Source organism: Epinephelus lanceolatus, chromosome 24 (assembly GCF_041903045.1).
Source record: "Epinephelus lanceolatus isolate andai-2023 chromosome 24, ASM4190304v1, whole genome shotgun sequence".
Taxonomy (NCBI): Eukaryota; Metazoa; Chordata; class Actinopteri; order Perciformes; family Serranidae; genus Epinephelus; species Epinephelus lanceolatus.
Window position 1 is genome coordinate 18599520 of NC_135757.1, and position 144179 is coordinate 18743698.

The 144179-nt window shown below is 40.7% G+C and overlaps 2 protein-coding genes and 1 long non-coding RNA gene across 3 annotated transcripts; all 3 read left to right on the plus strand.

The window, feature by feature from the left end:
• The first annotated feature begins 47854 nt into the window (after positions 1-47854).
• Positions 47855-70323, plus strand: LOC117250223 (sodium/potassium-transporting ATPase subunit alpha-1). The gene is made up of 23 exons (XM_033616326.2): positions 47855-48003; positions 48437-48547; positions 52312-52371; positions 56322-56423; positions 56594-56695; positions 56786-56899; positions 57199-57333; positions 58170-58287; positions 59791-60059; positions 60157-60465; positions 61144-61278; positions 61709-61901; positions 61991-62166; positions 62252-62388; positions 63617-63767; positions 63917-64085; positions 64186-64340; positions 64478-64601; positions 64693-64838; positions 64930-65060; positions 66644-66745; positions 68282-68373; positions 70125-70323. The coding sequence occupies exons 1-23, from the start codon at positions 47992-47994 to the stop codon at positions 70151-70153; spliced, it is 3072 nt and encodes a 1023-aa protein (XP_033472217.1). The 5' UTR covers positions 47855-47991; the 3' UTR covers positions 70154-70323.
• A 4388-nt stretch (positions 70324-74711) lies between these two features.
• Positions 74712-111022, plus strand: LOC117250162 (sodium/potassium-transporting ATPase subunit alpha-1). The gene is made up of 23 exons (XM_033616195.2): positions 74712-74968; positions 93167-93280; positions 93959-94018; positions 96652-96753; positions 96966-97067; positions 97402-97515; positions 97953-98087; positions 98772-98889; positions 99064-99332; positions 99414-99722; positions 102159-102293; positions 102648-102843; positions 102947-103122; positions 103353-103489; positions 103654-103804; positions 106253-106421; positions 106551-106705; positions 106829-106952; positions 108866-109011; positions 109107-109237; positions 110036-110137; positions 110284-110375; positions 110638-111022. Exons 1-23 carry the CDS (start codon positions 74957-74959, stop codon positions 110664-110666), a joined length of 3078 nt encoding a protein of 1025 aa, XP_033472086.1. The 5' UTR covers positions 74712-74956; the 3' UTR covers positions 110667-111022.
• A 4312-nt stretch (positions 111023-115334) lies between these two features.
• On the plus strand, positions 115335-135785 carry LOC117249870 (uncharacterized). Its single transcript, XR_004501012.2, has 3 exons — positions 115335-115431; positions 115530-115581; positions 135687-135785. It is a non-coding gene; the product is annotated as an uncharacterized LOC117249870 (long non-coding RNA).
• Positions 135786-144179: the final 8394 nt, after the last annotated feature.

Sequence of the window (144179 nt, forward strand, 5' to 3'; positions counted from 1 at the left end):
ACAGGACACCCCTGACGGGTACCCTGAGCAATGGCGAACTGTGGGGAACATTGATTGCCCGTTAAGACCATGGCCGTTGGATTAGCATATAAAATTTTAAGCATATTTATGAACATTTTCCCAAATCCCATATGCTGCAGTGTTTACCACAAATATGACCACTGAAGCCGGTCAAAGGCTTTTTCTGCGTCGACGGATAAAACTGCACATGGTGATGATATCGTCTGACTAAAATGTATAATGTGGAGGAGACGCCTTATGTTGTCCGCAGATAATCTGCGCTTAACAAAACCCGTTTGGTCCGGGTGAACCAGCATCGGCAATACTCTCTCAAGACGACGTGCTAGAATTTTTGCATACAATTTGATATCACAATTAAAGAGGGATAAGGGACGCCAATTTGAGCACAATTTAAGATCTTTACCTTTCTTATGCAAGACAGAGATAATTGCGGTATTCACATTTCTATTGAATTCACCTTTATGTATAGATGTTTGTATCATATGTAATAATAGAGGACCCAATTCATGCCAAAAATTTAGATACACCTCAGGGGGGATACCATCCAACCCCGGTGATTTTCCTCAGTTCATCTCTTTCAATGCAGCATGTAATTCATCTAACGTTATAGGAGAATCTAATAATCTTGCGTCCTCACTAGAAAGAGTGGGTATATTAATCCCTTCAACAAAAAGGTCAAAATTATATTTTGTACACTGTTCTTTTGAAGAATATAGTTTCATATAAAAATGTTGAAATTCACGATTAATTAGTAATGGGTCATACAGTAGAACACTGTCATCGGACATAATTGGAGAAATATCAGCCATTCGATCATTTTCATGTATTTTGCTAGCTAACAGAAAACTATGGCGACTTCCATCCAAATATTCTTTTGCCTCGCTCTATGAACGAGAAACTCAGCTCTTCGTGTAAGTAGTGCATTTAATTCTGCTTTTACTTTGGATAATTCAATTTCATTTTCAGGATCAAAATTACTCTGCTGCTCTGCAATCAGTCTAGCTTGAATATGCTCTAGATCTGTGATTTTTTTAAGATTTGTCTTATTGAGACCAGAGGCAAATGCTATAGTATTATTTCGAATGAAACTTTTGGTAGCATCCCATAAGAACCTTACATCGTTCACAGAATTCTCATTGAGATCCAAGAATTCACGTAAAGCTAATCAAAACTGTTCACAGTACTTTTCATTCTGTAATAATGTTAAATTAAATCTCCATCTAGGGGCCCGAGTTGGAGTATTAAAAAATTCTAATGTGCATAAATTAGCATGATGGTCAGAAATGGACATGTATAAAATTTCTGTCTTCTGCACCAAATAAGTAATCTTAGCTGATATCAAAATATAATCCATTCTGGAGTATGTTCGATGTCTAGCTGAAAAAAAAGTAAATTGTTTCCTATCTGGATGATACACTCTCCAAATATCTACCATGGCATAATTTTTCACCATATTAGATCATGCTAAAGTTGAGAGAGAGCCAGTACTAGTTATTTTAGAGCGATCCATCAAAGGATCAAACACAGAATTCATATCTCCTCCAAAAATTAATTGAAAATCAGTCATATCATCCAAGATACTAGATAATTTAGCAAAAAAAGCAGGTTCATACATATTTGGTGCATATACTGACAGAAAAGCTATTCTTTTCTCACAAAAAATTGTTTTTATAAAAGCTATTCTACCTTCTTCATCTTGCCCTTTAGCAATTACATGTAATTTGAAATTATTGCGAAGCAATATTATAACTCCCTTGGTTTTGTTATTGGCAGAAGATGAAGCAACTACTTTATACGCATTATTTCCTATTTTGGGAATATCTTGTTGGATTATTCGGGTTTCTTGAAGTAATGCAATGTGGACATCTTGTCTGCCAATAACATCAAGACACCCTATTCTCTTAGTCTGGTTATTAATCCCCTGGACATTCCACGATAATACTTTTAAATTAATCTTTAACTGTGTATAAAAATTGTTTGGTGAACCCGTTTCCATTTTAACTTTAGCTGCACAACTTATATGACATTACTTGTATGTGAAATGAGGGAGACTGTAACATCCCAAAAACTGTACACATATAAAATAAAAATAAAATAAAGTAAATTCTACCTTCAGGCCACTTCCTCATGTGATTCCCCAGCTTTTTTTCCCAAAACCCACCAAGGGGAGTCATCGATTCATAATTATACACATCATTTCTCCCTATTTCTGTGACTCCTTCTGTCTGCCTCCCCATACCTTGCTTCTGTTTGCAAAGCAGTGACACAACCATGGATTCATCAGCGTTCCCCTTTATATTCCCATTTTGCCCCTAAATATAAACAGGTATTTAGACAGTATTAAACTAATTCAATAACTTTACTCTGTCTCCTCTATTTCTAAGTAAATTAAATGAAAGGGGAACATAGAATCACAAACAGATCACAAATGTTGCCTTATTCTCTTTTTGTTTTTTTTTTTTGTCTGCTACTATCTTCCCCACCTCTCTATCAATTCATCCTTTCTAAACCATGATGGCGGTTAAGTGATAGGAGAAGGAAAGGAAGTGAAATACAAATAAAAAGCTCTAATAAAATATACCAATTCAGACAGTTTCTTTTAAATATTAAAAGTTGCTCTTGATGATTAAGCTCATAGCACAGTGGGTTAAGATCTCAGAGCTCCACCAGCGTTTCCTCTGAGTCTCTTGACACTTTGTATTGTGTGTAAACTTAGACCTGTATTTTGTGTTCGGCTGTGTACAGCTGATACACTCCAATCTGGGGATTTGGCCTTTAAGACAGCTCCATATTGTATTTGGTTTAAAAATGAGAGTCAGATGTTGTATTGGATAATTATTGCGTTACTTTTCATGATCATAAGCAGATGTGGAACGACGTGGGAAAAAAAGGGTTCCCTAGTGAGAAAACAGACACTGCTGATAGAGGGCAGAGGAGTACTGCACTTTATCTTAACACTTCCAGGAAGAGTGTCAATCTATTAGTTTTCAAGTCTGCAATATATCTTCCTCTAGCTGGAGTTTTATGTTTTGTCTCATCTTGTGTGTTGTGGCCAGTCAAAGTTAATGACCAGAAGTTGCAAGAAATTGACACAAAACTGGCTGAATGTGTGTCAGCGACTGCTAAAATAAAATATATACACCTTAGAAGTCATAGACCACCACTTGTTTGTACGTTACATGTAGGTTTTTCAGTAGTTTTTCCATATTATTCAATATCACTATGTATCAGGATATGTAATTTGATAATGCTGCCAGTTTGATTAATATCCTGATAATGACTGAAGCCTGAAGAAACTACAGGGTTCTACCCATTTCTCCAACCTTGTAAGCCTATCACTACGGTCACTGACGGCTTACATCATCTCAGCAAAGTGAGGCTCATAGTCGTCAAGTTTTTTGCAAAGCGCATCTAGGTATTAGTTTATGGGTGCGAGGGAAGCTTTCATTTTGGAGTAGATGGCAACGTGGGTCTTCTCCAACTTGTTTGACCCCCTCTGTCTCGAGAGCTGGTGAATCCATGTTGTTAGCAATCCTGTTAGCTCTGGCTGTAGTTTTCCCTTTTTGAGTGTATGCTTTGTTTTTTTCCCGACATAGCTGGGACTACAGCTACTGCAGCTGTAAATTCTCCCAAATGGTGGTATATTATGGACATAAATTGATCTATATACTCAGAGCTACTCTTTGCATGTTCTCCCTAGTCGGTTGCCGTATCGGAAGTCCCGAAACCACAAGGTTCATTAGTTAAATTTTTATTATTAAGTTTATTAACACATAAAATAGAATAACATAAACATTTAACTCTACTAGAGTGGCTTGGTTTATAATATTTGTTTTGTGATAAAAGAATATATTGACAACAAAATGTGAACATTTAACTTTGCATGTTAAACATGCTTTATCTGTCTTTACAAAACAATGCAAGTTAGCTTGTAACTTATAAAAATAATGGTGTGATTGGTGGGATTGTACCTTTTCTTCCGTTACTAGCAGTTGGCAACCGTTGGCAACTAGTGTAGGTACAGCCACCTAGTGGGCTGGGATGGGAAATACGTGTCGACGGTGCCGCTGCGCACTGTTGCCAATGTGTGTTGGGGGGCGGAACAGCGCCGCGCAGGGCAGGCACAGGGTACTTGCTGTAGCACTGGGTGAGAGGCTGTCAGCAAATAGTTTGTTGGACACAGGGAAACGGAGATCTGTGTGGGTACATGAGACCCTAGAAAAGAGGATGGATCATGGGGAGTACCACCAGTTGGTCCAGGAGCTTTGTCTTAATGATGGCATTTTCCAGGCATATTTTAGGATGACTCAGGGGCAGTTTGACAACCTGCTGTCTATCGTCGGGCCATATAGCTCGGGGTATCCATTGACCACAACCACTGGTTTCTCTTTAATTGTTTACCAACTGTAAACTTGTCGTGCCCACCACAGAAGGCCCGCCTCTCAAATCATTCGACTGGACGATGGGGAAAAAAGATGACGAAAAAGAGAGTTCAGAGTGCCCTGGCAAAAATGCCAGGCACCTAGAGTGCAGAAACACAAGGCGCGTCACAACGTAAAGAGCTGCTAAAACACTGTGTGATCTGTGTGATCAGGGCCTTAGATGTAAAAATATGGTGTTTTTCCCCGCAGTCTCTCTTCGCTATTGCTAGCAGGCTGTTTACAGTCCTGTAACGTTATCCCCACCGCTTGCAGTCGCCATTATTGTCAACTCAGCTGCATGGTCCACCAGTAGAGACTGACCTCTGTTGGCATGTGATATGCACTACATACAGTGCATCCTCAGGACATCATCTTCATATGAGATTAATAGAAAGATGTTTGTGTTTTTGATGGTATCAAATCAAACTGTGGTTTGGTGTATTGATGGTTTCAAATACCCTGAAATACTGTAATACCGTGATACCATCCAAGCCTACCAGGTGTGGATTAGGAGGAAGCAAGTGACTGCAGGCAGAATGGCCAAAGATGTCACATCTCTGCAAGTTTGTGTTCTGCTTGTTCAACAGGTGTTTTATGAATTAATCATACTGTCTCCCTTTTGTTGCTTTTATGAGTAATAGGCATTGTCGTCGCTGACTTGTCTGCTGTGGGTTTTGCTCTGAAGTCACGCATATCTTTACCCTCCTGCAAAAAAGCAGCGAATCAGCAGAAGCAGAGAAAGGCAGCAGACTGACTGGCTGTTATCACATTTATTTTCGATGTGTGATAGGCTGTTAGATTTATCCATATCGAACATCATTATTCATGAATTTTATCACGATCCCTAATCAAGATGGTTTCCCAGCCTTCTTTACACATACCTACTAGTAAAAGTATTGATAACATAATGAAGTATATATTCCATATCTTGTGCTTTGTTTAGCCTTGTATGTACACTGATTACATCACTAATCCAAAATTGATTCATTTATTTGGATGTAAAATCACACTCTAATCTATACATCCTGCATCGAACAGCATTGAGTTACACAATGAATGACATTGAATTAATCTTACCATCTGCAAGTCGTTCTACATTTCATATAGCTGTAAATAGTTTCAGTTCACTGATGACAATGCTTATGTCAATTCTGTGAATAATGCAATGTGTTGTTACCAGAGGTCAGCTGCCCTGAGCGCAGCAGAGATGAGAGCAATTTACAGCACACTGACATTTGCTCTCAAGCAGAGTCACGTAATGTATAAAGGGCTTTAGCGGCAGATGTGGATGTAAATTACATACGATCACACACACACTCTCAGAGGGAAGCTATGACAGATGTGAGGAGAGCGGTAGATGCCGTCACATCACTGGGTCGCCGCTGGCAACCATCTGCTGTACACGTTGACCCTTCACTTCAGATGATCCGTCTCCTTTGACTCTTTCACACTCTCACTTCCTCTCCTGTGTTTTTGCTTTGCTTTGTCTCACATTGTCCTTTGAGAGGGTGGCGACACAAAGTTTTTCGTAGATTTCAAACATGTAGTTTAAAAATATTTATGTGTCTAAATATAGCAGTTTTGGAAAGGAGACTTGTGTGTCTATGTGCCACCGGGCAGCATGTGTTCAACTTCACCCCCACCACATGTCAATCATGTGCTCACAGACACACACACACTCTCACGCAGCTGCTCATTGTGAAGCCCATGTGGTTAGTTGGCCTTAATTAACCAATGTCTCTAATTAGTGACAGGTTATTTAACGTATGTGTGTGTGTGTGAGAGAGGGAATAGCTGAGGGGAAGGCAGGGAGGAGTGTGACTACTGCGATGTGTATGTGTTCAAACAGACATGCCTGTGGTACACAGAACATTTTTCTGTTTTCAAGTTTGGTATGTTTCAGAATACAAAAAGACCACTACTGTCGTACAACATAACTTTAATTTTTTTATGCATTAGTGAGGAAATAATCTCTGATTCCTACGAGGTGAATAACTTTAACTGCAGAGGCAAAACTTCTTAAAGTCTTATTTAGATGGATAAAGATGCTTGGCCCATAACTGATAGACAGGCAGACAGACAGATATAGATGAGGGTTATTTAAGGCGCACGTCCTGATGGCGAAGCTGCTGTTACCGTGGCAACCCATTTTTGTGTGTGTGCACGCATGCACAAGCAAAAGTGTCCTCCACATGAACCCCTCACAGTTACTTTGCTTTCTGATCAGATAGAAAACTGCTTCACGCTCACACCTCGCAGATTCACTTGTTGCTATTTCCTGAGTAAAAAATAGTCACGTCACCATGCTGTCTTGTTTTTGCCTATTTTTTCCAACCAAGTTGCCAGCTTGTGTTACCGCCCACGCTGACAAAACGTTTGGTGATGAAGTTAACAGAGCAAGTCATTCATTTGTAACTGTTACAACTAAACAGTTAGCAAAAAGAAAAATATCACCTTTCTACTCTCAGCCAATTCATAAGTTTTAATGCGGAGCCCTGAGACAATCCAGAGTGGGTAAATAAAAAATACACACTTTTCTAACACAATTTTTAAAACCTAAACCTAAAGTGCTGTTTAGCTACATATGCCCATAAAAATTTGTTAACATAAAGATTGCTGCATTATTTATTGAATATTCTTGCTGACAGTCAGGCACTTAGATACAGCTGTCACTCCCATTCTGTAGGGCTGTGCAGAGACCTTAAAGGGTATCTACGGTATTTTTCAACCTGGACCCCATTTTCCCATGTTTTTGTGTCCGACTGAGTAATGGCAAACACTGTTTTTGAAATTGGTGCAGTTTTGAGTGAGACTGCTGCAGCAATGTAACCACTTGGGGAAACTGTGCATCGTCAATTTATGTCCACTAAAAGTGTTTTTGCCACTGACAAGCTCAGATTGTTTTTATAAGTAAGATAGACCTTTTGGTTAAAGAGAAAGATCCCTTTTGTTTAATCAGAAACAGCCTTGAAATCACCATCGACAAACCCTCCAGACTCCATTTAAATAAACAGCAATTTTATCATTGTTAAACACACTTCACTGGAAGTCCACAAAAACAAAATAAAACTCAAAAAAGCCGTCTTGGGTTGTCTTTCCACTGTTCCAACAATCTGTCTTGGTTGAAATAAATATATATAATACAGTATAATATAATATAATATAATCACCCAGTTAGAAGTGAAAATATGATGGCTCTGTACACGCTAAAATGGAGTCTGGTGAGTTTGGTGATGGTGATTTCAGGGCTATTTCTGGTTAAAAAAAAACGATCTTACCCTTTAACAAAACGAAATATCTCTGTAGGCAACATTTCCATAATATTGTCAGACTCTTATAATAAAAATATGATCCTGTCAGTGACAAAAACAAACACTTTTAGTGGACACACATTAGGGGGCACAGTTGCCCCAAGTGATTACATTGCAGCCTGTTTAGCTGCTGCCGACCAAGCTCTCTCGCTCAATACTGGACCAATTTCAAAAATTGTTGTTCCCATTAGTCACTCACAAACACAAACATGTGGGAAAACAGGGTTCAGGTTAAAAAAATACCACAGCTACCCTTTAAGAGGGGCAGGTGCATGAAGATAAAAACAGGGCACATGAAACAATATTTTAAAATACACCATAAACAGACATAATTTACAGCATAACCTGTTAAATTATGGCAACCTAAATCAAACAGAATTTAATCTTACAACAAACCGCATCATGCTATTGTCATGATCCCCCATCCCATAAAATCAAAACAGGATTATGATAATTAAATTAGGAAATTAGGAATGTTTCCCTTTAAGTTTCACAAAGTACTCAACAGTAAAATCACTTGAAACATGACATGGACATAGTCAGGGTCATCCTGAGCCGGAATCCTTTAAAATTCTATATAACCTATACCTGTTAATGAATGAGGAGTGGTGAGTGTCTGGTGAATGTTGTACTTGATAAGGGCCATGGGCAGGCCTTTACTAATACATAAATAACTACGTAAATAAACCTTGACAAAAAGGCACTTTGGACATCAGGGAGCAAAGGTGTACCCTCAGCCTCCCCCTCTGAACTTGCCTTGTCATGTGAAAAGTATCACAGATCCACTCAAAGATCCTGAAACAAACTGAGGTCAAACTGATTAGATGTGAATCTTTATTTCAACTGCAGAATCAGCTAAGAAAAAATAACTTTTGGGAATGTTGCATAGACAAAAAAAAGCAAAACACCACCAAATACATACACATAAAGCAAAAGAAAAATCACTACTGCTGAGCCAGCATCATTTCTCTTAAACTTCAAGTAGACGTATTGACATGCAGGACTGTATAAACTGCCCACTAGTGTGTCTATCGGCAGGATTTCTCAGAAATACACAAAGCAATTTTCTGTTATTATTTTGGGGGGGATGGATCAGTCTTGAGCCAAGGAACAATTGATTAGCTGCCGGTGGTGGTCCAGATCTGGGATATCTGCCATCGGATGAGAAACAGGTTTTAGCCGTAACTGTAAAACTAATAAAGGTCCTGCGGGTAAGCTTGCAGAGTCAGGAAGACAATCTCTCCAAAATTTACAGTAAGTAGGAGGTATTATGTCTGTGGATGTTACAGCAAAGTGGACACTTTGCCTTCTGGTTTAAGCCACAGGAAACAGATTTTAGTTTAGATTTGCAAACAGATGGCTGAGATATTTTTAGCTAAAACATGTATTTAGTGAGTTAAACAGAAATAGATTTATAGAGCACTAATGTGGATGATCGTGAAAATTTCAGATTTAGTCGTCATCATGTTTTCTGACTTTCTCTTCACCTTCTTTCCTCTGCTTCTTTCCTGGCTGTTTCATTAAAGAGGGAGTTGGCCCACTTCTCAGCAGCTTGCAGCTCCAATGAGGAGAGATAATGATAGCGTGAAACTCTGGCTTCTCCTTGGCGATGGTGCACACACAGACACACACACACAGCACACATGGTATTGTCATCATTTTTGCCCTTAGCAACACTCCAGGGAAAACACACAAATACACACACATGCAATCTACCCGTCAGTCGACCATTCAGAAAAAAAAAAAAAAAGCAAAGAGAGAAAGGAAGTGTAATTTGCCATGTCAGTGTTTCCAGTGAGTGTGTGTGTGTGAGAGAGAGAGGACAGATAGCAACTGATAATAATTTTCTTCCCTCATTAGACTGTTTCCCCACTCCCGCTGTCTGATCGCCATGGTTACCTTTACACCTGTCACGTGCAGACACACACTCAATCTCAAAATAGAATTTTTTGCAATGGCTGTCTGGTAGAAAAGCTAAAAACAAAATGTTTTTCTCCTGCAGCAGCTGCTTTTTCTCTGACGATCATCTTGATTGTGACAATTTGCATACATTATAAATGTTGTCATTATACATTATATAACAACGTGTGAGAACTTGATGTCCTTTGAACTTAATCCCACTGCAACACTAAAAAACACAGCTGCTGGCAATGTATGTTACATCTGCTATTCTCATAAGAAATAGACAATATGACTTCACATGTAAGTTGATATATTTCTATTGCAGCTGTAATTTAGAAAAGACCAGAATATAATGTAGTTAAATGGGGCCATGTGGAGTTATTATTCAATAAAAGTACAGCTTGTTTTTTGTGTGTGTTTTGGTGTGGCTTTATTTGATCAGATAAAATGAATCGGCAAGTAGTTTCTTCATAGACTCGAAATTCTGAATGGACGGCCGCAAACAGGTGCGGCTGTGAGGGAGTGATGAATGAAGGCATGAGGGGACTGAATGGAGTACTCTTCCTGATTGACCTTTCACTAAGCTCCATTAAGTATCTTAAAGCCACATTACCAGGAGCAGTAGATTAAATATTACCTGGTACAAAATCCATCTTTTAAGTTTTACAATAAAGGTAAAGTGTATGGGATTACATGTTGCGTTTTTTTTTATTCATTCATGTGCGCTCCCAATATTTCCCACAAGTGTTCTGTTTGAACAGTGATAGTGATGTGATCACTAGTCGGTTGGTCGGTCAGCAGGACTTATTTTAAAATGCTGGCTCTAGCTGTCAGAAAGACATAATTTTTATGATGTTTATGCATATACTTTTTTTTCATAATTATAGCTTCCAAAGTAGAATTTATCTCCATTGCACTCATACTACATTTGACTTACTGGATTTTATTCTAACATTAGTGTAATTTCCATTCATTTTCAAACTGTCACGAAAAAGTAATGTGAATTAAGTCCATTTCCATCAACTGGTTTGGTCTTGGGCGAATAGATTAGGCTATGCTACTCCATATTCAGCACTCATATGTGGGGCCCGTGTGGGTAGTAGTTGGGCTGGCAAATGGGCCCTATATGGGGTTGTCCATGTGTTCCATATTGGCCCCATGCCATTTGCCCGCACTTTGGCTTTACCATGTGGGCCCCACATGGTTATGCAAGGGCTACCAAGTGGGTATGAGCCCAAAATGGGCATCTTATCTGGGGCGAAGTTGGGTAAACCACCCATGTTTGGGCAATTGGCATGGGGCCAATATGTAACCCAAGAGCGACCCCATGTAGGGCCCATTTTTACTACCCACATGGGCCTCACATTTAAGTGTTGGCTGGCTGAATCTACTTGCACAATGTAGCAAGGAGCCAGTTAGTTAGCCTTAGCTGGCTACAAAAATAAAGAAAAACACTGTCAAGTTAATGAGGAGGGCGGTCAGCTCTACAGAGCATTAATGCTTGCTTTTGCAAATTGGTGTACGTAAGTTGCTTTCATTTTTACCACCTCTTCCCAGTAGCAAGTGTATAAAGGGTGCCATTAGCTAGGCTCCAAAAATCAGGCTAACATTGGTGCTACACTGAATGACTAGCTAACATTGCTAACAGTTATCTAGAATGATTATCAGATTTATTAAAAACACTTATTGCTATATAAAAAAAGAAAACAATACTAGTAACATACTTGTAACAATATGTTCAAATCTAACTGTGAAAAATAAAGTAGCGTTAACAGACTTAAAAACACTGTGATCCCAAAGGTCAGAGGTGAAGGTAACATTACTGTAGAGTTGACAGGAAGTAAACAGACAGAGTTTGTGACATGGATTTATGTCGGCATATGTTGTGCAAGTAGTTAATAGGCTACGCTTTAGGAGTAAAGGTTGCAAACTGGAAACAAAACTACCATAAAACTTCAATTAGTAGCCCGGGCTATTATTTGCTTAAATCATGGAACAAAACAGGCCTATATTTGGAACAGGCGTCTATATGGGACAGGCCTTTAATTCCTTTCACACAAAACTGTTGCTCAGCAAAGATGAGAAATATGATCAATTTGTTTTTTTGAACAAGTATGAATATTACTTGTATGAAAATCAGGCTTTGAATAACATATCAATTATGTGTTATGTTTCACTGCACCTGAGAACAAGGGCACCTGGCATACCGACACAACACAACTTTATCCTGTTGAAACAATAATTATCACTTAGATTAATTATTATGAAAACACTTTTGATTATTTTGATCAGTGGATCCTTATGGGCTAAAGGAATATGATTACCTTACAGGGTAATCGAGGAATGGACACATTCTGACTTTATGACAGCATCAGAGGTAGGGGGTCACCACTTGTTTTTATGTCATGAATTAAATAAATTACGGTCTTCTATGGTGCTCATAGTTTCAGTGAAACGAAATGAACCAAGCTTACGATGTGTAGCATCTCCTTATTGACAAAAGCTCAAATATTTGTATGTGCGATCTAAACAGCTAACTCATGTTAGCTTAAGTGGGTAGTCAATAATCCGAACTTGTATGAAAATAAACTGCTTGACAACCAGACCAGGCTTCTATTTGAGACAGGCCTTTACTTGTCTAAATGTGTGGCCACAAAGGGACTGGGCCTTTAATTGGGACTAGGCTTTTAATTGAAGTTTTACGGTAGTTGCCTTGAACATCTTTCCAATATATGAGAGAAAATTTAAGAGAGGTCTTCAGGAATTTGTTTCAGTTGGGTAACTTTTATTGTTCTTTCATGTCAGCTAACACTGACCATGTTTCATGCTGTTCAGAGACAGACAAATATGTCGTTAAGGAAATTCAGGAAGACGCTGACAGCGGAAACAGCTGATGAGTCATGTGAGCTAAATGTTTGCTACATCAGATCTTATAAGCAAAGGTGTTTCTATACCCCATTTAGTGCATCAGTTCTTTTTCTTTGCAAAGGCAAAAACCATCTTAAGTGAGCGTAAAAACGTTTTTGCAAAATTGAGAAAGTTCTTTGGATTTTGTCCTTTCCACACAGCTTTTCTAAAGCGATATTTCAAAATGTGCATCAAAATATGATTATAAAACTGCTGCTATTGTGTTTATTGTGTGTTTATGAACTAGAACGGTCTGCCAGTTAATGAGCTGGTATTCATCTCTTTGGCTCGCAGGTTCATGAACCATTTTGTGGACACAGGAGGCATCTATTAATTAATTAATGATGATTAGGTAGTTACATAACAGTTCACACGTGCATGCTATATTAAACTGTGGTAGCTTGGTGATTCATTGCACACATGGATAACTAAATGGCAGAAAGTCAGAGCAGGGAATGAAGTCTTATGTAATATGAATGCTGCGCACACGTGTGCTTGATCGAGTAAACCGGGCTAAAGAAAAAAATCCCTCATTCACTGACGAGATCTGCATGTATGAGTGTGTGTATCAGTGTGTGTTCGTGTGAGTGCATCCAACTCTGACTGGCAGATTGCTTGCAGTGAAATGTCAGCTGCCCACACCATACAACATGCTGTGCTGCTGCTATCTGTGTGTGTGTGTGTGTGTGTGTGTGTGTGTGTGTGTGTGTGATCCCTTCATTCACAAGAGTGTGTGAAAGATTGACAGGCAGACAAACAGATGGGAGGAGAGCTGGAGAGACAGCAGGGAGAGGGAAAATCAATACATAATGTCACAAGACGTTCATTTTTGATCATATTTCACTGATACTTTGACACAGTATAAATGGTGTTCACCACATATTTATTCATTATTAAACACTCCTTTAGGAGTCAGCTGTAGATATGTGTGTTTGCCTCAAGTAACCTCATCTAAAAATCCACCATCAAAATGGTGAAGCATCCTGCAAATCCTACCATGATCAGATTGAATGAGTTTTCCAAAAATGAGGCTTTTCTGACAGCTGACCTGCAACAGACTGTAATCCACAAATATATTCATGTTTTTTTTCCTGATAGTGAAGGCTGGTGAAAAGAGATTAAAAGGAATACATCAAAATAAAACAAATAGGGCCTACATATTGCATACAGTATACAGTAGGTGCAACTCAGGCTAGATAAAAGGATGTAGCCTCGCTAAAATAGTCCCTAATTTACATGCATTTGTTCTATTAAGTTATTTGATTTTACTGTATAATGTTATGACAGCTCTATTTTGTAGTCAGGGTTTCCGCGGGGTCTTAAAAAGTCTAAAAAAGTCTTAAATCCAATAATTTGAATTTAAGGCTAAAATTCTCATAAAATCTCATAAAAGGTCTTAAATACGATTTTGAAAGGTCTTAAAAATCTATTGACATTACTTTTATTTAAAACATGCATAAACTTCAGTCTCGCTTTTAAATGTTTCGATTTTTGAGGACGCTATAACGTAACTACAAAGCGGAACTGAAATAGGCTACCTGTGCTGCCCGGTCAGAATTTATCGAACACCACCAGCTAATGTGCTGTGCGCACGCAGCGGTGTGTTGTGACAGACAGCTTAGCATAGCAGTCGATTTGTGGCTTCAGAACGAACAATTTAATACATGGTTGAAGCTGGTGGATGGAAAAATATATGAAGCACACTGCACTTTCTGCAAGAAAACTTTAAAACTTGGAACATTGGGCATCAAGGCATTGGAATCCCATTGCAAATCAGAAAAACATAAAGCGGTCATAAAATGCCAGCAGCAAACGCTGTCAATCAGCCAGTATTGTTCCACATCAGGAGCTGGAGCATCGAGGTCCAGCGCGACCCAGTCTGCTGCAACTCCAGTCGACCTCCGGACAGCGTTTGGGTCTACACCCACACTAAAAGCGGAGGTGCTATGGACTTTTCATACGGTAACTAAGCACCAGTCATATACTGGTAATGAGAACATTGATGAGCTGTTCCAGACTATGTTCCCGGATTCCGAGATTGTGTGCATGCAAACACACACGCACACGCACACACACACACACACACACACACACACACATACACACAATGGCCGTTGGCTGTAGAGTTTACCAATATTTTTTTTATTCTGAATTCCAAAAAAAAATTTGTTCACAACAGAGAGGTTTCTGGTGTTTTTAGTTAGGTTAAGCATTTTGTATTCCAATGTGAAAGAGCTGTGAATAAATTCATATACTTTGCAAGTAATTCCGGGCCTCCAATTTTCCTTCAAGTCTTTTGTACTTTTTTGCCATTATCGATGTGAAATGGGTCTTAAATTGTATTCATTAAGGTCTTAAAAAGTCTTAAAAAGTCTTAAATTTGACTTGTTGAAACCTGCAGAGACCCTGGTAGTGTATGCAACATGATTAATTATTAAACATTTTCAAAGCGGGTTGATATTAAGCCAAACACCACGAAGTGTAGCACTTGGCTCAGCATGCTATTCCTCCCACATCACATTAAGTGATGTCATAGCTTTCGCTCTCATTGAAGCGATGATGCCTATGTGTCGTCTTGAGATCGAGTTACAGTTGTGCGTGGAACATAGCTAAGTTACCTGGCTAGCCAGCTAGGTGTTGGTGATGTCTTTCAAGCAGGATAAGGGTTCACTTAGCAGTTTCACTTAAAACTAAATACTACAACGACAAACTTCGACCTATTGGACTTGCAAAATTATATTTCAAATTGACAAACATCATATGTCTAATTCATGGCACAATTAAAAAGGCATCAAAAAACCATACATATTTTTTCCAAGGGTTCTTTGCCTCTCTATGAGACTCGACTCTGTTTCTACCTCTGCTGCCAGCTTAACGGTGGAACAACAATGCCCTCCATTTCCTTGTTTGTACATTTTAGCAAGAATAACAAGCCGCAACATTCCCGCCTTGAACAGGCTGTATTAAAGGGGCTTAAGAGAGCCCTCTTGTCTCATCACCTCAAAAAACACATGAATTTTCTTGTAAACAAACACAACGTGCAGGATGCGTATCTTCCCCCCTCTTACCTCGACTGAATTTTGATCTCTTTCCTGTTGTGCTTAGCTCAACATTAAATTGTGGCTCTGTTACTCCACACCCCTAATCAACAGTCCATAAGTGGGGCTTTAGGAAAAACGATAATAGGTATTGTAACATACATGCTTCTCCAATCCATAGATATTTCGATCAATTTGCGTCTCTCTCTTCAGCTTTTTTTCTGGACAATAATTTTGTATATTGTTTTTCATAAAGCAATATTGTCAGTAGGGGAATATCAATATCGCCCAACCCTACCATATATGCACATTTAACCATATTTCTCATCCCACTTTTCCTTCAGTCATGCTGTAATTGGGAATTTACCAATGTTTGTTCATAAGTATTTGTTCATTTTTTTCATAAGTAAACAAAAAAGATAAATGATAAATAATATATATGCGTGAATTCCACTCGACAGTGCCTCTGTATCTAAATGAAAACGTAACCACATTATTGGAACATAAAGAAAAATGAAGACGTTCAGGCTGTTTCAATAATATGAATGAATGACTGAATTAGCTGTAAATATCTTAATTTGAAAGTTAATGATGGATTACCACACACCAACTGACAGACTGCGCAGAAAAATGGTAAACAGAAAGTTAAATTGAGCGACGGCAGATGCTGATGACATCATCGCTGCTCAGCTTCACTAATCTCACCATCATATGGACTTCCTTAATCCTACACAAGTACACAGACACGCTCGATGAACTTGTTCACACTGACTGCCTTCTTCTTGGGCTGAAATGCTGCACACACACCATCACTTCTGCGTGCACGTGTAAATGTGTCACATGGTGTACTGCTTGAATGGTTATCTTGGTAGATGGGGTGTGGATTGTTGTCATGGCAACTAAGTAATGGGGTTAAGATGGCGAGTGGTGTATATGTGTGTCTGTTTTTTAACAGGAGTGTCTCTTTGGGAGTGTGTTACAGTATCATCAATGACTCGTCTTGGTCTTAACACACAAATTGTGTGTGTGTGTGTGTGTATTGATGAAAAGATTGTGGAATACTGGAGAAAGTGAGGGAAAAGAGAAAAGACCAGAAATTTCCATGCCTCTGTAAGGATGTTATTGATTTTTTTTGAACATCGAGTGCTTCTGTGTGTGTGTGTGTGTGTGTGTGTGTGTGTGTGTGTGTGTGTGTGTGTGCGTGTGTGTTTGCAGTGAAAACGTCCATCAGGGCTGCCCTCTGTCATCCCTCCCTTCCACGGTAAATCCATCTCTGTGGCTCTGTCATCATTAAGAGGCAGGGATCGGTCCCCTCGGGCCCTAGAGAGAAATCCATGCTCCTCTGTGTGTATCTGTGTGTCTGGGTGCTTGCATTTGTGTGTTTATGAAAAAAAAAATCTGTCCTGATTTAAATCCATGCTCATGTTGTTTCATGTGTGTGGCCAGTGAGATGATCCAGCAGGGCTATAAGTGCGGTCTAAATCTAAATTCAGTTTTTTAACCGAAGCAGAAGCTCAGAGGGGATCTGGAAATATTTTACTTTGCATCCAGCGTCATATTGGCCCCCAGAGGCTCCCAGTGCAAATCCATTTCCATTCCTCTTGAGTGTGTGTGTGTGTGTGTGTGTGTGTGTGTGTGTGTGAGTGTGTTGGAGAAATCCTTCTGCTCTTTCCTTGTTAAGACCAGCCCCTAAAAGCCCCTTCAGCTCAAATCCTCTCCTTCTTGCGCTCTTCAAACAGGGAAAGGAGAAACACCAGCCTCAGTATATGATTGTGCCCTATCTTTTACAACATTTATTTCTATCAATTACATTATTTTGTTTTAAATTACTTTATTCACATTCAAAAACAATCATCCTTGAGTTGCGTTGGTATTAAAAAGTGGCTTCATGATCATCAGCTGTTGGGAATGCTTATTTTTTGCCTGGACATACAGCTTTAGCCTCAGTCTTTTAGCAAAATATAATTTATGTAGCCAATAAAGCCTCGTTCCCACCAAGCACTCCAGTTCACTTGAGCTCAGTTTGTTACACATTAGAATGGTTATTTTTGTGTTTCCATTGTCAAAAGTTGTCGATGGTACCAACACAACCGCTCCGTTCAGTCCTGTTTTTTTGTTACATGGCTCTGTTGCAGACAGTGTGCCTTTCTGTTTGTGTTGTTGTTTTTTTGTTTTTTGGTGTGTCACATTCCATGTCATGGACGGGCTGGAAAACGGGTTAGTAAACAGTAGAAAGCACTATGGAGGTCAGTGAAAATGTTACATTGGTTATTTCTTTTTTTGTATCTCTTGCTGGTTTAGTCTCTTTTTTAAACTCAGTGAGGAGTTACTTGGAAAGATAAGCGCTGCTTGGATAGAGATGGACTGTATTTTCTGGCGGACTGTCATCGCATTGCACTTGCAAAGGGGTTAAAATTAGCGCATTGACATAGGTCTCGTATTTCCATCAATGCCAATGGAAGCTAATCAGAGCTCGAGCCAATTAACACCCGTGACCACTGCAGTCATTTTTACCCGGGAGTGAATGCCTTTCCCATTTAATAAAAAAGACAGATGTTAGCAGGTATTGGCGGATGTTTTGCGCAGTGGAAAACATACCTAGCACACTGATTCGATACTTAAAGGTGAAGCTAGAAACAATGCTGTCCGCTGATTGGTCAAAAGAGTTGTCACTCTTGCTCAACAAAGACTCATTGCGCAAACCTGCTATTTTTAAATATCCCATTGATAGCAACAGAGACTCTAAACACTCCAGCCTGTTCTTTTTGGGTTCTAAAAATGATGGCTGCAGCTCTTTTCTGTGGACAAGGTTCAGATGTTACATCGCCTATGAAGAGGAAATACAGCGAGAGCTAGATGCAGCAGTGAGTAGCAACAACCCTGCCTCGTTTACGAGTACCGTCTGTGGTGAGAACGCTAAACAGATTTAGGGTTCAGACACGTGTCCGTATGGGTTACGTATCGATTTTAAGGGTACTATACCGAAAGTGTTTGGTGGAAACACAGCTTATTTAAGTAAGTACCCATTTTGAATGGTATTAGGTTTTCACATTTATGCCAATACCGTTATGTTCAGAAAAAAAGATAACTGTTTGGTTTAAGATAAGTAAGTTTGTTACGTAACCTGACAAACTTACGTACACCAGTTAATACAAACCCCCGTCTCTATTCTAACATTATGCCGACTTTCTTCTTTGCTCCCGTCATAAATGCTATGGCCACTAGAGGTCACCACTGACTAATATGTGTAGCAGGCCCCTTCTAAAGCTGGATTTATACTTCTGCATGTAATCGACACCGTGCCTATGCCATAGCCTGATGTTCACCTCCCCAGAAATGTAACTACAAACACGGCAGACCTCCTGTCTATTTTTGTAAGCTGAAACCATTTCCCTCAGTGGTAACAAAGCTTTTATTTACTTTTATTTCACTGATAGGAAACAATAAATTGTGACAGTTGTGACAGTCTACAGTTGTAGACAGTAACGCCTCCACAGAAATAGCATTTAAAGTTTAATTTATACACTTTAAAATACCATAGGCTTGTGCTAATAACTTTAGCATGTTACATTTGTTTGGAAAACGTGTTTCGTACAAGACAGTTGTTTTGTCGGTGAACCCTGCGACCTTTAATGGAGCAGAATTTTGTAACGTTACCTTTATTAAATGTTGGTGTTGTCCCTGGCTTCATATGAGCAGAGGAAAAATCTGCTAACCGCTAGGCTAATTTACACAATGTAAAATGCCACAGGCTTGTGCTAAAAATATTAGCACCTTGTATTTGTGGAGAAAATGTGTCCAGATAAAGAGAAGTGTTTTGTCTGTGAATGCTGCGAGTTATAGTGAAGCCGATTTGTGTACTTGTGTTTGAAATGGGTCCTATTAAGTCATGTTTAATGTGTGTTTTGAATCAACTAAACTTTACAGTACTTCACAGAAACCCCACCACCAACTAGTGTTTTGGAGGTGTAAATGCAGAGTGACACAGATATATCCCCAAACAAGTGTAAATGCTCACAACAGCATAGGCTATGTGCATAGACTACATCTTAGGGTCTGCATAGAGCTGACGCACAAGTATAAATCCTCCTTAACACACATCTATGAGGCTGATAACTACTGATAACCACCATTCAATCAAGTGATAAAATTTGAAGCGGGTAAGCCAAAGGTCAGTTCCAACACTTTAAAAATTTTACCCTAAAGTTTAGATATACAGACATTTAGACACATTTTGATTTTGAAGTGTCCTGCAGAAACTGTGTGTCCTCCATGTTGCCTTTTACACTGCAAAGTTGAAAAAGTAGAAAATGTTCGCCAGCTCTGGGGACAGTCCGACCCAGAGATAATTGAAGTCTAACTCACTAAAATCACAGTGAGGTCAGTCAGGACATTCCACGGCTTTCATTTGACTGTCTTGCAAGTTGATTGTAAGAACAAGAAGAAGAACTTCAGATGTTCTTTCCTTTGAGAATGTAGCTGAAGGCAAAGGTCAGAGAAGGAGAGAATGACAGCTCCAACTTAGATAACGCCACGCTGTGTTCAGATTAGTTTCAGAGTTCACACACACACACACACACACACACACACACACACACACACACACACACACACACACACACACACACACACACACACACACACACACACACACACACACACACACAATTCAAATCTGTCTTTGGACTTGTGGGTTATTTATAGTTTGCACATGCAGATGTACATGTGATGGCAGTGAGGAATAGGACCCAAAATGCAGACACAGAGGGAAGAGGGTTAACAGGTTTATTGTGTCAGAATTGTGCAGAGAACTGAGGAGATCCGGAGTCGAGGTGCAGAGTGAGGAAACCAGGTGCGAGTGCTGGGCTGTGGGCTGCTGAGAGGCACGGAGGGAGACACTGGAACAAAAAAGGCAGGAGAACGAGGGTTAACACACGAGGAGCAAAAAACACCATCAAACTTGCAAGATACTTAATTCACTGGAGGATCAGAGGAGCCGAGATACCACTGCGTGCAGGAGCGAATACTCTGGCACTGAGGCTAGAGACGGTGGCAGTCTTAACAGCCCGTTGATTGCAGATGAGTCACAGGTGTGCGCACTCAGCCTCAGTGCAGGGCGGGGGAAGGGAGAAGCCTCTGGAGACAGGCAAACACAGCAGCAAACAACCCACACAGGAAGTAGACTCCGGAAATGTTCATAAAATAAAAGCCAAAAGTCCATGCTCACCACAGTACACACCAACACAAACTCCTCTGCAGACTTAATCAAGTCATCATTACTACTTTCCCTCCCTTCACACACACCGACCAACATGCCAGCAGTATGGACAGTACACATATACACTTGTTCATCGTGCGTGACACCTTGTTGCTTGGCAACACTGGCCTATGTCCAAATGTCCCTGTATAAGGGATCAGACTCACAGTATGTGTGTGTGTGTGTGTGTGTGTGTGTGTGAGTAGAGACTTTACACTGTATTGCGACATATATCCTCTGCTGTCAAATTTAAAACGCAACACCAAAAAAAAAACACTTATGAAAAAAATATGCTTTTTTTATTTTTTGTCATATATGTTTAGATATACATTTAAACTCAGAGATGCAGAAATGTGAGAGACTCAGAAACATTGACCAATCAGAGCAGACTGGGCTTTCTCTGGAACATTTCAGACAGAGACTTAATACAGATGTTCCAGCACAGACAGTATGAGGACAATAAAGTGTTTTTTGAAGATTAAATCATGTAAACATGTTCTAGTAAAAACCCTAAATCAGCATGTTAGGTTCCCTTTTAAAATGTCTCCACTGTATTGTGGTTAGTTTTAAAAATGTACTCCTCACTTTTTTCTTTAAACCAGTATCAGTACTGATGCACATTCTGTGCTTTTTGTTTACTGTGCGAACAGACACAGACTGTCAATCAGACAGTGTGTCCCAGTACTTTTATATCTTTTTTGAGCTGAGATTTGCAGTTCTTTGTTGAAAGAGGAAACTCTGGAGATTCTTATGAATGAAAGCGAACAGACTGGGTAGCAAAGCCATAACCCTGACCCCAGCCTCAACTAAGATATTTTACCCAAATAACTTTAACCTTTAGACCCCCTAAACCCAACAAAATAGCCCACCAGTAACAACAATTTCTTATTTATTTGAAGAATTACAAAGTCATAATACTCTTATCAAAGTTAGAACCATCGCTGTGTTTGATACTATTGTACAAGGGTTACAATCAGCATGATATCAGACATAAAGACAGCTCAGTGTCAACTACGGCATATTAGTATCACAGTTATCCCATTCCAATGCATAAAAAAACACAGAGAAGTGACAGTTGTTTTTGATTATCCCTTAATATGTGCCATGACAGTAACATAAGATGTGCTATATTATTCAGGTTCGTGCACTTTCTTTGTTCAACAGCAGTAGCAATGGCTGCTCATGCTAACTAAACAAAAAAAAAAAAAAAAAATCTAAATCAGATTTGGAAAACGGTACTCTGATGATTAAATAAATGAGCTAAAATAACAAAACATTATGTGCCCTGATTGTTCGTGATAACTACCCAGTTGTTCCTCTGTTATTTCCTCAAGCCATCCAACAACTGCTGCTGCTGCCGCCAGAAAAAAAAGCATAATTTCCTGTTACCCAGATGATTTTTCCCAGAATAGATGTACTGTACACCGGATGTTAAAGCTTCCATTAAGTGGATACTCTGTAGCTTGAGTCGCTTTTCTGTCATATTAAGTGTTTATTTAATCATCATAGTAATGTGAGCATGTTCTGGATTATACCTTTTATCATATGAATGGGGAGACAAATAATTTCAATATTGTGTGGGTGTTTATGCAGAGAGATGTATGATTTTCTGCAAAAGGAAATGGCAGGATTGGGCATTGTGATGTATGTATTTATTACAATAAAAACTATCATTCCGTCTAATCCTTTAAAGCAGAGCTCAAGCACCACCTGTCTGCACATCTGGATGTTATTCTATAGTATGAAACAGTATAGTCAGGCACCAACACACAAGGCCACATAACTGATCTTTGGGGCCTCTGTTCATATCTCTGCTAACCCTGTAAAGGGATATCTATGGTAATAAAACATATTCACACCTAGGATCAATTGTTTTAGCTATTCTAAAAGCAGTGTCACTAATATCTAAAAGTCAATAACAGTATTTAAATCAGCTGAGAATAAAGCAAACCATCTCCCAATCGAGCACACAATGACTTGTTAAACTGGATATTTCTGGCTCAGGCCTTGGATTCTGCTGAGCTCGTCAAGTTGCACAGTTGAATGCGTAGTCGCGACATTGTGGAAATACATGTTCGCCCACATACGAGAGCGGCTCAGTGTTTGTGACTAAACAGCTTTATTGTAAACAAACGTCAGCTCACCTGTCTGCCCTGCAAGTGTACTCGTGCCTCTCTTTTGTCTTCCTCTGCTTGCATCTGTGAGGGTAGAGATATATTTGCTGCTAATATTTAACCTGGTTTGACAAAGATATGACATTTTTTATCATAACAAGCTTAATATGATACACACTCACAGTTATCATTCAGTGTTTGCATTAGTTATTATTATTATTAGTTATTTAATCCTCTTGTGGCAAGCTGAGGCCTGACTTTTGGCTGTCCTTGTGCATTTTTTTGGCAAACTTATGTGGCCTGTCTGAGCCATATTGAAGCTCATCATAACTAATGGACAAAATAAGCAAATAAATTTCAGTAAAAGCAAAGTTTTTGTGGAATACTTAAATAGATAAATCTATAAAAAGTAAATGAATAAATCTTCTTTTATTAAGACCACAAATGAGACAAGAATTAGCCAGCTACAACACCACACAGTCCCTCTGCCTCACTTCCCGCCACTGTGGACAGCAGGGTGGGCAGCGACCTTGGGGATGGAACTTCTGTTGGCGGCTGTAGCAGCTCAAATTCAGCATTCAAAGTCGGCCATCAACAGAATTTGGAGTCAGGGCTTTCCGGTCTTCTTGTGCTGGCTGAGTTCCAGTTGCTTGCTGTAGTCTCCGGGTTTTTTTTTTTTTTTTCCTGTGTCGTCATGGATGTAGAATGGAGACCATGTATCTGGTCCATGTCTGTGTCCCCTCTCTAAATTCAGAGGTTTGTGCAAGCAAATAGAAAATCAAAACGTGACGGCAGATGTTTTAATCTTCATGAGCAAGGGCAGGATGGAGTGTGAGATGGATCGGTGGTTTGGTTTGGTCCATTGTGATGAAGAGGAAGCTGAGCCAGAAGGCGAAGCTTTGACTTACTGGTCCATCTACGTCCCAACCCTCATGAGATCGTGGATACAAGCGGCCAAAATGAGTTTCCTCCATGGGATGGCTGGGCTCAGCCTTAGAGATAGGGCAAGGAGCTTTAACAACTCGAGGGAGCTCGGAGAAGAGCCGCTGCTGCTTCTCGTTGAAAGTGGTCAGTTGAGGTGGTTCGGGCATCTGATTAGGATGCCTCCTGGGCGCCTCCCGTTAAAAGTGTTCCAGGCATGACCCACTGGTAGAAGAGCCCCGGGGCAGAACAGGGATTACATATCTCATCTAGCCGGGCAACACCTTGGGGTCCCCCAGGATGACCTTGAAAGCATTGTTGAGGAGAGGGATGTCTGGGGTGCTTTGCTTGGCCTGCTGCCCCCACGACCCAGCCCAAGATAAGCAGATGAAAATGGAAATGGAGGGGCCACCACAAATAACTCAATGTGGGGGAAACCTTGTATTTTTAAACTGTGGAGAACACTGGTATATGAATTGTACAATATTATAACATAATTTCTTCATAATAGATATCTTTTTTAATCATAAAAGATAAAAACTGAATTTAGACTTTGACCTCTAACAGCAGTTTATTACAGCAACTGTAAAAAGTATATACATGGAAAATGAAAATGGGCAATTTACATAGTAAAGCACTTTCCAGTCATAGTCAGGTCAATGGAAGATTAGTCCATTGGGAGGCGGTGTTGCTTTGGATGGGACAGGCTTCGTTCTGTCTCTATCTGCAGCATGAACATTGGAGGGAAAGTGTCTCTATTCAGCTGTCACTTTCAAGGCTGCAGGGAATGTAAATATTGGTGCTGTCACGTGTGCGTGTGGGTGGGTGGGAGAGTTTAAAAATTGATTTGTTAGTTTTCATCAGATTTTATTACCATCATCAAAGACCCTCTCCTTCCTGCTTTCATCATATATCGCTCTCCATCTCTCTCTGGGTCGTCCACTGTTAACACAGATCTGTGTGTCTTTGTGTGTGCGCTGGTAGTTTTCCATGAGAGAAGGTTGTGTGGGCCCCAGGGGAAAGTCTTCACTGAGGGGAGGAGTCAGCAAAGGAATTCTGTGTGTGTGTGTGTGTGTGTGTGTGTGTGTGTGTGTGTGTGTGTGAGAGACAGCATGGTTATGATAATGAAGAGGGAATGTGAGGGGAGGTACAGGTGTGTGTGTGTGTGTGTGTGTGTATATGTGTGTGAATGAACTCCTATTGGGCAATAACAGCAGCAGAGCAGAAAGCGGAAAACTCCAAAGTACAAATGGGTTACGAGTGTGTGTCATTTTTTGTATGTGAGCGTTGTCCGGAAATAAAGTGTTGTTGCACAAGAGCAAAGTCACTCATCTCTGTGCCGCACACGCTGACACGCAGAGAAGTGGAAAGATCCTTCTGTCGTGTCACTTCATAACTTTTCAGCAGTATAAACAGTCTGCTCAAGTGGAAAGACGAAAGACTAGAGAGACAGAAAAGAAAGGCTGAGAGATAAGGACATATGAAGGAGAAAGAGAGACCAAGACAAAGAAAGTGAGTGAGATGCAAACAGATAGAAAGACAATGGAATCGTTTGTTGTGAGATGCCGGTGTCCTTTCCAAGGACAAGCAGACATGCCACTACCGTCATGTGAGGAGACTCCTCCTCTTCCTTGTCTCCTCCTCTGTCTCTTCAACTCCTCCCTCTCCAATTTCTACTTGTCCCTCGTCTGACTTTTTCCTTTCTCTCAACTTGGTAACTCTCTTCAACCAGCTCAATGATATAGAGGTGAATGAAAAGGTGAGAAAGCTGCTGTTTACAGCGACATTATTTTGGAACAACGAGTCAAAAACAGCAGCAGGAAAGTTTTCAAAGAACTTGGAAAAGAACATGTCTTTGTAGAGATTTAACCCCCTTCCTCTCACTCCCATACATTCTCTCTCAAAGTATTTCTTGACTGTTTCTCTTTGTGTATACAACTCATTCAGTCTCTGCTACCTGAAACAACCCACAGTGTATTTAGTACCCCGTGAGTTTGGGGTTATCCTCCTATTAAAAAGCAGCTTACTGCTGTAGCCCTTTTCCAGACACGTGCTGGTTTGGCTTGGCTTGGTTTGACTCGGCACACCAGCTTAGCACGGCAAGGATTTGTACTCCATGCAGCAGGGCTACCTGCTTGAAGGTGTGTCTTTAGCTGATGATGCGCTTGTCTTGAGTTGATGACGTTAAGGAGCGGCGCCCACTTTGGTGCTGTTTACTATTGCATTATTGCTGCTGGTAGTCAGCTATACTGGACAGTGTTTCAAGTGACAACGTTTGCATGCACAAAATCTGTGCGTTCTAATACCCCTACTACCATGCTATATAGTATGCAGCTGTCTCTGTGACAGATATTGTACTATACTACTATACTATAATATATACTATACATTAGAGTTTGGATATTGTTGTATCGCAATGTGGCATAAATGGTGCTTTTCCCTCCTTTTAAATGCATTACAGCAAATTTATGCAAATGTGTCAACTTACTAGACTTTTCTATTTGTTTTAATGCTTCCCACTACCCCACTTAGTCGTTTTATCCACATTATTGATGATTATTGATCAAAAATCTGAATGTGTTCTCAATATTATCTGGAAAAAAACAACAATGGTCATCCCTACAACTTTTTCGCATCAGAGAGGGTATTGGGTCAGACATCTAAAAATATCGAGATATATATCGTGTATCGAGATATAGCCTTAAAATATAATTTTATAATTTTCAGGACATTGCCTAGCCATAGTAGGTCAGAATATGTCACACCAACTGTCAGAAGTTGCAATGATGGATGACAGCGCATTCAGGAGACTAATGACTTGTCAGTTAGTAATGATAGGAACATTAATTGTTTAATTTGATTAAATAATCATAAATGTAACCAACAAGATGTAAGCTTCAAGGCATAACCTCATGAGGAAGTAGTATGTCCCAATTCTGTACATACTGTATGCAACACTGTATGCTTTTTAAAGGCAGCTGCAGTACATACTAAAAATAAAAAGAGAAGTATGCGATTCGGAACACACACCCATTTTTGCCCGTATTCTGAAAAAAAACCCCAACATTCCTACTAAGCTGTTTACACGGCTAATGAAAGTGAGTATTCCACTAATATTCCCGTTTACATGCTGCCTTGCCCTGATAATGCACCCTAAAATGTTATGTAACACGTCAAAATATGGAAAGTGGAATGGTTGGAGCCGCTTGTGCCATTTTGCCACTTTGCATCATGATAGGATTTTTTTCTGTTTTCCGCTTTGGCAGACTTGTTCGACTATGCAACTATGTGATATCACAGTCTTTCATAATGTCTTTATGTAAGTTTGTTTCTCCTTCTGACCAGGAATGTGGGCTTTTTATTTGGGCATTCATCTCTACCACAGCCTTGCAGCTGTTGGCTAGTTGGCTTGTGTACAAAGCATCCATGAAAACGCAAAGAGCTGACCGTAAACAAGACAAGACAAGAGGTCATGTGCCACAAACTGCGGTTAAAACCCCCAGATGAGGCTCATATTCCAAATGCACTGTGTACACGTCCAAAAGATGCTCCTAAAACCCATGTCTTAATCAGAAAATGCTACGAGGAAGAAAGCCAAATTTGCGATATCCAAACAGAAAAGGAAACAAAAAAGACCTCAACCACCTTGGAGACAGTCGGGCACACTTTGCTCCTAGAGATGCTGTGAACTTGGTGTGTTCAACTTGTAATGGAAACACAAATCAACACCACATGAATTAACTCACTGTGGCCAAAAGTACTAATGGAAAGTCCAACTGGTGGTTTTGTCAGTAGAAACTTAAAGCCCACAAAATCTCATAATTTCCAAAGATACCAAAAATGTCAATGAATATTGGGAATTTATGTAAAGACATAGAAAATATAAGTAGAATATATATGGGATGCTGCCAGACAGTGTGGAAAAACTGATTGTGACCAACCTAAAAAAACTTAAGGGGAAATAAAAGAGGAACTTTATTTAACAGGGTTACAGGGAAAAAGAACTATCTCTCTCTCAATCTCTTTATCTCTACAGTCATGGATTTGTTTCTTCTTCTACTAGTCTAAAAACTCACCACTGAATCAATGACCTTTGACCCAGTTAGTGAGCAGAGTTCCTGTCACTGACTTCCTGAAACATGCAATTCCTATTATGTTAACTTCAGGTATTGTTTAGCTCTGTTTCATGTTGTAATTGATTGCTTGTACTGTAATATACAACAAATTTACTCAGCACTAAACGTTGGATGCACACATTTGCAGCCATTTTCAGCTTCAGGCTAAACCTTTTTCAACTAAACATAATCTTTGTTTTAAAACAACAATTATATGTCATTTTGTTGTGCTAGGTGCAACCAAAATGAGTAAGTAGCGGTGTGTTTACAATTATGGCTAGTCATAATGACAGCGTACTGTGTAAAGTAGCTCACTTTAGCTGAGACAGTCAGCTGAAAGCCTGAGCTGTGGCTGTTGATTTTTTGATATCAGTGTCTTGGAGCAGAGGACAGATTTCCAAGCACAGACAATTAAGCAATGCCTCAGTCTTATCAGGAGGCTGAGTTCATGACCTCTCAACAATTTGCAATATTTGTTGGTCATTTCAACCTCTTTCACTCACATGGACCTCTTGATCTTTTGACCCCAGTCTGACTTGAAACCAGACAAAGGGGTGCATGATTGATGAATCACTGAATCTTTGGACAAACCAGTGTTTGCAGCCTGGTGAGGAGGAAATCACTAAAACAATATTCACATTCTGGGGCTATTTCAGTGTGTGTGTCTGCAAGCAAATTCAGTCTGCGTGTATGCTTGCGTGTACACAGTACAGAATGCATGCATGAGTGTGTGAGACACAGAGTGAGCAGAGACAGTGGCTCTTTGTTGCCGTTGCCAGGGTTTTGGATCAGCCAGGCTGGCAGTGCCTACAGTGACTCTTTTCTTTCTTTATCCTCTCATACACTCTTTCCCTACTTTCCTATGTAGCTGTACTTCCTACCTGCGTAATGATGAAGAATAGAAAACAGTAAATTCGAAAAAGTGACACCATGGGGCACCAAGCCCCTAAATGTGGTGGCCAAAATACATATCTGTTGGCCCAAATTTATTTAAAAAAACTTATGTAAAAACAATCCAGAAAAGGCAAGTTAACACAGCCTTAAAGGGCCACTGTGTAAAATGGGTTGAAAACGGTTGAAAACAGTGACATCAGTGGTCAAATTCTAGATTGCAGGGCTCACTCGCTCACCCCTCCCGTCGGGTAAATGACGGTGGCCTCGTAGGGACAAAAAGCCTTGCGCAGACATGAGTTTTTCAGGAGTAGGTCTATCTAGCGACGAGGTGAATATTTATTTAGAAATCTAAACCATGTTACGATATTGTAATGAATCACTCTCGAGCAGGAGACCAGAGTAGCGTTCGGGAAAAAGGCCAGTTTATTTGAGCACTCCAAAAACTCCGGTAACACTCCAGGGGGTAAAAGACTCTGTCCCAAACTCTGACTCTTCTAGCGTAACACATACACTTAATACACACATACTCGTTTACAATACCTAGCGGGCACCCCCTCCCCTCTCTGCTCCACCAGTCTCCAGCCCGGACACTGACTGACAGCGTAGCCTGTAAACAGAGCTCAGCTGTTTATTTAGCCTAGCAATATCTCCGGACTATAGTAGCTGCAATGGACGACTTTGAACGCGATTTTGAAGAGTTTCTTGTAGCGGACACAGACCCAGAGCCATACCTGTTTGAGCCGGAGCATACAGATGAGGAACTCCATGTGTTGGATGCTGAGCGGGCGAGAAGAGAAGCTGAATCCTCCGCTTCCATTTTGCTGCACAGAATGGGATTCGGTGCTACCATCGTTGGGGAGATATATCATCAGGAGGAAAAGCGCCGCAGAGAGTGCATCACTAGTGAAGTTGGGTCTTCTTTTCCTCGCAGATGACGGTTCGGGTTCATTCTCTCCTGTTGCGTGGTAAGTGTGGTCCACTCGCAAACTTTATAACTAAAAAAACCTTTCACTACTCTCTATCGACGAACTACTAACACTCTCTGCTGTTTCCTCCTCCTTCTTCCTTCCTTCCGCTGTCTTCGTTGGTTTATTTATACACGCGAAACACGTTCTCTGGCTGGCTGGATTGTCTGCTCGGTCTGCCGTACATACATGGCGGCGCAAGATGGTGACCTCTCTAAAGCAAGGCCCTTGCTATATATATATATAAAAGCATAATTATAAGGCTACGAAAACTAAACGAATTTTATTTTATAGCGATTATACACTTATATAAACATATTACTGGGTAGAATATTCAGATTCAGATTCAGATTTGACAATAAACCATGCCAAATATTACACACTGGCCCTTTAAGACACTTCAGTAAATGAAGAGACATTGACAAAATGAAAATGTAAAACAATTTCACTTTAAAACTCAGGTTCTTTGTAAACATATGGTATGTATAGTATCTCGCAGTCTAATCTCCGCCCCATGCCTCTGCCTTATACATGCTCTCCCTCCCTTCCTCCAGGCATTGTGCCTGAGTCAGTCATGTCTTGTCTGTAAAACAAACATTACAAAATAAAGTAGAAGACCTATAATACATACCTCCAGCTTTTTCTTGCCATTTCATTTTTTCGCAGTCCGCCTTTTGTGTTTCTGGTTCTTCAGTAAGGATCGCGTTCACAGTTTAAGTATTCAACCTTTAGGTGTCAAAAAAAATTTAAACAGAAAACACACTTGTATTGTGATATTTACTGGAAATTATATACAATATAGCCAACACATACTGTTATTAGTATGCATTTAGCATGCCTGTTATTAGCATTGGCGGCATGGTGCTACAGTGGTGAGCATTGTTGCCTCACAGCAGCAGGGTTCCTGGTACGAACCCAGGGGCGGGGAGCCCTTCTGTATGGAGTTCACATGTTCTTCCTGTGTCAGTGTGGGTTTTCTCTGGGTACTCCGGCTTCCTCCAAAGACATGCAAGTTAATTGGTGACTCAAGGCCGTAGGTGTGAATGTGAGCATGAATGATTGTCTGTCTCTATGTGTCAGCCCTGTAATATTCTGGCGACCTGTCCAGGGTGTACCCCGCCTCTTGCCCAATGTGAGCTGGGATAGGCTCCAGCCCCCCTGCGACCCCTAACAGGATAAGGGGGTGTGGAAAATGAATGAATGACTACTGTTATTAGCATGGTCATTTACCTTACCTAAAACTTCAGCTCCCTGGTGATCTCACTTAAGCCAGTTGACACCTATGTTGTTTTTTTTTTTTGTAGTGAAATAAGGACGCATCATGTTGATAATTTCTCAATTCAACTTAATGAATCCATCGCAGCACTTTTGAAGCGAGAGATGGGTAGCTAAATATCTAAATAAATTGCTAATGAATAAATAACTAAATAGGAACAGGCCTTCCAACAAAATTCAGCTCTAAACAACACGCTTTCTTCTTTCTCGTCACCCCAAAAAACATGTACTTTCTAGAAAACAAACACACCACTCTGCCCCTCCCATCTCTACTTCATCTCCTTCATCTCCATGTTTTCGGTACTTCGGCCCACGCAGCCACTGTTGTCTTTTTATAAACAAACACAATATTATGTTTTTTACGTTGTGATTTTGCTATTTACTAATGCAATCCACGTTGGATTTAGCGCCGTGTTGATGTCAGCACAGGTTGCTGATGTAGGCTACTTTTTAATTTGCCAGAAAAACAAACAAACAAATGTTGGTTCAACTCTAACCCAGTGGTTCCCAGCTGGTCCAGCCCCGGGGTCCCGATTTCTCCTTAGTCAGTAGGTCAAGATACAAACAGTTTAATGCATTAAGGGCCGGATCTACTAAGATCCCAATTTGCGTATACTAATTTTCCTGCGCAATCTTGAATTTTGCGTGTGGGTCTGAACTGCGGTTTGTGGGTGATTTACAAAGAGTGATTGCGTGACAAGAGGTGCGAACGTGTTGGAGACACCCTATTTAAATGAGGGTTTTGCGTGTTTTATGGTTTGCAGCATGGTGAGTTTGGAGAGAAAGCGCAAAGTGAAATTCGACCCTATGGAATTAGAGGTGTTGGTAGATGAGGCCAATAAACACTTAAATGAGCTACAGCAAAGAAACCTGACTGTCTCACAAAGAAATGCTATATGGGAAGAAATCTGTGACCAACAGCCAGGGACCGGAGAGGGAGGAGAGGTGCGCACGGAGGGCAAGTTCCATCTGCATAAAAGGAAACACAAATAATGCATTCAACTGTCACGTTTAAGTTTTCTTATATTGGCTATGAATATTCATTTTGTGTAAAATAGGCTATACGATAAAGAACTGTTTAGTTTTGTTTTTTGCCACGATAAATGTTAGAGCTATAGCCTAATATATTTTGTGACTGAAACAATGTGTCTTTAATATGATTTTGCCTGGCTTAACATAATTAGGGAGACGTTAATGAGACTGTGTATTTTGTTTGATAATAATGTTTGGAATCTAAAAAGTGATTTCAATCATCTTTTTTTCAATAAATGTTGATTTGCTTAACTTTGCAATGCTCTGCAGTTTATTGGGTCGGCTTTGTCCTCTGGCATGGCATTATGCTCAAACCCGTGTTGCTTGGTGATGTTATGTAGCATGCAGCAGGTCACTACAATCTGGGCCACTTTTTCTGGCCTGTACAGCAGTGCTCCTCCAGTGCGATCCAAACAACAACCTGCTCTTCAGGATTCCAAAGGTGCGCTCCACAATAATCCGTGTGCGGATATGGGCCTCGTTGTACCTTATCTCTCCAGCAGTGGTCGGGTTGAGAACAGGTGTCAGGAGGAAGAGGTGTAGGGGGTATGCACTATCACCTTAAAAAACATATGAATCAATATGAAAGACGCTCTTGTTTTTGATGTAATTATTTTACAAAGGATTTTACAAATTGACTCACCTACAAGCCAGCCATCTCCAAACTCGCCATCTTGCAAGTTGGAAAACAGAAAACTGTTTCTCAGAATAAAAGAATCGTGTACTGACCCGGGACAGTTCCAAAATGGCAATGCTGGATAGGCGATATGTTTTAATGATTGTTTCCTCATTCATTCCAAAAGTGTTCACACAAGGGTGAAAAATGCGTTCTCTGCGTCTTCTTTCATTGTTGCGATGTCTCCTTCTTGCAACAATAACCGCAGCCATGTGTGCGCAATTACACATACAAACCGTTTGCACCTCCCTTTGACAGGTGTTAAATATAGACGCAGTTTCTGTTTGCAAAATTGCTTTCAGGTTTGATAAATCACTTTGCGTGTGCTAAATTAATATATTTACATTTTCTCCTCCTAGCACATGCACAGTTGCGTGTAAACGCCCCATGTTGCATATGCATTGCAGCAAATGTACTAACTGGATGCAGACGCGCTATTTTGCACCTTTGAAAGACGCAACCCTTAGTGCGCACTGTTACTAAATCAGTTTGTACATTTTTTTGCGTGTGCAATGAGTTTGTACACATTTTTATACACGCAAACCTTTAGTAGATCCGGCCCTAAGCGTCATACTTGCATTTGGCCATGTTGTCGAGCTAGTTTGCTGTCTCTGTCAAGTAGCTGTCCATTAGTCAGTCACTCTATAGCAAGACATTGCACTTCACTGTGTGTGGGTACAGAGGACAGGAGAAATCACGGCTGGATGATGGTTTGTTCAAGGCTTATTTTAGGATGAGTTGGGGACAATGTGACAATCTGCTGTCAATCATCTGGTTTAATTAGAGCTGGTTGGACTTTAGACAGTAGTGAAGGTGACAATTTGTCCAGCTATGTCTTGCAGCTTGCCCAGGGCAGTGTTGAAATTGAGCTAACGTTAGGTTCACACTAACCATGTACACTACCACTGGTTGTTATCACGACAGAAGGCCCACCTCTTAATTAATCCAATTCAACTCAGTTCAGGGCGCTCCTTAAAAAACGCGAGGGGCATAGAGCAGAAAAATTCAAGGCACTTGGCAACGCAAAAGCAGCAAGCATATCGTTTAACCCTCATTTAAAAAACAATTACAAAAAGTCGCCCCAGGCTGTGAAAATGCTCCCTGTCTGATCAGGGCCTAAGGCTGAGAGTCACCAGTTAACATGGTCACACGGTAAACAGAAACACCAGCAATGAATACTGCTCACTGTTTTTGTAGAATGTTGAACTAAAAGCCGCAAATGAACCAGGATGTTTGTGGAACTGTAAGGTTGGGGTTTTAACATTTGTATTTAACCTTTATTTAGACAGGTAATCTCATTGAGGCGAGCAGTCTCATTCTCAAGAGACACCTGATGAAACTTGGTGGCACAGGGGGCTACCTAACTTTTAGTGGCCATCAGGCTATGGTTAACCCTGCCTTGTTTGTATAACAGATGCATTTCATTAAGACAGGATCATGTGTTCTCAGGATATATTACATGAAGTTTTATTCAGGATTTTCCCCATTCTCTCTGTTTCAGCTCTAGTATTTTTCTCTGACATGGTATCATACCTGCCCTGTGGCTAAGAGACACATAATTCAGCGTCATAATTAACACTGGCAGGCATGTGGTTATTTCCACAACAGGATGAGCATCAATATCAAGGTCACGTTGAGCCCAGGAAATAATATGAAAAATAAAACCTAACCAAGCCTTTGGTGAAGCGCATTGTTCGCGCGGTTGTTTTCGTGATTTTAATAAATATGAAGAAAACGGACACAAGCCTTCCAGAATGAGATGATTCACTTATGTTTTTGTGCTGCTCAAATGCAAATCTACTTTTTTTGTGAAAAATACACATGCAGACCTTTCAAATAGTGTGTTTCCAGGGTATTTCATATTTTAGGGCAGATGATATTTGACATTTTGATACTTTTTAGGCAACTATAGATGTGTTTTGAAAGGACAAATCCTCAAAAACAACATTTGCACAATGTGTTGCTTAGTGAGACTTAATGGTTGCAAAAATCCAAGATCATAGCAGTAGTGCATGCAACTGAAGTTTAGAGTTGACCTCTTTAATTTGAGTTTTGGGTACCTGCTTGCAGCTTTTACAGTGACCTTAACAATCAGTGAATACTGACAATAACAATAAACAGAATTAGAAAAATGCATCTCTCACCCTGTCTGTCTGTCCGTCTCTTCCTCCCTTCATCTCCCTTTCTCATTCCTCTAATTGCAGCCGTAATCCTTAGGCAGATTAGAGGGATGTGCGGGGTCTCTTATGTGTGTTCGCGAGTGTGTGTGTGGTCTGAACGAACGATGCATAGATCTCTCAGAGATTACTCGATCTCTGTCATCATCAGACGGGTTGAAGCTGACAAGAATCCAAATCCAATTTACTCTCCGCCGACATTTTACTCATAAGAGGAATGTGATCCTGCAGCTTGTCAAGCGACTAAACCAAACCGTAGAGCATTTCCATCATGGCAGAGATGCTGTAATGTTTGTTGTTGCAGCCGAGTTTGATTACAATTTGTTCTATCAGCTGTTACATCTCTTGCTGACATTGGTGCTGATTTGGATCCTAATTCTGCAGCAATTTTTCTTTGATATTAAAGCCTAATTTCATAAATCCTGCCTGCTCTCTCTTTAATACAAGTCGGCCTGGAAGGAACAGGGTTTCTGGCACATGTTTGGACCTATAAATAGCAGCGCTTTCTCTTTTGTGTCTCTCTCTTCCTCTCTATTGCAAAGTCTGACCTGGTTGTCATGTGTCTTAATTAGTGTGCATTTATGATCCATCCATTTAACTGCAATTTACTGCCTTGTCTTTCATTGGTGCTTTTAAACAAGGCCATAATTTGCACAATTCATAGATACATTTTATTTGTGGACTAAATACGGAAGCATTTGTACTCAGTGTCAGTTGTGCATTAATAGAAGCTATAATTTTCCCAGTTTGTGTTGTGGATCTCATTGTTGATGGTGAATTTTAGCTCATGGCGGAATGAATTGTCATTGCCTTTTCAATTGTGTTGCAAAGCTTCTAAATAGAAAAGTGACACATACTGCTAAAATTATGCTAGAATAGATACATAAATTAAAGAATAGCTTAAAAGGGCAACACATTTAGTGGCCTAGGGGTTGAGATGTGTGCTATATACTGTGATCGGGGGGTTGGGGTCCTTAGCTGCATGTCATCCCCCCTTTCTTACTGAATTTCTGTCATTTCCCTACTGTTTGCTTTCAAATGTCAGAAAAAAAATTAGAACAGTAGAGCTAAAGGGGACAATCAGTTTAAAAGCACCTTCCTTAATACACTTTTAAGAGAGTGTATTTACCTATTGTTACAGTCTTGACGATCTCTGTTTCGTTCTCTTTGGCCGCACCTATGATAATAAGCTTAGTTTGTTGGCAGACGAAGGCTTGAAACCAGGCTGGGGAATTTATTTATACCAGGTTGGTTTATGAGCCCTGCAGCCAGCAAGATGAAAGGGTTATTGACAGTGTGTGTGTATCTGTGAATGTGTATGCATGTGTGTATGTTTTAGTGTGTGTGACTGGAGATTATTAGTAACTGTGCGTCACTTGTGGTTTTTCTTGGAAATGTTACGCAGACAACCAGTTTGTAACACTGCAAATGCAAGGGCTTTCATCAGCGGGTCATAGGCTCAATCAACATTGTATTAACAGGCATTTATTTATATGAAAACTTATAAATACTTACAATACTTTGAGAAAGTTTTTCACAGCTGGATAGATGGTCTTTTCATTAAGCTAGGCTGTCTATGCAGCAGAACGAAGCAAAACTTTTTAAATTGGTGCTACATGACCATGGAAAATAAGAAAAAGGGCTGTGGCATTCGCTTTTGTTCAAAAGGGTAGAAAACCTACAACTACCAGAATGCACTGTGCGGCACTGGACCAGTAATGGCTCCTGCAGGTGGGAGGTGAGTTGCTTACCTTAAAAAAACAATATGGAGGCCAGTAGATAACAGTAGAAACAATCTCATTTCACAGTTTAGCAGTGACCTAAAATATGTTTCTGAAGACAGTTTAGGCAGGAAATAAGAAATACAGTGACACTATCTTGGTTTTTATTTGATCAGCACTGCTTAGTTTTACCATTAGATATATACTCTTTGTGTCCATGGTGGCAGGCATACAAAAGTGAGGAAGTACACCCTGTCGTTTAAACACATTCTCATTCCAGCCCCGTCACATATGGACGTTTGGTCATGGACTTTCCACGTCCAGATACGATGTGCAAGGTACCCTGGGTGCGTTGGTTGTTGCCGTTCTGCCTTTTTTTCCTTCAGCAACAAAAGCATGTGGTTAGGTTTGGGGAAAAAAGAACAGGCTTTGGTTTTATATTCTTAAGGGACACAAACACCACTCACCCAGGTGAAAGTCAGTTTTTGTTGGACCCATTCACCACCCCTCCCACCCGCCCCACTTGGACTTTTGCTGCCTTAACTTTCGTTCTTTTCGTTTCCCCCTAATGGCACTGGGCATCGTTAAACTATAACGGCAACTGGCCACATATCATGCCGTCGTTAAATGACAACTTTTTTGTGGTGTCTGACGCTGCAAGTCACTGCCCAAGCACTGGATTTCGACAACTTCAGAGTGAGACCAGGTTGGTAGTTCAAGCAACAGCCTAACAGCTGGCAAATGTTACTTGATTTTCGCACGCAACTGAGCAGGGAGATCTGGGTACTGGCAACAGGGAGGGAAGTTTGACATAGTGCATTTACACATTCTACCCACTTTGTTATGATACATAGGTGGTTGAAAATCAGCAAAGTATCCTTTTAACAGTCCAGACTGTTTGAGATGAAAACATGAATTCACTTTTCAGCATCTTGTTTACTTTGTATTTGATGAATCCTTGCAAATTTTGTGAGATGAAAGAATACTGTTCTTGTCAGTCTGTTATCTCAAACCAGAGACACAATATTCATGGGTCGTTTATTTTCTTTTGCTCATAGAGCTAGTCGTTATTTGAGGTTGGGTCGTCCAGTAAGCTTAAGGCATTTGTGTGATTTGGCTTTACTGATGTCCTTAGTTCCGCTTCATTGGCGTAGCGGTTTAAATTGTCATTATACTCCTTGATGACATCACTTAAGGCAACCATGCAGATTGAGAAGGTCATGGGACCAAGTCACTTCCTGTTTGACTCCTATTGGTTGTAATTTTGCTGTTTAGAAAAACAAGATTCCTCACATTAAGGCTGGCCTCCATTTTTTTATGTATTTTTTTCAGTATGTATTTATGGACTAAAATTGCGATGTAACACAAAGGGAGTTACATTACATCCTGTTCCTTTATCTGACCTCAGCTTGTTTTAGATATAAGAGATATATATGAGAGATGGTAGAAGATCAGGGAAGCAAACTTAACTGCCATTTCTCCCCTTATCAGGCTCACCAGCCTGGGGAAGAGGGTACTGTTTTCTCTTTCTGTCGTCACTTTAATCTGTGTTTTTGGCACATTTTCCAGAGGAGGGATGTTGGACCTTGACACAGATATCCCCAGCAGCAGACGAGTAAGAAGACTGGGGTTGATGGAGTCACACGTCTGATATCCATGCTGTCTTTTTCTCCCTCATCTGTGACTTTTGTTTGTAGAAGAGAGACATTGGAGGCTTTGTTGCATGTTTGCACAAAGCCCTTAAATCTTCTCTGTTCTGGTGACAGCCATCCACTCTATAGCAATTTCCTAAAACAAACCTAAATTGTCAAAAACATTGAAATTTGAAGCCACACATACTGAATTGAGATGTTGAGCACTAAGAATCAAGAGTCAGGACTGACTCTGACACAAACACCTGGGTTGGGAATTTAGTGCAGGTGTGTGAAGTCTCTTTTTGGGAGTTCTGTGCTCCTGTTGGGGTGAATGTTTAAAGATTTTCTAGACCAAGCCACTGACCATGATGCTCAATAGATTTCATGTTATATTAGTTTGCTCTTGAAGGTTCTTGGTTCTCAAACTGTCGCTGGTTTGTTGGTGTGCTTTATACTCAAACAGACTTATTGTGGAGGCACTGATGATGGCATTGGCACTGTGATAATTAAGCACAGTGCAGCAGTAGCATTAACAGGGAGTTGCTAGACCACATTGAAGCTTTGTTTTCAGACAAAGAATGCTGGGTAAAGTCTGCTGTTTTTACATTTTTAATTCCATCCTGTCTCGTTTGACGCACCAAGGGGCAGACAGTACATAGTCTTTAGTCTTGGACGACAGAAAAGCCAGGAGAAAGTAGTGGTAGTGTCATCCAAATCTGCAACATGAGGTGGATTATTAAATCCATTAGGTCCATGGAGTCAAATACTTTCTTGTCCTCTTGTATCTGGTATAGGACAGGTTCTCAGCTTCTGTAATTGGCTGTCAAAATTTGCCGCAATCTCGATTCTCAGCTTGACTCAGTGTGTTCTGCAGAAAGAGAAAGAAGAGAAAGATGACATCTTGTTCAATGGGATTTTGCCGTGAGTACGCTGTAGTTCACATGTAAGAAAAAAACACAGAAATTTCCTTGGTTCATCAATTCAAACTGATGGAAATGTTCAGAAATAATTAATAAAAAATAAAATAAAGTGGGAAATGTAGATCTAACCGCTTCTCCTTAAGTTAATCAAGATTTCTACTCAACTTCAGTAACCCATTGTCATTGCTATGCATTTGCTGTCTCTGTGATGACAGACCAATGTACAAGTTAACTTTCAATATGACAGAATTTGCAGCATCTAGGGAAGTGTCACAGTTCACACACACACACAGTAGTAAAGGAATACAGGACAAGTCATGAGCACTATTAGTAGTGCAGCAGAAGCAAAGATAATCACCGTACTGAGGTGACAGTTTTCTGTGAATAAAGGCAAATTTTCTAGCTGGAAAGCTCATTACAGCGCAAAGTAAAGCTTCATGTCTTTTGGCAGTTTGAATTATAAAGATGCACTTGTTTGACTAACTCGCGTTGTGCTGTTGCAATACAGCAGTGCACTGTAGGAATTCTGGAAGCTCAGTGGGCCGAGAAACACTCTGTTCTTGTAATATGGTGGGTTGGAATTTGACTCATGATTGTCGTTATTCAGTTCCTAGCTGCTGTCTTTCCCATTAGTCACCACTGTGTGCTGTATGTATGGCTTTTATGATGTTAACAGAGTAACATAACAGAATTATCTAAATGTTGAATTTAACAAGTAGTTGTTGTTGTGTTATTTTCCATGTCCTCCTTCTGCCCCATGTGTGCTGTTTGGTGCAAGTATAAATACATACAAAAATAAGATAAGTCAAATCCAAAAGGGTATAAATAAGAATGAGTTGCAAATTTTATTCTTTCACGGTTTAAGTTGTTAAAATCTTGTGATGGCTGCCGGAGAAGACAATGGATCTTTGTCTGTTCAGCTCCTCTGGAGGAGGAGGAATGATTTAACATGGAAAATTTTCTTCCCATGTGAACATCAGTGTTCGCTCTCCCCTCTGCACTGATGAAGTGGCAATGAAAAGCAGCTCAACAACCCAGATGATTCAAGTCACTAGACTTGTATTTGACTGTGTACTGAGCTCCGATATTGTCCATGGAACAAAAAGTATACCTCTGTCGTTATTATTTTGGTGTAAGCATTGTTGAGTGGCAGCTTTGTCACTGTGTTCAGCTCACGCACTTAAGGGCCCTGACGCACCAAGCCGACAATTGGGCATCAGTCAATATTGAGCCGTCGATGAGCATCTGTTGCCCTAGTTTTTGCTGTGTGTCCCACGCCGTTGGCACTAGCTGGCCCTTGTCGGCGTTGCAGATGGTTGTGCCCATCAGGAATGAAATCACTGACTGGCACTTGAGCTTAGTGCATGAGAACAGAGGTGAGGAAAGCAAACAAATGACTAAAGTCAAGAGGGCGTGAGATTAAAACAAACTTGGTATATTAGGTAAGATTGTTTTTTTAGCCATTGAGCTGTTTACGAGAAATGGTACGTGACGGTTTGTGTTATTGTTCGCAAGAGCACGAATAATATCATTTGTTTTTTCAACATTGAGGTGTCTTTCAACATTGAGGTGAGTTGTTAATGTGCTAACTGGCTAACTAGCGTCTTGAATCCACCCAGTCGGTCTCCCGGTTTGCCTTTTTGAATGTTAAAAACAGACTACCACCGCCTGCCGCTATGGAGAGACATTTCCTCTCACGCAGATGCAGAATGTCCGTGCTAGTTGGCCACTGGCTGTAGTCTTTGCGGTGTGTGCAAGTGCATTTTTTTTGGCTGAGAGACAGGTGATGCAAGGTGCCACAAAAGTTGGCCTTTGTCACAACTAGTTCGGTGTGTTCGGGCCTTAAACAGCCACCAATATAAACTGAAATTTTAGACTAGTTTAAGCACCTTTATAACTATTTTACTATAAAAAGTTTGGTATAATTTTAAAGGGTATATTCTTTGCTTTCATTTAAGGCCAGTTGTGAGTCTGTTTGACACACAACAGGGCTCCATTTAGCTCTGCAAAACCCTAATGATGTACATTTTTCCATGCTTTGTATGCTCAATGCAAATGTTTATTGAAATGTTAATGAATAACAGTAATTGAGTACTACTGGGGCAATATTCCAGCATAAGGCTCAGTAAACACACTCTTATATCTTTGCCAAATAAACTTCAGACAGCTTGTGAGTATCAGAGTGTAAATATAATCTCAGTTAGTGGCGCTGGAATCGTCATTTATCTCTTTGGATAGACACTGTCTCTCGCTTTATTTATTTGTGTCTGGCTCTCTCCTCTTGTCCCTGTCAATCAGTGCTGGACTTTTATCAAATAGTAACAGTTATAAGACACAGGTGGTTTTGGTTTGATTATTAAACATTTTAAGATGGCTCTACGTCACACTCGGTACAAAGTCCAGGACAGTTCGAATACTATGAGCACAACCTGGAGCCTGGTAAAACATTTACAATATACCTTCATATACACCTTTAAACATTTAAATGCACATTTTGTTCAGGCTCCAATTGCCAGAGGGAGTTTAATGATTTTATAGCATTTTAATATTCTACACTCAGACCCATAAAGAAGCTGTTTCTACAGCAGAGCAAATCAGGAGAAAGATAAACAACTATAAAGCAAGAATTCTCTGTTGTTTGTGTGCATGTCCTTTGCATATCTCGAGACAGATTCATCCGAGCTTCTTCACACTTGGCAGTTGTATTTCCGGGGACTAAGGACATGCAACGTCAAGTTTGGTGCACTTTGGACATGCAACACGTCCAATATTAATAAACTTAATTAACTGAATTATCAAGCCAACAGAACTCTGTGCAGCAGCGGGGGTGGAGTTTCAAGGCTCTGCAAATGGTCAAGCAAGTGAATTTCATTGGTGTTACTGGCCAAGAGCAGCTGTGACTTGGCTGTATTTTTCTTTGCTGCACTAACTTATAACGCTAATAATTTCAACGTCAGCAAAACACCTCAGCTAATGAAATCCATAGTCTACTTTATAGCTGTGGTGGTTATGTCAAAGCCAGCCACTAATGCACCTATTTGGAAATTAATACTTTAGTGTATTTCACCAGTGAATCTGCAACATAATCAGTAACATTTTTCTGTTAGATAAATGTAGTAGGATAATGTTTTCCTCCGAAGTAGAAGTAAAATTACATACTAAATATGTGGTTGAGTTGCATATTTTTTAAGAGCTTTGGGAGCCTTTTATAAGTTATATCTGGATACAATGAGTAAGAATAGCAACATAATTTAATATTTGTCATAGAGATAGATTGATAACTTTATTGTCCACCTCAATTTATCAGTATATATGATATGATAGTGCAAATAGGCAGGTAGGAGCAATAAGTTACTGTATATAAATAGTAAAAGAGAGTACATCTTATAAAAATCATAGTGTTCCCTGATACAGTCATATCTAAGCATCATAATAAATCTATAGCTGTTTGGGGTCCAGAAGTATTGCTTAAGACCATAGACAATATAAAGTAATGGACGTAGTAATGGTGACATCAGCCATTGGTTTGTGGACTCCTATTTTAAAGCCTTGAGTTTTTGCCGTCGATATCTTGTTTTTTGGAACCAAAAGTCAGGGTAGAACTGTGGAGGAGCAGGGGATGGATCTGACTCACAGACTGTAATGACGCCTAGCAGATAGCCTGTCACTCAAGAGGCACCGCCTTTAAATATGCATAAATTTAAGCCTTAATTAAATGTAAACTGGTGAGTTAAACAAAACTTCAGCCATCATACAATTGTCATAAATTTGGAAATTAGCTATAAGGACCAAAACCATCTTTTGTACCAGGCTGTGAACATGTTTATTTCCACTGTAAAGTTGGGCATTTTAACATCTATGGGGTCTATGGGGCTTGACTCACTCTTAGAGCCAGCCTCAAGTGGCCATTCAAGGAACTGCAGTTTTTGGCACTTCCACCTTGGCTTTATTTCTCATTTTTAACCCAAAGAAGCTCAGTGTTGAGTGTGAAGTTGTTTGTATGAGCCATTTGCAAGAAAGCTGGAGGCTGCAACACCACAGGCCAAACAATTTGCCTGCTCCGAACAGGCATGTTGTATTATTTAATCATGCATAATAGTTTCATTTTTATTTCAAACTGAGGTTATGCAATTTTCCCCAGTTCTGATTATATTTGAAAAATTCAGCCCACAAAACCCGAAGTATCTGCCTGAATATATCCATCCAGAGGTAAGTCAGGACATGTCTTTTTCTAATTTGAGTGAACTGACCCTTTAATTTATCCTCCATTGTGCCTCTTTTTCTGTTAAACCTAGCACTGATATGGTTTTTAACTGATAGTTTACAGGCTACTAGTATGTTTTCCCTAATAATATCACTGTTACTCCTTGTACTCCTACTACAGTGTCATTCCAAAGGTCATGTTTTACGTCTCCCTTGCTGTTTATGTGTGGCAGAACATTGTTTGGGGTTAAACAAGAACGTATACTGCATTAATTACGGAGCTGAAACCCCCATCAGCCGCATAAAAACTCCGAGGGAGCCACTTAGGCTCAATCATGGTTTGCTCTTTTGGTTTTATTGATGCAGGAGACACATCACTGCTGCGTGGGAGGTCGATTTCCCAAAGACTTAAACATGCTCTTGTGCAAATCCTTGCAAAAGAAAGTGTAAACACAAATTATCAGTGTGTGTGTGCAAATGTGTTTGAATAGAAGGTGTGGTCATATGTCGTTGTGAAGCTGAAGAGACAGGTGCTGACAGTATGCGCACACACACATCTACAGCTGCTGACGTAATGGGCTGTGAAGCACATGTTGTTAGTTTGCATCCCAATGAATTTCAGCGGATTATCACGAGAAACTGCACCACAAACCAGTTTCCGTTGGGCTCTGTTGTATTGTGGCGAGCTACAGCCATTATCTGAGTGGATATACAGCTCTGTGAGTAAGAGGGAAAAAATGGATTTGATTTTATTTTGGGTTGAACTGTCCCCTTAAGGGTTTTCTCAACCTTTCTCCCTTTATCTATCTCTTACATCACTGTCCTCTTTCTCCTGGATGTATTTCATCCTCATGAATAGAATTGGAACAAATTGAATTTAATACACTGCAGGCTCCACTGCTATGGCAAGTTCTTTAAGCAACAACATAAGCTGCATTCATTGTACCATAGCTAGAACAATACCACAAGAGATGTCCTCTCTGTCTGCCTCTCATAGTCCAGTCTATCTTTTTCATTTTTCTTCCTCTCATTCATTCCATTCTCTCTGAATTCCTTTCTTTCCTCCTCCCCTGCTATTTAACAATCTTCCCCCCTTCTTTCGTCACTCTCCTCATCTTTGTATTATAACACCCACCTCCTCCCTGCATCATCTAGTGACTATAAACACTAGGAAGTTTACTACAAACACATCCAGCAGCCCCCGCCAACCAGCCCGCCAGCCAACAAGGACAATCCCTTCTCCTTCCTGCCAGTTTCAATGAACAGGAAGAGCACTTCATGATCCACAGGAGACTTCAGGGTCATGAGCTAAGGTGGAAGCCATAGATAAAAAAAAAAATAAGGTTGGGCCAGAGAGCTTTTGTCCAGTGCATCTCCTGCACAACTTTGTACATATACATATTATATATGTCATATTTATTTTGGCATTTAGCTTTTCTGTGCTAGCTCGATGACCTGTTGAGAAGCCACCGTCTGTTCAAGGGCACAGTGTATGGCAGGGGCTTTAGGTGGCTCAATCATTCATTTAAAACCTTCTCAGTTAAACTTTATGGCTTTGCTTTAGAGTTCTGCCATAGGAGCACTGTAGGCCTTGACACACCCGGCATTTTTGTGCGATTAATTCACATGTCAGTCTTTATTTTCGAGCTATTTTCGTACTTTTACACAGAGCTCAAATATTGTGTGTGGAAAAAGTGGTGTCATTTTTTGATCAGAAGTACATTTTTCTGAGCTTTTGCACCACCTGTAAAGGCATCAGCCAATCTCTGCGTGCAGAATGGATGTCACATCACAACTTCACAACATAGGCGGACCTGTTGATAATTTGGGTTTCTCCGCACCCGGTATTATATGATGAAACCAGAATTACAATGAAGACGAACTCAAGGACAAAGAGCAGATTAGCATCACAGAACAACAGGATCTGTAGTTCGTACCAAGCTTTATTATTCCTTTCAACCTTTACAAAGGCATCCTATCAACACATTCCCACGCCAACCTTGTCACACACCGATGTTTGGTCATGGACTTTCCACATCCAGATGGGAACTGCCCATTGGTTCGACAGCCCATTGGTTCGACATCCCATTGTTCCGACCATATTAAACTCATTGTTCCGAAGTCCGTTCCGAAATCATCATGATGCCCTGTGGTTAAGGTCTGGTTAGGTTTAGGCACAAAAACCGCTTGGTTAGGGTCAGGAAAAGATCATGGTGTGGGTTAAAATGAATAAGAAAGTGACAAACACATAAGCCGTGAGCCTGCTCTGCCTCAAGCTGGTCGCGGCGCACCATACGCCCACCGCGAGCCGTTCAGCACCACGGACAGTCGGACTAATAGGATGTCGAACCAATGGGCTGTCGAACCAATGACATGGACCCGTCCAGATATGACGTGCAAGGTACCCTGGGTGCGTTGGTTGTTGACGTTCTGCGACGCCGTGTCAAGTTCTGCCTGTTACATGCATCGTCTGTTTTCAAAATACACTTCTGTTTATGCAGGAAATGTAAAATTTACATACAGTCTCTTTCAAAATAGATGACCTATGTTAGTACAACACTGTGAATTAATATTTTTTAATTCGCCAACTAATACACATTGTTGGGTTTAGGCAACAAATGCACGTGGTTGTGTATAGGACAAAAGAGCAGTGGTTGGCTTCGCGATCTAACGGGAAGCGAGCACCAGCCTCCTGGGTGAAATTCCGTGGTTGTTGGACCCATATTGGTTCTTGGACCCATATCCCACCCCTCCCGCCCACCTGACTCAAACTTTCACCCTTACAGTGTTGCTTGGCCACCTTTCACCCTGATGCTGCCAGGCGCCAACTGGCCGCATGTCATGCTGACGTGAAAGGACAGCTGTTTTCGTCTGTGTCTTACGCTGGAAGTTACTGACAATGTGTACGTATTCTACGATTTTGGAGTGAGACGGGGTTCATCCCAGACCAGATCTGCTCCTTCTGTTCTTACTTTTCACAATAAAAGCCCTAAACATGTTGCCTGCTATATAGCACATGCAAAGTCGTAGACATAAACATTGCTTAACTGTTGAAGAGAGGAATCTCAAATTCACTCAGTGGATCTATTCCAACTTGTTATTGAACAAGTCTTGAAACTGTCACAAAGTCACAATGATGCCGGTATGAATAGTTATTTGAATAAATATTTGAAGGCAGGTATTTCAGGTTTTCCAAGTCTCTAAGGTGGGGCTTACAATCGTAGCAGCAAATCTTTTGGTTCCTGATACTGTATCAGCTTGACCAATTAGAGGAAGAAACTTAAATCTCACCTGAACTCTCAGAGGACTCAGCACAAATTGGGTCTTAAATCGGATTTCCGTGTGTTTCTCAGGATGATTAACATATATTAATCCTTCTGCCACTGTATGGGAGCAGCAGGCAGCCAACCAAGGACCATTGTGAGCTCACTTAGTGTTGCAACAATGTGAATCTATGCTAAACACAATGGTTTAGCATTGTGAAACACATTCCAGTCCTGGTCTTTTGACTTTTACTGAGGTGGACAGACTTCAGAATCAATTACAAGGTCGTTTTTTTTTACAGGACGCACTGACCCCAGACAGGGAGGGAAAGTTATAAAGGCCCAGTGGATTCCTCACTTTACATTCCACTTGTTATCTTTGCTATGAGCTACGGTTTTATCTAGCCTTTCTCCCAAGCCCTCTTGGGAAAAAAAAAGTCAGTTTTAATCAGCTCTCATCTTTTTGTCTTTCAGCCTTTGTTATTCAAATGCTTTGTTCGGCTTTGGGGAATCAGTCACCTGCAGAGATGGACTTTGACCTCTCTAGCTCTGCCTTTATCTCTATCTGTCTCTCATTCACTTTTCCACTATCATACCTCTTTTTTTTCACTCCTGTTTGTACTGTAAACTAAGCACATGCAGACAGAGACACAGAGATTCACTTTGAAGGGCGTGAGCGTTTGAATGTCCACCCCACCTACCTGTTGCAAGTAAAGGTCAAAGTGTAGCTGAATGGAAAAAGTGGAGTGGATATTGCAAAGAGACTTAATGAGTAAGAGTGAAAGAAGAAGAAGGGAAGCGGTGAGAACAAAACAGGGAAGTTGAGCAAGCTTTACCCCTCCCCTTTCTCCCATACTCCTCCTCCACCAGTGCCTCCCTCCCCCAGTAAACCCCCTGCACCACCACCACCACCTCTCACCCCTCCAGCAGTCCAACACTACAGCTCACCTGTCCAGTTTCACCCCTTTCCGTCTCCCCTCCCCCCAAGCCCCTCCTCCAGGGGCAGGTGAGCCAGTTGTGGGTATAAAGGTATGCTAATGTGAAGCAACCTATCTTCTCTGCTCTGGGTAGTGCGGAAGACACAGGACGCAACAGGGCTGAGTGAGAGGGAGAGAGAGAGAGAGAGAGAGAGAGTGTGTGTGAGAGAGAGAGAGAGGCGGAGTAGGAAAGTTGCAATTTAAAAAAGACAATTGGATTGACTGTTCTCAGACTAGCGTTGCAACCATGGGGCTGGGAGTAAGTATTGGAGCTCTGTCACATGTTTTGGACTAGGTTCTAAAAGTCTTTAGATTAAGATTAAGCTGGTTATGATTTTCAGTTTTGAGCACAGACCAAGTTTTTGTCACAAGTTATTGGTTAAGTCTGACAGTTGTGGTCTGCCTCAAGTACTTTGTACCTTTAGCAGTTTCGAAACCAGTTGTGCAAGCGTGCTGTTTTTTCTTCTTCACAGTTTTAGAACTCTTCAAACTTTTTAAATTGGAGATGTTTATGAGGCATTCACAATCCTTCTAACAATGATTAACACAGGTTTTACAGCATGTTTGAACAGCAAAGTTAACACTGCTTTCTGCTGTTGCTCGAGCAACTTTTGAGGAAGCCTCAGAGCAGGCTTCCTACACGTGCTCGGTCTTGTTCAGAAGCTTATTTTGTCTCACTTTCTTCAATCCAGAGAGGGAAAGATGATTACAAATTGGCAGCAACCTCAGATGGCGGGGAGAAGAAACGGAAGAAAGGTAAAGGGGACAAGGATATGGACGAGCTCAAGAAAGAAGTTGATTTGGTGAGTAGACAAAGAAATGTGAAACCAGTTTGTGATGTTTTAAATGCTTGGATTTCAGTATGGCAACACTTACTTTGTAAATAACTTTGTAAATATGTTCATAACCTCCAAAATCCACCTTGATTCTAATGGGAAGGGACAGGCATTCAATAGAATGACCTTCTTGAACTTTACAACCATTTCCTCCCATACACATTGCTCACCTCATGCTTAATGTCAGCCCTATTCAGGTCATGTTAACACTCTTGGTCACTGTAAGTCACTGTCATCAGTCACAGCAGTGATACAGTCACAGCTAGGACAAATCTCTGCTTTGACCTCATGGCCAGTCACATGAGATGTAGCTGTCTGCCCCGTATTTCATAAAGATTGCTACTTTAGACCGCTGCATGTACTGTCACATGTCATTATGGAGTTCACAACTATACTTAACTTCTCAGTCATGCTTATCTAGATTAGTTTTCTACACTGAGATGTTGGGTGAGAAGCTCTGTTGTCATTATTGTCTTCAGTTTCTCAAAGCATATGAGCTAGTCCTGTTTTCCCTCAGCCGGTAAACATACATTATTATGCCTTCAATTTACTTCCAGACTCTCAGATCATAAGTTGTTCATTTTATCTCCAGCCACAATCACGCGGATACTAAACTCAGCTACTCTGGGTGCAGAGACTTTTGCAGAGTTGCATGCATAGAATTTTAGGTGGGTTTCCTGTGTAGAACAGTCACCCGATTTCCACTGGTGTCAGCTTTTTCTCAGTGTGTGTCTGTAGCCAGCTGAGGTCACTTCCCAAGGTCATTCTTGCATTAAGTTCATCCCCAAGTCAATTAAAGGCCTAATGACTGATTTCATACCACCGACTGTATGTTGAAATATCCAGTGGTGGCATTTTACAGGCATAAACACGTTTATTAAAGGTGTTGTTAAGGTTTCATCTGTAGCTTGAACTATTTCTCTCTTCTTAAGAAGTTAACCAAAGCTGTTCTCACTTCAGTGTTTGACCTTGTGGCCAACCTTAAAATGCCTCATTAAAGACAAAGCGCCTTTTAACTTCTGTCGGATAGTGTCCTTCACAAGGTCAGATCACAAGGAGACACATTCAGGTCTCATCTTAAAGTAGACGTTAGTGAACATCTTAATGTCTTGCTTGTAATTTAATAATGTCATTATAATAATTTTTCTGTAATTTTGTTGTATTATGTCTTGATTGGTCTTTGACTTTCACAAGGTCATCATGTAAAGGAGCAGATTGATGCTTTCAGTATGTTGCAAATACGCTTATGTAACTTTAAAAAAGCCAGATTTACAACAGAATATAAAAGTTGTGGCTTGTTACCAGCTTTATAATTAATTCTGTAATCACTGATTGTTTTCTCTGCAACAGTCCCTGCCCAATGTCACCCACCAGGTCACTGAGTACTGCAGGTTATTAGGCAATAAAAGAACCATCTAGGAGACATATTAATGATTATTGTCCATACATCTTAACTAGATCTCAAAGTCCTGCCGCTGCTGAAGGACATCTCAATGCCATAGCAACCGTATCGCTAACTTAGCATATCATTTACTGCAATTAACAGCAGGCGGTGTCTTTAGTGTTGAAAGAGTGCTGTGTCTTCAGAAAGGTTGATTTTCCGAACAAAAAATTGTATTGATGATCCTCAGGTTTCAGATTTGGTTAAAGAATAATAGCATATTGGGCAGTAGTAAAACAGTAATAAGACTGTTGGTGGGTCTCTATGGAGTTGACATGTTAATCATTATTACACCGTGATATTTGCGCCACCATACAATTAACTGAAGCGTCAAAGTCCAGCTAAGGCAGACAGTGGTTACCATTCCCATAGCAACATAAAGCAGCTGGTGATTTGATAAAATGCTAAATATAGAATCACATGCACTGTGATTGAGTTCAGCATGAAGAAGAAACTAGTCCAGGAGTGTGTGTTTGGCCGTGCGAGCATTATCCATATGTGTGTGTTTATGAGCCGGAGTATCAAAGCCAGCGAAGAAATTTTCTCTGCGGGCTTCAAAAGAACTGCTGACAAACAGTCCAAAAAAGCAACAGTAGTTTGGGGCATGTGATAACACATTATTCACGGCACATTTGGCACGGAACACTTTACTCGCTCATTATAATGCAAAACGGTGGCAGGTCGGGCAAAACTGTCCAATTACACCCCTTTTTTCAACCGACCGTAAAGAGCGTAATGTAAAGGCTCAGGACTCCACATTTTTAGTGCTCAAATTGCTGTTATGTAAATGTATAAAGTCACATATACTCGGTGGATGCAAAGCATACAGCTCTCAAAGGTCAATGTAAACTTGTCCTTACATAGTATAATGGGCCACTGTTACTGAGTGGTGTGAACTGATGCTTCATTCATTCCCTCATTCATTCATTCACTATGGACCAGCAGTACCTACGAACAAAGCTGCCATCTATTATAGGACGTTTGGGTTTACTGCAGATCATAAATGGGGGTCTGTTTTAACCAAACAACCATATTATCTCTATAACAGGATTGAATATGCAGATATTTTCCCTTATACTACATTAAGTCAGAATCTGGTTTATTGCCAAGTAGGTATGCACATAAAAGGAATTTGCTTTGGTGTATTGGTGCATAACATTAACAAAGAAAGACAACTGGGATAAAAGTAAGTACTGCAAAAATCAAGAAACATATATAGAACAGAAGGAAATGTATGATACAGTACAAGCAAACAGCTACAACATGACGTACTTCTTTGTGCATGATTGTTGCCTCATTCTCAGGATGTAGCAAGCTGAGCAGTTTTATTCCACAATAAAGTAATTGCTGTGGGAAATAAACTGTTATTGCCATACTGAAATGGAAATTCAACACCGTTACAAGACCATTACAGGAATTTGTCACATATGTGACATCAGTAAACCAACACAGAAACTAACGTAGGCATGTGGATGGTTCACTCTTTGGGATTTTGTGTAAAGATTACAGTACTTTGTTTTCACGCAGTATAAAAAACTAAAGGTGGGAGTCAGATATTATTGCAGATCATCCAAATGACAGTGGAAGAGTCTCTATTCATTCACTCGCTGTAGGCGTTATTCAGCAAACACAGTGTAGGCGCATGAATGTGGCAGCTCCTCTGGTTGTTCATTTGCACTGTAAATTGCATTTTCCCCCGCTCTTTCATTCAGTCTTTGGTAATTATAGACGCTGTGACCAAATATTTACCTGAAAACAACACTTCTGCTGATCAAATCATTCAACAAATTTATTCTGACGTCACTGATATTGATGTGAGTGCAGCTCTGAAAGGGTAGGCTCCACGGAAATGTCACACACATGAGCAATACTCTTGGAAGCAAACATCAGTATATCAGTTGGGTGACATTGATTCGGCTAGATGGGCTGTTTGCTCACAGCAAACTGTTTGGATGAGTCCATACGTAGCTGAGCTCAGAGCGGCTTAGCTCTCGTGTTTGGCTGCAAATTTCCAATCACCAGCAGAGTCCAGTTTTACTCGAATGTCTGCTCTGACTAATCTTAAAATCACACTGTATGGACCGGCATGCATCCATAATCTGATCCTGATCAGATGGCCGATTTTGCCTTGTCATCTTTATGTCCCCTGTGTCCCTCTGGAGGACATGACAGGACATTTTTTAATCCTCAAAGGAGATAATATCTGCAGGTTTTAAAATGACAGGGATTTTAGCTTGTTTTACGCAATGTGGCTCAATCTCTTTCATTCTCTGTCTTTTTCTGTCCGTAGGATGATCACAAGTTAACCTTGGATGAACTTCACAGAAAATATGGAACCGACCTAACCAGGGTGAGTACTCTGCATGTGTGTGTGTTTGTTTTTTAGTGTGTGTGATCCACAGAGGCAGATAAGCCCAGAGGGAGGGGAAGATCTCCCAGTACAAACTGAGGTCAAAAGCACACGACAAGGCACAGATAGGCATTACACTTGTAGATACTTTGTCATTTATTTATCCATTTTAGTGTGAAAAAAGAGAAAGAAAACCTCTCGCCAGTGTCCATTTTACCCCCACTGGAGTTTTACTGACCCCCTTTTTTGTATATATTTTTTCTTTTACCAGTATTTTTACATTGTGTGTTGATGTATTGTAAAAAAAAAAAAATATGTACAGCAGTAAAGTTCCCTTGAGATTTGGTTGTTTTCCCTTAGTTCTTATTATGTAATGTTAATGCAGGATTTTACAAAACACACTGCAGTCACTATTTTCAGTGTTTTCATTTCATAATGAATGTTATTTATATTTATTTTAGACAGTCAGAGGTGAGGAAATCATAACAGACTTGTGTTAACAAATGTAGGAATTCTGTCTTTTACGGAAACAGGAAGTGTTGAGTTAACCCTTTAAAACTATATATATATATATATATATATATATATATATATAATAAAAATAATAAAAAAGTTTAAAACAAAGTTTTGCCTGGAAAAGAGCTTAAAATTATAGTAATTCTGCAACACAATTTTAGATATCAGAAACAAAATCAGAATCAGAAATACATTATTGATCCCAGAGGGGAAATTATGATTCTTGACAGTTGCTCCAATGAAAGGAATAGAGAATTATATTAGAAGTAAAAATAAGAGTATGAAAAAAAAGTATGTAAATATAGAGCAATTAATGAAATAATGAGATATGAAATGTGCATTAAAATAAAAATAAAATGTGCATTATGCTACCATTTTTAACACTAGTTAAGATGTAAAAATTAAAATAAAATATATATTGTCACTGTACTGAGGCTGTAAGTGTAAAAAACTAACTACAATATATACATCAGTAGAATAAACAACAATACAATTTGAGTAAGCATACGAAATATTAACAGTTATGTGCATTGTATGTTTTATTAATTATACATTAATAATGTATACATTAATATATACATAATACATATATAAAGATATATAATTATGATATTTATACATATAGTTTTACCTGAGCTTTTTAAAAATAATTTTTAAATATATAATTTTTTGCAATTTGTGGAATGTTTCTTACCCAGTTGGTCATTGCTTCCCCCCCCCCCCATGTTTTTAAAGAAATTGCACCAATTTGCTCAGGGCTCAAAGGTTTGAATACCTGCAAAAGGCGTCTTAAAAGCAGCACAAGAAAAGTGTTGTTGCTCCAGGTTTCAAAGTGCTAAAAACACATTTTTAAAGTTTTTTATATCTGTGAAATATTCTACAGATACAGACACTGAAACTAGTGAAAGGTGTAATGTTGCTAGTGTGATGTCAGCATGACTATCAACAGATCATTTACACTGTTCTTTTTAGCCCAGAACTGCATGCGTCACACTTAAAAAATACGTGACACACCAAATCACTAAATAAGTAATATAGTCTCTTTAAATCACAAAAAAATATATTGAGGAAAAGACATGAAGCACAGTCCTGCTTTGTTTTTGTGTGCACCCATGTGTCCTTTTTGGCCGTGAATATGCTACAGTAAGGATAATGAAAAGGAAGTCTACAGATCTTTCAGCCAATATAAACAAACTGAAGACAAGTACTCAGTACTCACTGAAACAGGGTGATTGGCTTTCCATATGTGGTCCCCACCCTCCACTTCCCCTGCAAATGCACAACCCTGTGGTTAATTGCTGCAACGCCTGCCTCGGTGTGAATGCAGCCTCAACATGCGCCCAGAATTAAAAGTGAGAGGTTCCACGAAGCAAACACGCTGCTCAGGTAGGAGGTGACTGCAGGAGACAGGTACAGACTGCATAATAAGAGGTTAGCCAGCCAAGAGCGCATTGCATAATGCCTTTCACTCTCTCCACATGTATTTGAAAGAATCACAATGCATTTCAACGGTTATGTGTCTTGAAAACAAGACACTGCTCCCAGTGTCTGGCTGTGCAGATAGTTTTAGTTTTATTACCTCTACCACAATACAATGGAAAATAATAATAGTAATAATCTTAAATTTGCCTTCAGCTTCACCGAGGGTTAAAACATGTCATAGTAAAATCACAACACAATAAATAACACAACATGTTACAACAAAGTTATTGCATTTGGTGTGAAAGCATTGTCCTGAGGGTAATTTTATGAATTCTTTAAAAAGAGAATGAATGAACAGGTTTAGCAACAATTTCTTTTAAATGTTCAACACAGTTATTTCTGCTCTTAACCAATAATTTTACTGGCCATGTTTGTAATTCTGGACAGTCTGTCTTTATTCTTAGCCCCCAGGTGTCCATACCATGCACACATGTTAACATGGGTAAACTGACCCTTTAAAGAGTCAGGGCTACACAAAATTTAATTTCCATGTTTCAACCATGGTCTTCATCAAGCTTAAGACACACACACAAATAGACACAATCCTATTACACAACTCAATACAGTCCTACACTGGCCAAAAGCTTGACTGATGCTGATTATCCGCTGAAATCTGATCTGTCTGAGTTTGCCCCAAAACAAAGACTTCATTCACGCAGGAACACCGCTCTTATTGACCCTACCAACAAGAAAAAAAACACTGCTTTTCACTCCTGGTTCCCCTCCAAAGAGAGCTGCAGGCACACTTTACTCTAATTCTCCTCTATTTTTTTAATCTAAGAAAATGTGACCTTGACCACGTTGAAGTACGCACTGTCCAATGATAACACAGATACAACCTGATTGTCCTGTCTCCTTCTCTCACGCTGTTACCACTTTTTCCATATCAAAAGCCGCAATTGACCCTAAACTGCGTTTTACCGTCTAATTACAGGCTTGTGAGAAGACGAAGCAGTAATTGTAATATTACTGAGACCTTTCTTCCTGTGGATATGTGTTCCTTTTGTTTTTTGTTTCAACCAAACTTTAATCCACCACCTCCTGAAGTAATAGCGGTGCACCTGTTTACCAAATAACAGTTCAGTTGGAAACACGTCGCTCTGACTCGTCCTTCATAGTGCTTCCCTCCAGTAAAGGAGGACAAAGCTGCAGAGTAGCAGGTCAAAAAACAGGATGCCCCGGTTTTTCTTTTATGATTTTCCTTAGTTTACACAGACATAAACACACCCCCTGTCTCTTCTTTCTGTCAGGCTGCCAAGCATGAAAGCATGTATACTGTTGTAGCTAACATGCACAGTTAAAGGTGACACATTGTGCCCTTTTTTTAAGGTTCATACTTGTATTTGGGGATTCTACTAGAACACTTTCGCGTATCATGCCGACATTAAAAGACGGCTTTTATCGTCAGCGCCTGACACCAGAAGTCACTGTCCAAGCGCCTAGATTTCGACGACTTTGGATTGAGATCTGGTTGCTGTATTTACCCTCTGTCTGAAATCTGCATTTTAGCGCCTGTCTTTTTAAGCCCCCTCCTTTTTTTAAAAAGCCCTGTTTGCTCTGATTGGTCAACATTTCCAGGTCTTCTGTATTTCAGTGTCTCTGCACTGTCCTTGCAGCCAGAGAATGACTGTAACAGAGTATGGCGGCACTTCCTTCTGTGAAATATCACCAATAAAAAAACAGGATTATGAGATGAAATCAGGGAGAAATTAACAACATCAGCAACCAAGATTACGTTTCCCTGATGTTAGTGTGTAAACACTAGCAGCAGAGTATTCAGAACAGTCTGAAGCCTGAGGTTTTTGCTCACAGGGATTACTTTTACATATGTTTACCTCATTATTTAAGGTTAAACATGAGCATCTGACATTGTAACATTATATTCATGACAGAAAACAAGGAAAAGCATAAGAAGTCCTCTTTTAAACCTGTTTTTTTATGTCTGTTTTTAGGGTCTTTCCAACTCCAGAGCAAAAGAGATCCTGCTCCGCGATGGCCCCAACGCCCTCACGCCTCCTCCCACAACGCCTGAATGGGTCAAGTTCTGTAAACAGGTAAAAGTCACTCCCTCTGAGCTGAAATTCCCAGTTGGGAGCTCAACACTTTTTTATGCAAAAGACCAACCTATTTGCATATTCAAAACCTTTAAATGCAAATTCACTCAGATTTGCCAGTTAAACCGGCTCAGTCTTGAAACTTTAATGTTGTTTTGTCTTGTTTCCAGTTGTTTGGCGGTTTCTCCATGCTGCTGTGGATTGGTGCTATCCTCTGCTTCCTCGCTTACGGTATCCAGGCTGCCTCAGAAGATGAACCAGCAAATGATAACGTAAGCAGGTCTTTGTTACAGTATGATATTAATTAAAGAAATAAAACATCCAAAGATGAACTGACAACAGTCTTTTCTCTCTCACTGTAGTTGTACCTGGGTGTTGTGCTGTCTGCTGTTGTCATCATCACTGGTTGCTTCTCCTACTACCAAGAGGCTAAGAGCTCAAAGATCATGGACTCCTTCAAGAACCTGGTCCCACAGGTGAGTTTTCTGCCCTTTATATTACAGACAGTATCGCTGAAAAGCATTTAGTTGCAGTTCTTTCCAAAATGTCAAATCTTCAGTAGCTCCTATCAAAGACAGTGACAAATGCCAGAACATGTTGCAAGATGCTAAGGAGCAGAATTACTCCATCAGCATTACCACACTGATGACACATTTTTCCATTTATCATCTGAATTCTTGCTGCTGGGAATAAAAACAAAACCCACTCAGAGAATTGATCACATTGATATGTACAATTGCCCTAAAAAACAAAAATTTCACTTCTGTTTTCATAGCAAGCCCTGGTCATCCGTGACGGTGAAAAGAAGAGCATCAATGCTGAGGAGGTGGTGGTCGGAGATCTGGTGGAGGTGAAAGGTGGAGACAGGATACCTGCTGATCTGAGAATCATCTCTGCACACGGCTGCAAGGTCTGAACCTCAAAGACTTGTTTTAATCTTACCTTACAGACATTGTTATGGAGCAGTGGTTTGGAACAACTCTTAAGATATTAAATATTTATATATTATTGTAGGTGTGGAGTATTAGCTTTGGTCAAGTGGTTACAAAGACAAAAGAAATCATGACTCACTCGCATACAGTCTGTCAGTAAGTCATGGTTAAAGTTGCTTAACATCTGATGGGAAATACTGTATGTTGACAGATGTGGTTCATGAAGTTTGCTTCCTCTGTTCACTTTCTGAAAAGGTTTCTTTTGGCTCGAAGATCTAAATCACATCGTCTTAGTTGTAAACTTGTCTAGTTTGTTCCTCAGTTGGTTTAATTTTGACCTGTGTCCAGTAGACAGGTTATTTTTACTTATTTGTATATCTCTAGTACTTTAGTACTTCTTTTTTGCTTTACTTTTTAATCATTTTGCACAGAATCAAAACTTTATAAAATCCATAAATCACTGAATAGTTAAGGTCCAAGATGTCAGATCTCCTGTCCCAGTACGAACCTCACAGACCTCTCAGGTCAGCTGGTTCTGGATCACTGGTTGTTCCCAGAGTTGAAACCAAACATGGTCAAGCTGCCTTTGGCTTCTCCGCTGCTCAAATGCGGAACAAATTGCCAGAAAAGCCAAGACTTTCAGATCCCAGCTAATGAACTGTTTGCCCTTGCTTTTATTTATTTCCTTTTTTACCGTTTTGATGTTTTATGATTTGTTTTTTTTTTTGTGCTTTTACTTGTGGATTCTGTGAAGCAATTTATGTTGCCTTTGGATATGAAATGTGTCTATAAATAAATTTGCCTTTGCCTTCAGGTGGACAACTCCTCTCTGACTGGTGAATCTGAGCCTCAGACTCGTACTCCAGACTTTTCCAACGACAACCCTCTGGAAACAAGGAACATTGCTTTCTTCTCCACCAACTGCGTTGAAGGTAGAGAACTAACAAATTGCAGAAATTACTGGGTCAGAATTAATCCAAGTCCAAGTTAGAAGGAAATTAAACTTACAAAAGCTTTGAAAGAGGTGGAGATACTGTAAGTCGATATAAAGGCCAAAGTCTGTCACTGATTGGGTGAGGGATGAGGTTGCACTATTGGTCGGTTAAATTGGAGTTTCCCCATTGACTGTCGCTTTTCCAAAATGGATAGGTGCAACGGTGTTTCGGCTGGTAATGTCTTTGCCTCCACAATCAATTGCCCGATCCACTTCCTCAATACATACTCAGCTGTTGTTGCCATACAACCATTTGTTACATTTCCTGCAAACCTCAATCCAGGAAGCAGTTCCCGCAAATTTAGGGGGAAGCTCTGAAATATCTCAGTTTTGGGTGCCTCTTTTTTCTGTACAAATTCATATTTTCATGCATGTTGGTCAAGTGAGAGAAAAAGAGTGCGCTCAGAGCAGACAGCTGTTTGCGATCAGAGCATAAAAGAGGATAATAGTAGAGTTGTCGAGCCGTACTAAATGAACAGAGTAGGTTTCAGTTTGTCCATGAGTAAATGCTGCAGCTCCTTAAGACCCAAGTTCAGTTACCATGACCTGTTTCCCAACTGGCATGTTCATAATTGCCATGGGAAGCAACCTAGGCCTGGTCTGTCTAACCAAGTCACACACACCATTATCTGTCCCCTGTGTGTTGGCATGTGAATAAGATAGGACAATAACACTTGAGATGAGTAATCAACAACAACTAATTGTTAAAATTGATTGATTATGTTGCTGAATTTATGAAATTTAAAGGGCAAGTTCGGTATTTTTAAGCCTGGACCTTATTTTTACATGTTTTAGTTTCTGAGCGACTAATGGGAACAACACTTTTTGAAATTGGTCCAATATTGAGCAAAACTGCTGCAGCCAGCTGTGACGAAACTGGCTGCAATGTAACCACCTGGGACATGTTGGCACTGTCAATGTACTTCCACTAAAAGTGCTTGTTTTTATGCTCTGATTCTTATTCTATGTGTCTGACAACATTTTGGAAAGGGTCCATACAGAGATGGACCTTTTTGTTGAAGAGTGAGATCCTTTTTTAAACCACAAACAGCCCCAAAATCATTACCGCCAACCTACCAGACTCCATTTAAATTAGCAGTAATTTAAGCATGTTTAGCATATTTTCACATCTAACTGGTTAAATCAAATGTTTATTTCAACTAAACCAGAGTACCACAGTAGTGTGGTATATAGTGACAAAATTACTGTTTATTTAAATCGAGTCTGGTTGGTTTGGTGATTGCAATTTCAGGGTTGTTTCTGGTTAAACCAAAAGGATCTGACTCTTTAACTCTCTTGAACTTTCTGTAGGGATCCTTTTCACAATGATGTCAAACACTTAGAATAATAAGCCTTTTTCACTGCTGTTGGTTGCAGCAGTATGGAACAGTTTGGCCACAATTTAGCACACTGACCAAAACATCACTTGCTTTTTCTTCAGGTACTGCCAGAGGAATCGTTATCAGCACCGGAGACAGAACTGTCATGGGTCGTATCGCTACCCTGGCTTCCAGTCTGGAAGGCGGAAAAACTCCCATCGCCGTTGAGATTGAGCATTTCATCCACATCATCACAGGCGTGGCTGTCTTCCTTGGTGTTTCCTTCTTCATCCTTTCACTCATCCTTGGGTATGGATGGCTGGAGGCCGTCATCTTCCTCATCGGTATCATTGTCGCCAACGTGCCAGAAGGTCTCCTGGCTACTGTCACTGTGAGTTGTGGTGTCCGGCATTTCTACTATACACTTGAATAAAATTTGTTGATGACTGAAGATATTATAGCTATAAACACTTGATTTCTGTCGCTAGGTGTGTCTGACCCTGACTGCTAAGCGTATGGCTAAGAAGAACTGTCTGGTGAAGAACTTGGAAGCCGTCGAGACCCTGGGTTCCACCTCCACTATCTGCTCTGACAAGACCGGCACCCTGACCCAGAACAGGATGACCGTGGCCCACATGTGGTTTGACAACCAGATTCACGAGGCCGACACCACAGAAAACCAGAGTGGTACCTCTTTCGACAGGAGCTCGGCCACCTGGAGCGCCCTGTCCAGAATCGCTGGACTCTGCAATCGCGCCGTCTTCTTGGCAGAGCAGAGCAACGTACCCATCCTGAAGGTGAGAAACTCCCCTGGTTACCAAACACTAAACTTTTTGCTCTAGTTCACGCGTTCTGATTATCACAAAAGAGCCTAAATAATTCACCAGTGGAGGAAGGTATCAGTAACATCATCTCTTATTTCTGGTTGTACACAAGCGAAGAGCAGAAATTACCCTCATCATCAGATATGAATATTTTTCTTCCTTTTTGTTGAATTGGATACATTACTCAAATGAATTCCAAGATGCAGTGACTGTGTGGGAGGTGACTTGGCATTATGACTTGGCAAGAAACTTTTTGGATCCAGCAAAATACAAATGCAGCCAGACCACACTACAAATCTTTATAAAAAGCACTCAGCATAATTAAAGGCCTTTTCAGAAATATATAGCTGCAGCTATAGAAAGAGGTGGCCAGACAGACCCATTGATTTATTTCTTAATGAGTGCTGACAAATCTGTTTTTTCCACAAACTGTATAATGGGAGCAGGATGGATATTCAAAAAGATGCTGTTTGAAATTTTGTTGGAGATAGTGGCCATTGTTGTTGAAATCAATGGGAGGGATTTGACTTGATTGGAAGTGCATGAAAAATTTTTGCTTCTGTGTTAGATTAGTTTTTGCATTTTTCATAGGGTTACCAATGTTTTCCTCAAATTGTGTCAAACCCACTGATCCTCTGCTTAAATCCACAGAGAGATGTAGCCGGTGATGCCTCAGAAGCTGCCTTGCTGAAGTGCATTGAGCTGTGTTGTGGATCCGTTAATGGCATTAGAGAGAAATACCCCAAGGTTGCGGAGATCCCCTTCAACTCCACCAACAAATACCAGGTAAACAATCCCCAGATTTTCCCATGACATCGCAGCTTCTAAATTTGTTCCACATGTATTTTGTGCAGGTGAGGTGTTGCAGATACAGAGTTTACTTGTAGTGGTATCAGAGGGAAATGTCAATTTACGCCTTCTACTGGTTGGGCTTATTCATGTCTTCATGGACCAGTTGTTAATGTAGTATTTCTGAAAAGTTTCCTCTTTTACAACAAAAACAAATAAAAGCAAACAAATAGACATGACAGGAGAATTTTTTTTTAAAACTGTTCGCTCACAGAAAAAGTGTACATATACATGTCAGTCCATATGCATATGTCCATATCCAGTTGCATAACTTCAACGTCACCACCACAAAGAGGCTGTAAGCCCATGTTAGTAAAACTGTTATTGTGACAAGTATATAAAATCTAGTCCTGCTCTTGTCCCACAGCTCTCCATCCACAAGAATTCAACTCCTGGAGAGACCAAGCACATGCTAGTGATGAAAGGTGCCCCAGAGAGGATTCTGGACCGCTGCTCCACCATTATGATCCAGGGCAAAGAGCAGCCTCTGGACGATGAGATGAAAGACGCTTTCCAGAATGCCTATGTTGAGCTGGGAGGACTTGGAGAAAGAGTGCTGGGTATAGCATAGCTCCATTCAGCTACATGCTAACGTCGTTAATGTGTTGGGAGAGAAAAGTAATCTGACAAGTATTCCTGTCTTACCCAGGTTTCTGCCATTTCCACCTCCCTGATGACCAGTTCCCAGATGGCTTCGCTTTTGACACTGAGGAGGTGAACTTCCCCACTGAGAAGCTGTGTTTCATTGGCCTCATGTCCATGATTGACCCTCCTCGTGCTGCTGTGCCAGATGCTGTGGGCAAATGCAGGAGTGCTGGAATCAAGGTAAGTGTAGTCTTTTCAGGTGTACAGCACAGGTATATATTATTTGAAGACCAGAACCTAATACTCTTATCCTCTTCTCCCTCAGGTTATCATGGTGACAGGTGACCATCCCATCACAGCCAAGGCTATCGCTAAGGGTGTGGGTATCATCTCTGAAGGTAACGAGACAGTTGAAGACATCGCTGCCCGCTTGAATGTACCAATCTCAGAGGTCAACCCCAGGTTAGTACACTTACTAAATCTTAGTTCTGAGTGTTCTTGTGGCACTAGATATTAAGAATAAGAATTCTAAATTAAATCTTTTGAAACCTGTCTCTTCTTCTGCAGCAGTTCTTCCTTATACTTGTACTAATAGAGCAAAATTAAATCAGCATTAGCTAACGAGGCAATCTACTCAGCCAAAAAGGCTTTTACCATTAATTCACTGCAGACAAATAAATCTACATGAGTCTCTGAGCTGGTGGCTTTACTTTTCTTCATCAGCAAGCTTAGTCTGGGTGTTTAGGTCACTGTCAGGCTGCAAAAATACTGTCCCCAAAAACAGCAGAGTCATCATGCAGGAAATTTCCTGTTTGCCAACTGATGAAAAATATCATCTGTCAAAATCAGGCTTAATGTCAAGAAGGATTTCACACACAAGCTATTTGCCTTGGTGGTTTGTGCATAAAAGTAAACACAGTAGGGTTAGGCAGTATGGCCTATAAATAGTATGGGGATATTTTTAGACAGTATTGTGATACATGATATATATCTTGATATTGTGAAATCTCTAAACTACTATAGACTACTTAAATACTAAACTACTGAATAAACTACTGTTACATATAAGTAAAATAAAGTACTTTTAGGGGGCTGGAAATGTTCATGTATTTGCTGTGAACTTGAATCTTCTGGTCAACAGTTAGCTGTTAGCTGTTAGCTGTTAGCAGTTAGCGGAACATTAAACCCTTACAGTGGCACCATTAAATGTGAGAATTTATTCACTGGGAGTCAGAAACCAACTAACAGCTTTCAAGTTTATATATTAATAATATTTGCAAGTTGCCCTGGTGCTCCATGGTGGCAAAATGCTACAAAGCACAACATATAATACAATATATCTCTTTAAAAAAATAGCTGTCTCTGGAAAAAATATACTGTCCTGTACCATGGGACTTATAAAATGTCAAAATGTATTTACTGTCTGAAGTGAAGGTCTAATAATTTGGCAGGTTCTGAAGATGTTTAGCACTTTATTCTAAATCTAGCTTTTTGCTGATGATGCCATAATCTTCTTTACAGGGCATCAAGGTCAATTCTATTCATTTTCTAAAGAAATGTCCTGTTTCCTCATGATTGTTCATGATTTTCACTTCTTATTGCCCTGATTACCCCATCCTTAGTTTTTCTCTCAGAAACAGGATGTGGGATTACAACTGTTGTTTTAACGCTGCTGTGCTTTCCTCTCCAGGGATGCCAAGGCCTGTGTTGTCCACGGTGGCGAGCTGAAAGACATGACCGCAGAAATGCTTGACGATGTGCTGAAGTACCACACTGAAATTGTCTTCGCCAGAACCTCTCCACAGCAGAAGCTGATTATTGTGGAAGGTTGCCAGAGACAGGTCAGCATAAAAGAGAATTTAAGACATGTTTACAGACACACATTGGGATTAACAGCTCTCAGAATGGCCCAAGATTTTTTTAAATGAGAAAGTTAAAGCTAAATCTTGCAGCAAGTTGACATCCTAACACTTCCTTTCCCTCTCAACAGGGAGCCATTGTGGCTGTGACAGGTGATGGTGTGAACGACTCTCCTGCTCTGAAGAAGGCTGACATCGGTGTCGCCATGGGTATCGCTGGATCTGACGTCTCCAAGCAGGCCGCTGACATGATCCTGCTGGACGACAACTTCGCCTCCATCGTTACTGGAGTGGAAGAAGGTACACCGAGGCTTATATCTGCAGAAATGTGAAAATACAGACTGTGAAAAGCATTGATTTCCTCACTCTCCTCCTATTCATTTCTAAATGACTCTTTCAGGCCGTCTGATCTTTGACAACTTGAAGAAGTCCATCGCCTACACTCTGACAAGTAACATCCCAGAGATCTCACCCTTCCTCCTCTTCATCATCGCCAACATCCCTCTGCCCCTGGGAACTGTCACCATCCTCTGTATTGATCTGGGAACTGACATGGTGAGCTCTTTAAACAGATTTCTTGACATTGTGCAAATTTTTCGTTAATGGAAAGTCATTATAAAATCCAATCTGTGCATAAAGTGAATTTGGATGCTTCGTTTACTTATTTTTCTTATTTTCTTGCTGTCTCCCAGGTCCCTGCCATCTCCCTGGCTTATGAAGCAGCTGAGAGCGACATCATGAAGAGACAGCCCAGAAACCCCAAAACAGACAAACTGGTGAATGAGAGGCTCATCAGCATAGCCTATGGACAGATTGGTAAGCATACCTCATGGTACATAAATGATTTTTAGATGTCCAGACAGTTTGTTTGGTGCTTTTCTAAAATGCTGCTCATCTCCTCTGTTAGGTATGATGCAGGCCACAGCTGGGTTCTTCACATACTTTGTGATCCTGGCTGAAAATGGTTTCCTCCCCATGGACCTGCTGGGGATCAGAGTCCTATGGGACGACAAATATGTAAATGACCTGGAAGACAGCTACGGACAGCAGTGGGTCAGTAAAGTTTAATCTGTCTCAATCAGATTTTCAAAGGAAGAACAGAAAAGGAATATGTGCTCATCTTGTTAAATTTTCTCCTTACCAGACATACGAGCGCAGAAAGATCGTAGAGCACACATGTCACACAGCTTTCTTCGCCAGTATTGTGATCGTCCAGTGGGCCGATCTGATCATCTGTAAGACCAGGAGGAACTCCATCCTGCAGCAAGGAATGAAGTATGTACATGTGGAGACATACAGGACCTTTTAAGTACAGAGAGTAACTTCCAAACTCGTGTTTTCTGACATGATAAATTCAAGCAGGGTACTTCTATAGTATATAAAATATAATATATAATATATAAATTGGGGCTGTTCGATTATGGCAAAAGTCATAATTTCTGATTATTACACCCTCACAGGTTAAAGGGGAAAAAGAGGCGGTAACAATTGGAATGCATTAGAATATACATTTTCAAATTTTGAATATATTTCAAGCTTTTATCCTGACGGTCTGAATAAATAGCTGAATTTGTTGCCAGTCGCTTTTTAGTAATAAACTAGGAGAGTCTAAAAAGTTGCTGAATTCACCAACTTGGCAACACTGAGTTCACCACTGTAAAGGAAAGAGATGCCCTGGATTTATAACACATGAAAAAACAGCAACATTGCCAAATTGCAGAGCAATAATCATTTTATCTTGATTATCTTGTTTGAATAATAGTTGGGGGGTGGCACGGTGGTGTGGTGGTTAGCACTCTCGCCTCACAGCAAGAGGGTTGCCGGTTCGATCCCGGGCGTGGGAGCCCCTCTGTGCGGAGTTTGCATGTTCTCCCCATGTCAGCGTGGGTTCTCTCCGGGCACTCCGGCTTCCTCCCACAGTCCAAAGACATGCAGATTGGGGACTAGGTTAATTGATAACTCTAAATTGTCCGTAGGTGTGAATGTGAGCTCTATGTGTTTGTCTATGTGTCAGCCCTGCGATAGTCTGGCGACCTGTCCAGGGTGTACCCTGCCTCTCGCCCGATGTCAGCTGGGATAGGCTCCAGCCCCCCCACGACCCTCAAGAGGATGAAGTGGTTAGAAGATGAATGAATGAATGAATAATAGTTGGAAGCCAAAATTATAATTGAAAGTACAATTTGATGAGCCGCCCAGACTTCTTTGATAGATTATATTTCAGTTACGGCAGACTTTCTTGACAACAACAATGAGTTTCCATCCACCTCTTTTTATGTGCATTTTCAATTAACTTGGCAAGGCAAAGTGGAAAATTACTGTATAAATAAAGGTCAATGTAGTGACATACAGTCATTGTATAACGTTAGGCCACTGCAAGCTCTTTTCATCGTCTCTGGATGACTTTTAACACTCGAATTAGAATTAGACTTTATTTCTGTCTGCAAGGAGAAATAAGAACATTGTGTATTCATCTACAAATTCATGTAAATAAAGTCACAGCCTCCCACAGAAAATGGCAAATACTTAAAAGGTAGGCTGAAGCTCCAGCTTATAACACCTACCCTTTTAACAGCACATCATAATTAACAATCAACAACAAACCAAAACAGGCAACAAAAAATATTTTGTTAAAATTCACCTGCATTAGGATGAAAACCCAGATACTGTAGTTTTAAGTGTCCATCAAATGTCAAAACACCTGAGAGTAAATTGTTTAACAAGAATTAGTTTTACCTTGTAGGAATATTTATAGCTTCAGAGGTTGTCATTATGACAGGAATCACAGTGTTGAATGATCTCAAGTTAATAAAAGTAACTAGTGAAATTGTTCTAACTGTGTTGACTCTTTGCTTTCACAGGAACCGTATCCTCATCTTTGGTCTATTTGAAGAGACAGCTCTGGCTGCCTTCCTGTCATATTGCCCGGGCATGGACGTTGCCCTAAGAATGTACCCTCTCAAGTGAGTAACACACACACTTATATACACCTATACTATTATTTTTCGAGTTTATGAGTACAATAAAGTTCATCCCTATTAAAGTGCTAATACATGAAATCCTCTTTTCTGTTGTTTTACTGACTTTTACTGCACGTCCCAGAGGCTTCCTGCCAATGAGTGCAGCCAGTGCTTTGCCATTGTTTTCTTTGTATTCCCCGATGATGAAGTTTAAGTCTGTGCTGTTTTAGCTTCATTATCTTGTTTAAAAAAAGGTGGATATTATCTGGTGTCACTGGTAATTTCCACTTCAGAGGCAGACTGAAGCAGCAGAGCCGCTGTGCTAATGAGATTCTTTGCCCAGCAGAGAAAAATAGAAAGCAGTAAAGAGCATGTCAGGCTCATTAGCTCAGGTGTTTCCTCACCTTGTTCTCCTCGTCATTGTTGTGCGTCTTCCTCTACTCCCGCTTCTCCTTTCTTCTTTGCCACCTTTTCATCTGTTCCCAGTGCTTCTGTCTCTTCAGACTCCTCACCCACCCACTCACCTTTCTCTTCGGGTGACTGCTGATGTTTAACTAACCTTGGCTTCTCTTCCACTTCGTCTGAGAGTCTTTTGTCTTTCCTGCCAGGTTTTGTCTTCGTGTCCCTATTTCTGTCTCGTCTGCGCTCAGATTGTTATTTTTTATGTCTGTCTTTGCCTCTGAGGATCTCTGTTTCTCAACGAATTTTCAGATATGACATGGAAAGGTGTTTATTGATAACAAAAACCCAAGTTGTGCAGAAAATGACAGCAAATATTGAATCAATTAACATAAAATTTAGCTAAATAGATTGCTTTTTGCATTTGTTTGTAATGAAAGTGAAGCATGTTTTTCCGTGCTAGGCACCTTGTGTTTTTGCAAGGGCAACCTGCAACACCTTCTCTTGAAAAACCTTTTAACCTAGTGCAGAAAAGCCCCCCGACGTCATTGCCGTTTTTTCCCCATTGTCCAATCAGACAAATTGAGAGGTGGTGATGACAAGTGGTAGCGTACATGGTTCATGTGTTTAGCCAATGTGATCTCAATTTCAGCGTCACTCTAGGCAAGTTGCAAAACATATCTAAATAAATTGTAGCCTCATCTACTTTCTAACATTTTACCAACCATAATTAGGCACAAAAAGTGACAGCAGATTGTCAGACTGTCCCCGACTCATCCTAAAATAAGCCTTGAACCAGTTCCTGGACCAGCTGGTGGTACTTCCTGGGATTTCTCCTCTTTCTGAGGGTCTCATGTCCCCACATGGATCTCAGAGTTTAAGGTACAGATCTGTGAGTTTACTTCACAGCAAAAAAAGCAGTTAAGCTAAGGGCAGGTTATTAGGTGGTTGCCAAAAGAAGCCACGGCAAGCTGCAAAAAGCACTTTGTCTGATCGGAGCCGGCTTCAACAAAATAGGCAGTGCTGTCATCTGTTTGGGGCCAAGAGCAGTCCACAATAAAGACACTAATAAGTATCATTTAAAATCTCCATGTGATGGTTTGTGTGCTCAATCTCTGTGTCCGTCCATCCATATCTCAGGCCATGCTGGTGGTTCTGTGCCTTCCCCTACTCCCTCCTCATCTTCCTGTACGATGAAGCCAGAAGATATATCCTCAGACGCAACCCAGGCGGTAAGACCTTTACTCACTCTCCTTTTTGCTTTTTGAGGCAGTTGAAGCTTGACACATTTCTGCCTCTGCTCTCTGTATTTGCACGGGGCAGGATTTTGGCCAAATGAGAAATCAGATTCAGAAGAAAAAAGCTCTGTCACATTAAATTTTGTCGCCGTCCAAAGAAAACAATGTGTCTTGTATTTCTGCAGCTTTGATTGAAGTGTTCCTTTATGGTCTGAGAAAATTCTCCTCCTTCACAAGCTAAATAAACCATTTAAAACCCCATCGGGTTTGCTGGGAAATGCACAGTGACAGAGCTGAAAAGGCTGGTATTCTTAGCTCATTAAAAGTTAACTGTTCGGAGACACATTGTTTTTGCAGGACGGGAACAATTTATTCTGTAAGCGCTGGTTAATGCTTAATTCATGTTGCCGTGACACCAGGAGTTTTACTTTAATGCTGATGTGAATTCCAGGGTATTATTATTAGAAATTAACCAAAATACCAATGCAAAAAGATCACAAAATAATAACCCCAACGAACAAATCAGACATGACCTGACGTGATGATGTAATGTCAGTCATGATATACAGCATGATGTGTAATACAGAGAGCAAAAGAGCAGAGGTGTATCAGTAAATGATGTGTTGCAAGGTTGGTGAACAACATGTGTGTTTAGTATGAGCTGTGCATGTGCTCCTGTGTCTATTTGTGTGTGTGTGTGCCTGTGTCTGTTATCCCCGCCACAACTGTGTCCCCACACAGACCAGTGAACTGTGGCAGATGGCAGAGCCCCGGTGGGATTTCAACCCTCAACCCTGCCTTTGTTAATGCCTCGTTCCACCCACGGAGCTGGGCAGAACCTGCATGCGGGGCTGGGTGTGATGCAGCTGTGTTTGTGTGTGTGTGTGTGTGTGTGTGTGGGTCTGTTACATCTGAGCCCCTCAGCACAGATCAGTGAACATCCTATTGCCCATCCATGGTGAATAATGTGTCACAATCAGACAGAACAAAACAAGTTGAGATGACACAGTTTGCACTTTCTTGGATTTATTTTAAGTTGCTCAAACAAAGTCCTAAAAATGAGACATGTCCACTGTGTGCATGACCCAAAGCGAACTGTCCTCCAGGTTATTTTTAAACCTGGACTCAATCAAGTTTTGTAATTTCACTCAAAAGCGGGAATTCCAGCCCAGTGATTTTTAGCCATCTGTGAAACACAATTGATTCAGGTCTAAAAATAAAATATAGCTTTTAGTCAGAGGGGCCAACAGATGCTAGATAATAGCATCCACATCTTGGAGTCACACCAGCCCCTAATCTAGTGTTATTTGACTGTGCGTACATGTAATGATGCATCGCAAACCACAGCTCCTCATGTTGATAGGTCAGAGTTCTCCTTTTAGTCATACGTTTGGCCTCAAGGATGATATCATCTCATGAGCAACCGTGAGACAACAGTGACACAACCTCCACGTCCCTGCGGGACACATCCCTTAATGGCATCGCCAAGAAAGTGTCGGCTCTAAATTCAGGACGTGTCTTGCTCACGCTCCCCGATGTGGTCTTGTTTGTTTGAATTACTGTCAGCCAGCATGAGGGATGATATCATCCTGCAGCCTGAGTGCAAAGTTAAAGGTCAAAGCCGTTTTAAATCCAACCTTTCTTTTTGATTCATCTGTGAAAGACAACAAGGAGAATTTAGACCCCAAATATGAGGAGAAACATCCCAAAACTATGTCCCTAATTCTGTCTCCTTTGGTTTCTAGGTTGGGTGGAGCAGGAGACATACTACTGAGAGAACACGACACAAGCAACGGAGTGCACAGTCAGTGCTTCACAGTTCTTTACTGCCATGTTACATATTTGTCTGAGATGTTAGTCAGACCCCAAAAACACAAGCATGGACAAATTAAGACTATTTTGATGTATATGTCATTCACAATAAAACATTTCCGTACCATTGTACATTGAGGCTGCTTGGGAGTTTACTTTTTGCACACACTTTTGTTGTTGCCTTCATTACACACGGAGGGAAAAAACAGCATTTCAGGCATTTCATGCAGGATGTTGTTTCAAGGTTCAATAGATATGTACCAGTGAGTCAGGTCCGGTGACCCGTGCAGCGGGATTATCCACCTCAACAGTTCCTAAACTTCAGTTCTGGAGTCAGATCAGAGGGGATGTGAGTTTGAAATAAAACAATTATGATAAAGAGAGAAAGACTTATCTATGTTTGGCAAAGCAAATGAGATATTTTTGGGTGTTATTATAGGAAGCAGTGACCAGCAGCGACTATTAGTCACATCCACTACCTCTAACTCTGAAAACCAACTGTTCTATTCCACTACCCATCGAATGTTTGCACTTCTGCTACATTAAACAACAGAAATTAAATCAAATGTAAGTGTTAGAATTGCTGCACTTGTGGCTAAAGTTAAAGTCTGATCTTTATTTTTCCAAAATTATTAAATTATTATTTTTTATTAACTTACTAGATATTAAGGAAAAGCAGCTCAGAGAAGTGTGTGTGTGTGTGTGTGTGTGTGTGTGTGTGTGTTGTGCATGCCTGTCCATTATCTCAAGAGTCAGTCTGCCACAATAGTGTTTGCAATGCATTGCTCTGATGGCCGCTAATGCAAAGAGGCCCCTCAGTGAAAATTAACTGAGACCACTCTAGTGCTATCTACTTTGTGTTTACCCTGGGCATTATGAACGCCCCCTTCTCCCTCATCCTCTCTTGTGTGTGTGTGTGTGTGTGTGTGTGTGTGTGTGTGTGTGTGCGCGTGTGTGTGCGCAGCATCGTCAAACCAACCTGGTCACAGATGGCCTGCTTTACACACACTTAAGGAAACACTTGAGCCTGTGGGCAGAATATTACCAGAAAGCGTGCATGCTCCCCAGCTCAGGTTGAGCGTTTCAGCCGACCAATCAGGTTCTTCTGCCTCCGACTTCACAGGTGATTTCTTTTACAGCAGAGGGTGCTAGTGTGTGACAGACAGTGAGAGTCTGCAGACAATAGCATGGAGGGATGTATAGGAAAGAGGGAGAAGGAGGATGAGGTTGATGGATGGTGGGAAAAGTGAATCGATGTGATGAGGAAGGAAAGAGTTGAGGCAAAAGAACAAATATTGGCGTTTTGTAGCGTGCATTTTCAAGACACGTAATTAATCACCTTATTATGATTTGAGAGCATCAACTGTTTGCTTTGTTAATATTCTTTCTGATAAATTGTCATGCCGATAATGCAATACAGTTTAGATGAATTGAGCGGAGGGAGAGAGAGAGAAAAGAGGTAGCAGACAGACACCAACATTATCATGCCTTCATCCTTCGATCACCAAGCAGGGCCCCTGAACGTGCCTGTTGCTATGGCAACTCATTTGCGAGCCCTCTCTCTCTCTCTCTCTCTCTCTCTCTCTCTCTCTCTCTTTCTCTCCCAACATCTAAATAAAATCTAGGCTATTTATAGAGCAGCACTGGCAACACGCAAGCTACACTCATCGCACATGCATGCATGCGAATGCGCTTGCCAAAACAAAAATACAGACTGTGCATATATGCACTTACATATGCACATGTGTCAGCATATGCGCACACACACTCCTCCTCGATGCCAGGGCTCACTGCTGTGTGTCCATCTGTGAATTTAGTCCACCCGCGGCTTCGTTTGTTTACTTGTGATTTTGTGTTTTTTGTGTGTTTTGCATTTTAGAAAAGAGGTTAAAGCCCTAAATAGATAGAAGAGGAGATGAAGTCCTCGCGGTGAGATCTCCCCGGCACTGTTTGATCTGTCTCAGGTTTATCTTGTCAGTCGGTGCAGATTGCTCTCCAGACCAGCTGATAAGGTCTATTAGAATACACAGGGCGCTAGACAGTGAGTGACACAGTCTACCTATCAGGATTACAACAGCACTCCAATGGCGGGCTGCCTGTGTCTACTTCATGGTTGAAGAGGTGGCTTTCAAAACGTAATCTGTTACAGCGTGCTGATATAGCCAGTTAAAGCTGCACAGAGGAGAGTGATGTAAGGAATTTGTTACACTTAGTTGCTGCGATTGGGCTTTCTTTTTACTGGTCTGCCTTAGAAATATATAAACTACGAAGCTGCAGAAAGGTTTGCATGTGCAGGTACACCTGAAAGTCCTCATCGGTCCGTACATACAACAACAAGTGGCTGAATGTTTCTGGTTTCAGGCGTAGATCCAGGGATGAAAGACTAAAGCTCTCGTTTGTGTTGTGGGATGAAAGGGTTTAAGAGCTCCTGGAACAAATGCAAATGGCCACAAGGGTGCTGCTACTGGGGTGCAGTGCAGCTAAACTTGCAAACACGGCTGCAATGCGATAATCGTTGGGGTCTATATATTGAGGCCCCCTTCCATCAGGGGTCAGAGAGCATCCTGGAGGTAGCAGGGATTCAGAGTTCCAAGCATTTGCCACCCAGTAACAGTAGAGACAGATAAATATGTTAAAGGAAACAATGCATGGCAGCTTCACTAGTGAGGGGGAGAGGGAAATACTTTCAGGGGGCCCCAGAGCTAAAGGGGGTCCCATGCATGCTGTGGAATCTCATGCTGCACTTTTGATATTTTGGTATCATGAAACAGACACACAAGTTCATTGCTTACATGTTAAAACACTGTTTCTGTGTGTCGATAGTAAGACAGTCGCTGTGTGACACAGACAGAAATGCTTATGTAGCTCTGGATTTAGAAGCAAAGGGTTCAGAAGTTGGCTGCCCGCTATCAACACACAACAACCTTGTCAAAGCAGCAGGGGAAAGGAGGTGTCTGCGAATCCAGCTGTTAAGCTGGGTGAGGTGTAGATGAATCAGAAGTGTGTGTGCGTGGAAAGGTGGGGGTGGGCCTCTTCTCACAGTAGAGAAATATAGTAGAATTTTAAAGCAATACTTTTAAATTTTGGAAAACTTGCTTGTTTGCTTGCTGAGAGTTAGGCGTGAAGATTGCTACCACTTTCATGCATTAGCTTAGCTTAGCACAAACACTGGAAACTGGGGGGAAGCAGCTATCCTTATCCTTATCAGTACTTCTGATGCTCACTATTTAGCATGTTGATGCTACTTTGTTTAAAGCGTACAAAAAGTTGCCCAAAAAAAAGCCAATTAATTTGCCGTTTTACAGGGTGACACCTCTTCCTAACTGGAGATGATGCAAACAAGTACGCAAACATCGGACTGTTTCTGTGTTTCCCATTAAAGATGTCTTTACCTGCTCCATGCATTAGCGAACAGGTTAAGCGACATGTTGCTTATCAGAAAAACTGCTCGCCCTGGCTCTATTTTGGCTTCATAGCTTTGCACACCTCCAAAAGTTTTTCAGAGCAACAGCAAGCCTTGGCAAATTTTCTTTTTTGTACTTAATTTTTTGTACTTAAGTTTTAGAGGTGCTGACAGGTGGATTTTGGTCAGGCAACCATGCGCTGCTGTCCAAAATAATCACAAGTAAATGCAATCATGATCATAACTTTACACATTGCCACACTTATTAATATCAGTTTGTACTGGTTCCTGGTTCGAACCCAGGATGGGGGAGCCTTTAGGTGTGGAATTTGCATGCTCTCCCTATGTCAGCTTGGGTTTTCTGTGGGTACTCCGGCTTCCTCCCACTGTCCAAAGACATGCAGGTTAATTGGTGACTCTAAATTGGTCTGTCTCTGTGTGTCAGCCCTGTGATAGTCTGGCAACATGACCAGGGTGTACCCCACATCTCACCAATGTCAGCTGGTATAGGCTCCAGCCACCCTGTGACCCCCAACAGGATTGGCGGTCACATAAAATGAACGAATGAATGAATGAGATGCCTACATGAAGTCTAAGTAAAGCATCAACATTTATTTTGCACTGCCTGTGTAATTTATGTGAACGGTTATTGCTTTTATTTATTGCATATTCACATAGTAAAGTGTTTAGATGTGTCTGTGATAAATAATCTTAAAGGACTATAGAAATATTACATTTAACACCAGAGATTTACAGATAGGGTCATGCAGCACATTGAGATGTTTCGTGTGATAGTGTGCATGTGCATGTGTGTATTGTGGGAAAAGAAATTGTATATCATTTTTCTCAAACTGTTGTATTAACTAATTTCTTTATTTCCAGTGTGTTTTGCTGTAATATCATCACAGTTATTGATAATTATAGCTCTGTTATTTGTATTTGATTGCTATCAGTGTATCTTATAGCCCATGCATGCTGAATGATGTGTGTGTACTCTGTGTGTGTGTGTGTGTGTGTGTTGCATGAAAAACTGAGAAAAAAAAAAGCAAGAAAAACGCCCAGTAATGGAGGACGCCCCGCCTCCATCCGTGGAGTTACCATGGCAAACGGCGTCGACGTCACAATAGAAGGAACGCCGTCTATAAGTATTGCAGGGTCTGCCGCGGCGGTTCGCGAGCTCGGATGTGTGTTCTGGAGGAGTGACACGTGCTGAAGAAAAAAAAAACGTAAAAAAAAAGAACGGACACATCCAGGAGTTTTATTTTGTTTTAATATTTTTATTGTACATAATTTTTAAAGGTGGATATTTGTATCTTAAATTTTACTTGAACTGGGAAGAATTAAGTCCACATCTGAGCAACCATGGGAAGAGGAGTGAGTAGAAATCTTTGTTTGACTTCGGGGATGCTCGTGTTTGTGTTGGGAAAAGCTGGGTTTAAAACTTTATCATTCAAACAAGTGGTTTAGTAAATCGCTGTCGGTGTTGTCAGTGGTGGGAGGCGGAGGGTTACATATGTTAACAAACGCAACACGGCTTTTTTTTATATATATATCTAAATGCTGCTTTCAAAGTACTTTGAGGACTTCCGTGTTTTCCACTCCCCCTTAAAGACAAGACCCCCTTTCATTTAACCAGGCTGGCGGTAAAGAAGTCAGTTTCCATCGCTGACAAAGATGCTTCTCACACGGTTCGGTGTCCGGTTACATAACGGGATGAGCTCAAACGCCTGGACTGTCAAAGTTTTACAGGCTAACGGTGTTAGCTGCAACGTTGCAGCTTCTGGAAGTTAAAGCGCCTGAGCTGAGAAAATAACGGCGTGAATGGCTGCAGGGGGTTATTTCACCGTGTTGGGGCTCTATTTTGGTTTATTCTGAGGCGAAAAACAGTTGACATATTGTCTTTATAAGTGTGAAATGATCACACATACATGGACTAGTTTTCCCGTCAGTGATGCTCTCCCCTCAGGAGCTGGTGTTTTGCCATTTCTCAAACATTTGGCTATTTCAGTGAGGCACTTTTTAGAGCAGCAGTGGGAGGTTCTGTGTTAAAAGTCCAACCCACGTTTTGCCTCTTGCAGGAGAGATTTGGAGCCCTGTGACCAATTATCTGCAACTTATCTTAAGTCTGATCTGCACACCTTTTAGGGAGAATGGCTGCGAGTGTGGCTGCTTTTTAGGCTGACACAGTTTGTGTGCTGCAACATTAGAAACAATGCATTGCAGAAAATGATATTAAAATGTCTGTGAAGTGAGAAAATAGCATGAAAAATGGTGCATTTGTGATTGTTTTTGCAGCACAAAGCTTGGATAAATATGAAATTTGCACCAGCTCATCATCTATCATTAACAGATCACATAATAGTCTCAGGGTAGTTTTTAAACATTGTAATGTGAGGTTTCAAGCTTGGTAAGAGGATCTCCATCTTCTTTGTTTTCTTCTCCCCTGCAGCCATTCAGCTTTTGTTTTTCATTCACACGCAGTTTGTTATAAAGTACCATTGTTTCCACTCCAAGTGAGATTTTGACAGAGGCATCCTTTAGAGGCTGTCATGTCAAAAGAAGAACAAGACCCCAGCAGCTCCACTGTTATTCTTCTGTTATTTTCCACCTACTTCAGTTGTATTGGTTGAAATTGAACCCCCGCTGTATGAAATATCAGTCGTCGCCACACCCTGCCATGCTGCGCAACAGAAACACTCATTATAGATTCAGCCTGCGAGGGATGGAGAGTTGGATGGGGGGGGGGGGGGGGGGACCCAGAGAGATCTGGCGGGAGATGTGAAGCAGAATGGCTCATTCAGTCTCGCTTCCTTCCTCCTTCTTCTCCATGGCGCTTTTTTACGATTCTAAAAAATCTCTCCTTCTCTCTCTCTGGGCTTCTTGGCCGCTGCTGGTTTTCTTTTCCTCCCATATGTGATGAGGATGAAAGCCATGCCCTGCCCCCATCCAGCCTCACTCCACTTCCCCACTGTGTCTTCCCTCATCTCCTACCCCCTCCTCTTCTCTCCTCTTCTCCAATACATTCAGTGCTGGCACAGACAAATAGCTAGACTTGGAAGAGATAATCGCCACTACAGAGCTTTCCTGGTGCGAGCAGGGAGAGGTGTAGAGGGAGGACAGGGAGGAAGTTGTTTTGTTGTAATGGAGAAGAATCAGGCCAGTGAGAAGGCGCACAGGTATGAGAAGAGTCTAGCAGTGCCGATTGTTTTTTTTCCACTTCCCCACCTCGTGTTCTGGACACGCACCTCCCGCTCATTGCAAATATGAGATTACCCTTTCACTGGCCCTGTCACGCTCGTCAGTGTTTTCTCATCACATTGGCAGCACAGTGCAATAAATGGGGAGGAAAAGCGAGGGAGCTGAGAGGAGCGAGAAGAGGGATTGATTGCTTCAGGGAGGGAGGTGGTGGTGGGGTGATATTAGGGGGAGCCAAGAGGCACCAGTTGCCGCATTGCCACTGTTGAGAAACTTGGCCCCCAGGCATGATGGAGAGAAGGGATAAAGGAGGCAGGGGCGGGGCTGAAAACTGATAATTTTCTGAACTGCAGTATTAATCAGTTACTCTGATGAATGATCCACTGCGGCACTTTAAATGAAGGGATCATTTGCAAAGGGTAGCAGGTAAATTTGTCTTTATTTTAGTGGTACATCTCTCTTTTCTGAATGAATGAAGGTGAACTCATAAATTTTCTAACATATAAACCAGTCAGCTGTTCTTACTGCAGTCTCTCCACTGACTAGTTAACTGGGCAGGGTTAGCTAACCCTAACTGGGAGGCAACTGGGGGGAATCTGACTAAATATTTAAGAATCTCACATGAATCTCTGTTTTTTTTCTCCCTGCTGGGCTGAATTATAAAGTTGTCAGCAATTTAAAAATCATCACAAAATGGGAACTTTTGAAAAGAAGACTTACTTTTTCTGCTCTGTAGATATTGAAGGTTCAGTGTTTAGGATTTAGAGAGAAATATTGGCCTATTATACTGTAGCCCAGAATGGACAAACCAAACACTGGCCACCATAGTCCTCAACAAGAGCTATGAAAAAAACACCTATTTTTAATGTGGACTTCTTTATTCAATGTTTTAACCGGTTTAAATCACCGGGTCTGTTTTGTTTTGGAGAGAAGAAGTCCTCTGCCGATAATTCGGCTCCTGGTAAAAATCTCCCGAGTGTCCGGGTCTAAAGTTACATGAAATAGAAGGGGAGCACCGATTAGCAGGTGGTGAGCTCATGGCCTGTCTCATATATGCCAAACATGGTTGGAGAAACACATATTTGTAACGTGAAACAGCTTTATTCAGTATTTTTACCGGTTTAAATCACCTCATCTGTTTGTTTTTGAGAGGAAGACACCTCTGCGGATAATTTGGCTCCTGGTAAAAATGCCTTGAACTGAAGGAATTCTAAGTGGGAGAACTTTTAACTGGTTGCAATCTGCAATCCTCACCACAAGCTGCCTCTAAATCCCCCTAAATCTTACACACTGTTGATTGGGATGGTGACATTTGTGCAGTAAAAGGGAAAAAGAAGGGACACTTAACTGCTCAGCTGTCTTTTAGGTGTTCATAGACAGGGACACTGAAAACTGGCACATATTTTGATGCAGAGAAGAGGGGGGGTTAAACTAGCATCTATCCTAATGCACAGTTTAAAGGTATGTTAAATGTATGACAGGCAGATGATCTCAGTTCTTGGGTGTCTATGAGATTATGTTGCATCTCCAGTTAAAGCTACCACTTGATGCTGAAGATATGTTTGATATCTTCAGAGCTTTAAAGGTGTTTTTCTTTAGGAGAAGGGGGAAGATAAATTCCCTAAAGGAGGATGTATGTCGTTCGTGGCCAGAGATGGCAACACTCAGCCACAAACCACCCTCCCTATCTTCTGAGTGAGGATTCTGCTGGTTGTTATTCACACTGTTCTTCCCACTGTGAGCTGACCCAGCATGTCAGCCCTCGGCCACTTTTCATCTCAGCCAAAGGGGCACCCTGACTACACCTTCACATCCATTCTTCACAGTCTGTTTCCCTCTTGTTCTCTCTGTTTGTACCTGTTTTCCTTCTCTCTGTCCCTCTCCCTCTCTCTCTCGGAGGAGGATTTAACATTCTTTCCGCTTGGCAGTCATTGTGTATTAACCGGGGCTTTTGTCACACGCCACCCCTTGTCTGTGACAGAACACAGCGTACTCCCTCTCTCCTCCTTCCTCTCTTTTTTTGAGCTCACTCCATCTCCCGATTCCTGTAATTTCCCTTGCCTCATTGTTGTGCCTTGTTTCATCTATCTTTATGCTGTTTCCCTTGTCTCCTTTTCTCTCCCTCTTTGCTTTCCTTTCTCCCTCCCTCCCTCTCTTCCTCTTGTTCTTTCACATGCCGTCTCCCTCTTTGCGTCTGTTTGGCTAAGCAGCTTGAGCCGTGCGATTTGTTTTCTGTGACAGCTCTTTGAACTTTCGCTGCAAGCCTGTTGCTCAGCGAAAGTGGAACATTCACATTAAAAATAACAAACTCCAGAGCACACTGTTCCTCTGCCTCTGTCCGTGCATCTCCCACATGAGGAAATATGTATTCTCTATGCCAAGAGAAAAGTCATCTCGTAATCCAGGTCTTAAGCACCATGGCCTGAATCACAGGGTAGTTGTTCATGTGATTATGACAACATGAAAAGTTTGAATAGTTGAGACAAACATGTGTGACACATTCAGCTTTTCCCCCTCTTGAGGAAATGATGCAACATGTAGCTATGGTGTTTTGGCCAGTTAATGTCACGGAGGTGTGGCCAAGGCCTGAAAGCGAGGAAAAAGAGCCATTGATTGTGTGGTTCATTCATTCAAGTCCAGAAGAGCTCCGGGTTTTCTGTTCAGCTCTGAAATGACTTGTCTTTTTCCCACAGAGAGAACAATTTACCATTAAGAGTTGTTGTAGAATATAAAATATTTTCTTGTTGGACAAAAGATCCCGTGTCTCGTAAAATGACATGAGATTTGTTTACTTTATTAACAGCATTATAAAATGCAGAGTTTAGGAAAGAAGAAAGGCTCTCTCTACTTGTCAAATACAGACACTTGGTCACTGACCCCTCACGTCAAAATATGACACACTAGGTACTCCTCCAGCATCAATTTTGTATGTCCAGAGGCGGCATGTCAATTTATGCTTGTTACATTAAATGTGTCTTTTCAAATTAAACTTTTTCACAGTTTCTGCTCATTAAATTCCTACACTCTTTTTCAAAAATAAAAGTAGGCAAAAAACAAAACTTTCTGACTTTAGGCAAGAAAAGTATGTGGTTAGGTGAAGAAAAAACATCATGGTTTGGCTTAAAGTAAGTACATTTGTTACTAACGTAATCACGTCACATGATTTACTTCCCGGGACATGTTCAACTAGCATAGTGTGCTACACGTACTGTAGTGATTAGCCTACACATTAGCCGCTACTGGTTGCTAATTGGTTAAATTGTTTGGATGTGTACTCCCAATTTTTACCAGTGCTGTATATTTTGTACATAATTTGTTTATTTTCTCACCATTGTCCGTAATGTCTGTATAATTTCCAATAACTTTAAACACAAACTTCCAAAAGGTACAGCCATATAATATAAATTTTGATCCGAGCACAGTCAAACTGTTTGCTTCCTAACATGAGCAACGGCTGTGTTTACTGTGATGAACTTCAATACCATGGCCTGCCTCAGCCAGTGACATAAGCAACCTAGTGGCATGCTGGGATAATACATTTCACACAAATCAAACATATGGTTCCAGCACATCCTAAAACACTACTTTGTTAGTAAAGAAACTTGTTGATCCCACAGTAGTTGCATGTAGGATCAACGCCGCTACAGGGTGCCTCTGTGCGTCAGTGTCTGGCACCAACAAGCCACTGAGCAAGTGTTAGTATTTGATAAGGTTAGGAGTGAGTCCTGGTTGAGAAAGGACTCGTCAGGACTGCTAAGACCCAATGGGAAAATGACTGGAGGTGTCTCATCATCATTTCCAAAAGTGTTAGTTTCCACATTTGCGTCTGTATGAACTAAAATGCAAATCCCAGAGTTTTCAAAATGAAATAGCATTTTCAGAAGTATTCATTGTAGGGGTTTGGAAATTCTGAAGTAGTGTAGATGCTGGGCGTAAATGTTGCAAAAGTTGTTGTTTTAAAACAAAGATGTGATACTGTGGATGCAGCCTAACAACTTTGCAGATAAATCCAAGTGGAAAACCTGCAAGAAAGTCCAATGAACACAAAGCTTTTGAAGAAATAATTAGGTGTGTTCTTTGCAGAGGATTGTGACTCAATGAAAGTTGGCGATTCTTTTTGTCCATGAAGTTTGAAGTTCCTTAAGAGCCACGTCATGTCGGCAGCAGGATGCCATATTAAACAGGATTGCAACTGTGAGATTTTAACTGCTTTTCTGTTAAAGGTTAGCAGAGCTTACAGTGCCAAAAGATATAAACTCATTTACATTTTAACTGGTTTTCTGCAAATTCCAACAGGTACTTTACCACTGTATTGTCACAAGTATGATGAATCCATATTCACCTGTCAAACAGCAAACAAAAGCACTCTAAGTTGATGGCGGCAGTCTGTACATTTTTAATGTCAGCGGTGTTGTGCGTCACTCTGGAAGGAGAAAAGTGCCCACAAAGTTTCCAACAAGGAACAGCATTGATTCATTCATTCACTTTTGTTCTGCTGGAAGATGGCTGAAAGTTTCACAGGACGTGAAGGGAGTGTTAAACACGTCGCTGTGTAAATTAACACACTTTCTTTTCACTATTTAAACAGAAAGAGAAGTAGTTGGAGGAAATGTAAGAATAAAGGAGGAGGGAGAGGTATGGGGGAGGAGAGAGGGGACACTGGGGAGAAGGAGGCAGAAAGAGAGGAGGGGGGGAGGGGCTACCACACTCAACTCTGTCCATTCACATATCTGAAGAGGTGTGGCAATAGTTGCCGGTAGCAACCGGTCAAAGTCCCAAGGCTATGTGTGCATGTGTGTCGGCACAGTTGAATGAGCAGCTTGTGAATCTGGCAAAGACCCTGGCACTAGGAAGGACAGTTCATAGGAATTCAAGTTGGCCTGTATAGAGTGTGTGCTTTAAAATATGCGGCCACTTGACCGAACGCTCTCCTCTGATGTTTGTTTGAGCCCACAGGACGTTGTTCTCTCAGGCGGGGAAAGAAAGGGGGGAAGGGGAGGGAAAGAGGCCTCAAAATTCTTGGCTAAGTTGTGTTTTTTGGGGGGTTCATGGCTATTCAGAGAGGTTGGCTCATTCAAATGTTTGAAGGGTTCCTCACTCAAATCATTGGCTTTTCAATTTGACATATCTCAACTTAGTTTCCACCAAAAGTTCAGTTAACTTTCAGTCACTTTTCCTGAGTTCCTTCAGTTCCTTCAGCTGACACGGGACCAGTATTAGTCTTCATTTACGTATGAACACAACACTGTAACCTGTATAACTGGACTTGATGTCACAGACTGAAGCATTTTGGTCTATAATCTGCACTCAGACTATGATCAGATTCAACCATAGCCTGTCAGGCAGTGCAAACAATCACCCGTAAATAAGCTACATTTTTGAAAAGTTTTATTCCTTGGCCTTGGTCCATTTTGAAATTCCCACAAATCTCCATAAAGGCTGAACTGGCCCACATGCCCGTGGTCTTAACAGTCACATGAAAAGATTTCTGAGCCTTTTGGTATTGTTTTTGATGCAGATTTTATGGAAGTTGTTCAAAGGGCCATTGTTCTGTGTCCAGTAGGCTTTTGCGTGTGTGTGTATGTGTGTTTGTGTGTGTGTGTCAAAGACAGACTCCACACTGGTTTATGTTTGTTTTCATTGGAGCGTCACCCCGTTGCTATAAAGCATCCTTCCATTTCTGCTCTCCCTGCCCTTTTCTAACCCCCCTTCCCTTTGTTCCTCCTATTCTTTGATTATTTTGGTTTTCGATGAATATGGTGATGCGACCTTGAGTGCTATCCCTCAAGGTTAGGGTTTACTTTCTTGTCTCCTTTGAGAGAACATCATCTTTTATCTGAAAAACAATGCAGCATAGAAAAGACATTTCACCTGTAATGCATAATGGTCACATAAGGTGCATACCAAAAAGGATTTTTTCAAAATTTCAGACCAGATCCACTATATATGCTACAAATTTGTGAAATAACATGGTTGCGTTTGCAGAACCTCTACTAAAGGAGCTTCCATGGACGTAATACTTACACAGAATTTTATGAACTCGAATTGCATTAAAATAGCATTGGGCGTATAAAGTGTCACTGTAGCATCTTATATAATGATAAGTACAAGCAGCTGGGCTTTTGTCTCTGTGGCAAGTTTTTCAAATCAACACCAGGAAATATGTGGACCATGACGTCATGTACAAGTACAACAGGATTGTGTCGATCCTATTAATACTATTGACCAGAGCTGAAGCAGAGAGTTTAGAACATTGGTTCTCAACTGGTGGGTCGCAGTCCAAAAGTCAGTCGTTGGTCCATTCTGAATGGACCACAAGTGACTTGTAAACATGTCAAGTTTGTAAAAAACACTCTTTATTTTTAAGTACTGTGAATTTCCAGCACAGAGCTTTTATTTTGAAGTGCCGTCTCCTGCTGTAGAGTGAGTGATTAATGGACAGCTGCTTGACAGAGACGGCAAAGTAGCTTGACGACATGGTTGACCACAAGTACAAGACTGATTTTATTAAACTGCGTGGACCTTGAACTAATGATTAAGGAGAAATCTGGACCCAGTGGCTGGACCAGTTGGGAACAGTTGTTTAAACTTTTTTATTATAATTATTATTTTTATGCAATTGCATTCATCCAGTGTAAAAGCTGTTGTAATGATCAGGCACATTTCATAAAGATTTATTTCCCAAAGAAACTTGATTTTAATAAATGCTAGGATTTGTTAACTTTCATTTGGTGAGTTGCTGTCATGTTTTGGAAGATAATGTATAATGTTCATGATGCACGGTGCAAAACGCCACACATTTCAGCAGCATTTAGAATACGATTTGGTCATTGTAAAATGTGAACCATTTGAAATGGCTCTCATAATTTTTGGACAACCTTATAGAGTAAGAGTGTTTTCTTGCCTTTTAGACTAGTCGACTAGTCTAAGTTTTTACTACTAAGAAGTGATTTGGGAACTCTGGACAAGGGTAATGCCATCCCTACAAGAAAAGACTTAGAAAAGACGTTTAGGAGACTGAAGTCTGACACCCTTTCACATCTAAAGACAATGTTTTTAACACATTGTCTTTAGATGTGAGAGGGTGTCAGACTTCAGTTTTATAAAAGTCTTCAAAGACAGGGCTGCAGCATTTTTTGTAGACTTTTTTCATTCTCCACAAGAGAACAGAAGCTTGGTCAGGTTCTTGTTCTCCCTCAGAGTCCCCTCCATGTTTCCTGTCTTACCGGTTATCCGCTTCCTGTTTGGTGCTGAGGAGAGTGCATCTATTGGTTATTGGCAAGGTTCACTTCACTGAATGCGCGAGCCAAGACAAACAACCTACGATAATATGAAACATGTTTGATTTTATTGGAGAAAAAGAGTTTTAAGACCACCTTACACCAAACACTCGAGATCTCAGGAATGCGAATGAAATTTGTCTGCTGCGTTGAAATCGCTTGTCAGCATAAGATGAGTAAGCTGACTAAATCCCTGCCAGGTGTTTTTAAAGCTCATTTGAGTGTGACAAGTGAACTTTAGAGTCAAAGTGTCTGATTAAACGGGACTCTCCCTTGAAGGCACACACACAGGTGTTTTGAGATTACGTGGGGGAATTACTGTACACGCAGTCACCAAACTTCACATGCTAATAAGAAAAACCACAAGTGTTCACGTGGGGGCTTTAATTGCACTAAACACAATGAGTGAGTGCGTCCGACTAAATACAGAACTGAAACTGAAACAGAAAACTACATGAAGGTGGAGATGTGTCATCATCAGCAGCTTATTTTTTCTTCCAGGGAAGTGGTTGTCTGAATCCAACTATCTTGACTTTTCAGTCCACTCAAATATCAAGAGTAGGACGCTGTGCAGCAGCTCTGGCTTCACTGTTCCTTGTCAGATATAAACAACTGCTGGTCTTGACATGGGAGCATATTTACAGAGCAGGGTACAACAGCTTGAGTTTGAACATTTGAATATCAGCTCACTTTTTTAGTATGTTGTCAGGGATGACGTGCCCTGAAATGGATTAACATTTCTATTTTGGCATTTCCTCAGCCTCTGTTTATTTAGCTGAAGTGGTGCACTTGAAATATCAGGTGTTTGGATCTTATTGGTTGCTATGTCAACATGTAAGGTAACCAAAGTAAGCGACTCCTTCTGTTTTCTCAAGCATTGTAAGATTGCTGTTAAGTGTCATTCATTGTTAATTGCTTTTAGAAAAATACACTTGTTGGTATATACCCTCTTTATTTTGATTATGAGTTGGCGTACTTCAGCAAAGTTTAATGCTTAAAATTCAAATTATTTTCGTCATCAATTTATCTGGCATTTATTTTCTTGGTCTCGGGGAACAAAAAGCCATCTTTGACATAGTTTTAGAAATTGAGAGTATTTTTAAGTGTCTCAAATTTCCCATGTGAATGCTGGCATTGCTAGAATGCTAGAATGTGAAAGATTTGTATGAAATACAATTTGGATTTGACAGTATTTATTATATTCTGATAAGTGTTGTCAAAAATATCAATTTGTCAATACATAGCAATTCTAAATATGTTAAATGGTTTCAATGCTCATTTTCTGCAGTGTCGATCAGAGTTGGGTATAACGCGTTAGAGTACTTTGATTACTTTTTGCAGTAACAAGTAACCTAATGCGTTAGTTTGCTGTTTGAGTAATCAAATACTTAAGTACATTTTCAAACAAGACATCAGTTACTTCCGTAACTTTTAGAACGCTGGTCCTTCAGCTCTGAAACAGCAACGGCTGTCGTTTGGTTCTAATGACGGAGATAACGTTAAACCTATCAGTCTAAAAGAAGCCACGGAGTTTGTGGCTCGCTACGTGGTCAGAGAAATGCTGCCGTTGTCTACGGTGGAGTCTAAATAGGTGGAGTAGGACTCACTGACAGACATATTTCAGACTCAGGACTTGCATTATGCCTGGTACACGCTACACGCTGGTTCTCACCAATTATCCCCGGTCGTCTTTCACAGCGTGTGTGATGTCATCGGGTTATTCTTGTCCTATTTTTATTACTGTCACTATTATTTGAGTCACTGTGTGTCTGTTCATGTGCCAGCCAACATGTTGTTGTAGTCACCTAAAAGCGTCAGCAGATGGCAGGAGCTACATTTGAAGTACCATACGAAAACTGTCAAGCTACTGTATCTTCCACAGGAAGTTCTGACAAATGTTTCAGAATAAAAGCCTATTTAGAAAATGGAGGGATTCTCTCAGCCGAGGTTATAAGGGGCTTTTAATTTCAAACAAGTGTTGAGTTTGAAATGACGGTGCGATATGTTAACTTTACAAAGACAACGGAGCGGATAAAAAGTAAATATATAAACACACAGAGGGATTAATAAATAACGGACCGTCTATAATGTAGTTTGTTTCAAATGAAGCTGGGAGCCTCTGCAGTTGTGGTGAGTAAAAGCCCCGCCGCTATTTGTTAATGTTATTACTTTATGTCTGACTGTGAGGATGTGCCATTGTTCGCTAGCTTGATGCTAATGACAGTAACGTTAACTCAGCGGGTTGACAAAGTGCCTCTGCTGTTTCACACCATCATTTCCCCCTTTTACTCTGTGTGGTAACATCCCTAGAGGAAATATTAAAAATGCTGGGGTGTTGTTGTCATACAGTTGTCTACGGCAGCAGATCGTTCTGTGTTTCTACTGGTCAAAGTGACGGCTGTGATGGGAGAATTGGATCTCAGTGAAGGGCAAGTGGTCCATAACTTTAATTTTGGAGACAAAAAAATGTAGGCTTAGCGCCCTGTGGTCCATTGCACAATAGGAAATGTAGAATACTCAAAAGTACTTTAAAAGTGCTTGAGTTACTTTTCTCAGGGAGTAACGTTGGAAGTACTTTTAAAGTAATTGAGTTACTTTACTCAGGGAGTAACGCAGTAAAGTAACTGGTTACTTTTTAAAAAAGTAACGCAGTAACGTACTTTGATTACTTTTAAAGTAACCCTTACCCAACACTGGTGTCGATACACTACTGTTCATTGCTTCCAAGAAAAGAAAAGTCGTCATGATATAGCCTTGTTTTATTTATCTTTAAATAAAAAAAAAAATAAAAAAAATTGTATGCCCTTAATGATAGTTTTCCCCACCCTACAGTCATATTCAAGACGTGAGGCAACAAAAGTCAGTGAAAGTGAACTGCAAAGATTACCATTACTATTAAAATCATGACAAATTGCAATTGTAGTGTCTGTCAAAATAATCACATCTGACCATTTTGGCATTTTATTCCCCCCTGTGGTATTGAAAATTGTATCAAATTTCAATGTATTGCATCAGAGTTGGAAATTCCAGCATCGTGACAACACTAATTCTGATTGACCCACTGTCATTCTACACAATATATCAAAGAAACAATAAATCTAATGGCTTTGTATTAAAATGAGGCTCAAACAAACAACATGTATACTTGTCATGTCCGTTGGAAATAAAGTCTGCTTTCAGACTCTTGACCACATTTTGTGAATTATTTGCCTAAAGCCAGATGGCCTCGGGGGTCCAGAGGCTAAGATCTGGCCGCAGTGATCCAGAACCAGACTCAGTGTTTTCCCAGCTTAGCCAGCCAGGGGGCTCGAGCAACAATAACAACATGTGCTGGGATCACACACTCTGCTCTGGTGACTCCCTGGGAAACTTTAAAAGGCTAATGCAGTAGAAAAACAGTATTAGTTAGCATATTTCCATGACTGGGCCTGTGTGCAGGACGTCCGTATGTGGTCACTCCACTTTTGTGCCAAATGTATCACCTGTAAAGAGTTTTCAAAATGGCTGCAGTACACCGTGGCGATGCATGCTGTCAGTTAGCTCATTTGTAGTCACTTGGTCTTTGGGCAGCCTCCCTTGCTCCCTGCTAACATGCTAAAACCTCTGATCCTTGTACGCTGCTGAATTATGGATGAGCCTTAACCGCTAATCGATGTTGGCTTCTAGTGTTGTGATCTCCTGTTACCTACCTGAAACACACACAGGTTTAACTCTCTCACCCTCTCTGTGATTAGCACACGCGCGCGCGCACACACACACACACACACACACACACACACACAGAAGCATAGACATTTTTCACCTGTTAAGTGTTGCTGCCAGCGGTCCTTATCAAACATGCCCCTCAGGACCAAAGCCACAGACATATAGGACGTATATCACATCTGGATGCTAATTATGGGTCGGCTGTTGTATTTGTTTACAGAGGGGGGTAATATGATTGAAATCTTATTAAAAATTTCAAATTAAAATATGTTAAATTAAAATATGTTCCATGATATTTCACATTTTTGGGGAAATTCCTTGAAACCGTTTAAAGAAACGAGATCAAGAGTCTACAGCCATTCTAGGCAGTACTTGGGCACAGCTGAGTTTTAAGCTAAATGCTAACATCAGCATACTAAAATTCTGCATGCGACAATATGCAACATCGCCCACAATGGTCCAACATAACCAAAAAAGGTTGACAAATTTCTAGTGTTTTATGGTATATTTTGGTATGTTCTTATAGTATGTCTGGTATATTCTGGTATACTCTCATGGTATATTTGGACAGGATGGTTTTTGTACCATTACATTATCTAATATGTTTTTAAGTTCATAATATCTCCACGTGTATTTTTAAATCTGTCCTTTTTATTTCTTTATTTCTTTCTTTTCCTTTTTAAGTTTCTCTTTTTCTCTTTAACAAGTATGGTCTCCCTCAGTGTAAAAGAGTCTAGCATTTCCTAGGTAAACAAGTCATTTGCTGCATTCAACTTTGCATACTATGCCCTGTACAATAAATATTTGTACTATCATTCAACATACCTTTCTGTGAGTAAACATAACAGAAGCAAAAGGGGCGTTACATTTTTGACATGTAACACAACAGTGTTGGCCTCTAGTGTGACATATAACGTACGTGTCAGCAGTGTTTTATAAACAATACTGCTGGCATTAACGTGGCAGTAACGATAACTTACCGTCACTGTTATATGATGGCTGAACTTGTCCTCTGCTCAGAGGGTAAGGAACTCCCAGACCTCATTGTTTTCCCAATTTGTGGATGTTTTCGGCTGCTATTCTTCCTCTTTGTGTTAGCTGCTAACTGCTATCACCTACTTTTTAAATCTCCAAAATGGTGGGTTACACACATAGCATGTCAAAACCTCAAACCTGTACTGCCAATGATCCCCTCCTGTCAACTGTCACGTATATAGACAGACATCATTTTGGGGCTGTTACTAACTCAGATGCCACCTTGAAGGCAGGACAACTCTGTCCCCCCATTCCACGATTTTACCTTTTACACAGAATGGCGAGTTGGCATAACAGGCAGTGGCAATGTGAAAGGAGCTAGTGACATGTAATGATGTGACCAAACAATTATTTGTGAAAATCATAAAGTCTGAACTAATTTGAAATTTTATTACACTTAGCAAAGCGAAATGAAGTGGTATTAATGAGCTGTCTTGGTCACTGTTTGCAATCGTCTGCTATGAAAATAGTATTCAGTTCACTTACCATTGGTTTCATACTAAGCTTCCTGACATACTAAAAAAATCTTATACTGTTTTATTGTATTATGTAGCATTTCAGTTAGCAATTTCTGGCTCAGGTACTGTATAGAAGTGTTAGAAGAGAGGTAGAATAGATTTCAGAGAGAAGTTGGGAAAGCTAGTCATAGACCATGGTATATCTCAGATGACATGTTTTCCTAGTGTGAACAAAGACATTCCATAGTTTGACATTATGTATGCTGACTGTGTATGTGTGTGTCTGCATTTTCTCCGGACAGACAGTCTTCTATACTTAAATATGCCCTTTAAATAAGATCAGTGTTGTTGCTTGTTTAATTTTTCCTCGTCTGATCGAGCATCAAGAACTCCAGCTTTCAGTACCACACAATCCTAGTTCACAGGTTGTAACTTTAAAGTGGTGGTTTGTATCTTGGAATTAACAGTTATAGTTTAGAGGTGTGGTAGACTCAAGACAGTCTTGTAGATGGATTTTCATATCCGTGTGAAAATGACATCAGGAGTGGCTACGCTGGCCATCTGGATAATGTGAAATAATTTAGTTAGGGTGTGATGTGTAGGCTCATAAATGCGCTGGTGGCAGCTTACCTGATTATACCTGTGGCAAGACAGCCGGTGGGATGGATCTGACTTGGGAAATAATTTTGTGTTGGGTAAGAGATGACTTTTTGTTTTTGTAATTCTCTTTTATTGGTTTATAATGAGAAAATGAACATCCATAAATCGAATTGCCAACCACATGAATGTGAAGGTATTTCAAGCATGAAAAAAAGGGTTAAGAATACGTACATAAGTAAAGAAATGGATATGGTCTTTAAGATATTGGATCAAAATAAACAGACAACTGGTGACTAATGGTTGCACTCCATTGTGGTTCTAATATTTATTCACACTAAGTACGTTCTAACATTTGAGACGTACACTATTCATTTTGAACAGCTTGAATTATGAATTAATGAATGAGTCCTACTGGGTAATCAATTCGTCAACACTCTGTATTTCTTTTTTCAGCCATTTCTTGGTGAGGGATGTCTTCATGCCACCAGTAGTAGTTCTCTATTCAAGTTTCTTCAGTTGTATCAGTTACACCAGCTCAAAACTAAAGGTGATTTTGGTTGAAAAGACAGTTTTCTGGGATGCCATGAATGTTAGTCCGAGAAGTTGTTTACGTCCATGTGACTTTCACCACTTATTTGTATCTCTCTTACATATTTAGTGTGTGATTTAGTGCTCCCATTTGCTGATTTGTTGAATCTTTTGGGCTCTTTAATTTTCACTTTGGCACCTCTTTCCTCCTCCCTATCTCACCTTCTCTCTGTCAGTCTGTCTCACACACCCTCTGGCTTACAGCTGTCTGGAAGCTTGGGCCCGGGCTCAGGCCTTTTGTTGCTCTGTCAGATACAGTGACTGCTGATAATGAGTTGATGTATGTGGAGGAGACGGCGGCAGGAAGGGAGAGAGAGGAGGCAGACTGGCTTGAGCTGACAGTGTGATAGGGGATGTCAGGTGGGAGAGGAGTCACACAAATTAAGGGTATTAGGATACTTAAATAGTGTGTTTTTGTTTTTCCATGTCAAACTTAGACATTTTCTCTGTTTAATTATAATCTGTCCTGCCTACAGCGACGTAATTTGTGTCGCAGTCAGAGTTAAAATCAACAAAATGTCCCCTCATGTGATTACCAGTAAATGACTCCAGTGTGGTTCATTGTACCACTCTGGGGTTTGGCTGAGCTGCTTAACTGGTGAGGTTATGTTTAGGAAAACTGTTGGTGAATGAGTTAAGCGATGAGTATTTTCTCACTCAGGCGGCAACACTCTTTATTGCACACGTGGGTGTTAAAACAAGCAAATTTTGTTTTCACCCTGCAGCGTAATCTGTCTCGCCATGCAAAAAGGCAGCACTTATCTTTCAACAGACCAAAAACCACATGATGCTTGCTCCTCCCTTTTGTTGACGTACAGAAAGTGTCACTTCTGTCTGATTGTTCTTCAGGTTGCTGATCAATAAAACATTGCAGAAAGTACATCATGGGTTTGGATGATTGGTGGAGCAGAATGTTACTATCCTGTGTTTTATTTGAACATGGATTACTCAGGATTAATACTCAATAAGCAGAGATTCAGTCTGATGCAGTTTGACCAAAACAAAAGGAAAATAGTTTGTCAAAAGCTGCTCTCACAATAGAAAGCTCTGCGAAAGTTTGCAAATTCATAAAAAGTGGATCCCCATAGAGTTGTTTCTGCAGTGACAGATGGCACTGGTGTCCATAAAGCCAGCATCCAAGACTGTTTTATTCACGCTCTTCTGATCCGACAGGGCTCTTAATCTCACAATCTAACTGCATGTGACAAGTAAAGGGTGCCTCTTTTTTTTTTTTTTCTTGGATTGTCAGTTAAAGTTTGTGGCAGTTTGTCTCCTCAATTTAGGCCACAGTATTCTCAGTTTTCGACTTGGCTCTGTTTATCCTTTTTTTTTTTGTATCAGGTTCGAGGTGCATTGACCCACATGGAGTCCTTAAAAAGATGCAGCATGACAAAATGTCTTCTGGCATTTTGAGTCAGCATCAGACATCACATGTGCTCTCGTTGCATCACACACACCTCAGCAGTTGTCAGCATGTTACTCATGCACGGCATCTTTTGTTGCTAGGCAAAAAAGTTGTGACCGGAAAGTTTCGTCAACTTTTGGAGAATGATGAGCCTTGTAAAGGGTTGTTGTGAGATGTTTAACAGATAGCAAAGAGAAGAAAACATTACTGCTACGCAAAATTATGATAATATACCTGACTGTAATTGCTGCTTGTTAGTAACTAGGTGATTTCACATCTCTAGATCCCTAACAGTTCTCAGTTTACAGCCATGGTTAATATCAAGAGCTGTGGGTACAATTGTGTGTCTGAACTGAGGCTCACTTTGCCAGAATACTTCTCATTCAAACTGCTTTCACAGTTGCCAAATGCAGCTCCACCTAAAGGGCCCATGATATGAAACACCGGCAAAATGTTACAATTTTTTATCATTTAAGTGGTAATACAGGACCTTGGAGGGCAGTTCACACCAAAGTATCCATAATCACGTTGTAGAATGTTCAGTCTGTGTATTATAACTTTGTTAAAGCTTCTGTGTTGCTGAAAGTGCTCTATGAAGCTCCATCAGAGTCAAAAATAAGAAGCGACCAAATATGGATAAGAGGGTGGTGCCATGGAGGAACGAAGGGTGGATCTGAAAGAGAAGTAGAGAACACTATTGGCAGACAGCCTGTCACTCAAAGCAGCCGTACCCTTGAATATGTGTAACTTCAAGACTTAATGTAAATGGGTGTTTCATTGGGCATTTTAACATGGGGGTCTATGGAGTTTGACTTGCTTTTGGAGCCAGCCTCAAGTGGCCATTAGAGGAACTGCAATTTTTGACACTTTTGCTTTGACTTCATTTTTAAGCCCTGGAGGCTGCCGCATGATTGTGTCCCAGTTGCCAGCAGAGCTAAAAGACTAATCCCATTCAAACAGACTTTGCGCTGTAATCTTTAAAGCAAAAGTTGCGATTAAGAACAACAACAAAAAAACACCTGTGTTGGAAACGCTCGGCCCCGTGAGCTTCACGTGCACATTCACCTCCCTGCACTCCACAGGAAAAACAAACACATGCGTGAATTGACAACAATTACAAAGAGTTACGGTGGATACGCTGAGAGCAGACAGGTGTTGGCGATCGGAGCAGAGAGTCCGCATGCTTCCCTACCAGCCTGAAAACTGAAGCAGGAACAGTTAATGACATGTTTGGCTTTTGCTATCACTAATAGTATATGCTATTAAACATTGTTTCTCATTTCTATCCTTCTCGTTGTGTTTTCAGGAAGGACGCGAGCAGTATGAGCTTGCTGCGACCTCGGAGCAGGGCGGCAAGAAGAAGGGGAAGGGGAAGAAGAAAGAGAAGGATATGGATGAATTGAAGAAGGAAGTGGACATGGTGAGTGTCTTGCTCTTCCTTTGATTGTCTCCTACTCTCAGTATGACCATATCCCGTCCTCTTGATTGTGTTGTCTTTTCTCCCTTTATGTATCACTACTTGCCTCCTGTCTGTCTGTTAAACCATGTACAAAAACTGAAAATATTATATTAGATTTATTATTTATCAGAAATGAAAGGTCTTAAAGTGCTAAAATGTATATATAATTTGTTTTCTGGAACAATTACAGCTTATTATTCACTTATTAAGTATAACATTAGTCTAATATTTAATTCAAGGTTTTGTTGTATAGTGTAATTTTTAAGCTTGTCTCCTTAAAAACATTGTCCTCCATACATACCCCTCTCTTCTCACTTCATCCCTTACCTGCCATCTTCCTTCTGCTCTTCTCTCACTTATTTCTCCTACCCTTCCTTTTCTTCCTCACTTTCTTTTTACCTCCCTGGTGTCTTTTGTTGGCTCCTCATCCATTCATTCCTTTCTCCCACCTGTGAATGTCTCTCGGTCATTGTTGTTGCTCTGCCTTGTGAGAGGCAGTCATTTAAAAATGAAAGGTCAGCACACAATGTGTTGTAAATGTCACTGGCTCTTGGCATATTGAACACACACATGCGTACAGTAAATGCAAACATAAACACTGGACTGACATCACATCCTTTTCTCTGTGTGTCCTCGCAGGATGATCACAAGCTGACCCTCGATGAGCTCAATCGCAAATATGGAACAGACCTCAACAACGTGAGTGAGATAAAGAGGAGAGTGTGCTGCATTATGTGTGTCTGCTTTTGAGTGTGTCTCACCTTCAGCTAGAAGTCTCAATGAGATGTAATTTTGACAGCTAGTGTTCATTTGGAAAAGAGCATTTCTATCAAAGTGTCTCCTTTTATCATGGAGATCAGATAAATATCAAGTATCTGGCTGCCGTTTGCCATTAACCTCCATTTTTCTCTTGAGTCCGTCAGTTGATATTCAAAGATGGATATAACAGAGGACCCTGTTTAAAGTGGGAAGAGATCTTTCCTCACATCATGAAGGAAATGTCATGGAGGATGTGATCAGCCACTACAGGTTTTCTAGACAAAGAGCGTTGATACGAGAGAGAGTGGGAGAGAAAGATGAGGAGCGGGAGGGTTGCATGGAACAGGAGGATTGATTTTCTTTACTGATCTCAGTATTTAGCTTTAGAGGTGGTGGTAGGTGGATTTTGTTACATTTTGGACAGAGCCAGGCTTGCTTACATTTCCCCCTATTTCCAGGTTCTGTGCTAAGCTAAGCTAAAAGGCTATAGCTTCATATTCACCGTAGAAATATGAAAATTGTAATGATCTTATCTGTATCTCAGCAAGAATCAAATAAAATACTTTACAAATTTTCAAAAAAATACCTCTAAATGTGTACAGTGAGGAATATTTTCCAAAAATATTGATCACAAGTTTTAGAAACCACCTTTTACTTTATTTCCAGATTAGAAATGAATGATTTCAGTGTTTTGCAGGATGCTCCACTGTCTTTAAGACATGCCTCCAACCCCCCACCACATTCAATCACACACTCCAACTAGCCCTCTCCACTCATGCAAATGTGCTCCTGATCATGCAGGAAAGATCAAGGAGAATAGTTAATCAGTGCCTCTAAACTGGGGTCCCCAAGCCCTGCGTGTGTGTGTGTGTGTGCGTGCATGTGTACGCAGCAGTTGTGAATAATTTATCAGCTGCAGAAGCCCCTGTGCCCTGATTTCATATGATCCTATTTGCCTCCTCCTTTCTGTCCTGTAACATCCTCTTCTACCTTCCTCCTCTCCTTCTTCCTCTTCCTTCTGTTTTCTTCCTTCTCCTACCTGCCGATGGAGGAAATGGCCCTGTTTTTCTGTTGATGCTGGGTTGCTAGGCAACTAGTAGCACCTACAGTGCCCCCCCTGGACTTAAGATATGTGTCAGTGAGTTTGTGTGTACATGTGTCTGGAAAACAATAATGACGTGCTTAAGTTATGGTTGTATTTACAAATAGTTTTAAATGTATCTGACTTCCTACATGTCATCAGTAGGGTTGGGCAATATGTTTAAATTTTGCAGGTTGAGCAGTTATAGCTTGACCAAGCCCTTTAATTGAACTCCTGTCCCTGTCCCAGTATACAGGCATGGGAGGGGAATCGATTTATTGACCTAAGTATGTCCGTCTCTGCTACGATAGGTGGCGATATGCCCCCTTTCAGCTTGCTAGTATTGGACCTCTTTCTGGTTGACCTATTACGTCACAGACCAAACAGTCGGCAAACAAGTTAGCTACCATTAGCTAGTGGCAAACTGGTACCATGGCTGTACAGTTTGTCCGTCCAAAATTGCATGGCTTTGGATGTAGATTTTGCCATGTTGTTACCGGCTTTTTCTTCTGATATGCATTTATTGCTTCAAAACTTTCGGGTCAAAATCCGGGTTGGGAACTGTGGAGCATGCTCAGAGCGCCTCAGCCAGTTTGGGTCTGATTTACTGTATACACGCAGGAGTAATTCGACTCCCAATTACATTCTGGGTATGTTAGTCCAACTTTGAGAAATTCAGTTTAGTACGATTTCAGTCAGACTAACATGTTAACATGTGTTTTAAAAATCCAGTTTCAGTCGGACGAACACAATAAAAGTACTGTCTGCCCTTTACCTGTATTTCCTTATTTTGTGTTTATTTTGCTGTGTTCAGGATGTTTTTGACATGTAGCCACAGGCCAGTAACAGTGCTTAGGTGAAGTCGGAACTGTATTAAAAGAAAGTTCAGAAAATTGCGGACATAGCACCAAAAAAATCACAACCATAGCAAGGTGAAATGCCAAGCGGACAAAGCTTATTCCAAGATCGCTTTTGCGAACAGTAACCGACATTTCCTGCATAGTATACCTTTAACTCAACGTAAAACACACGTCATTCAAACTCGACAGAACCAAATAAAACTCACCAAAACCGTCATAGTCCAACAATCACCAGCTTGGCTTGGTTGAAATAAACTCTTGCTTCACAGAGTTAGATGTGAAAATATTCTGGCTGTACATGCTGCTTTTCCGCTGTCTCTCTGTGCCAGTGCTGGCTTCTTTGAGCTACCCATGTTAGCTTGCTAAACAAGAACCCATCACTGAGAAGTCACACACAGCCAGACCTATCTCCACACTTTGTTTTTGTGCCGATCAGCAGCTGTCAAAATAAACTGACAAAAATTGCCCAAAAAACAACTGGCCAGTCACAGATAGTTCCAGTCACAGATAGTTCATATATTCCTGCAGGTGCCCCACCCTAGTCAACACATGACACATCTTGGAGCATCTGGCCATGAATCTTAAGTCTCATCACCTATCGTAACTGAATCTGTTTCTTCCTCTCACCTCAGGGTTTGACTAGTGCGAAGGCTGCTGAGATTCTGGCTCGTGATGGGCCCAATGCCCTCACTCCTCCTCCCACCACCCCAGAGTGGGTCAAATTCTGCAAGCAGGTAACATCAGCTCCATTGTAAATTGCACACCAACTGTCTTTATGGTACAGGATTGTCATGACCATTAGCAACGTTCTTTCTCTCTTGATGCCTTCATGGTCTTTAGCTTCTGTGTTAAAGTTTAAATGTAGCCTCAATCTCCCAATTTACAAGTTTCCACAAACTGAGAAGGCGCTTATTTAAAAGGTCACTCTTGCTCTGTTTCCCTGCAGATGTTTGGTGGTTTCTCCATGCTTCTGTGGACCGGTGCCATCCTTTGTTTCCTGGCCTATGGTATCCAGGCTGCAATGGAGGATGAGCCCGCTAATGATAATGTGAGAAAAGGTCCTTGTGGTGTATGTAGTGTCTTGATGTGACAGTTGTAGCTGGATGACAAGCTATCAAGCTAATTTCACACAATGTTGATTTTGTTTTTATGAGGGCAAAGCAGGTTTTATGATGCATGAAGTCTGTTGGTGCTATGAAGTGAGCAATTTGTAGATTAATGTATTGAAATATAAAATATGGTCATTATCAGGGAATAACTGTACGGAAAACAGCATCAAGCACAAACCAGCAGATGATGTAGAAACTGTTTACATTTATCCCCCAAGTTAGACGTAAACTTCATTATACCTCATGTAAATGTAATATTTTTGGCGTTCGCAGTTGTACCTGGGTGTCGTGCTTTCTGCTGTCGTCATCATCACTGGTTGCTTCTCCTACTACCAAGAGGCCAAGAGCTCCAAGATTATGGACTCCTTCAAGAACCTGGTCCCACAGGTACCCCTCACACTTTAAACCTTTATTTTTTTCATCTATTCATCTCTGTTTAGTTTGATTCCTCTAACTGCATCAATGTTTGATCCCTGACTGTTTTGTACATATTCATAAATATACTCAGCTTACAATAAATTAACACTGTAACACTGAAACCTCTGCTTTGAAAGAACCTCTGTATTGTCACCATGTCAACTCATGATTTAGTATGTTAATTTAAGGTCTTATCCACTTTGTGGTACAAAAACAATTGAGTCCTCTTGACACACAAATCTCATTAGCCCTATTAAATAATTCGGAGGTTAATTATGAAAATCATTTTCATCATTATGAAAAAAAAAAGCTCTGCATGCAGCTAAAACAGACCGAAAATGAAGCCGTCAGTCTGCCTCTCTCCTCTGTCTTACATAAGTGTGTCTCTGTCATGTCTCGTCTTGTAGCAAGCCCTGGTGGTCCGTGACGGTGAGAAGAAAAACCTCAATGCCGAAGAGGTGGTGGTCGGTGATTTAGTGGAGGTGAAAGGTGGTGACAGGATCCCTGCTGATCTAAGAATCATCTCTGCCCACGGCTGCAAGGTGGGTACCCTGACACTGAGTCTATCTGAGACTTATATTTGAGGAACAATTTCTCCATTTTGAATTTCAGTCTGCTGCTGTATTTTCCTTGGCACTTGAAATTAGTAATATTTGTTTGCGCCTTGAACTGCTAGATGTGAGCAATTACCAACTATGTTGTTTCAAATAATGTCAAGAAACTTTTTGTTCATATCTCTGACATTTAATTATCAGACAGTGCCTCATGAGTGCGAAGTAAAGCTCAAGGCACCATATTTCCCACTTAGACTTTAGATAGATGGACTCGCGCTTTTTCACATGACTAGTCGTAGTGTTATTATGGGGACAAAAAACAAGTCTGTGACTCATTTTGGGCCCTAAACTAAACTCAACACCCAAGAGCAACACTTGACCCAATTATTCCCAATGCTCTTCCATCCAACTCTGCATCATTCATTGTTATATCTCATCACTTGCCTCTGCATCATCTCGCTGTTGCTCCATTATGGGCCCATTTGACCTGAATCTGCCATCAGCCCCTCAGTAGCTGTTTTAACCACAGAGAAAACATTGCAGGGGAAAGTTTGTTTTCCTCCCTGAGAAAGGAACTTTGTGGCAGCCATGTTCTCCTCTCTTGCCTAAGGCGGATGTAGCCATGTTGTTTTTCTTTCTTCTGTCAATCACATCCTGTGTTTCCTTTCTCAGGTGGACAACTCCTCTCTGACTGGCGAATCAGAGCCCCAGACTCGTACTCCTGACTTCTCCAATGAGAACCCACTGGAGACCAGGAACATTGCTTTCTTCTCCACCAACTGTGTTGAAGGTACGACGACAGGATACATCAAAGCTGTTCAGAGACAGTGCTACGTGCATTAGTAGTTCAGACACTCTGTAGTGAATCAGACACCCTGTTTACCACCTTGACATGTTTGAGTGATTGGATAAACAGGTTACAAGATGTTTGCTGTATTTATAAAAAAAATCATCCTTGTGACAGGAACTGCCCGTGGTATCGTGATCAGCACTGGAGACCGTACCGTCATGGGTCGTATCGCCACGCTAGCCTCTGGCCTCGAAGTTGGACGAACCCCCATCTCCATTGAGATCGAGCATTTCATCCACATCATCACCGGTGTGGCTGTCTTCCTTGGTGTTTCCTTCTTCATCCTCTCCCTCATCCTCGGATACAGCTGGCTTGAGGCCGTCATCTTCCTCATCGGTATCATTGTCGCCAACGTGCCAGAAGGTCTCCTGGCTACTGTCACTGTGAGTCCTGGTGTTTCTTGTGCATTCGTCTAAAGTAGTGGCGACTCAATCGCTAACTGACCCAATCAATCCCATCTCTAGGTGTGTCTGACTTTGACTGCTAAGCGTATGGCTAAGAAGAACTGCCTGGTGAAGAACTTGGAAGCTGTAGAGACCCTGGGCTCTACTTCCACCATCTGCTCCGACAAGACCGGCACCCTGACCCAGAACAGGATGACCGTGGCCCACATGTGGTTCGACAACCAGATCCACGAGGCCGACACCACAGAGAACCAGAGCGGGACCTCTTTCGACAGGAGCTCGGCCACCTGGTTTGCCTTGGCCAGGATTGCCGGACTCTGCAACCGCGCTGTCTTCCTGGCAGAGCAGAGCAACGTACCCATCCTGAAGGTAGGTGTTTTTACCCTCCTGACCCCTTATGTTTCTCTTTTTTTGTTTACTTGAATAAATAATTCCAAATATTAAGGCTTCTCTGAGACAACAACCCACAGAACAGATTTTTTTTTTTCACATGAATTGTGTAACATTATCAGGGACATAATTAGCCCTTTGAACTAAAAACAGAAGTCTGCATTATCTTTTATCCTTTGCTCAACAACAAGAAAGCTTTTTCTGTTGTTCTAGGTCTTAAATTTGTGTGCCCATTATGTGGGCAGGATTTAGAAGTCCTGTACTGTCTGCTGACTCATTTTCCAAGTTGAATGTGCCCTTTTTTAAACAGTTTGAAAATTATTGCAGAAATAAACAAGTGTTCCTCTTCCCTGTTGTTCTTTTTTTCCTGAAATTGGCTTCACTTATTCAAATCTGATGAGGGACAAGAGAGTGAAACGTGATATTTAACAAAGTCATAAAAACTGCCACACCTTATTTTACACCTGTAAAATGTTTACACAAATGGTGTTTACCCACTCACTCACTCAACACACACTGAAACACACACACAGATGTATGAAAGTCTCTTGGCACCTACACTTTCCTTTGAGGCCAGTCTCTGGTTTCCACCCTGTGTTATAATAACCTGTTAACGTATGTGTGTGTATCTGTGTGTGTTAATCACCTGCAAATGTCTGGCTGGCATCACGGCTCTAATTACCACTCATTTTCTCTCACTGCTCATTATCTTTGGCTGGACCGCAGCAAAGCGGAGCCAGCTCTGTAAACGTCAGAGTCTGTCCCTGATTTACTGAGTGACTGATGAAGTTACAGCATTGTTTGGTTGAGTGTTGGAGTTTCCTCATTGGTGATTGCTTTTTCAAAATGAATAGGTGTTTTCCACTGGTAATGCTTTGCCATTTATTTACTTTAACTCAGAGGGTTTAACACAGATTTAATTCCCTCTGTTTGACAAATATTTGAAATTATTGTAGTATGCATCCTCCTTATGTTCTGATGCTTCTGCTCCTGTTTGTCCTGATACATTTTAGTTTTTGTATTATGCTGTTAATGCAAATTTAATCTCTATAAACAGATATCTGCATTTGTATGCAGAATCTGCAGGCAGATTCTACAGAGATTTGGGTATCACAATGTTTCCATTTATAGTCCCTTGGTAGCCGGAGTAGTATTGACTCATCACGTCTGAGCAGGCTTTGGTTGCATGCAGGTAAACAGGCTGTCTTGAGAGCAAAATACAGAATGCATGGGCCGAAATGCAGTCCTGGGACCCATCGCCTATTGTCTGATGTTGATTTAGCTTTTTATCAATCTCGGAACTCATCACATATCATCTAATAATGATTCAGCGTTTTATCAGTCTCTGAACCCATCGGCTATTGTCTGATGTTTATTTAGCTTCTCATCAATTTTGGAACCCATCGCCTATCATCTGACGTTGATTTAGCCTTTTGTCAATCTTGGATTACATTGGCTATCATCTGATCTATATTTAGCTTTTTTTCAATTTTGGAACCCATCGAGTATCATCTGACATTGATTTTGTTTTTTATTAATCTTGGAACCCATTGGCTACCAGTCTGATGATAATAAAGGCTCTGGGGGCAACCACCAATATTCTGGTAGATGTGGTGTAACCAGTTGGTATCCGAGCTAAGACTTTAAATTTCGTGTGCCGGTCATTTAATCCCTGTAAACAGATGACTACATATTAATGCAGATACATTAAAAAACAGCCAATGTAAAGCTGAATTGTTGCCAAACAGTAGCTACTGCAGTAGTAGTAGCAATTGCATTTACCTGCCTCTCAAATGTAAGTGGTCAATAATACTTGGACTACAAACAGAAACCAGAACAATTCTGATACCAAAATCTTGTCCTGTTGAAATTAGCTTGTTATAGTAGGCGTCAATGCTCAACTCCAGCACCATTCTCGGGTCTCAAGTTGCTAACTGTACTGTTAACAATGACATGGCATGGAAAAGGCAATCTTGGCCCTGAAATCCATTATCTGGATATCCACTGGCTACATCGGAACCCTGAAAATTTTGTCTGTTGCCTCAAAAGGCTAAACTGTCATCAGACCTGTAGCTGATGTGTTCTGATATTGATGCAAACTCAGTACTTCGTGTATCCATTTCAACAAGGCTTTTATTGTGCATTTTATTTGTGGATCCATGTTCTGGAAAATTCTGTAACGTGTACATTCTCGTCAAATGTAGCTTCTGCCATCTGTGGTACTTCTATATTACTACAAAGTACAGTTTGGCTCAGACATTAACACACATACACCCACAGTGATTGAAATAGGACAATAACACTTTAGATGAGTAATTGGGAACAACAAAGTGTTGAAAGAAGCAAGATGTTATTGTTGAATTTAATGCCCATGTCCATGATTAATGTTCTTCACTCTCCGTCTTCCTCCACCAGAGAGATGTGGCTGGTGACGCCTCTGAGTCAGCTCTGCTGAAATGTATTGAGCTGTGCTGCGGATCAGTTGCAGAGATGAGAGAGAAAAATGTAAAAATTGCTGAGATCCCGTTCAACTCTACTAATAAGTACCAGGTATGGATCAAGGAGCTGGCTTGTGGTGAAACCAATGTTGTTTTCAGGTGCTCTTGCAGAGATAAAAATGTCCACCACATTTTTCTAAATGTTTTTAACATTAACTTAACAAGGTAAAAATGATCTTTGTATGAGACCTTTCGATTAAAGTTTTTGTGTAAATTTAGTAACTTTATATTTTTATTTATTTATTTATTTATTTTTTGCTAATTGTTGAAATGGATTACCCTTAGAGAATGTGTCCCTTTATTCCCTCATAAGTTTTATGGAAAAGCGTAAAGGTCATAAAAGCCATAAAAATAGTCAGTTTGCTCAAACTGACCTTTTTAATTTTTTTCTCATATGTGCTTTTAGCTTTCCATTCACAAAAATGGCTCATCTGACCAAGAGTCCAAGCATCTGCTGGTGATGAAAGGTGCACCAGAGAGAATTTTGGACCGCTGCTCCACCATTATGATGCAAGGCAAAGAGCAGCCCCTGGACGATGAGATGAAAGACGCTTTCCAGAATGCCTACCTGGAACTGGGAGGTCTGGGAGAGAGAGTATTGGGTAAGGATGGACAGCTGCTGGAACTGAGACGAATAAAGTGATTAACAGAGCAGAAACTCAAATGATTACTCTGAAAATCATCCTAAAATGCTTCTTGTTCTAGGTTTCTGCCATTATATCCTCCCTGATGAGCAGTTTGCAGAGGGCTTTGTTTTTGACACTGAGGAGGTGAACTTCCCCACTGAGAACCTGTGCTTCATTGGCCTCATGTCCATGATCGACCCTCCTCGTGCTGCTGTGCCCGATGCTGTGGGCAAATGCAGGAGTGCTGGAATCAAGGTAAAGCCCATATTCAAATCAAAATTACTTATTTAGTTAACATGAAGCTACAGTATTTCAGGCAGCCTACTCATGTGGAATGTTTAAATATGAATACACAATATGTGCAGTTGTATGCCCTCCAAGTGGCCTAATTAATAATAAATCTCTCCTTCATCCTTGTGGAACAGTATAGTGGAAAAATTAGAGTATAATCCTCAGGCTTGATAAAAGTGTTCCCCTTGTCATAGGTCATCATGGTGACAGGTGATCATCCAATCACAGCTAAGGCCATTGCTAAGGGTGTGGGCATCATCTCTGAAGGCAACGAGACTGTTGAGGACATTGCTGCGCGTCTGAACATCCCAATCAATGAAGTCAACCCAAGGTACTGACTATACTAAGTGCATTTGCTCTAGTTATTAAAGAGATGTATCTGGAGTGCCCCTAGGTCACGTCCTGGGCTCCATTCGGTTCTAAATGTACCGCATGGTTTCCAACCCAAGGCTTTAGATATACGCAAGTAACCTAATGACTTTGTATTCTCTCCAGAGATGCCAAGGCCTGTGTAGTCCATGGTGGAGACCTGAAAGATCTGTCCGCAGAGCAGCTTGACGACATCCTGAAGTACCACACTGAGATTGTTTTTGCCAGAACCTCCCCGCAGCAGAAACTGATCATTGTGGAGGGCTGCCAGAGACAGGTAGAAACCAAACAAATGAAGAGGTGTTTGTGTGTCAGGGCGAAGATTCTTCTGCTCTGATGTGCCTCTGCAGTGTTTGCCAAACTGTAAAACAGGGGTACAAACACAGCATGTGCCTACGTGCTATTATGTAAATTCATGAGTGAATATTTGATATGCCTATCCTCTAATGCTTATTTATGATTATTGCTTTGGTCTGATGACTAAGTTGGCAGAATAATCAAGCATAACATCTGTCAAGCTGTGACCCTGCATGAATATTCATCAGTGTATCAGTAGGCAGAGCGAACTCCTTTTTTTTTAGTGTCGTGTGGACTTGGACTGTGAATTTGTTTGAATTTATATAAATGTTTTTGTTCATTCTCGCCTGATCGAGGGCAGCCACAAACAACATTTTCTTCTGATACAGTGTTAACTTCATCTCATGACCTTTTCATATTTAAGAAAACCCTGGCTACATAATATATTCTTGCCAAAATAGCTGAGAATAACAAAATTTAATAAGATAAAATGAAACTCTATTACTCCCACACCAGGGAAACTCACATGTTGTAACATGTGAGTTTAAGAGTCAGAAGCAAAAGAAAAAGGGAAAAAATGATGAGTGATAATAAAACAAGACAAGATAAAAACAAGACAAAAATAAAATAGAATAAAAATAAAATACAGGCAATATAAAATCTATACACTACATTCGCCTTCCACTTATACAGATATTCTATGGTCATGGTTGATAGTTTCACAGGATAATTGTGACACGCATATTGTGTGTCGTATTTACAAGAAAAATATAAAAACATATTTTGGCAGTGCAGGTTTACTGCGGGCACTCTGGCTTCCTACCGCAACCCAAAGACATGCAGGTTAGGTTAGGTTGGTTAAAATACAATATGCATATATCAAATACATATTTTAGAACACATACACACCATATCAATGTAATGATAATAATAACAGCAATAATAATAATGATAATATAGCATATATAATATGTATAAATATGTGAGAGTCTGAATACATGGAGGATATACAGTACAGGCCAAAAGTTTGGACACACCTTCTCATTCAATGCGTTTTCTTTATTTTCATGACTATTTACATTGTAGATTCTCACTGAAGGCATCAAAACTATGAATGAACACATGTGGAGTTATGTACTTAACAAAAAAAGGTGAAATAACTGAAAACATGTTTTATATTCTAGTTTCTTCAAAATAGCCACCCTTTGCTCTGATTACTGCTTTGCACACTCTTGGCATTCTGTCGATGAGCTTCAAGAGGTAGTCTTTATATATGTGTATATACATAACCAATTATAACCACTAGTTTAATTGAAGTCAGTGTAGTACTCTTCCTCTCCAGAACCAATTAACATAATGCATTCCAGTGCGCCCCATGTGCTTCCTGGACGAGTCGGAGGGGGATCGATGATGACTTGTTATTGACATTTTATCATATGAGCCCAGTAACTTCAATTCAGTTCAGTTCCTCAGCCACACAGTCTTGTTCAAGCCATTTGCAGTGCAGCATAGATACAGTTGGTGTCTTGTCATGGTCAGCAAGCTTGTAAATACTGGGAAAGCACCGTTGTTATACTCACATGAGAGACACTGTTACATTTACTATAGATTTAATTCATTAAACTTACCATAATATCATGTTTGAGTGAATTCCATGCACGTTTCCGGGCAGTTTAGCAGCTGTAAGACGAGTTAATGCCATTAGCTTATGTTTTGATGATGCACTGTGATGTCACACAGGGATTTGCAGCCCCAAGAACTATATGTCCTTGGAGGCTCAGAACTTTTTATCCAATCGCTGCACAATTTAACATAGTTTGGAGAGAGTTAAGAGTTGGATCCTTTTTGCTTTACCAGACACAACTTCAAATTCTGCACATTACTACTAAAGGTGCACATTGAAGGAGGCTCAAATGTTAACCTTTAGTGGGAAACCAATAATCCATGGCAAGTTATTTTTTCTTTAAAGGAAATTCCTCATACACCATCAGCATGCAACACGATTGCGATCCCGATTCTCTTCAAATTTCTGCCCAGAATAAAAGCTCTGTGTCTCCTGCACTTTTATCACATTTGTCTGTACTGTCAGATAAAGCAGAATTGCCCTGAAACCTTCCGCAAACAGGCTTTTCTTTCACACAAAAATGCACGTTAAGAAAAATGGGAATGTCACTCAACAACAAGAATGGTGACTTTTCTCTGAAAAGGAAGTGACACCTGTTACCTCAGTCGAAATGTTTTTTTATGCACATGCAAATCAGTTTGACTTCTCCTCTCAACTGAAGTCAAACATTTGCTTGTCAGAGAGTATGTGACATCCTTTGCTCCTCTTCATCTTCATTTTAATTTAACTTTTCTCCTCTCTTTCTAAGTGTAATTTCCACACCCAAACATTAATATTTCCCTCAATGCTTCTCTCTCTCTGCAGGGAGCCATTGTGGCTGTGACAGGTGATGGTGTGAACGACTCTCCCGCTCTGAAGAAGGCTGACATCGGTGTCGCCATGGGTATCGCTGGATCTGACGTCTCCAAGCAGGCCGCTGACATGATCCTGCTGGACGACAACTTTGCCTCCATTGTTACTGGAGTGGAAGAAGGTTTGCACTTAACAGAATACTTTAAAGCTGTTTGAGCTGAAGGACTTTAAATTTGAATGTTGGTATTAGGTGGAGGATTAGAAATGAATAAAACAATGACTGTAGGCTCTTGTGTGATGATCTCATCAGGCCGTCTGATCTTTGACAACTTGAAGAAGTCCATCGCCTACACTCTGACTAGTAACATCCCTGAGATCACCCCCTTCCTCCTCTTCATCATCGCCAACATCCCTCTGCCCCTGGGAACCGTCACCATCCTCTGTATTGATCTGGGAACTGACATGGTAAAGATGCAGTTTAGCGATATCCATAACGGGTTTTGTGCACCACATTTTATATTCTTAGCTTTGTGATTTGTGAAAAAAGTCAAAGTGTCAACTTGCTCATTGCTGTGTCCTGTGTCCCAGGTCCCTGCCATCTCCCTGGCTTATGAAGCAGCTGAGAGCGACATCATGAAGAGACAGCCCAGAAACCCCAAAACAGATAAACTGGTGAACGAGAGGCTTATCAGCATAGCCTATGGACAGATCGGTAAACAGATGCTTTGATTATAAGTTTACCAAGTACACAGCTGATATCAAACCAGAACGAGGAGTTTGTTATGCGGGGCTCCTTGGTAGATTTTTTGTGGAAAGGCTGCTCAGTATCTGGGTGGTCCAAGATAACTAGAAGAGTGGCATGCACCCGAAATAGGCTTATACTGATAGAGACCGTGTGTGTGTGTGTGTTTGTGTGTTTGAGTGATGACAGACCAGTCCCTCTGGCTTTTGATTTTCCCCTCTTCAGTAATGAAGCCAAGAATAGGTTTGACCCTCCTGAACTTCTTGTACTGCCTTATAAGACCAATCTTGTTGTTGTCTGGACAGATTTTGCTCAGAGTTTTGATGGGAATATATTTTTGTTGATATTGCTGTTGCCCCTCTTCCCTTCCTATTACAAAGTTTTATTGCTAAAAGGAGCTGACAACATATTAATTGTCGCAATAAGGTCATGTCACTCGCTATAATAAAGGAATGACATTTTGTCCAGCCTGTACTTTTGAATTTAAATATTTTTTAGGGTTTGGATTAAAGAGTAACTTCAGAGTAACTTTAACCTGGACCCAATATTCCCATTTTTTTTTCTGTCTGAGTGACTGATGGGAACAAGATTTTTTTTAATTGGTCCAGCCCTGAGATAGAGCGCTGTAGCTGGCAGGTTGCAATGTAATCACTCAGGGCAAATATGTGCCATCAAATTACGTCCACTGAAAGTGCTTGTTTTTGCACTGACAGGCTCAGGTTATTATTAGTAATGCCCAAACACACTATGGAAAGGATCCCCACAGAGATAAACTCTTTTTGTTCAAGAGTAAGATCCTTTTTGTTTCAGCAACAGCCCTGGAATGGCTTTTGTCAAATCCACCAGACTCCATTGAAATTAGCAGTAATTTTAGCATGCATAGACCCAGCATATTTTCACAACTGACTGGATGAATAAAGGGTTTATTTCAACCAAACCAGAGTTGGTGATTGCTAGAACAGTGGCAAGACAAACCGGGATGACTTACGTGAGTTTTATTTTGTTTCTCTCGACTTTGAACTAAGCGTGTTTTGTGGTGATTAAATTGTTGTTTTTTTATATGAAGTCTGGTGGGTTTGGCAGTGGCAATCTCAGGGCTGTTTCTGGTTAAACAAAAGGATGTTACTCCAACAAAAAGGTCTTTCTCTGTAGGGATCCTTTCCGTAATGTTGTCAGACACTTGCAATAATGATATGAGGCTGTCAGTGGCAAAAACAAGCACTTTAAGTAGACATAAATTGATGGTGTGAACATGCTCCTAGTGGCTAACCTGTTGCTCAATACTGAACCAATTTCAAAAATTGTGGTACCCATTAGTCACTTAGACACATTGGAAAAAAGTGTTCAGGTTGAAAAATACCAAACTCACCCTTGAAGGGATACTAAAGTGCCTTTACCCTCTTGATACAACTGTCTTTTTGACAGATGTTTACTATTATGTATCAGTGTATCTTGCCAAACATTTAAAATAATCAAATTATCTTTTATTCATATTGCAACAATTTCAGCATTTAATCATTTTAATTTTGATTAAGGCTCTAATTCCTCAAAAGACAGCCTAATATCATTTATTTATTTATTTACTCAGTTATTCAACAGATCACACATGGTTTAGTGTTCAAAATCCCCCAAAAGACTGATTAATCAAATTTACTGACTCAGCCGTTCGCTTTCTCATTCATTGTATTTCCCCCAAAAGACCACAGGTCCTATTTGTTTGCTTAATCATTTATTGATTCCTGGTTTAATTTCTAAATGGACTAATTAACTGAATCAATTTATTCAGTCTGAAAGTGCTCAAAAGACAAACTGTTTCAGCCATTAATCAAAAGATTATATCAGATTGATTCTGTGACTGACTCAATCCCATCTCTTTCCTGCAGGTATGATCCAAGCGCTCGCAGGTTTCTTCACCTATTTTGTGATCTTGGCTGAAAATGGCTTCCTGCCGTCCACCCTGCTGGGCATCAGAGTGAACTGGGACAATAAATACATCAACGATCTGGAGGACAGCTATGGACAGCAGTGGGTCAGTAACGGTTATTGCACAGACACACAGGTAAAGGGTAAAGTTTGGCCATCACCACCTGGTTTAAACTGTTTGTGATGTGTGCTTCCTGTCAGACTTACGAGCAGAGGAAGATCGTGGAATTCACCTGCCACACGGCCTTCTTTGTCAGCATCGTCATCGTCCAGTGGGCTGATCTGATCATCTGTAAGACTAGGAGGAACTCTGTCTTCCAACAGGGCATGAAGTGAGTACAAAACATAGACTGTATATTATCATGGCCTGTTTTGAAGCCTTGAGGGTGGCATCTACTTGTCACTCACAGCAGCCACACACTGTCTAACTTTAGGCCTTAATAACAACTAAACGGCTCAGTACAGAAAAAATTCAGCCCGTACAGTTGTCACGAACGTAGAAATTAGCTAAAGAGACAAAAAAAAGTTTTTATACCAGGCTGCAAAGACGTTTATTTCTGCTGTAAGGTTAGGTATTTTAACAGGGGAGTCCATGGGCATTGACTTGCTCTTGGAGCCAGCCTCAAGTGGCCATTCGAGGAACTGCAGTTCCTGGCACTTCTGTGTTGGCTTCACTTTTCAGCCCCTGAGGTTGCTGCTTGGTAAAAAAATACCCAGCATATATTTAAAGTACATCAGCATTCTCTTCCAACTCTGAACTGTTCAAGTCTGAGTTGTGGAGATTTCATCAGAAAATACATAAAGTCTGCTCTCTCCAGCTGCCATCTTGATGTCATGCCTTCTGTTCCATATTTTATTGTTTTACTAGCTGTTGTGCTTTTCCAGGAAGCACTCTAGATAACCTTGGTGTTTATGTTGGGCTTTAAACCACATGAAGTGTATTTAGGCATTTCAGACTGTGGTTTGTGTCAGTGCCTTGGCTTAGTGTCAGCTGCTTGAAATCCAAGGACTTAGATGATGAAGTTTATAAAAATTGTTGCTATTTTCAGGCAGTCAGATTGGTTTGTTTGGGTCTCAGGTTTCATTTTCTCCAAACAGTGAGTCTTTAATTGCTCCCCTGTGTGTCTCAGGAACAAGATCCTGATCTTTGGGCTGTTCGAGGAGACTGCCCTGGCCGCCTTCCTCTCTTACTGCCCGGGCATGGACATCGCCCTCAGAATGTACCCTCTCAAGTAAGCACAAAAACTCATCTCACCATCCACCAGTAAGCTGTATACACATGTATCTGACTCTGTAATCTTGCTCACACCACCTACCACATGTTGCTCATCCTGGCCCAGGGCGCTGGATCTCATTTCTTCATGTGTGTGTTTTTCAGGCCCAACTGGTGGTTCTGCGCCTTCCCCTACTCCCTGCTCATCTTTATCTATGATGAAATCCGTAAGCTGATCCTCAGACGCAGCCCAGGAGGTGAGTCCAGGATCCATGCTTTTATTTTCCTACTTCTCTCCCTCCCTGCTCTGTTGTTTTTCTGCACATCTTTACCCCTTTCTCTGTCTCTTCTCCCCATTTCGCTCTTGTTTTTCTTCTCCAGAGAGAGGTGGAGAAACTGAAGTGTTCTTCTGTCTCTTTGCATGCTTTTAATGAAGTATAAAGGTCAAATATACCCAATCGACCCAAGAAGTTGCCTCTAAATCCAGTGCTTGTTTGTTTTCTTTCCCTGTGTATCCAGGTTGGGTGGAACGGGAGACCTACTATTAAAGACCCGTCAGCCTGTCAGTCCAGTCAGCTCGTATCTTCTCCTCCACTCCCGTCTTTGCATGAATATTGTCTTGCTGCTCGGAATAAAATTTTAACCTCTGTGAAAAAAAAAAAAAATTGGAACGTGTTTTTATATTAGGGAATGCTTGATACTACTATTAGACAAATACTGAGATGGAACGTGCTGATGATGATGCTGATGATGATGTTGATAAATGATAATGCTAATAATGACATGAACACTGAACATTTGACATGACTATGCGTGCCTTGTTTCTGAAACAGGACCAATTTTATACATGTTTTTAACAGTTATAAACGTTCAATAAAAATGCGCTCGAGTCAGGTCCCACAAACGTTTCCTGTGCTCATTTATTGTGTGTGTGTGTGTGTGTCCTTGTAACTGTAGATTTTGTTAGTACACAATCCCTGTTTTGCTGGGAGATAAATCTTGATGTGTGTTTTCCCACCTTTCTTCTCAGCGTGTGGGATGACCATAATTAGAGTTAAAGGTGGAGTCAGCGATTTTGGAGAAAGGTTGTTGACAATGTGCGGTGGAGTCCAGCACGTTAGCATGTGCCAGATTTACTCTTCGTCTCTCTCCCACTGCCTTTCTCTTTACACATCTATTGCCTTTCTTCTGTTCTGTGCACTAGCACACATGCCCCCTGTGGCTGATTGGCTGGAAGTTTGTCACCCACAGTTACTTCAGCTTAAAGGAGCAGTGTGTAAGATTTAGGGGGATTCAGAGGCAGCTAGTGGTGAGGACTGCAGATTGCAACCAGCTGAAACTTCTCCAGGTTAGAATTCATTTAGTGTGCATTGTTAAGGAGGTTTTTACTGGGAGCTGAATTATCTTCAGAGGTCTCTTCTCTCCATAACAAATGCACCAGATGATTTAAACGAGTAAAAACACTGAATAAAGCAGTTTTACTCATAAAAATCATCCACTCTCTATGTAGATATAAACAACTCATTCTATGGTAAAGAAAACCCAATGATTCTGTTTTTCAGGTGATTATACACTTAAGAAGACACACTTGGTATAATATATTCTATTTCTACCCATTTATTCCCCCTAAATCCTACTTTCCAGGTCTTGGCATTTTAAAGACTTTTGACAGATTGATTTAAGATATTTTATTTATTCATCTATTTTATTTAACCTTTCTTTAACCAGGAAGTCCCATTGAGATTGAAAATCTCTTTTCCAAGAGAGACCTGGCCGAGGTAGCAGCCAATCAGAACACATTTAAAATCCAACAAATACAACATATAACACAAAAATCCACAAAACAACAACTATCCAAACATAGTGGCCTCTCAAGAAAAACAAGCACATGTCTCTATCACCACATTCTTTATGAGGTCCTGAATGATGAATATCAGTGTTTCTAATTTTAGATCTTTTTGAACATTGTTCCATGTCCAAGGTGCAGAGTAGGAGAATGCAGTTTTCCCCAGATCTGTTAAAACCCAGGGTACATTAAAAGGCAACCACTTGTAGGAGCGTAGCTGGGAACCTGAGTGGCCAATGATGGCGATGACACACAGGACAGGGTCAGGGGTCAGGCTCAAACCCAGGTTGCTGCCAAGGATGTTGCAGAAATACTGTGGTTGGCAAAACCATTTTGAGACTTGAACCAGTGGTGTTTTACCTTCTGGCTTTAAAATTTGTGTCCAAAACGTTCTTCTTTTATTTTTAGTGTTTGGTAACGTTTGACCTCAGGGAAACACCTTAATCTGACAAGAGTGACATGTTTGCTTGCAGCCTGGTATCTGATAACGGGACTAATTTCTTCAAAATAAAATGTTTATGTGTAGCAGTTTATCTATTAAAGGGAGTGGGATGACTAGCTTAGAATCTGTGGATTCATTAATAGCCTTTATTTGCCTCTAACCTGTAACAGCCTACATAAAAAGCATGCCGACATCTTGGCGAGGTCGACCCACGGGACATATTGTGGGCTCGCTTTTTATCAGCAGAACAAGGGGAAGTCTTATCAGCCAGCTGCTTTCAGCTGAGTACTGCCAGTTGATATCATGCCTGCGGTAGATACAGTGCGTGCTCATTGCACCACTATAAACCATACAAGTGTGATCAAGGCCTGTTTGAATTAGAGCACTGTGGTGTTTAAATGACACCAATAAAATGTTTTTTTTTCTGAATTCAGTCTGTCCTCTTTGCGTTATTCTTGTGAAAAACAATATTTTTCTGATTTCTATTATGGTGGAAAATAAATTGACTTGAGAGTCAACAGGGGACTGAGTGATATTTGCAGACCAAAAAGTAAATAGAGACTCATAAGCAGCTTTAATATGGAGTGTATGCTGCCAGGTTGTACATAATGGAGTTATTCAAAATCAGTCATGTAACTTTAGATTGACGGATAGAAAGATTCTAACCTCACATGAACTTTGCAGAAGCAGCCTGGTCTCTGAGTTGTTAAGGACATGGTGGGTGTTTTTAGTTTACCAAGAGGCACTGGGATGTCTAATCCAATATCCATTATGCTTAAAGCTGGGAGTTTCAAGCAGCTACTGTATGTGGTCTCGGTCCTCCTCCCACGCAACGCTCGCTGAGTCTTGATATGCACACACACACACACACACACACGCACAAACAGAAGAGGAGACTTTTAAGACTTTAAGAAGAGGAGAGCACAAACTTAGCAGCTCAGCATCCTCCTACCTTAAAAATGCACGGTTTTAGAGAGAAAAGGAGGCTTAACATGAATCTAACACAGTCACATTTGTGATGATCTCTCTGATAGACAAAGGTGACTGAAGATATTTTAACCCAGATATCACGATTTGGACTTAAGTTAATATATCAAAAATAAAGAGAAAATTGTAGGCTTTTTGGCTGCAGAGATCTTCTTCTTTTCCTATTGCTAGCCACTACTGCTAACAGTTGTGAGTTAATTAACTAAACCAGGCAATTCAAAATAATTACAAGTGAATACACAAAATTGAGAGAGAGAAAGAATGTAAACTGCAACATTACTATCAGTTTATATTACTAAGGGACTGTTCCTTATTTATAAGGTGGGAGTGGGTGGTGCAAAATGGGGGATCATAGTCTTAAACAAAACATGAATCTAACACATTCACATTATTCAAATTTCTGACAATCCTTGAAAACATGTGCGACAAACAGCTTATTTATACTCCCTTTACGTACAAAAATAGGTATGTCCGTTTCAAAGATTGTGAGTGTCACCGCTGTCATACTTCAATGCGTCCTTTATTGATGGAATTGATACAGCCAGTAGATGGCACCAGAGTGCAGAGTCAACAAACGAGATGACGTGGGAGAGGTTGTAATAGCCTAATGTACCTTTTAATGGAGGCAGCGTTGTAGATGGCAGAGGTCTGTGCGGCCATTATATACATCACGACACGTGGACGGAGAACTCTTCACTATTTTCACTGTATATTACTATATATTATTACATATTACCAATCTGTTACATTCGTGCCACTATTCAAGTATCTCGTTTGAACTATGCGACACCGCTCCCATGATCTCTGGTGGTACTGCTCAGTTTTGTCCGTACCCGTAAGTTTTCAGAAAATGTGCACAAATATGGGCAAAATGGAGGACAGAGGGATTTGCCAAAAATAAATGGTTGGCATGAACCAGATCCTTTAAAAACATTAAATTCTGTGTTCCTGCATGCATGACATTAGTGACAAATTAAGGCTTTTTTTCAACTCCAGGATTTAGTTTCCAACTTTCAACTTTGTTAGGAGGATTTGCATACTTCTCAAGAAATTAGCTGTTTGTTTTGGTGATAACTCTCACTCCTCCAATACCTACATTTGGTTCTAATATACAAAAATATGGCTATTTATGGTGAAAGGAAGGGCATACATTTTCCCCCAGTAATTAATGGAGGCTCAAGGGTTAAGATAAAAATAAATAAATAAAAAAGTCACACCCAAGCCACCCCCCTCAAGTAAAGAACAGTCCCTAATATCAGCACATTGAAAAGATACATCATCACGCACCCCCACAGACTCCGCAGGATTGTGACGCAAGAAGGATGCGTCAGGAAATTAACGTTATCCTCAAACTACAGGCCCAAGTGAAAACAAAGGAAGGAAAACTAAAACAACTCGTATCTACGTTTTATCTGAAGAAAAGGTGAGCCTGCCGGTGTTTCAATGCTGCTGTAAACTAACGTTAAGCTCCGTGGTGAAGTTAGCTAACTTAACTGACAGGTAAACTAGCTGAAGGTTAGCTAAACTTTTCTGGTGTTTTAATTGACATGGCGGATATTTTGACTCTTTTCAGAGTAAAAGTATTAATACCACACCGAAATATATATGTAACATTAGCAAAATGTACTTTCATTGTCAAATAAAACTCCTCCAAGTGGTCGTGTAAAATTTAAAGTTGCCATTTTATGTTTTGTTTATAACAGTGCGTCACATTTCATGAAATTACATGTAGTAGAGTAGAAGTATAAAGTAGTAGAAAATGGATATTACTCAAGTACATTATAAATACTTAATATGTTTATTAAAGTACAGTAGTAATTGTACTTAAAGCTTCATTCCACCAGTGGTCCTTGTGACAGCCAGAAAACCACAGGTGTAACTAATTAGCCGGGTTCCATTTTGGTGCAATGCAGTATTTTCATTAGTAACACCTGTGTTTGACAGGCATACCGTCCATCTTCAGAGGGACCTGTGAAGCAAAATCACACCCATTAAATCCCATCTACAGTCCATACAGCTGAAATGGAGAGGGGAGCAGGTGAATACAAAATATTGAAATGTGTACTTAGTGATTTTCATATCTCTTTCAAAGGCAAGACTGTAACATTGTGATTAAAAATCCCCCTCATATTTCAGAAACTGCTACAGAGTCAAGCTGCTGGTGATGCTACTGAAGACGTGATACAAGGTGAGCTCATATAACATGCAGGTGGCAGTGGCTGCTTTGGAATTGTAATGCATTCACTTGAGATAAAAAAAACATATTTGCCCTGTTTTTCTGAATCAGTGAGATGATTACCTCAGAATTCTGAGAAGTTTTCATAAGAAAAAAAATCAGTTATTGTTTGTCTGAATGACCAAGATTATAGTTAATTTAGGAAAAAGGAGCAGATTATTTTTCATAGGCTGCTGCAATTAGGGTATTAGTAGCATATTCTTAATGAAAATAAGTCACAGCTGTGTGTTTATGCAATGAGAACATATCAGGGACACCCATCTTGCTTTGCAAAATATATAAAAAAGGTTTTCAACCTTTCCACATTTGCTGTCCTCACTCATTCGGTCACAGCAGCCCTGCATACATCAGAACTGCGTTCAGACCTGACAAAATGTAGCAAAAAGTTTATTTAAACAGAAACAGTGGTGCATTAAACACCCTTTTGTGTTACACATGTACACTGCCTTTTAATTAGGCAGGGTTTCATCAAATTTCATTGAAAGGGACTTTATTGGCATGGGGAACATATATTACATTGCCAAAGCAAGCGTAAAATAAAAACAAAAACCATAGGCACAATAACTAAGGATCTACCAGCATTTGTATTACATACATGTTGCTGCTGATTGGATAACACCTCTGACACACCCACCAAATGAGGGACAACATAAGCCTGTTACACACGTTTTGAGATTGAATGTGCCCCAGGTGTAGGCAAGGGTGTTTCTAGACCCAGCTCAGTGGCCTAGTGGTAGAGTGTCCGCCCTGAGACTGGGAAGGGGTGGGTTCGGTCCCCGGCCGGGTCATACCAAAGACTATAAAAATGGGACCCACTAGGTTCGCTCGAGATGAGCCAGACCTGCGCAGATTCGATCACCGGCGATCGGCGCACAATGCATGCTGGTTAGTTTTGTGTCCAACTACATCCCGACTTGCTCTGACGTATTACAAAAGTGGACGGCGATTAAACCGCGAGAGCGAGGCGGCTGCAGTTTTTAGAGCCAGGCGCTGCAGTTGCTCTCCACCGACTGCACCGCCTGGCTCTCACCTGATCTAACAGCTGATTGGTTAAGATGTCGACTCAACAAGATGACATTTTAGATAAGCTTTTCATTTTTGTTGAATTTTAGAGATTAAGATTGTATTTGTCTGATCTGAAGGTTTATTCTGTGAACAGAAAACATGTTGTGTAACTGATGGTGAAGTTCTCAGAGACTAAACACATTCATCATAAACTATACAGTCTACTGTTTATTAACACTGGACTTTTTTAATTATTGAAGTATTTAGCAACACAGAGACTTGTGGTCAGTGGGATGTGAGGATTCTTAAAATAAAGTGTAGCCTACAGATTTGAAGCCCTGACTGTATCTGACTGAGCCTTAATGAAAGCTGTTTTTTTTCCTCTGAAAATATGAACCTTAGTCAAACACAGTTTATTCAGCCTGTGTAGTTGAGGGGACAGGTCAAACTGATATGATGCTGATTTACAGGAGAATTCATGTCAAATGGAGGATAAACCATGAACATAAATCTGTAAAGCATTTTAATTAATTAGTCTATCATAATTAAACCAACTGGTGACTGAAAACAAACTGATATATGGGTCTTATCACTTCTTTAATGAATTGACATCATTCCAGACAGGATGTAAGTGTGTCTTTGACTTCCTGTACGGACTGAAGGCTGCTGGAAACTGTCGGGAAACTGTCCGACTTCACCGCAGCTTTTTGTTACCGCCCCCCGCTGCGGCCGCCTGCTCTCCTCTACTTTCCAGGCGAGGCGCAGTTCATCTCGAACGAGCCTACTGCCTCCCTAATTGGCACTCAGCATCAGGGGTTGGAATTGGGGGGTTAGATCACCACATGATTCCCGAGCGCGGCACCGCTGCTGCTCACCGCTCCCTCAGGGGATGGGTCAAATGCGGAGAACAAATTTCACACACTCAAGTGTGTGACAATCAGTGGAACTTTAACTTTAACTTTAGACCTCAGGCGTCATTTAGGGCTTAGCCTAGATTCCTATCAGGGGGGATTCTTGCGGGGCACTTTTTTTGAGATGTTTGTTTTTTAATGCCCTCTGGCACCTTATTGACATTGAAAGTACAAGTACAATATCAGTTTATTTTGATTGTGAATTAGAAAATGGTCAGTGGTCCACATGGCACCCTAAGTTCATTGACAGACAGTTTCATCATGTTGTAGTTGATGCTTTTGATTGTACAGGAGTATTTCTGAAATATTTGTTGTTAGCATGAAAGCGGGATGGTGAGGTGGAACGACATGCAGCAAAGGGCTGCAGGCTGTAATTGAGCCCACGGCCGCGGCGGCAAGGGCGGGGCCCCTGAACATGGGGTGCCTGCTCCACCAGGTGAGCCAGTGGGCGCCCCCACTATTTAGCTTTTTATATAATTTTATATGGTAGGGCTCCGGACTAAATTTTCCACTGGTAGCACTGGTGCTGCCAGCTTTTTCAGATGGGAGCACTAGCACATGATTTGGTTGCACCCATTTCTCTTTGCTGTTACTCATCTAACCAATCAAATGAAGTTGGAAAGGGCTTAGTGTTGGTCATGCATCGGTGCATGCAGGTTTTGTGCATCTTACTGTCTGTACTGCAACCATGGGTACTGCATCAGCATCAATCTTTCCCTGCCTGCACTTTAATCATTAGTCCTGTCTGAATCGGAGCCTCAGATTGTTTCACCCTCCCCATCAGCTTTCTCCTTTCTCTCCTTATTTTACTTTTAAATTTAATCAGCAATAGACCACTTAATTTTTGGAACATGAAAACAGCTAAATAGATTGTTTTGTAAAGGTTTATACCCTTAAACACACACACATCACGCGGTGCCGGTGGGGGCACCAGTGATAATAATCATCATGCACTCCTATGACATTCAAACTCCCACACTCACAATTAATGTCATATATGCAACCATTTTGGTTGCAGTTTTGACTTGCCCTCAGTTATGTTATTTATTTATTATTTTTTTTTAAATTTAACCTTTAATTAACCAGAAAAACCTCTTGAGATTAAGAGTGTCCTTACCAAGACAGGCAACAACATAGGTTACAGACAGACAGACAGACAGACAACATAAAACAAAAATACAGAATAAAAATATACAGTTCTAAAACAAGCAATATTAAACACAAAATAAGATTACTACAAAGAAAAGCCAAAAAAAATAAGTTTATATAAACTAGAAGTGAACCATAAAAACACAAAAAAGGGCAACTACACATTAATACAAAGACCCAGCTAGGATATGCAGAGCATGTGTCACACAAATGCAATTCAGAGTGCTTTAAATAATGCACAAACTACAGTAAGGATAAAATACAGCACAAATCACTGAAGTGCAATTTAAAATGTTAATTACAGAAGACAAATTCCCTAAATAAGGATAAAACAGTGATTTTTTCCCCCCTGACTCCACACGGCATCATGGCTGGTAAACAACCAAATGTCGACACGTGTCCGTCATCTCAGTAAACATCCTCATATAGCATGTGGCTGTGCATCCTGGGAGCTCATTAAAGGGAGAATCTTTGGATGTGTTTGATGTCTTACACATATAGGTGTGACCCTTTCAGTATTTCCCTGTACAATATGTACCACAGCACGTGGTATGTAGCATGCTCCAACCAAGGCCTATTTTTAAAAAGCTTATTTGGATTTTTATTGCGTACTTAAATCATAAAGTAACTGAAGAGAATTACAGTTAAAGGAAGCAGCACAAACTTCTTCCTTGCCTACAGACACAAGAATTTAAATACCCATGACCACCCTTTGAATTCAAGAAATTGTCACATCATAAAGTGTATAATTATCTTTGAATAAATAGCCTGTCCTTGATGCTGAATATTGCTTCTACTTTAATGTGGAATATTCAAAGAATGTTTGCTGTTTTAAAATGAAGAGCAAAAACTTAACAAGGGTTTCGACATGTCATTAGCAAACACAGGTTGTTTGTTACTTGATGATCAATAAAGTAAGCCTGGGTTAATTTAATGCATAAACAGACTGATATTATGCACTAAATATGTTAATTTTTTATGCTTAACAGATGTCCCTTACCAACAACTGCATCTCCAGTACTGCACTCAAAAGCAATTCAAAAGGGTTAAGAATGTAAGAGCTCTGACTGTGTTGTAATAAAGAAAACCAAAAGAAAACAATGACAACACAATATTAGAAAGGATAAATGGATTTTATTTAATGCTCCTGGAGCTAAGAGCAGTGTCTGCCTTACCTAAAGTTCTAATAAAGTCAGGCTTTATTTTAAGTATAAAGGACACACTCATCCTTAAAATATACACATGTACACACCCTTGGTCGCACCAAGGGATAGGGACAGACTGTGAGGCTCCACAGTGTGTTGCATGTGTTTCTGTGTCAGTGAACACTTCAGCTCTGTCAAGATATCGCACGTCTCCCGACTGACCCTGGTGACAGCTCTGGCACTCTGATCTCCAGTGTGTGTCTGTGGATGTGTGTGTGAGTGTGAACCCATTGCTCTATAGATGTGCTTGCGTGCTGACAATGCAGTGTTAACTCAGCTCACATCCTCTCTTCTCTGTCTCTGAGGATACCCTTTTTTCGGATAGGGTTAGTTTGCAGTGACAGATGTCATATAAGCTGGCGCCAATCGCCGTACGGAGAGAGAGAATGTATGACAGTGATGTAGAAAAAGAGAAGGGTGTAGCCTTCAAACATTTTATCTCTTTTTGCGTCTGGTATAAAACCAGTCAGGTGTTGGTAGATCACACAGTTGGTCACCTTACCAGTCAACACCAAAATCATCTGGTATTGGTGGTGGATGATTGGCCCTGGTGTCCAGTGCACACTCAACAGCTTGTCTGAGTAAGCTTCGTAATGGGTCCCACCTTATGCATGCAACCGCAACCAAAGGCATGCATTTAAGCTTAAACCACCAATATTCAACCAATAATATCTTGACATCTAACCAATTACAGTCTGAAAATGTAACATCAACCAATACTGAATATCTGATTTGACTAAAATTTTAATTTCACAAGGCTACTATATACCTGGACATTCCTTGTCTGATCCTCTCTGAAAACACTCTGACGTGAACTCTGTCTCTGTGTCAGAGGTCTGGATGCTGAGACATTTCTCTTGTTTTGGTTGCAGCTCCAAGTTCTCTTTCTTATGGTTTTCCTTTTTCATTAATTAATCACTGCTATTATGTGTCTGACATAATTTCCATATTGAATGTCCACAGACAGCTACGGTAATGCAGATGTTTCTATTCATACTCCCCAGTAGTAAACGGGATGGCTGGTAGGTGAGCTTACTGTCCTACTGCCGACATTGGGTGAAAGTGAAACTAAGAAGACGATGCTTGGTCTGGAGTAAGTTGCTTGAATACAGACAACACAAAAGCAATGGAGAAGCAAAGAGTACATGCTCTAGCCGTGTTCACAACAACGGAACATTGTTTACACGGACAGTATTAGTCTTGAAATACAGATAGATACGACGTAGAAGAGAGAAACTCATCCCTTTTTTGGTATCGATCCCATTGATGCTAAGATTGATCTTCAAAATGAAATGTAGTATGGAGAGTGTAGATATTTTAGGATCGATCCGCCCACCCCTGTCAGTGTACACTGCCATGGCCTCACTATTATGACACACCCACTTGTAAACGATCCAGTCAAATTCCTCCCAAAGGTATACTTCCTGTAAGGGACCGAGCTGGCAGACAAGAGGAGACTCAGGTGGTTTTCAAAAAAAGGCTTTTATTTTACCCAAATACTGCAAAAAAAGGTACAAATGATAAATATACAGTACAGGCCAAAAGTTTTGACACACCTTCTCATTCAATGTGTTTTCTTTATTTTCATGACTATTTACATTGTAGATTTTCACTGAAGGCATCAAAACTATGAATGAACACATGCGGAGTTATGTACTTAACAAAAAAAGGTGAAATAACTGAAAACATGTTTTATATTCTAGTTTCTTCAAAATAGCCACCCTTTGCTCTGATTACTGCTTTGCACACTCTTGGCATTCTCTCCATGAGCTTCAAGAGGTAGTCACCTGAAATGGTTTCCACTTCACAGGTGTGCCTTATCAGGGTTAATTAGTGGAATTTCTTGCTTTATCAATGGGGTTGGGACCATCAGTTGTGTTGTGCAGAAGTCAGGTTAATACACAGCCGACAGCCCTATTGGACCACTGTTAAAATTCATATTATGGCAAGAACCAATCAGCTAACTAAAGAAAAACGAGTGGCCATCATTATTGTAAGAAATGAAGGTCAGTCAGTCTGGAAAATTGCAAAAACTTTAAATGTGTCCCCAAGTGGAGTCGCAAAAACCATCAAGCGCTACAACGAAACTGGCACACATGAGGACCGACCCAGGAAAGGAAGACCAAGAGTCACCTCTGCTTCTGAGGATAAGTTCATCCGAGTCACCAGCCTCAGAAATCGCAAGTTAACAGCAGCTCAGATCAGAGACCAGATGAATGCCACACAGAGTTCTAGCAGCAGACCCATCTCTAGAACAACTGTTAAGAGGAGACTGCGCGAATCAGGCCTTCATGGTCAAATAGCTGCTAGGAAACCACTGCTAAGGAGAGGCAACAAGCAGAAGAGATTTGTTTGGGCCAAGAAACACAAGGAATGGACATTAGACCAGTGGAAATCTGTGCTTTGGTCTGATGAGTCCAAATTTGAGATCTTTGGTTCCAACCGCCGTGTCTTTGTGAGACGCAGAAAAGGTGAACGGATGGATTCCACATGCCTGGTTCCCACTGTGAAGCATGGAGGAGGAGGTGTGATGGTGTGGGGGTGTTTTGCTGGTGACACTGTTGGGGATTTATTCAAAATTGAAGGCACACTGAACCAGCATGGCTACCACAGCATCCTGCAGCGACATGCCATCCCATCCGGTTTGCGTTTAGTTGGACGATCATTTATTTTTCAACAGGACAATGACCCCAAACACACCTCCAGGCTGTGTAAGGGCTATTTGACCAAGAAGGAGAGTGATGGAGTGCTGCGGCAGATGACCTGGCCTCCACAGTCACCGGACCTGAACCCAATCGAGATGGTTTGGGGTGAGCTGGACCGCAGAGTGAAGGCAAAGGGGCCAACAAGTGCTAAACACCTCTGGGAACTCCTTCAAGACTGTTGGAAAACCATTTCAGGTGACTACCTCTTGAAGCTCATGGAGAGAATGCCAAGAGTGTGCAAAGCAGTAATCAGAGCAAAGGGTGGCTATTTTGAAGAAACTAGAATATAAAACATGTTTTCAGTTATTTCACCTTTTTTTGTTAAGTACATAACTCCACATGTGTTCATTCATAGTTTTGATGCCTTCAGTGAGAATCTACAATGTAAATAGTCATGAAAATAAAGAAAACGCATTGAATGAGAAGGTGTGTCCAAACTTTTGGCCTCTACTGTATAACTAAAGTTCTGGGCCCATAAAAGAGGTCAAATAAACAAAACTGAACTGAATCGACCTTAACACCAACAACAGACCTTACAAAGTGGACACAATGGGGAACATATATACTGGCTGATCAGACCATTAAGACACAAGAGGGATGACAGACAGACAAACACTACCAACTAAGCAATAAATAACAAAACAGAATAATTCCCCCAAAAAAGGTTAACTCAACTAAATTAACCCAACCAAAAATACCAAAACTAAATTTTTAATCAAGAGAAACAAACAATATAACTAAATGGAAAAATAACAGTTTCTCCCTACGAGGTGGCAGGAATTGGTACGGCCCAATTGGCCACTTCCTGTTTTTAACAGTTTCAGTTCCTGGGGCACATCCTTTGCTCGAGCGTGGCCAGATGTCCTTCAGGAGCAGCACCTGCACACTGGTAACTCAAGAAATGAAAATTAGAACAATTTAAAGAAATTAGTGACTGTACAAAAGTTAACCAAATGTGCGCACTACAAATAGAAACTAATGTACTGTCAAAACTGTAAAATAAAATGAGTATGATGTATGAAACAAAATCCAATGTGTTGTCATTTATTTGTTTGTAATGTGAAATGTAATTAAGATTAGCTAAATGAGGGAAAAATGAACTACAAATGTAAAAGAAACCAAAGTGTTAGTGCCACCGGGGGACAGACCTTAATGCAGCTGTGTGGCTGCAAGTGCGGCCATCACACTTCCCATGGGATTGTGTGTCCCCTGTGCCACACACTGTGATCAAGAGAAGTATCCTCAAGTGTCATACAGTGTGCACCTCGTACTAACTCAATAGCAATACCCAAAGCTTCTTAAAATAAAAACTCTCTCTAAGAAATTGGTTATTATTATATTTATATAATATATATATATAATATATTTATTAGTGTTTAGGAAGGTCTTGCTCTGCCTGGTTTGTATTTGCAAGCTGAAGGAAACATGTTATCAATGCAGCTACAAAAAGAAATGTTAGAAGGAACTCTGTACGTGTGCTTTTTAGTGTAAATTACAGTTAAATCATACTGAAACACTGTGCTTATATTCCTTGAAGATTGTGTCTTTGACTTGCAGGCACCAGCTGCCGTAATGTTTTTGTATGGAAATTCATGAAGCTGATGATTGCTAGCCATCTAAACCTATATTGTATCAGTTATTGCCTTCTGGTCTACTCATTAATGAAATCACTTTAGCTGTGCCATGTCACACTGCTGCCTTTCCACCTCTATGTTGCATGAACAGCCTAGATTGTGGGTGAGTCCTCTTCCTGTGTTGCACGTCAGTCCTGTCATCCTGTCTCTGTGTGTAATATCTTTAGTAATGCTATAAACATAATCACATCAAGAGGAAACTTATCCTGGCTAAGCTCTGAGATTTGATATCATTGAACCACGTTAATATCATCACATCCATTACCACCCATGTGACTGGTCAGCAGAATGTGTCATAGACATAAATAACAGACGAGCAGGTGTGTGATTTTGGATCTGTTTAGTTTTTCCAAATAACACACCAACAATACATACTTACCCCGAGACATTTCAAAATGAACAGTTTGACTTGTTCCTTTTAAAAATAACTGTAGATAACTTGATTTGGCAGGGACAAGGTGCATCTGTTTTACTCTCTGCCCTGTCCCTGGCACAGGACTGGTGGCATAGTTTCTTCACAGAACAAATGTGACTATTCTTTGAACAGAATGTAACAACACTCCTGCCATCCTGGAACAATAGGCGCAGTCCTGTGCTGTGACTTTGTCTCTGAAAGTTTTGTGACAGAGTTTTTTTCAGCAGCTAGTGTTTCATTTGTCATGTACTGCAAATGAATATTGTTACAGAAATTATAAGTTCATAGGGCCTGGCATTGATTATATTAAAAGACTTCACAGTGATGTTGCCAGGTATGCATCCTGAATCTCTGATGCATTAAAATTTGATAGTACGCAGTAGACTCATGATCGACACAACCAGGGGACACACCCTATTTTTTTTCTTACCTGATAATGCTTTGTTGAGAACAGCGAGTCTGTATTGAAATCATGGAGGTAAACAAAAGAAACTTTGCTGTCAAAAATAAATACATGTTAAAAATTCCACTGGTCACTATTTTCTTACCATCTGTGCCTCTTTCTTGCGCAGATGAGATCCACTATTCATAGCTTTAATAATCGGGAAGAGACTCGCTACACAAATAATCAAAGCTACAAACTTAGTAAATGAACTCACATGACCACTGGTTGATGGTGTATTCACTCATATCAATGATGATGATACTGTACCATCATCAAGAGGACACGGTGTGTCGAAAAAATACAGTATTTTTAGCAGCAGCTGCCATTTTCTTTCCATCTGTGCACATCTCTTGTGTAAGAAGAGATCCTGTTTTGTTCATAGTCTCAACAAGTGAAGGGAAAATGTAAAACTCCTCTCAGAAACATTTGTATAAAGTTTTGTCAACAAAGTTTTCACATTGGGATTTTATCTGTTTAATTTTCAGATACATTGTCAACATCCATGACCATTATTATAGACCATTTCACTGGATTTTAACCTTTTTATATTAAACACAAACGTAAAGGTCCAGTGTGTAGGATTTAGTGGCATCTAGCAGTGAGGTTACAGAACTGAAACTTGTCACGTGTGCCATACGCGTAGGAGAACTACAGTGGCCGGCGCTAAAACACTAGTGGCCCTATCGAAAGACAGTGTTTGGTTTGTCCATTCTGGGCTACTGTAGAAACAACATGGTGGAATTTGTGGAAGAGGGCCTGCTCCATCTGTCCATGCAAACGTCTCATTCTAAGGTAAAAAAAAAATATGAGACTTACTGCAATAAAGAAACACTGTACATGTGGTGCATGTGGAAAGTATATGACATTTTGTATAAACCCACTGTAGTTTCATCTGGCTATTCAAACAACGTGAATATGAGAATAGTGGGATCTTCTGAGTGCTTTTCAAAAGACAGTTTTATGACAAAGAAATCTCAGAACCAAATCGGGAGTCTGATTTATCATTTCAAGGAATAGTTTGATATTTTGGGAAATACGCTTATTTGATACCACTCTCAATATCTGCCAGTGAAATATGAAGCTGCATCTGGTTGGCTAAGCTGGGCGTAAAGACTGGAAACAAGGGGAAACAGCTAGCCTGGCACTATCCAAACAGGCCCCCAGGAAGTGTGCTGAGCTTTGAAGACAATTTTTGTAGTGGCCGAACAGTGTCTCTGCACCGTCACATGATGCCCTGCAGCCCAAAAAGACTTTTCCTCATAGACTTACTGGCTATGACTTGTTTTACTATCAGAATGTAAGCCATTTGTTCTGTTAACATTATGAAAGTATAGAAGAGCTGCACGAGTCAATCAGTTTATCCCTATTTAAGTTAATGGAGCGCTAAACTGGAACTAGCCGGCTTGGCCGTTGGAAGTCTTGTGCGCCTGCTCTATGGACCCAAAGATGCAGAAGCAGTGCTGATTATCTGGGTAATATTTGCACAGCAGTTGAACCATGTTGGCTACATGCGCCACTGAGCAACTTTCATAGGAATGAATGGGGCCCCGCCTCCAGTGCTGTATCCAGGTCTCTAGATCTAGATCCATGTTGTGTGTTTTATTTGTTGTTTGAATGGCCAACTAAACATCAGGATGAGGGACAACAGTTTGAAAATTAGCCCTTTGGCTGACACTGGCGCATTTACAGTGATGCTGATCAATGTGCACTATCCCCAAGAATAAATAACTAATTAAAAAACTCACAGTGACAAGACTACAGGAAGCTGAGCACAACGTTCACTGTCACTGTCAGTGCTTGTCTCTCCAGACAGTCCAGCTCATTGTTTAGTCATGTCTGTACACTGTATCTGTTCTTGCTGCCTGAGATAAAACTGTCTCCTGTCCTTATAAAGCCATGATGCTGCACAGTGAGACACACACACACACACACACACACACACACACACACACACACTAGCACATCTATGTGTTGTCTGTATGCAGCTCATGGTGAGAAAAACTCAGTCTGCTCATTTGTGCCACATATTTCTGTAAATATTTTTTAATCCACCAACACACATTAAAAGAAACATCTTACTGGCTCCATTTTATTGGATTGATTAATTTGCCCAAACCTTTGTTATTTTATCCTGAACTGTCTGTCCCTAAACACAGCTAATGTGTGTTCTCTGGAAGGTAACGGTTGGCCTCGAGGCTTACAAGATGATTGTTGGAATAATCATATTTCCACCGGGCCTGCTTAGGATCATTTTCAGCCTGCTAGGAGTTTGGCGAAGTCCTCTGCAGACTGGAACTGCTTTAATATACTGAATATGCAGGCTTATGGGAAAGACTGATGAAGCCATCGAGCAGTAAACTGCTCAGTCGAGTTAGCTGAGGTGGCAAGCAGCTGCCACTTTGAGCATCAATGAAGCAGATAACAGCAGTCACAAATTAACCCATGTAAATGCCTTATAGCATCGTGGTCCCAAAGAATCCACATCTTTTCTTCTTTTTCAAACAGTTATAGGCAGCTGACTTTGTGTCCCATGTGTGAAACATCTGAGATGACTCATGGCGAACCTTAACTTCCTGAAAAAATCAAGACTTATAAAGGACTTAGTGGGAAAATCACAGAAAAGTGAACCTGCTTGAGATATGAGGATGTTCAGGGACACAATTTCCAGGTTATATGAGGCACAAATGGACATGAGCCAACAGAAATGGGACAATAAATAGACTTTTATGAGTTTATAGGTCTCATTGTCATTCTCGCTACAGGCAGACCCATGTAACGGCTGCTGCCCACCATTTCTAAAAGGACCCAATGAGCCAGAAAATTTGTCCAAGAGCAAAGAAGGAACCACTTGTCCCTGTGTTACTCTTTGTATGACATTATGTGTGTGTGTGCTTCGGAGTGGATGGGTTTCTGTGTTGTTGTTCGGTTCACTCTCCTGGGGGCTAAAGCGAGTTGCAGAAATGTTTTCCCTCTTTCCATCCTCTTGCACTCTCTCCTCCCTCCATCCACAATGCTCTCAATCTCTCTCTGTTAGTAGGAGGCAGGAGGCTGCCCTCAGGCAGAAGTTATTTCTTAGGCAACTGCAGCTGTCTACTCTCAGTGCAACACACAAACTCGCATGCTGAAACTTTACAGATGAATAAACCATGTCACCTCTGTAGAAATAATAAACAGAAACTGCAGTAGCATGAAACATCTATTTAATGACGAAATTTTCGGCTGTAGCAGAGTAATAAGTTGAGTTTAGGACTGAATTAGAGCACACTGAGTGGGCACAGATGTGCTTGGACAGTCGAGGAACTAACAAGATGAGACTGCATCGCTTGATGTTTCTGTATGACTGCTAATGTCATCACATTTAAGATTTTTACCATTTTATAGTTAGTTTTCATACAGATCTCAGTATTTAGTTCAAACTGTGCGCTGCTAAGGGCTGGTTATCAGTACTTGATACCCTTAAGGTATTGATCATGTGTACTTGAAGTGAGAACTGTGCAGCTGTGTTATCTAGAAAAATAGAAATATGGGATCTGGACTCGGTATCAGCAGGCAAAAAAATGTAACTGCCACTAGTATCAAATGTGGAAATGAATGGATAAAAAAAGTTGTCAAATGAATCACTCTATAGTATGGGTGTCACTTTAAGAATCATATAGTTGGTACTGCTGTTGGGGCGGCTGTGGCTCAGGAAGTAGAGCAGGTCGTTCACTAATCAGAAGATTGGCAGTTTGATCCCCAGCTCCTCTGGTCTGTGTGTTGAAGTATCCTTGGGCAAGATGCTGAACCCCAAATTGCTCCCGTTGGCTGTTCCATCGGAGTGTGAGTGCGTTTAAGCTGAGTAGCAGGTGGCTCCTTGTATGGTCGACCACCTGTGTGTGAATGGGTGAATGTGACGTAGTGTAAGAGTGCTGTGAGTGGTTGGAAGATGAGAAAGGCGTTATACAAGTGCAGGTCCATTTACCATCCCTCTTTTGTAATCTTTTCAAGATACAAGACCCACCATGCAGACAGTGCAAAAGGATAAGTATAAAATAGAAGCGATAATACAACATAAAAATAAATAAGAGCAAGAGCAGGGTAGCTTTTAAATGTTACCAAGCCTTTGGTGCTGCTGTAATGTGTGACTCAACATACCAACTGTCCCGGTGTGACAGTAACATTGATTATTGTTGGTTTATATAATTGGTTCTCATGCTGTGAAGCATTAGCAGTGCTAATAAGATAGAAATCAATGAATATGGAGATTATCGAGGCAGGCCCACAGGCAGGCCCACATTGCATTAACCACTGGTTTCATAGCGTAGATATTGTCTGACATGATTCATACAAATATAAACTTACCTGACTAAATACAGCTGACTTGACTTTGAGGTTACACTGGTGACACTCAGTGATGCTCAGTGAGGTGTGATAAAACAGGCAGAGGAATACATTTTTGCCTCTTGTGCACTGTCAAAAGACTCAGAGAACCTTGAAATTTAATTGGATGGTTTCATTTCATTTCATTGTGGCATCATGACGAAGTTTGAGGTTACAGCACACTGAGCACTAATTAACAAGACTTTTCTGCTTGTAGAAAAAGAATAATGAAGTACATTAAGAGGGGACTTGGTATCTTTGCAGACTCAAAGCTGTTTGTTTCGTATGTGTGTCCATTAACAAGAAGAAAAAGTTTGTTGTTTGTCAGCCAGATCTGCTGCAAGTAAAATTTAACTTTTTACTAAACTGAAGATTTTTTTTTTATTTTTTTTTTTTTAGCAAAGATCATATTGTGTCTGCATGAGGTCTGTAGAGGTTTGACACAAAATCAGCACCCTTTTTTTCTGTTTGAGCACTGAGAAGTGATCAAGCAGTTCTGTAATGATGATGGCTGCATACCTTATGAATTTTGATGAATGAAAGTTACTTTTTTTTAATCTTGAAATTTGTAAATAATAAGGCAATAAGGAGCTCTAAACCTGCACAGTTATAGCCACTGTTTCTTTATATTTTTACTGTTTTATAGATTCAGTTTTACCAATCAAGTTCTTTTCATTTCAGTTTTCTGGTGCGATTTCAACACAAAACAAACCATTTCAACTAAAATGTTGCCCACAGCAACAATAAACAAAAAATACTAATGTGCAATAATAAAGGCAGATCAGGAACAGATTACACCCCACAGGAGTATAATAATGTCATTGCAGATAGAAAATATGTTAATTGTAAAAACAAAGTCTAGCTAGAAAGGTGCACTCTGTAGGGTGCAGCTCTCCACCAGGCAACCACTCCAGATATCTCTGGTAATATCAGCAGACGCACCGCAGCATGTTTCAGAAGCATCCCAAAAGCTTAGGAGAATACAATTACTAAAAGGCACTATATGTGATATATGAGCCCTGTTAACACCAAACCCTTTCGGTATGGTACCTTTGGAACCAAAAGTAACCCTTCAGACATGGTACCTAGAGCCTGGGTCCGCAAAGCGTTTTCACTGCCAACAGTACCTTTTAAATGTGGGCAGGGTTGTTGTCACTCACTGCTTCATCCAGCTCTCACTGTATTTCCTCTTTACCGGTGACACAAATGGAAGTCTGCAGTTTATTTATTGCCCACAGAACAAGGCTGCACGGCAACATTTTCTGAATAAAACAGAACAGGCTGCAGTGAGAGTCTCACTTGATGAGATAATTAGAAATAGCGAGTTTGTGTATTTAGCCCTTCTAAGGCCAGCTCAGGGGTTTAGTGTTGCCGGAGCCCACAGGGACGACGCTTCGCAATGCTTTTTTTTTCTCCGAGTGAGGATTAGAATATATGCAGTTCACATAATCCAGTCGAAATTAATAAACATTTTAAATGCTTGAAGATCCACTCATTACTAAAAGTGTATGTCATATAAAAACGTACGTAATGGTCAAAGTTGGTAAAGTGAAATTTAAGGAGTGCTGATAGATTCACGCCGTCAACTCGTGCATTGAGTAACATTACAAGTTAACGTTCCACCTTAAAAGTTGCTGGCAGTCAGCCTAGTGAATTAAATCATTTTTTTCTCCGACTCCAGCTGCTGCAAGAGGCAGCAAAACATCCTTTCATTATATAGTTATATTTTACTAATAAAACTCTCCACGAACAGTGGTTACATGAGCCTCAAAACCAGCCACAACTCAGCCCTGAGCAGAGTGACTGTCTGCTATTGACCAATCAACAGACTGCAGTGTTCACAGCTCCACCTTTTAGTACCAGATCTGTGTGCTAGGTACCCCGACAGAGGGGGGACCCAAAAATGGGGACGATATGGAACGGTTCCATTGGTACTATCCTCTTTTACCGAACTTAACTGAACCGTACTGGACTGCTTGGTGGAAACGGGGCTATAGATACAATATAATTATGAGGAAGAATGTATTTGGATACCTAAAACACAGCCACAAACCTTTGATTAATGTATTCATAACTAGACTTTAAACTGTCTTAACTTTGTCTGTCAGCCATAACACAACAAAATAGGAAATAACAACTTTAAACACAATTAAAACAGACAAAAAAGAGAAACCATGTAACTACATAGCCTACTTACTTAGGGGAGAAGCACAAATATCAAGGAAAAATGCCCAAATCAACAAAATCAGCATGACAAAATTGGGCAGGCAAACACTGGCTTCTGAAACGTTTCTGGTGTGGTATGAGGTCATGCAGCAGATAGAACAAAACCAGGTGGTAGCTTTGCCTGATGGACTTGTCCCTCCTGGCTCCCTTTGTCAAGATGGCAAAGATAACAAAAGCAGGGACTAATTCGTCTTGTAACGTGCCTTACTTTAGCAGATCATAACATATTGAGTTTGAAATTAATCTGCAGGTGCTTCGGTTCAAAATCAGATAAACCGTTCTATGGATGTCAGTGCTTAAGCCACAATCAAAGCCAAAATGAGACCTGCAACTGACTGTGCAGCTTGATGTTTTAGTTGAGTTAATTTCTGGAAAACTTGCAGCCCCTAGTGAGTTAAGAGGAATTAGACGTCAATGAAGATATAAAACGGTCAATAAAACCGGTGTTTGGTCCAGTAGTTTGCGAGATTAGCTTGAGAAGGACAGACACACACACTCACATACACACTCCCTCGTGCACACACATTACCAATCACACAATAAAAATAGATGCACACATTATGGATTCTTTTGAGAAACAGGTGTGTGCTAAATTACAAATGTGTTTGATAAAAATGCCAAATTGGTGCCTAAGTGAGATGAATAGAGCAAGGGAGGAAAAGAGAGAAGTGGATGAAAGATAAAAAAGGAAAAGTGTGCGTGTTTGTGTGTGTAAATTGTTGTGCAAACCCATGGGGGAAATTGAGGCTGGGTGGCTTGATTAGATTAAAGCTAGCTTAGATCTACAGACTGTTAATTACCTGACCCAGTATATGTGTGTGTGACTGTGTGTGTGTGAGTGTGTGTTGCCGGTGGGTGTGTCCTTGCATTTGTGCTACAGCAGGGCTGAGTAGAATTACTGAGTCCTGAGTCGGGGGAGCATCTGGTTTGAGAGGGATGGGCGATTATAGCAGCATGCAAATGATAAGTATGCACGTTATGTGCATCTATGTGTTTGTGAGCGTGTGTCCTTGCAGCATGAACATAATAATCTTTGTGATAGCTCAGAGGGAGGGGAAGTAAGCCACAGTGTATAGCCTCAGTGTATCCACCTTGTGCTGACTTTTTTGTTGTTTTTGTGCATTTTTGTTATAAATCCTCGAGGGACTCCTATTGTCCCCAAACATAAAATATCAAAACTTTCATGGATGGTGTAGGATGAAACTCTGTTGTGCCTTATTGTCCAACTCTCAAGTGTGTTAAAATATACTTTATTTGTATAAAAATGTTTGTTGTCATTAGCCTTTGACCCCTGGGGATACGCCACAGTCTTTATTTGTAGCACTTTTCATACAAGTTAGTGCACTTTCAATAGACACAGGACTGTACAAATCAGGGCATTAACGACTTTGATTTTTTTTCAGGTTGACTTATCTGTCAATAAAGTCGAAGTCGAGTCGACAAGTCATTTGATGACGTCATCACATTGACACGGTGGAGGAAAGTGATGTATCTCCACACATGTGATGTGTGTCTGTCCCGAACATACTCGGGCGGAACGGACTCTGCGGAGGTCCGCGCGGACTCAAAGCGGATGTCCGCAAGCCCTGTGCACGCAAAGCTCAGATTTTACGAGCGGACTCCGCTCCGCGCACCAGTGACTGCTCGGCATGTATTTTTCACATTGCGGGGATTTTTCACGGTCATTTTTACAAGAAAATACAACGCAGAAGTGCGCTCGACTACAAAAGCCCGAATGACTGCGGACATTCCTGGCGGAGTCTGCTCCGCTTATAGTACGCCCGAGTATTAAAGTATCAGTGTAAGCCAATCAGAGGCAGCGATTGCATTCCATACACAAGCACACAGAGAGAGAGAGAGAGAGAGAGAGAGAGAGAGAGAGAGAGAGAGAGAGAGAGAGAGAGAGAGAGAGAGAGAGAGAGAGAGAGAGAGAGAGAGAGAGAGAGAGAGAGAGAGAGAGAGAGAGAGAGAGAGAGAGAGAGAGAGAGAGAGAGAGAGAGAGAGAGAGAGAGAGAGAGAGAGAGAGAGAGAGAGAGAGAGAGGGAAAAAACACACGACTTGTCGACTCCTCCCGGGGGGTGCTGACTTGTGCCACTGAGGTTGACACGTCGACAAATCGACTTTTCTGTTAATGCCCTAGTACAAATATATAAACAGAGAAACAATCGTCCAATGCATGCACATGAAAAAAAAAAAGAAAATGAAATTAGACAACTAAATAGACTGAGGACAGGAAATACCATGTATAAGAGGCAACAGAAACACTCAACATCAATACAGTGAAATTAATAAGTAAATTTTACCCAAGAAAAGCACACGAGATTTGAACCAATGTTGTTTCTTTTGTGCAAACACAGCAAAACTGAAATCTTGTTTCTTGTAATTAGTTACACATGAGACCGCCAGATGAACCACAAAAAGTTAAAAAGTCTGGGGCCAATGAAAGACGGAGAGAGACAGAGTGTAAGGAGGTCTGTTGGACAGAGCGTTTAGTCAAAGTGTTGAATAGATTTTCAGGAAGTAGTTTGTTCTTCTCCGCTCTGCCAACGTCATCGTCGCTGGCTTGCACATTTTCCACTGGCTTTGCCAACTCTTTCTCAGCCTCTCTTACACACACACACACACACACATGCACACACACACACACACGCACACACACACAGATGCATTTAACTGGGCACGAATAGACAGGGACACATGTGGACACGCAGATCAGTGGACATGTAGGCTTTATAAATGAGCAAACTAGGTCTGGCAAGCTACCTCGCTCTCACACACACTGTCACACACACACACACACACACACACACACACACACACACACACACACACACACGCATTTATAAGCCTGCTCTTAGTTGCGATCGGAAGCTCTCACTGTGCGTGTGTATGTGTGTGTGGAAGCCGAGCTTTTAGCCAGCAGTGATGCTGGTGGCACCAAAACAATGTGGTCATTATTGGACTCGACACAAAGCCAGGAGGAAAAGAGCAGGAAAACATAGAAACAGAACGTACAGAATATATGCAGTAGCTGTACCTGCTCTGTTCAAACATCTCTCAGTGCAAAAACATATATATGACACAGAGTAAACTTGTTGACAGAGATGCCATTTATAGTGTAGCAGTCCTTTGAAAATGCCTGGCTATGTTCTGTCACGATGGGAAATGTTACAACGCTTTATGTAATTTATTTTTTTAAGTGCAATTCAGTACTTTGCTTTGGTATGTGATTTGCTGCATCTGAGAGCCCGGTGAGATGGCTGCCTGGCTGCCTAGCTGCAGACCAATGTTCGAGACCAAGAAACAACAAACCGGCTGTTTTTTAGTGACACATCACGCCATTTTTAGAGGCCAAAATCTGGTGTTTTTTTAGTGACTCGTAGCAGCATTTCCAGCATTTTCAAAAGTTGAGGACATATCGATGTGAGAAAATATACTTCATGAACCTTTGAAATCTTTTTGAGTTTTGCTCTGTTCTAAACAGCGTATTTCTATGAGGGCGATTGGGTTCATCTGCAACAGGAAACAGTTTGTCAGTCTGACTACACTTGCCTGCACTTTCTCTCTCTGCTGTTCTCTGTGGTCTTTGTACTTTGGGGTTCCCCTCAGTAATTACTATGCTGAGTGGCCCCAAAAACAACAACAGTCCACTGTGGCTGCGTGTCAAGGCAGGAAACTAACTTTTCTGCTCAGTGGCCTCAGAGACAAAGACAGCCCTGTTTAATCAGCCATTTACTTCCATGCGAGTATTTTTGTCAGTGTTTACTCAGTCAGATCTGGGAAAAAATGCAACTGGATGGCATTTTCTATATTGTGATGATGAAGAACATTTATCCCCAAATGAAGCAATGTTTCAGCTGCAAAGCAGAATGGGAGCTGTTTAGTTTAAAAATGGTTTCCAACTACGTCTTGTGTGCAATATTGATGACTTATATCTTGAGAGAAAACATTAGCACAGAATGGATACGTCTGTGACAGTGACTGTGCCACTTTGTCTTTCCAGGATGTCTGCCAGTCTTCCCTGGAAGGAACAAACCCAGTTATCATCAGCCAGTGTGGGTGAAACAAGATTGAAGGAGCATTTCTAAATGTAGCCGAGGGAACAAGATCCACTGTGCCAGTAAGTGATAACACATCACCCTAGGTCCTCAGGAACCATGCATCTCCAATTACTCCCTTTTATACTAAAACACAAAGATTCCAATGTCTAATGCAGCAAAATGACAAATACCAGCCTTTGTTTGTATAGAGACAATGGGAGATTTCTCCAAGACAAAAACTTTATAAATGAAACAGATTGAGACCCACACTCTCCGAAAGTACACTTTCTGATAACATGTAGGAAAAGCTTGTTGGTTTAACATATAGTATAATAATAACATTATAAGGACAAAATATGCAAACAGTTGTTCTTTTTAATTTTCAAACTTGTTTTTTTGGTGTCTACTAAAATATGTTAACTTGCTTTAATGATACGGAAACACTTTATTTTCCTCATACTGTCTTCGCTGGACAACCTGTTTTCACCCTCTGTATGAGACGCTCCGTCTTAGCACCTGTCTCTTTAAATCTCCTGCCAAAAAAAGCCCAGTCTGCTCTGACTGGTCAGCTTTTCTCATTCTTCCACATTTCAGTGTCTCTGACACGTCATTGCAGCTGGGGAATGACTCTAACAGAGAATAGCAACACCCTTTGACTGTGAAAAATCGCCAATTCATGCTTCTAAACAAATCTTCATTACTGGACATGTTCCAGCAGGAATACGATTCAGCATCGGGGAGAAAACAACATCGGCAAACAAGATTACCTGTTTCCCTGACGTTAGCATGTAGCTACATGTAGCAGAACACTTGCAGTAGTGTGTTTGGAGCAGATGACCATATAAAGAAATCTGCAATGAGCTGGCATCAACTTGTCTCAAAAATATTGTAAACAGAATCAGAACGGTCTGAAGCTTGAGGTTTTTGCTCACAGGGATTACTTTTACATACCTTTACCTCATTTTAAATATGGCCATGTTAAATAGGAACATCCATCATTGTAACACTATATATATGACAGAAAATAAGAAAAAAAGCATAATATGTCCCCTTTAAAGACAGTTAAATAAAACCAAAGTAATATTTAAGGTTACCAGTGATGTACATATTCAGATACCCTTCACTTCCAGTACTATGTTTGCAACTGTTGTGTAACATGCACTAAGGGTTAAGGTTTTGGAAAACCCTTCTCGTTCCTGGTAGTAGGCTGGTAAACTCGGTTAGAGGCCACCGGGGGATGAGAAAATAAGATTTAATGGCCATTTGAGCCTGGGTGAGCCCAGATGAAATAAGATTTATGTGTCATTTCTTGATATCAACCCAAGGGCCAAAGCAGATAACAGATCAAAGATCACAAGTAACAGGAAAGATAAATTCTCTAGGAAGATGATGGAGGGCAGAGAGAAGAGGGGAAGAAGAGCAGATGCTGTTTTATGGAGCTGTGAGTGCAGGAAGATTGATGTAAGGTTAGACTGTGGCTCAGTGTGGAAGAAGTCCACAGGATCAGTGAAGATATTGCTGGTACAGACAGTTGAAGTCCTGACCCACTTTCCACTAGCCTTAGCCTGTGTTGCATAATGCATCTTTGGATAGGCTTCTTTCATCAATATTCCCTTTGCAAGAAAAGCACATAAAAATCACACTCTCACTTGCAAACTAAATTGACTTTTTGACCATTTTTGACAATAAATTATGTCAATGAGATGCTGTAGAACAAATTACATGGTGAAAATGTAGTCATTAAATGTGAAATAAAACTTATAATCTGAAAAATGGAAGCATTTTTCAAAGTAGTCTGGCTTTAATCACTCTCTAGACGGCTTCTCTGACAAATCACCTAAACCACACTGACTTTTCTGCACCGCTTTAACAGTAAGGGTCAACTCCATACACATTCTTTTCTAAATTTCTCAAATGGAAATGTCTCCTTAGTAGGGTTGATACACATTCTGGTTTCCCTGGGATTGTTCTCTTTTTTTGAGTGACTGCCCCAGAAATCCCAGGACACAAATTGTTTTGTTTTTTTTGTGTGAAATGTACTTCGACTTTAGTATGTCAGAGTTGCAAATAGAACCTGATTCTTCTACTGCTATTGCCATTTTTCCTCTTTACATGGAGACACCCAATCCAATCCAGTGTCTGTAAACAGGTAAAAATGAGTAGAACACAGTGACAGTTGGCTTCTTTTCAAATACAAAAGTTTACCTTATCACCTAACAACTGCTGCATGGGCTGTGGCTTTCTCAGGTAGGCTATCCGGTCATTTCACATTATTTTGTGCAGTTAGTAGGCTACTGTATTCCCTGCTGTACTGTGAGAGCTTTACACTTTTTAACCGACTGACTCTTTTATTTTGAAAGCCCCTGACTGGATGTTGCAGTTAGGCTACTCTTGTGTCTTGTGTTGATGATTAAGATAAAGTCAGTTTTAACAAATTACCACATGCATCAAAAACCTGGATTGCTCTGAAACAACTTGAGAAAAATGGTTCGTAGGTTTCAACTTTATGATCAATGATCAATTGTTTTTCAGCCACTGATGTACCCAGCCTGTACGTCTGTGTCCATGGCAACCTGTCTTCTTAACCTATTAAAGACTGAATGAAGATTATGCACTCTTGTTTTTTTTCATGGACATGGTATAAAGTTTACTCCAGGGTGCTGGAAAGGAGGCTCTGACCGATTGTCCAACCTTAGATTCTAGAGGAGCAATGAGGATTCCATCCTGGCCGTGGAACAGTGGACCAGCTCTTTACCCTTGCAAGGCTGCTGGAGGGTTTGTGGGAGTTTGCTCATCCAGTCTACATGTGCTTTGTGTACTTGGAGAAGGCTTATGAGATAGGGTAAGGAGCTCGGACATCAGCAGGGAGCTCAGAGTAGAGCCGCTGCTCCTTTGTGTCGAAAGGGGTCAGTTGAGGTGGTTCCGGTATCTGATCAGGATGCCTCCGGGGCGCCTCCTGCTGGAGGTGTTTCGGGCAGGTCCCACTAGTAGGAGGCCCCAGGGCAAACCCAGAACACGCTGGAGGGATTACATATCTCGTCTGGCCTGGGAACGCCTTGGGGTCCCCCAGGAGGAGCTGGAAAGTGTTGCCGGGCAGAGGGATTTCTGGGGTGCTTTGCTCGGCCTGCTGCCCCGCTACTGGGCCCCGGATAAGCAGATGAAAATGGATGGATGGATGCATGGTATAAACCCAGCCTATCATGTTACTAGTACATTGATAACTTTTGTTGTTACTTCTGATTGCGGCTAACGCCATGTTTGCACTGGACATCAACCGCCCCACTGTGTCTGTTGTTGTGCAGCCACCTGACAGCAGTCATCTGGTCGTTCACACCAGACGGGCATTTCTCCATCCTGGTTAGCAAGCGATTGTTTTCCTCTGCTCTTCTCCAATCACATGTAGAGCTCTGTCTCTGCTGGTGTGTGTCTGTGTTTGCATATCTGTGTGTCTCAGCTTGTCTCACTCGTTTTCTGTTTAGGCAAAACTGACAAATATGTGGAAGCACGGGATGCATTTATCATATGCACGCAGGTCATGTATATCATATCTAATATATTGTTCAAAATAGATTATTAGTGTGTTTTCTTGCAAGATTCGCTCCCAGCTCATAGGAAAAAAAGACCAGATGCTGAAACTATTGTTGCATAATGCGAGCTGGCAATGGAACTCTGGGCCATGGCGCGTCCAGTGTGAGCAGCACCATTGCTAAACACAGGCGTTTAATGGAAAATCACTGCGCTTCACGGAGCCTCTGCATCCAGTTCTTTTGCCTACAAAATGTCAATAATTGTATGTTTATGTTAAAAGATAGTGAAAAATACCCATTACTCTTTCCAACAGTCTGCAAAGATATTTCTCCATCCGTTTCCAGCGCTGGCAGCCTGCTAGAGTTGCTCTTCATGGTCTTGTGTCTTTTATGACCTTTTTCCCTTATTCATGTACTTTTTAATATTTGTCCCACAGCACAGTGTAGTAAGGTTAATTTTGGCAGTATGAGAATGCTGATTCATACGTTGTAACCCTCTGGTTGTGAATGTTAAATTGTTGTTACTGTACTTAGTATCACTGTAATATGAAGCATAAAGGATAAATAAAGCTCTGTTGAGTTGAATATTTTGTGAACTATGACTAAGACAAAGAGAAGCAGTGAAAATGAAGAGCTGAGAAAGTAGCTGAGTTTTTGGCATTTTTGCTTATCGGCTAATCAATGAAGCTCTAGTCCAAAACCCAAAGGTATTTATTTCATTATCACATAAAGGACAGAAAAGCTACAAATCTACCCAGGTAATATTTGGATTTGTGCTTGAAAAACAGCTGAACTAAACAATGAAGAGTAGTTGCTAATTCATTTTCTATTGACTAAAGGTTTCAATGATTAATTGTTTCAGCTGAAGTATATATTTCTAGTTATTCTGTTATCATATAGCAACGTACAGCTCCGTAAGCCTTTGACATATCTGTGAAAACCCGTATATATTAATCATTTTTATCTGTCTTCCCCCGCTGCCTTTCAATTTCACCATTTAGCCAAACTCCCTCAGGTTCTGAGAGTCACATCAATCATCCAAATTTACATCAGGAACACAATATCACCGAACGTTAAAGTTAATGATGGTGCATTATGCATATGCACTGCAGTAAGCAAACAGAGTTTTTGTGAGGTAATTTATTGTTTTTCGATGCTTGTGTGGGTGTAAATGGTTCTTCTCTGCCATAAACACATAAGCACACACACACACACTGACAAAGAGGAGTAATAGATATTTTCCTTGTCTGTGTGGCAGTGTGCTCGGCTGGCTCTCTCGCTCTCTGTCATAAATGCTCACATGGTTCCATTTGTCAGGTGCTGCCGTGTGCACATTATATATGTGTATGTGTTCTATTAAGATGGATGTGTGTTTATGAATAGAAAGAATTATAGCAATGGATTTATAGGCCAAGTAGCCTTTGGCAAAACAAGCACCCAGGGACCACACACACCCACGCACCCAAGCCTTGGCCAATTCTCCTGTGTGCCGTGTTTCATGGTTACAGGGGGGAGGGGAGACGTGATCACACCTGGGACTGACACAAAAAAGAGTAATTATTTTTGCCTTGATTATGAAATATAGCCATACAGCCGGAGGAGAGGGGGGTGGGGGATGAAAGAGGTTACAGCAAGAGATGGAGAGAAGTGGAACTGGAACAGAATGGGAAAGGAATGAAGAGAGGAGGGGAGGAAGCAAGGATGCTACGAGGCAAAAGTCTGGAGAGAAAAAAGAGGAAGTGAGGATAAAAAGACAGGTAAAGCCTCACCTGGGGGTGTACAGATATGAGAATTACCTTTACTGCACTTGTGACATGAAGCTCCAGCTCCAGGGAGAGGCAAGAGAGCATTAGTGACGAGTTTGCTCAACCAAAACCGGAGTTGTCACTTCAGATATGTCCATATAGAAGCAATTAAAAGAATCATCTTTTTTCTCCAGACAATGTGTTTCACTCCATGAGAGCTTCATTAAAATTTGAGAGCAGAAAAGATTGGAGAGGAGACAAGGCAGTGTTTTTTGCCTTAATTATGAAATATAGCCTCATTAATTGTAATACAGCTTCAGGAGACAAAATTAAGGAGTTAGAAAGCATCAGAGCGGAGGAGGAGATAGAGAGACTTAGAGGAGGAGAGGAAGATGTTTGAGAGATTTGAAGAGGAAAGGAAGAAAACAAAAAGAGGAGCAGGTGTGAATAATGTATTTGGGGGCAGATTCACACCTTGAGGCTATCAGGAGCCATTATTTATGTTGCAAATGTTATAAAGAGCATCTCTCATCTTAAGGGGGCAGACAGGTTCATACACCATCAGCTGAGGCAGCCGTGCTACAGCTTCTTTTATCCGCACAAACTGTATAAGAATGTGGTTGTAACACGCCGCTTCGGCACTGTTTTAATGAAAGTCATTTAGACGTGGTAGTCCTTTCCAATACAGTCAGCACTTTACCCTCCCTGTTTAAAGAAACATGGTTTTTGCAGTATTCATGTTATTCTAACCAGCAGATTCAGCCACTGAAACTGAAATATATGCTCAGTATTTTCCGTAAGGCTAACCATGCATTATTAGTTACTATATGTCAGCTCTGTGGAGAGTGTGGAGTGACTTCTTGTTTTCTGCTTTTACCCTTGTGATGAAATGTAAGAAAACTTTAAAGTCAGTGCACTGATTGAGAATTATTTTACTTTTCTTAACACTTAACTCCCCTTAGATTTCCCCTAAAGTAGTTTTAATGATAAAAGAAATGCATTTTCAACAATATTAAAAACACCACAACACAAAATACTTGTCTCTTCAGTGAACTGTTTAAACACCGCTAAGTTATGCACAAGATAAATTGCATTGGGGTAGCGCTGTCAAAAATATCGATTTATTGATATGTCGATTCTGAGTATTTGAAACTGTTCCAATGCTAGTTTTCTGTAGTATCGGTACACCGGTACCAGCTGCACTTTCTCACTCTCTCTTATTAATATTTACTACAGTCACTCTGCTGTCCTCTGTTACTAACCTAGAAAAGAAAACTTGTTGTCATGTTATAATCGTTATAATAATTTGATCTTTTAACAAAAAGAATTAAATTTCATACCCTCAAATGTCAATTTTGGTATCTAAAATGGTATTGAATATTAATAGTTTTTCAAGGTATTGTGTCAAAGTCAGACATTCCAGTACCATAACAATACTATATTTGGGTTAACTGTAGTTTACCATGTCATATAAAACCTATTTTATATAGAAATCATTCTTATCTGTACCAGTTACCATCTGTACCACCACCAGACCTCTGCCTTATTTTAGGACACCCTGCTGTGCAGTATTTACCTGTTGTGGGGCTACAACTAATGATTTTATTCATTTTGGATTAATCTACTGATATGTTTCCAGTTAATTTATGTTTTGTAATTATAGAAGTTTTAAATGTTGGCAAATAGTTGTATATAACCCAGATTTTGTGGTTGAATAAGGAAATCAGCAAAGTTCACAACTGAGAAAGTAATTGGTGACAGTTTTTGGCATTTCTGCATAAAAACAAATAATCGGTTATCAAAATTATTGCTGATTAGAGTGACAACAGATAATCAAGCAGTTGTAAATTCTTAAATTCACTGACAACAAATTTGATAATTGATTAAATGATTTGGGGCGGCACAGTGGTGTGGTGGTTAGCACTGTCGCCTCACAGCAAGAGGGTTGCCGGTTCAATCCCGGGTGTGAGAGCCCTTCTGTGCGGAGTTTGCATGTTCTCCCCGTGTTAGCATGGGTTCTCTCTGGGCACTCCGGCTCCCTCCCACAGTCCAAAGACATGCAGATTGGGGACTAGGTTAATTGATAACTCTAAATTGTCCGCAGGTGTGAATGTGAGCGTGAATGGTTGTCTGTCTCTATGTGTCAGCCCTGCGATAGTCTGGCGACCTGTCCAGGGTGTACCTGCCTCTCGCCCAATGTCAGCTGGGATAGGCTCCCCCCGCGACCCTCAAGAGGATGAAGCGGTTAGAAGATGAATGAATGAATGAATTAAATGGTTTGAGTAGAAGAGAAAATTCTCTGATAGCAGCTTCTTAAATTTTTTTTTTTTTTTTGTTTCTTTACTTCTCTATGACAGTAAATTAAATATCTTATATCAAAACAGGACATTTTAGGACACCATCTTAGGCTTTGGGAAACTCTGATAAACATTTTTCACCTTTTTCTGACATTTTGTAGAGCAGTGGTTCCCAACTGGTCCAGCCACAGGGTCCAGAATTCTCCTTACTCATTAGGTCAAGATCCACACAGTGATATATTCAGTGTCATACTAGTGTTTGGCCATGTCATTCAGCCAGTTAACTGTCCCACTTTACAGCAGGAAACAGCACTTTAAAATCAAAGCTCTGTGCTGGAATTCACTTTACTTAAAAATAAAGTGTGTTTTTTACAAACTTGCGAGTCACTTGCAGCCCATACAGAATGGGGTCACGACCAACCAGTTAGGAACCACTTTTATAGACCAAAAAAACAAATCAGATAATTAAGAAAATAATCAACCGATTAACCAACACTGAAATAATCCTTAGTTTCAGCCCTAGTGCTGATATAAACATGTTTGCTATTGGTTTCCACATAATATGTAGTCTTTGTTTCCTACATTCAGCCTGACATGCTTGACAGTTCAGGGAAAAAATGATATCTCATGCCTCAACGTTTGTCTGAATAACACAAGTTTGTAATGATGACTCCAAAAACCTGGAGCTACGTGGTGAGACCTTTAGTTGTATGGCTGCAGTTTGTACCTAGTACATTGCCATATTGCCAAAAATAGGGCATTTATCACAGAAGAGGAAACAGAGAAGAAGAGGAGGAGCACTTAAGGATAGATGGGGGGAAAGGAGGGGACAAAGGAAAAGAGGATAGGAGAGGATGTATTATTCTGGTGTGTAATGAGGCAGGATT

What these genes read in the sequence shown, in the direction of transcription:
- LOC117250223 (XM_033616326.2), top strand. An exon ending in ATGAACCAGCAAATGATAAC is followed by an intron (nt 56,696 to 56,785) that starts GTAAGCAGGTCT and finishes CTCTCACTGTAG; the next exon opens with TTGTACCTGGGTGTTGTGCT. An exon ending in CTCCACCAACTGCGTTGAAG is followed by an intron (nt 58,288 to 59,790) that starts GTAGAGAACTAA and finishes CTTTTTCTTCAG; the next exon opens with GTACTGCCAGAGGAATCGTT.
- LOC117250162 (XM_033616195.2), top strand. An exon ending in TCTCTGCCCACGGCTGCAAG is followed by an intron (nt 98,088 to 98,771) that starts GTGGGTACCCTG and finishes TTCCTTTCTCAG; the next exon opens with GTGGACAACTCCTCTCTGAC. An exon ending in ATCAATGAAGTCAACCCAAG is followed by an intron (nt 103,490 to 103,653) that starts GTACTGACTATA and finishes TATTCTCTCCAG; the next exon opens with AGATGCCAAGGCCTGTGTAG.